This window comes from Carassius carassius, chromosome 4 (genome assembly GCF_963082965.1).
Source record: "Carassius carassius chromosome 4, fCarCar2.1, whole genome shotgun sequence".
NCBI classification, from domain to species: domain Eukaryota; kingdom Metazoa; phylum Chordata; class Actinopteri; order Cypriniformes; family Cyprinidae; genus Carassius; species Carassius carassius.
Genome location: NC_081758.1, coordinates 34549641 through 34693819, shown reverse-complemented (window position 1 = coordinate 34693819; position 144179 = coordinate 34549641). Strand labels below are relative to the sequence as shown.

General features: G+C 39.2%; 4 protein-coding genes across 5 annotated transcripts in view; 2 read left to right on the top strand and 2 right to left on the bottom strand.

Annotated features, from left to right (window-relative positions):
- The first annotated feature begins 26234 nt into the window (after window positions 1–26234).
- fam222aa (family with sequence similarity 222 member Aa) lies at window positions 26235–94138 on the top strand. 2 transcript variants are annotated; one of them, XM_059548610.1, is made up of 3 exons: window positions 26235–26473; window positions 66025–66185; window positions 90937–94138. In XM_059548610.1, the coding sequence occupies exons 2-3, from the start codon at window positions 66077–66079 to the stop codon at window positions 92391–92393; spliced, it is 1566 nt and encodes a 521-aa protein (XP_059404593.1). In that variant the 5' UTR covers window positions 26235–26473; window positions 66025–66076; the 3' UTR covers window positions 92394–94138. The 2 variants fall into 2 exon arrangements, with proteins under 2 accessions (XP_059404593.1, XP_059404594.1); XM_059548611.1 differs by lacking the exon at window positions 26235–26473 and adding an exon at window positions 27179–27239.
- A 16190-nt stretch (window positions 94139–110328) lies between these two features.
- Window positions 110329–132488, bottom strand: trpv4 (transient receptor potential cation channel, subfamily V, member 4). Its single transcript, XM_059548609.1, has 17 exons — window positions 132258–132488; window positions 129018–129117; window positions 127293–127720; window positions 126578–126753; window positions 125535–125687; window positions 123443–123583; window positions 117462–117760; window positions 117180–117359; window positions 115422–115580; window positions 114451–114543; window positions 114186–114259; window positions 113541–113706; window positions 112021–112087; window positions 111629–111933; window positions 111048–111175; window positions 110836–110948; window positions 110329–110504 (listed from the first exon to the last, which is right to left on the bottom strand). The coding sequence occupies exons 2-17, from the start codon at window positions 129024–129026 to the stop codon at window positions 110392–110394; spliced, it is 2604 nt and encodes an 867-aa protein (XP_059404592.1). The 5' UTR covers window positions 129027–129117; window positions 132258–132488; the 3' UTR covers window positions 110329–110391.
- Window positions 132489–133441: 953 nt separating this feature from the next.
- gltpa (glycolipid transfer protein a) lies at window positions 133442–141638 on the bottom strand. Its single transcript, XM_059543305.1, has 5 exons — window positions 141381–141638; window positions 137261–137319; window positions 137034–137167; window positions 134570–134720; window positions 133442–134402 (listed from the first exon to the last, which is right to left on the bottom strand). The coding sequence occupies exons 1-5, from the start codon at window positions 141481–141483 to the stop codon at window positions 134220–134222; spliced, it is 630 nt and encodes a 209-aa protein (XP_059399288.1). The 5' UTR covers window positions 141484–141638; the 3' UTR covers window positions 133442–134219.
- A 2283-nt stretch (window positions 141639–143921) lies between these two features.
- The window catches only part of tchp (trichoplein, keratin filament binding), a 6856-nt gene continuing 6598 nt past the window's right edge, over window positions 143922–144179 (top strand). Inside the window, exon 1 of the mRNA XM_059548608.1 lies at window positions 143922–144127. Coding sequence (XP_059404591.1) covers window positions 143937–144127 — 191 coding nt within the window. The 5' untranslated portion in view covers window positions 143922–143936. The remainder of the gene's footprint in view (window positions 144128–144179) is intronic.

The window sequence follows — 144179 nt, the reverse complement described above, 5'->3', positions numbered from 1 at the left end:
AGTTCGGTGTCGAACCTCATTTCTTTCAGGTCCATCAGTTGTCTCCAGCTATTGAAAGCAGTGCCGATGTTTACTCTGGTTCGGCTCCTTTTCTTATCGGATTTGATTTGTGTTTCCGAGCGCGGTTGTTTCCCTGTAGCGGGTGGTGGTCTCTTGCCAAGGGCTTCAACCATCCTTCCGCTTGATTGACATCAGTTTAGATTACGCCCACAAGCCGTGCGAGTTATTCGTTTATTGCAGGTTGGCTGGTGGTTATGTTGCCCGCATACCGCCTCCCATGGCCGAAACTGGTATTACGACACCTGTCGGGCCGGGGCTAGTAATGCTACTGCTAATTAAGGTTGATATCTCTGCAGCACTATAACTTTACATTTTTTTAATGACATCATCGCCCTTATTTCTTCTCATACTTTTGATGCGTGTAGGTAATTTTTAAAATATTTTTAGCTCAATTTTTGCACATGGCACCTTTAAGTGTTGTGTAAAGAATGAAGTGCAACTGCAATTTGTCATAAAATTATGTATTTTGTGCACAAAGGGATTATGGTTACACAAGGTGCCCTATAGTCAATAAGGATAACCCTAGGGTCCTCTATGGAATAACCTTCTCTTTGAAGAAAGGTAAAAAAGAAAGTAATTTTTAGAGGTGGAGCAAGTTATTACATTTTGATCAAAGATTATGAAGACATGTTTTCCTTTGGAATAACGTGCACTGATGAATCATGCACTGCAAGATCTGAAACATACATTAAGAAAGTAAATAAGGTCCGTTTTGATTTCATGTTCATGTGACTTCAAAATCTAATTTCTCATGTATACTAATCAGGTTTTAAGTCAAATGTCTCTTTTTGTGTCTTTATAAATCAAAGCTCTTTTCTAAAACAAACACTGATGAATCACAACTGTGTTCTTGTGTTCCAAATCTATTTCTTTAATAATATATATTTTTTAAATAATAATAATAAAACAAGATGAAATGTCAAAAACTACTCCTACTCTCTCTTCTGCACAAGGTTGTCTGAAGAGGTGAAACATATTTGTTTTGGATCTGTGAACACAGCTCCCTCTGATCCCTATGCGTTCTTTAAGACAGGCCTTGATTATTGTTCTTTGGAGGCCTTCAAAGTCAGCCTCAACAAAGACCATCTCACAGAAGTGTCAAAAGTACAAGGATTCACAATAAACACTGTCAGATGTGACAGTTTGCTCAGCATGTTGCTTTTTTTAATGCTATATATTGGCAAAAAAAATCTTAATATATGCGTTAGGCTTTGAGGAAATTAGCTCTTCCTTGTTGAAATATCATTTGTAACCCCTTTTATATCCATAGCATCACATATTCTGATTTCCCGTGTTGGGAAATTAAATATATACTCATATATATATTTCATGTTAACATTAAGTTCTGATTAAACATCTGTTGCGTATTGAATGGCTCTGTGGGGTCGCATAATATCATATCACTGTCTCTGTGTGTGTGTGTGTGTGTGTGTGTGTGTGTGTGTGTGTGTGTGTGTGTGTGTGTGTGTGTGTGTGTGTGTGTGTGTGTGTGTGTGTGTGTGTGTGTGTGTGTGGAGTTTGAGTGTGTGCTTGATCTGTAACCAAAGCCATGGTCTTCCCTCACCTCTTTCCTCTCCAGAGGTTCGTGGCTGGCATTCTGTTCCCCCTCATCTGCCACATCAACTGATCTCATTACCTGCTGTCATAAAGCTTCTCTCCTCTCTTTCTCTTCCTCTCTTTCTGTCTCTTTCCCAGCCTTCTCCGTGCATTACATTGAAACACAGAATTATTGTATTTATAATAACTGAAGTCATTCTATGTTATCCATCTAATGTGTGTGTGTGTGTCTCCACAGCCTCTCCACCAGCCCACCACAGACGCCCCACTATAAAATTCCCTTTTATTTATAGCTTGTTTGCTTTTTATTAGGTGGCGGCACAGACCCCAGCCATTCCCTGCCGTTTGATGTGTGCTGCTCTCTTGTCACTGATTACAATTCTCATCTGCACAAAGACAGAACGGAAGGAAGGCTGTTAAAAAGAAAAGAGCAGGTTGCCACCGGTTTTCAGAGGGGATCCAATTTCTTTGCCTTTCTCCATCTCTTGTTTCTCTATGGCCATGTGCAGAGGCGGACAGTAGTGAAGTATTTTTACCTTACTCAAGTAAATTTAAAAAGCATCTGTAGTTTATCATAGTGTTTTTCATTGGAAAACTTTACTTCACTCTAAAGCATAATGTCATACTTTTTACTGCACTTTATTTCATAAATAAAAGTTTGTCTGTTTCATCTATATCTGTATCTGTCTTTCTGTCATTCTGTTTATCGTTCTACCTATTGTTCTACTGTTATGTTGTTCTATCTGTCTGTCTGTCTGTCTTATCTATCATTTTATCTGTCATTCTGTTCCTTTACCTATGTACCTCATATATGATTGTATACTTATACTACTGTATAAATATAACTCTATACTCTATATACAGTACCTCTTAATGTCAGGGTACTTTCGAACAAGATGCACAATATATGAATCATATGATACCAGAATGATATTGGTTATAATACAGCCTCAAAGTAAAGTAGATCTTCTAGCATCAGAGGGAAGTAGTGAATGGAATGAGACGCACCCTATGTCCCCTCTGCAGGATTATTAGAACAGCCCCGGTCCTAAATTACGCCTCTTTTTCTGCCTCAGTGTGATACGACATAAGCCACTAGTCTGTTCTAAATATTTACAACTGCTTTGTTGCCTTTTCTCTTATGATCATATCTGTAAAATGGCTTTAGGACTGAGGATGAGAGATTGCTTTTGGATTGGTTTCAGCTTTCTAATCCTATCTTGCACTCTCTGTCTAAATCTCTCTCGTCTTCCCTCCTGCTTGGCAGGCCCACCTGGAGTCATTAATATCAGCAGTTCCACCTGTTAGCTCCAGGGCGGTGAGGCTGCAGCCAGGGCTGTCATTAGCCAGAGTGAGGTTGTGCTCCCAGCCTGCGACCTGCCTCATTTGCCTGCCTAATTTATTTACTGCAAGTCAGTGGCAGCATCGGGAGTCGGCAGGGTCTTCCAGAGAGCTCTCTGTCTGTGTCCCCCTCTCTCTTTCTCTCTCTCTTTAAAAATGAAATAGTAGGTGCCATAAATTATGTGAATGGAGCTCTTAAACAGGGCAGGGTGAGCGGAGGCAATGATTGGTCACAGTTTAATGGGACTCTGCTTGTGCTTTAGAAAACTCTTAAAGCTACCAGGCTTAGCAAAAGATGTTTTTTTTCCATTAGTATTGATTTTTTTTTTTTGTAAGAGTAGTAAGCTAACACCCATCACACAACAGATGATGAAAAACACAATAAATGTGTTTAAACATTAAAAATGAGACGAATTCATAGAAATAAGACTTTAAGTATATTTCAATCTAACTATGAATGATTGGATCAGACAAATAAATGTGAATATATATATTTTTTATATATAATTATATAATATAATATATAATTAAAGTATCCCCCCACCACCAAAAAAATAGATAAATAAATTATTTAAATGACCCCAAACTTTTCAACTATATTTGCTGTTGATTATATGCAATGTTTGAATTAAGTTATTGTCACAGCACACAAGGTAACAACCCATCACACAACAAACTACAAAAAAATCCATTATCAATAAACAACTGAGACTATTGCTTGTCATTGAACACAGATTAAATCCAGTGAATTTCTGTGTCCAAAATTTCAATTCAAAACCACTTGATAGCGAAATATTTTCTCACACAGATTTTGCAACGTGTTCAAGTTAGTCCCTCAAATTTGCTGCGTTGACCAACAAAAACAAAAAAAAAACTGCTTGGTTGGTGGGGCTTCTGTGTGCACATTGTGGCCTAGTGGTTAGAGAATATGACTCCTAACCCTAGGGTTGTGGGTTTGAGTCCTGGGCTGGCAATACCACGTCTTTGGTGCACTTGAGCAAGGCACTGAACCCCCAACTGCTCCCCGGGCACTGCAGCATAAATGGCTGCCCACTGCTCCGGGTGTGTGTGTGTGTTCACTGCTCTGTGTGTGTGCACTTTGGATGGGTTAAATGCAGTGCACGAATTCTGTGTATGGGTCACCATACTTGGCTGAATGTCACTTCACTCTACTTCATATATCACTACACTATTGGCAATTGACTATTTTGGCAATGTGACACTAATGTGACCACATCTTAAGATGTAGTTTCTGTCCTTTCACTCTCTCTTCATCACTCCTGAGATAAACACTCGAGCTGGGCCGGGCATCATGAAGGTGCTTTGAAGAGCATAGAGCAGTGATTAATGCTCTCGTAAAGAAGGTGAGCTGATTTTGATGGAGGAGTTTATAGATCTTGCTGCCTCGGAGGGTGGGTGGCAGGGTGGAGGGGGTTTCTTATCCATTTAAGCAGCTTTCTGCAAGAAAACAGAAGTTATCAAACTCTATTTGACAAACCAATGTCCAGCTGCATGTACCACAGAGGTCCACAGAGAGCTCAATGTGTCACAGTGAGCCATCTCCTCCCGGTCTAGTAAGCCACATGGTTACTGTCTATCAAAACAGACAAAGTGAGCCTTCAGGGTGGGCACATACACAAACACTGAAACAACAACATCTCTGGCTCAAAGAGCAGCTGTTTGTCATATGGCGCTATCAAGAGCTAATCATCCAGGAACGACTGGCCTCTAACAAACAATAAATCAATAGTTACTATGGCGATGGAATCATGGGGATAACAGCAGGGCCTTTTGATGCAGGCAGGTAATGAAATGATAGTACCTTGCAGATGGAGCGGCTGTCAAGGAGTCGCTGACCTTGAGTGGCTTTGTCACTTTTCCGCCAGGTGAAAGAGGAGAGAGTTCTGTCAGCGGGGAAACAGAGGGACCTCGGGGGAGCATTTTGTGCACCTGCACTGATGAAATTATTGTATGTATGTCAAAGAGAGAGCGAGAAAGAGAGCATTTAGGTGAATAAAAAACATTTTTGTAAAACAGTTAAGTGTCTTTTAGGTAAGCGTCACTGTGTCACTCTTTAATAACATTTCTTCAAGTAATTCTTGTTTCTCTAGACATCTCTGTCTTTTTTTATTCATCATGGTGTCAAAGTTTCAATCCCCATAAAAAAATATATATATATATATAAACGTACTAAAAAACAATAACTTCTAATAATGTCTACCATTTTGTGTCTCATTTCATGTGTAAACATTGTCTTTCTGTGATATTAAATTTCATCAAACAGCATTTTCTTATTTTCTCAGGTGAAAAAAGCCTCTGGTCTCATGTCTGACTCCTCTAAGTGTGGGCCAACATGCAGAGGTGCAGGGTGAAAGGTCGTGCTCTAGGAAGCACTTCAGAGAGGAAGTCAAACTGAGCAATTGCATTGTGGAAACACAGTGGGTGACCGTGAGTGTAAGTGTCTGCGAGAGCAAGAGAAGGCGAGGGAGAACTAGAGAACGAGTGATGGAGAGAATCACACTAGAGCTTATGGTGTTGAACCGAGTGCATTTAATATTATTGGATGGTGTACAAGTGGTATCCTGATGTTGGGTTTTTATTTTTATTTCGTAGACTCCAGCACATTTAGAATTGTTTTGCAACTTTGGATGCTCCTACTCAAACTTATGAAGAATGCAATATACAAGATTTCAGACACTCTGGTAAGACGTACTATTACATTTTACATTTGGCTGGACTCACACTTAATGGAATTAAACCAAGTGAGAAAGTAACGTAAAAACTAGCATTTTGGTTGCTGATGAAATTGAAAACAGACGGACATGATAGAACAGATCTAAAAATTGCTTTAGCCTAGACTCCATAAGCAACAGAGAATGAGAGAGACACAAAGAAAGACAGAGAGAGAGAGGGCTCCCTGCGCGCCTCGGCAGCTCAATCCTATTTATTGATTTTCTGTCCACTCCTTCAATATGTGGAATGTGCGCGGGCCAATAGATGATGACAAACGGGGCCACCAGGGACAGCAGCAGCTCTAATTGAACTTGATGGAGTACAGCTGAGGATCAAAGGTTGCACACACTCTATGACATTACAGGTTTTCCTCTGGCGGAGATAGAGAGATGGACTGCGTGGAGAGGAAAGGCTGGCAGGGAATTAAAAGGTGTGATCCTCTATTTCAGCGCCTCCCTCACTAATATTCCAGGTCATTCTCAAAATATGATTACTTTTCAGTCATGAAAAGGTTTATCAATATTACAAATCACATATAAAACCTTCAACTCTGTAACTTTTTTTATCAAACAATAGGAATTAGTTGATTGTGTTGTTCTGCACATTTAAAAAAACTGATTGGAATTTGCCATACACCTAAAAATGTTCTTTTCCCCCTGTTTTATACACACACACACGTTTGTTTTTGTGAAAAGTGGGGACATCCCATAGGTGTAATGGTTTTTATACTGTACAAACTGTATATTCTATGGCCCTACACCTAACCCTAACCCTCACAGGAAACTTTGTGCATTTTTACTTTCTCAAAAAAACTAATTCTGTATGATTTATAAGCATTTTGAAAAATGGGGACATGGGTTATGTCCTCGTAAGTCACCCTCTCCTTGTAATACCTGTGTCATGCCCATGTCATTATACAGAGTTGTGTCCTGATATGTCACAAAAACAAGAGCACACACACACACACACATATGTGCAGACAAGCCAAATCTATTTATTTGGATCACTCATAGTCTATCTAGGCATGTGAACTTGTGAAATAAAGTAAAGAACAAAGTGAAGTTGTCCTTTTTGATTAGTAATAATATCAAGAAATTAGTATGTGCTTAGTATAGGCCTCTTGTAAAGAACATTATTCAAAATTTCAGCATTTAGTATGTCAGAAAGTCAAAATTTTTGAAAATGACCATCCTCCTTCCTTTACTTTCACTGCTCGGTCAAGCACAATGGAACCTGGTGCTTTACAATAACAACCTCCTGCCAAAAGCACAAGAAAACAAGGGGAGAAGAAAAGCTCTGTGCTCTATTTTGATGAAAGTAACAAGCACAGCTTGTCGTAAATAGGCTTTCTGAGGCCCGAGGCAACTCCTCCCCCCAGGGGAGCTGCTTTCTCTCTCGCTCTCTCCCCAGGCTGCTGTCGCCAAGAGGGCCTTGCAGCTGACACAGGAAAAAAGCACAAACAAGACGTGTCTTCAGCTGTTCTGACAGAGGGAGGAAATGATATTTTCTGGGAGAATGCTCACTTGTTCACTCAGGTTTTTCTCTGTGCCTCATGAGGGAATAAGACATGAGCACGACACGGTGGAAAAGCCCGATGTGGTTTGTTCATGAAAGCGCTGCAGCATCTTGGTGTATTCTTTAATTTGAGGTTTACTGGGAAGCCTGGAAGAGGAACCCCGGCCCGCAGACCTCTGGAGTCTGGAGACTTGTGTTTTGTGTGCTTGTGTGTGTAGTGTTTTTTTAATCATTTATTTTTTATTTTATTTTGTTGTTTTGTGTTATTTCTGTTGTTTTTATTTCCAGTCCTCTTATGTTGAACTGTAGATCACTGTGTTTTTTTGTATTTTGTATTTTGTCTGTCTACCTACCTGTCTGTCTCTCGTTCTGATAATTTGTCTGTTGTTTGTTCTATCATTCTCTCTATAATTCTATCCATAGTTCTGATAGTTCAATCATCCTTTCTGACATTCTATCTGTATGGCCTGTTAACGTGGTTTGAAATTTCTTTGAATTTAAGTTCACTTTAATTCTACCTCCTTATATTCAAATTCAAATTGCAATTCACCTCAAAATCCAATTCATTTTCAGGAATGGTATTGAAATAAAAGGAATACTTAATTCAGTTCTGAATGCCACACAACCCTGGTGTTGTGCTGAGCTTTGTTATGTTGTGTTGTGTTGTGTTGCACTGTGCAGTGTGGTTCCATGCCCCAGTGGTGAGGGCCAAGCCCGGCTCGTCACGCTCTGCTTGTCGTCTATGTGCACAGGCTTCTGATCCCTGATAACCCAGATGCGTGCTTATTCAAATGGGAGCAGCTCCAGGCTTCCCCTTGCAAATAAGGGGCCATCCGCAAGTATTGTCACACAAATTAAAAACGGCCATTTGTCTGGTGGATAAGAGTCTGTGAGAGGTGTGTGCACGTCTGCGTGAGAGTACATGAGAGAGAGAGGGAAAAAAAGAAAGGTGTGGACACACTCCAGCTGAGAGTCTTTGATGTGCACGCCCGTTCTCCTCCTCCACTGAACCTTGGTACTTCCACTTCTTCCTGCTGCTGTCATCTCCGTCCCTCTGGAATAAAGGAGGGGAAAAAGAGAGAAAGTGATTTTCTCCACACCACCACTTGCATTTGAGAGCCTTGAGATTTCTGGGGGGGTTTTCTTTCTGAATAAATCTTCACCCTTTTCTCCTCCGTTGGCTTGAATCCCTAACCGTATTAGCCAGTCTGATCCATCCATCCCAATAATAAAAGTACTGCCAGCCAGACTCTGTGAAAATAGGTTCAGCACATATCTAATTCACTTTAATTACTGCCGCATTCAGAGCTCTGGACACATTGCTGAATATGTCAACCTTTGAGTGTGCAGCCGGTCATTTTTGGTCAGGCCTCTTGGAGGCTTGTGCCAAGATTGCATGAAACTCAGAAGTGAATCGGATTCACTATGCGTGTAAATAAGTCAGGCAGACTGAGGTTTTAATCTACTGTCTTTCCCTTTATCTCTCTTTTGCTATACCCTACCCTCAGGTAATTCTGAAATCTCCCACAATCCCACACTCTTTCCCCCTCTCTGTCTCTGTGGCTAACAGCTGGTATCTGTATGCTTCCAGCTGTGTACTTGTTTAAAATCTCTTGTAGAGTGGCATATTTAATTTTGAAATGCCCATTTCTCTTATCAAATGATTATGAAGACAACAGTGCTGGTAACTAACCAAAAATAGTGTCAAGTTTAGCATGACAGTAGTTTACTTGCCTTCAAAACAGTGTAGATTTTCCAGTAACAGGCTACAGCTGAAACACACTGCTGTTAAGTCACAATGCAAGCATGTTTGCAGCCAACGTCTTTTCGGAATGATTATTTTTCACTTGTCTTCCAGCTTTCATGTTATGAATAATGGAAAACATCTAATGGATAGCTTTTCTTAAATAGTTTTGAGACTTTTAAATGCATAAAACTATATTTTTGGAACATATTTTTTCCCTTCTCTGCTGCCTTTCATTTTGTATGGATAATATCTAATGAATAGCAATTTGATTAATTGTTTGATTGATTGATTGACTGATTGATTGATTTGATTTTTTTATTTTTTGAAGGGGGTTTTGCCATCTCTGCTGCCTTTTGTGTTATGAATGATGGATAATAGCTAACCTCCAGGTATTATAGTTTGGTTTTGTTTGAAAAACTTAAAAGTCAGGAAACTCTCAAAGATATTCAAGACCATTAATGTATTCTTAATGTTTTGGGGATTTGTTTTTAACAATCTATTTTTGTTTTGTCTTCAGACTCTCACCTTCCTAAATAGGCAGTTTTATAACCTGAATAATCTGCAAAGTGGGCCAAATATGAAGGGCACAATAAGAATTGTAGCTCCAATGTTTCAGAACTGCTGAAATATTGTAACTCCAGTATAACATGTGCATAACTGGAATTTTGAACTGTGCTCATTTTCTCTTTTTTAGAGATAGTGAACTGTCCTTTGCAAATTTAGTTGCAGCTCTAAGAATCATTAAAGCTGCTATCGGGTACTGACTCATGTATGGGCTCTTTTTTAATGTAATGATTTGGTCTCACCCCCCAGTGCTCACTGAACTGTTCCTAATGAGAACTCCATTTTATCTGATTTGTAAAAAAAAAAAAAAAAAGTTAAGCAGGTCTTTGGATTTGTGATGGTGGTTTTATAAACCAATGTACAAGCATCTCAGTTACCCACTAGAAAAGACTAGCACTCCCTTAAGGAAGAAGACTGTTTCAAACACAAGTTTGTTTCATTCTGGCATTTTTTTTTAAAGACGCACTAACGAACGTCCTGACATAAAGAATAAAAAAAGATTATGACAGTATATCTGCCATTTCCTAAAACAGTGCTAACCATCCCCACCTCTCAGCCTTCAGCCTCTCTCTGCTTTGAGAGTACATGACCATGAGGTCAGATTTATGAAAGCACTTAATGGAGTTTCAAATGGGAGGAGCCATATATGTGTCCATATAAACCCACCAATCGCAGCAGTAAGGATGTATGCCATTTGTGGATAGAAGGCCAAATCTGTCTGAATATAGGTTATTGAAATTATATACATCTGCAACACTGATGCTACAGAGTGAATAAATAACTCATATGAACCGGCTTATCGCTTGTCACTCCACAACATACAGAGCAACCAATAACTGTTATAAGCCGGTTCTTTTCAGTGAATCAGAAACACACAGTGCAACAAGGTTAGTTAATTTCCCAAACAAATTAATCTTTTTAGACAGCTCTTTTTAGTTAATCAAGAACACACAACACAGACAGTGCATCTAAACACACACATTTCGCTTTTTGACCATAGAAAAATGAAATGAATGAAATGTTAAATTATTTTTAGCAATTATTTTTAAAGCAATTGTTGTATTGTTGTATCAAAAAGCTTTTTGCAAGAATTGTTTTGTTTGTTTGTTTTTCAAATAATGTTCCATTAAATGTTTTAAATGAAAAATGATTCACAGAAAATTAAATTATTCTATTATTCCTATTCCGAATAGTAATGATTAGGGATTAGTATATCTAATATATCAGATGGGAAAATCATGGAACTTCGACATAATAATTCCTAAATATTACCATTAGGGATATTATCAGTGTACCGTGGTGCAGTTATATTTTAAAGGCACACTGTAGTTCTCTCTTAATCGATGGCAGTTTTGATTATTTTTCACATGAAATTTCACAGCAGAACTAATAAACCAGGTTCTGTATATGTGCTGTGTGTTTTTACTATTGTTGTGGTTTCTGCAGGGCACAGCGGTGATGTTTCAACACTAATGGCAACACAAATAACCGCATGGCATATAGTCATCTGAAAACCCTTCGGCAATATGTGTATGTGCACACATATGAGAGTACGTTACAAGCTCTGCCCATGGTGTACGAAAAGCTTCTCAGCAGAAATGTAGCAACAGTGGTGATTTATCTTACCCTAACCCCACAGAGTGGCACACAATACCACCACCATCTACATGCTGGGTTTAATAATATGGGTGAAATACAGCAATTCCCTATAGGCAGCCAGAGTATACAGAAAAAAAAAAAAAAACGTGTAAGCTTGCAAATTCTTACATCTCTGAGGCAGCGTATTTACAGAGATACAGACACAATAAGAAAATGCAGTTTGAACATATGCAATCATTTTGCAAAGATGCACATTTGCATCTTGCAATAGTTTAACTTTTTTTTTTAAGCCTCAGTTTAAGCCTTGGCAATAGTTTAACTGTGACCAGTATGGTTGTTTAGTAACTTTCTATAACTCACTCTGGCTGTTTGCTGCTGTAGGAGCTTTTCCATCATGGTTGTTTGTGTGACAGTCCCGATTGCATCAGGAAGCTGTCGGTTTTCCATATTTCAGACGGCTGAATGTGCACGAAAGGGCTGAAGGAAGACAAAGCACTAAACTCTGAGTGTTGTTTAAAGGCAGTTTAAGGTGCTTTTCTTCCACACAGTCTGTCAGAAACCTGGAGCATCTCAGTTTGACACAGACTGAGAAAGCGTGACGGCTGTGCTATTGCATCTTCTCCATTCATTGTCATTTATAATTTTCATCTTTTTCCACACTCTATCCATACATATATCCATATTTTTTACAAATCTTGTTTCAGTCTCCATTTAGTAGAGAGATAGAAGGAGAGAGAGAGAGAAAGAGAGAGAGAGCTATTTATCAATTTTACACCTCCGAATTTTCGCTCTGCATCTCTCCTCTATAAAATAATAGTTCCAACCCACACAAAACATCACTGAACCCTGCTTGCCTGCATTTATTACGCTCCCCTCACCTGTCTGGTGAATGGAACACCACAAATGCACTTCCACCGCAGCTGAAAGTTTCATAACGGTGCACTCTTCTCGATCTGATTTCACAGGTTAATTACATTGTTTTGTTGGTATGCTTTTACATTTATTCAGACAAACAAATAATGCTCATCATCTCTCAGATAATTAAATGGACTTTGACTAAACGAACACCCCCTCCCTTTCTAATAAAAAGGGCTCATCTCCACAACGTTCAAGTGTTCTTCACTTTGACAAGTGTCATTTAAAAACCGTTGTTGGTATGGCAACCACAGACTCATTACAGTTAATTCACTAATTGCTAACTGGAGCTCTGATTGTTCAAAATTACCTCAGGGACATGGTTAACCCTTCACTTGGTATGCAGATCAGGCAGCCTGTAGTCGCTACTGCTCATAAAGGCCTCTAATTTAGCACAATGATCTTTAAAATCGCTTCCTTCCCCTCTTTTTTCCCCTCCCGTTCTCCGTTGGTCCCCTTGCATCCCAAAACCCCATCAAGCAGTTTGTAATCAAGAGGCTGGTTGCCATGGTGATTAATCGTTGCCTTTTCTGTCAGCGGTTTTTAGAGAGATGGGGCTTGATGTTTGTTTGTTAATGGGCCAGTAAACAATGGGACTGGAGTCTTTTTTTAATCGCCTTCATGGATTTGCCCCCGAAAAAGCCCAATGCTGAGTCTAAATCCTTGTTATATCTGAGCAAAAAGGGTGATGGACAAATTTGTTTTACAGGGGAAAATAAATGACCTACCCAGTGTGAAGACTATTGTATTCCCAGTAATTTTGGATAAACATCTACATCGGGGAAAAAAATGATTGATTATTATAGTTACAAGAAAATGCTTTCATTCTTTCTACTTCAAAATTTCACAGTAACTTGCTGTTGCTTTGTAAATATTTGTGAAATGTACTGGTAATTTCTGAGTGAAAGTAAATCATACACCATTTTTCTTCAGTGTACATGTCACCTACATTTTCTTAACTCAAAGTATTTAATAATTATTTTATGTATACACAGGTACTCAAGATGACAAGAGGAGGGGAGAATGGTAATAATTACATTTTAATTATTTAATGTATTATTTCAGCATGGAAATTAATGTACTGAATGATATGATTATTTGCAGTTTAGACTAATTAAATTTTAAAATAATTAAAAATTTGCTAAAGTTGAATGGCTGTAAACTATTTTTATCCCCTAAAAACAAAAAAAACTTTCAATGTTTATGATTTTTACACTTTTACACTGTTGGATAGAAAAGGATAGATGTGGTATCACCATCACCATCACAAACATCTGCATTCATGTACTTCTACAGGGATCTAAGTGCAGCTACAAAAACAAATACGTAGAGACTGATGTTTCAATCAGGCCACACCCCTTCCACAGTGACGGTGACCTGCCAGCCTGAGCTTTCTTTCAGGTTGTATGTTCAGTGAACGCACAAACACTTAGGTCTGGATGACATCTGTCTGTGTTCATGTGTGTGTGTGTGTGTGTGTGTGTGTGTGTGTGTGTGTGTATGTGTGTGTGTGTGTGTGCGTGAAAAAGAGCCCTTTGAAGCACACACAGCTCAAAGGCCAGGAAGGCAATCTGAGTACTTCACAGGCACACAGGATAAAATTGCCTTGAACCCAGAGGTGCAGAGAAAGAGCAATTTGTGTGCCATCTGTTCGGGTACTACCTATTAAGGATATGGGCACTCTATGCCAGAGAGAGAGAGAGAGAGAGAGAGAGAGATTCCAAATCCAATTATTTTAGTATAGTACCACACTTTTCCTTTTGAGAGATGGAACATCTATATTTTGTTTTGATGTTGTTTTTTTCTTTTTTAAGAAGAAACCTCTGTCATGCTCTACACAGGAAATCCTCTGACACTCAGGATTGTGGTGCACAGGCTATAAGGTATAGGTCAGGAATAAACTGTCTGCTTTGTCTGCATTTGCAAAACATAGAACTGGAAGAGAGAGAAGGATTTCAAGACAGCATTTTAAGGCATCATAGGCATGTTCCTGATGTTCCTGCATAATTATGCAACCTTATAAAATATCTTAGACCTAGTTCTAAGGCCTAAGGCAGCATCATGTGCAATGACAAATGCTTGTGATATAAAATTAATTCAAGAAGGTTGATAAAGTTAGAGAAATGTTTCATTGCTAAAAAAAAAATTTAATAAGTGGTTTTTTTTTGTAAAATATCTAAATTCCTATAACAAGATGATTTCATAAATATCAAGACCAAGATTGCATGTTGAAGAAACACTGCATAAAATAATAAATTATTTTTCATTTTCATTTTTACACCCTCATGCCATCCCCGATGTAAATGACTTTCTTTCTTCAGTGTTCTTCAGGATCACAAACTATGATTTTTAGAAAAATAATTTGGAACATCCAAAGTTGAAATATGAACATGACAGTAATCCATGCATATGACCCCAGCAGATGAATCGATGTCTTCTGAAAGAATCAGTATGCGTCTGAAATTAAATATAAATCATTTAAACAATTTAACCATATAAACTATCACTTCCAGCCAGTTGTCATATGCAGGAATGAAGAAAGAAAAAAAGAGAGAAGAAGAAAAAAAAGTCATATACAAGGATGGATTGAGGGTGAGTTATTGATGAAAGATTTTATTAATTATTTTTTATTCTACTATGCCTTAAAACTTGTTTTTAATCTTTAAAATAAGTGTAGCCTAGTTTGTCTTACTGCACAGGCAGATTCTTCCACTTATACTTGTCACAAAGTTCGTAGATCGGGAAGAAGGTGGCGGGAACAGGCGAACATTTAAACATAAAACTTGAATAATCAAATATATAAACACACAAAACGAAAGTAAAAGAATAAAACAAAATAAATAGTCCAGGCCTGGTTCTCTCTCATCCATCACTTTTGTCACTCTCAAATTTGAAAAAAAATAAAATAATAATTATTCAGTGTGATGACTATAAAAATGATTATAAAATCTATGAATATAAAAAATTCACTGGTTTACACCCCATTTGAGTATTTTTGGTGCTTAATATAGTGTTCCAGTGTTACTTCCTTAGCTTAGCCACATGGAAAACACTGAAAAGTCAACATTTTCCATGGAAGTACAACACAGAGAGTAGGAAGTTCCAGATCGGTCACTTCTGTGGTTACATTTCAGTCAGAACACTGCCTTGGAAGCAATAAGATCCCTGCATTTTTGTGGAACAGAGCTTTTGTGTTATTAAAGATTTTTCTCCAGAGCATGAGTGTTGTGAATGGATTGGTTCTCTTAACTTTTCACCCTCCACTGAATTAACATAACACTAGCCAGGAGGAAAGTGTGTTGCCTGGGCAACGAATTGCCAGCATTTGCAGTGGGATCAGAGTTGCAAACTGCAAAGGGTAAAACCTTTAGCATCGGGTAAAAGACAGGCCCAGACGGTCTTATGCCTGTCAGAGCCTCCAGAGAGAAGGGAAATAGAGTGGTGGAATTGCTTTGGCAGTTGATTACATGGCCTTAAAAAAAGAGAGAAAGATTAAAACGCTGCATAAAGTCACCCAAAGGTAATCTCATTTTATCTGATGTGACTGCAAAATTCTGGCTCTTTTCTCAGTAGGAAGTCTCAAAGGATTCATGACGTAAACAGAAGAGACCTGAAATCCTGTGTGTCTTATATTCGCCTTGTCGTCGGAGCAAGTCTTGGTCTTGGTCTGCGAGAGATTCGCCGCTAATCAGCTGGGCCTGTTCTCGGCAGGGAACATTCACTGATGAGAGCCACTGCAGATTAAAATAACACATGATTCTAGATTGCGAGAGTTTTTAAGTGTCTAACATTAGAGCTCGGCTGCACGATGATTCCCCACACCCAGCAGTTTAGAGCCAGCCAGAAGGAAGTACTGTTTTTGGCTGCAGCTCCCGTCCAATTCCAGTCACATGATGACAATGACATTCTTCACCTTCATTTAGAGGTGTGTGTGTGTGTGTGTGTGTGTGTGTGTGTGTGTGTGTGTGTGTGTGTGTTCTCAGCAAGAACCCAATTAAAGCAAGTTGGAGGAAGGATATCTTGACCCAGCCCAGCATTAGTGAGTGACAATAGCCACATTGAGAGAGACGCGATTCCTGACAAACTGATTTCCAGGTGCACAGCAGCCTGCGACACCTAAACGCCTCCTCGAGAAAAGAAGGAGGGGAGGTTAAGAGAGAGATAGGAGTCTAACTCATGGTCTGAGATATTAAAGGAGGCAGGGGAAGTGCAGGGATGTGGGTGGATGGACGATTAGCAGCAGCGGTGCTTTTAGAGGAGGGGAGCTGGCTGCTCCTTGTGCCAGCTGTGAAACAAATGGTGTTTCAACGCAGCAGTACAGTAAGACTGGAGCAAAAGATGAGGATTTGCACACAAAGACTGACTGACAGATGGAGAGGGAGGAGAGGCAGCCAACCTTTAAGAAAGCAGAGGGAGAAAAAAAGATGAGTTAGATTAATAGATAGACAGAGCTAGGTTCAGGCAGAGAGCATCTTTCAGGAGACATTATACGAGGAGATTTTTAGGGTTAGAAATGAGCAGGTGCTGCATCTGGGAGATTTGGAAATTGTGGACATGAGTCAGGGACATGGGTGAGGGTGGGCCAATAAAAAATAAAAAAACTTTTTCATTTATTTTTTAATTTAGATTTTTTTTTTTTGCTCTAACTATGAAGTTTTGTGTGTAGAAGACGTGATGGGAAAATTTTCAAATTCAGACAATCACAATTCCATGCAGTTGGTTTAATTTACATCTTTGTTTAACCAAATCTAAATGATTAAATTTTTTTTGTAATATATATATATTATACTATAGGCAAAGTCTATTTTGTCATTATTTTTAATATTCATTTTAGCCTTTTTATTCAGTTGAATTATTATGTGCTAATATTAGATAGTGTTTTTTTATTTCAGTGTTTTTTTATTTCAATGATGCAAATTTAAAAGATAAAGCAAATCTAAATTTTGCTATGAAGCAGTTATAGCAGACAATAGAGTCACTATTGAGCTCCAGTAAGTTTAGTGTTGGTTCTGTTCAGTTCAACAACTGTTTAAAGTACATTCATCATGAAACAAGTTCAGTTCAGCAATAAGCAGCTCAACTGAAGACAGTAGTGTCATTATTTAGCGAGTCAGTTGTTCAGTTGAATAACATTGTCAGTGTTGCAGAATTAATCAATTATGAACAAATTTGATTCAGTTATAAAGCAGAAAATATTGTTAACTGAATATTAAGTGTCTTTTAGACCCCGACTAAGCAAACCAAAGGCGACACTGGCAAGGGACACAAACTCCATTGGTGAAAGAAAAAATAAATAAATAAATAAATTCTTGCCTCTAGACTAATAAGTCATGATTTTATTTAATTCTAACAATTTTTCAAAACAAATTGATGTTATGTAAGTGAACAATTTTACATTGTCAATACTTATGCAACTTATGCAAATGGCCCAGGTTGGCATTCTGGAGTAATACTTTAGAATAGGGAACACATATTCAATATTAATTAAGATTTTTCCTTGAACAAACTCCTAATTTGCTGCTTATTAATAGTTAGTAAGTTAATTGTTTAGGTATGGAGTAGGATTAAGGGATCTTAAAATATGGGCATGCAGAAAAATATATTATTATGTGATTTATAAGTACTAATAAACAGCCAGTATGCTCGTAATATGCATGCTAATAAGCAACTAGTTAATAGTTAGAGCTGGTCCTTAAAATAAATTGTTACTCATTCTAGTTATTCCACTGATGTGAATATTGAATGCAGAACTGCTCCGCAGCTGAGACAGAAAGAAAGAAGAGTGGTAAAATGGGTAAAGTGTGTTTACTTGGAGGAAAAGAAAAGTGGGAGGTATGAGGGCCACTGGACTGGCAGACATCAAAATTGCATTGAGAGGAATGGAACGCATTAGACTGGGAGCAAAAGAGAGAAGTAGACATATTAACGGCATGAGCGGTAAGCAGAGACACCCCTCCAACAGCCAAGTGACACAGTGAACTGCAGGAAAAGGGGCCAGCGGAAGAGCAAGCATGGAAATGAGCACCTGGAGCTTATTTATCTAAAAGCTTCTTTCAGCTTGCACTTTTTTTATGGCATAGCAGGAACTGACTAGCAATAAAAAGCACTTTGTGAATCAGTTATGTCCCTGGAATGGTATACAGACTATTTAATTGTACAGCTCTCCATCCTGTAACTTTACTAATTCCACAGCACTTCCTTCAGCTGGGCTCCCCCTCGAGTGCTGATTGCATGTTACTTCGTTCTCTCTTTCGGTTGCGTTTCTAGTCATCTAATCCGATTCTTCTCCATAAACCCCATTCTCAGAGGCAATATGGAGCAGGTAGTTAATAATGCACATATTTCAGACCAAGTGTTTCATGCTGAAAGCGGAGAGACTGTGACATTTCTTGTTTTATTCAGGTGCAAACCTGTTCTGAGAAAAACCTTCTAATAAAGCATAATTTTTGAGGCCATGGGATCCCAGGTTCCCTTGAAACATATTCTGCCTTTTTTTGAAAGCTCTGCTGAAAGATGTTTCATGAATGGAGTTTATAAAAGTGCAGATTTGATCCTAATCAGGCACACAATTGGTAATTTTAAAAAGCATGTAATGACCATATGAATATCTCATTTTAGTCTCAAAGGCAAACTGTGAATTAATTGTACTTCAAACTGCACAAAAGTCCAGAAATCCTGCTGCGAGGATGCAGGGGTCTGATTATGGGAAGCAGAAAAAAAACCCTTCTTGAATGTGATCAGATTCCCATCAGATGCCCAAATCGCGGGGGGGTCGGGGGGGTCCGGACCCCCCCATCTGAGGGTTGTCCCCCCCTAAACTATAATTGAAATATGTGTATTGTAAATAATATAATGAGATATATAGTTAAACTAATTGTGTAAGTAGTAAAACAATACAAATGCAAACTGAGCAACAACAAAAAAAGTTTTAAACATCTCGAGTTCCCCCTGCTTTGCCTCACATTGCTTTGGTAAACTGCCTGCTCCCCTTTTACATCACCACCACCGACACACACACACACAAACACACACACACACACACAGTCCGGTGCGAGAAAACATCGTGTTTCAGTAGTTGTGGAAGTCCATAAGTCTAGCTTACTTTATTCACATTAAACATCGGATGACGTGATTATTTTCTCTTTAATATAGATGATGCTGAGTCATTAATAAGTCGTGTCCAAAAAATATTATTGTGTACCAATTTACTTTTGTCACCGATGTAGTCTGCGCTGTTAGCGATTATAACAGGCGTTTTTACAACCGCTAAGTGAAAGAGAAGGGGAGGGGGAGGCCAGGGGAACCAATCAGCATCGAGTGTTCACTTTCAGCGCTGAGGAGTGCTGAGAAAAGTAACATCATAGAGGAGGCTAGCCTCTCTTCTGGAATATCAACCAACCATCATAGAGACATAAATTAGATATTAGTTTGAACCTGTTTTTATACAGTCTATGGTTTGAACGTCTCCCGGAGCGGCTGGGCTGATAATTTACCAAGTATTTATAATGAGTAGCGATATTGAATATATTTTCTTTACGGTTTCTATCTAAAAGCTGCCAAAAATCCATTTTAAACTGGTTAAGCAAATAATAATAATAATAACAATTGGCAGGGATCCCCAGACCAATACAATTAGTTTGCCTCCTCTATTTTAAAATTCACGAGCCGCCACTGGTCGGTTTATTTCATTTAATATAGTTAATCTAATATATCATCATACTAAGAGTGCAGTTGTTCTCCAGATATTAGCATAACAAATGTGATTTTGATTTTTATAAAAATTGAATAAACAATAAGTTAATATTAAGTGCATTTTAGGCACCATATTGCCTGTGTTAGCTCTATTTCACCAACTCAAAAAGTTGAAACTAAGCTACACACTGAGGAGGTGTTTCCTAACTGAATAAATCCACTTTTTGAACAAATAAGTCATTGACGTAATAAATTATTATTTTTTGTTTTTTTCCCGTCTTTCACGTCTATACCGATCTCACAAACAGTTATGTGAGGGTGTATGTCTAAGAGTGTGTATGCCTTCATTTTGCTAGGCATGGCAAATGTTTTTATATATGCATGTTTTAATTATAACTGTGAAGCAACAACATTGCTATTAAATGTGTTATATAAATAAATAAAAGTTTTCCATTGTATTTTGGTGGCTTGATTGTGTAAACAACTTCAAAAACATTGCAACAAAAAAAAAATTGTTTTGAAGAATGTTTTCGTCAATTTAGTCAGCTTTTTCATTGAACCAGAAAGAAACTTTGAGAAGAAGGATAATGGAACGGTCTCTATGCAATAGTAAGGCTTTCCTCTCTGTACACATATCCTTAAGTACAATTATGCCTGTTTTATTGGTGTCCCCTTCAAAACTTGCTCATGAGAAATGTTATGTTTATTGCCCCCCCCAACATTTAGATGAGATTTTCGCCCCTGCAGATGCCCATTGCAACTGGAGCAAAAGTGGATACTAAAGACAAAGCAAGAACAGTCCTCATTTGGACTTGGCACCTTTGCTATTGTTTCAGTCTCATCTTTTAAAGACTGGGAGATGGAAAGAGATGATGATGCTCTGAGATGGAGGGAGAGAGCAGGAACAGGCTCTTACAATCCCAGATGGTAAAGAGGACCTGTCAGAATTAATGGTGCTGTATCAGGTGAGAAAGGAGGTGTGAAATTGGTCAGAACAGAATGTTCTCCAAAATCACACATGATCAGTCTTCCTTTATCTGACCTAAGCAAAGAACTGTAACGATGAACCACACTCCTAAAAACACCCGATCATGGATCATAATGGCGAGTGCGATTAAATGCTTGATATTGCTCAAAATAGCCATAAGTATACCCACATACAGTTTCCCCAAAAAACATTGGCACTCTTAAGCCATGAAAATGTAGGTATTTTGTATAATAAAAGATCAAATGAAGTGGCATCTGCCAACTAACAAGTTCAGAAAGATGCCCTAACAAACTAACCACTGGTTACAATGAAGAATGTTACCAGCAGTTTGGGTTCCATTGACTTCTATTGTATGAAAGTCCATGGCAAATGAAACAAACCTGTAGGACTTTCTGTGGAACACAAAAGAACATATGCTGAAGAAAGTTGGTAACCAAACAGTTTAAGATCCCACTTGACTTCCATTGTATTTTTTTCATACTTACAATACAAGTTATCAGGAACAGAAATATTCTTCAGAATATCTTCTTTTATGTTCCACAGAAAAAAATTATGTCCTACAGAATGGCATGAGTCTTTACATTCTGTAAATGATGACAGAATTTTCATTTATGGCTGGACTATTCATTTAAATGTGTCTTAAGTATCCAAAAACCTTGAAGTACCAGTGAGTGTTAACAGCATCTGTCATATATTGCACATACAAAAACTGCGTAGACCTCATTATCCTCATTAATATCAACCATTCCACCCTAACTACCCACGACTGCTGTCAGTCACAGAGATCTCTCATGTTGTCAGGCACACTAATGCTCTGTCCTCTTTTAAGAGTGCCTTTAAAAAAAGCCAGGCATGATGCTGACACACAATGCAGTAAAAAAAGCCTAAAAGGCCTGTTCCTGGCAGCTCTGTCCAAATCAGCTGTTGATTACAGAGAAAACTGACAACTCATTGGTGGCTTCTGTCAAAATGCAGACACTTGGTGTCTACAAGAGTCTTTTCTGTGTGAAGACACAGCACTCGGTGTCATGATGTTTTGTTTAGATCTCTGGCCATGCAGTGCCTGTGTCTTGGAGTTGTTTTGCATTTTAAAAGGAGAAACTGCTTTATCTTCAGTCCAGGTGGCAGAATATCCCTGTACATTCTCCGGTCATCCATGCTGAATTCACGTTTCCTTACAGGATGGTCTTATATCTCATCAATAATCCTTTGTTATCTTACCTGGATCACACCTGTCCCTTTGTTCTGCAATGGAATGGGAGTAAATGTCTTCTAACAAATTCTTCAGGTAAGCAGACCTGCCGGAGCCAATGTGGGCCTTCACACTCAAAGGTTTAACATTCACACAAAGCCAAAATCCTCCTCGGTTCAGCTCTTCAGTTTGACTATCAGGGAACACATTGTCATTGTCCCAATAAAATGTCCTATCTCCATTTTCCATCATAAATCCAAACTTTAGCTGTTGTAAAATTTAACTTATACTTAACCAGAGCTCTGTATAACACAATCTCACTGTCTTGTGAAAGGGTGTTATTAAGATAAAATAATACGTTAGATTATAACACTGGCATTATTTAAATAGTGTGAGATTAGGAGTACAATGGTGCCTCACACTGTGTCCAGTCCAGGTGCAAAGTTTGCAGTGACACATAATTTGTCTGTCCACACTGAAAGCAAATCTGTCTGTCTATCTGTCTGTCTGTCTGTCTGTCTGTCTGTCTGTTTATCTATCTATCTATCTATCTATCTATCTATCTATCTATCTATCTATCTATCTATCTATCTATCTATCTATCTATCTATCTATCTATCTATCTATCTATCTATCTATCTATCTAGCTTTTCATTGTTGTTAAATTACAGTAATGTAACTTAATTTTATTTATATGTCCATGCATTTGGACATATAAATGTCGTGGTCGTTTGGGAAGTCGTGGCCTAATGGTTAGAGAGTCGGACTCCCAATCGAAAGGTTGTGAGTTTGAGTCCCGGGCTGGCAGGAATTGTGGGTGGGGGGAGTGCATGTACAGTTCTCTCTCCACCTTCAATAACATGACTTAGGTGCCCTTGAGCAAGGCATCGAACCCCCAACTGCTCCCCAGGCGCCGCAGCATAAATGGCTGCCCACTGCTCCGGGTGTGTGCTCACAGTGTGTGTGTGTGTGTTCACTGCTCTGTGTGTGTGCACTTTGGATGGGTTAAACGCAGAGCACAAATTCCGAGTATGGGTCACCATACTTGGCTGAATGTCACTTCACTTTCACTTTCATTTAAATTCTATTCTTCATCATGTTTGGTATTGTAATTCAACACATGAACTAAAATGAAAAGTGAGTAGTTTCTATTGACAACAGCCTGTATACCATCAATTGTAGTCACATTTCTCTCAAAATAAAAGCTGCCTTACAAAAGCCACAATTAAGTGGCTTCTATGGAAAACATACATCTCTCGTTGACCTTTACTGCTGTGCCTGAGGCCTTACAGTGGCATCAGCCATCTGCAGTGTGTGTGTGTGTGTGTGTGTGTGTGTGAGAGAGATACCTATGACCCTAAACCCGACTCCCTATTTCTCAATCTAATCAGATCGCATCAGCAGCTCTTTTTTCAACTTTATATCTATTTGCCCTTGCCCTCCTTCATGCTCTCCATCATCACATTGCCCTCATGCTCTCAATCTCTCTCTCTCTCTCTCTTTCTCTCTCTCTCTCTCATTCTGTTTCTGTGTCCTCTGACCACCTGACACCTTTTCAGATCCTGTTGGCAGACAGCACACGTTTCACCTGGCAGCGGAATTCAGTGATTCAGCCCTATCGATGGCAGATAAATCAATGTTATCTCTTTTTCCATGCCTCTGTTTACATCGATTTCTCTCTGTTACCTTGCAGCTTGTGAAGACTCAAACCTCGCTCAATTAAACTGCCTTACTTTGCCAAAACAACAAACTGAAACATAAGGCTGATGAGAAGATGAGGAGGAAAAGATCAAGGAAGAGGGTAAAATAGGGTTGCTTCAGTTTAGATTCAATTCCTCAATGTAGCAGAAATGTCAAGTGACAGTTTTGTCAGAATGAACAGTTTATCCAAAGCACAGATGGGACATATTGCCATTGTGCATCTTGTGAGCTTGTGAGTTATACAAATGCTATTTACTGAAACAGCCTTCCTGTATAGTAAAATCTCATCAATCAGAGAACAGAGAGTTGTAAGTTTATTTCACCCTTATGCATGCACTGATTTTGCCCTTAACCCTTAACCACAAATAATATAGAAGAGACCAGGGTTAATTGTAACACTTTTTAATCTGCACTGAATATGAGTTTATTTCTGTACTATTCAATCTGGAAAGTTAAAAGACTAAACACATACTGGAATTAAGTGAGGCAAAATTCTCTAAAAAAGAAAATTTACTATTATTCACTCACACTGAGTTTTTCATTGGGACAGATTTTGATAAATTTTGCAATACATCATTTGCTCATCAATGGATCCTCTTGAGTGAATGGGTGCCGTTAGAATGAAAGTTCAAAAGGCTTATACACCCAAATGTCCAAATGTAATCCAAACAACACCAATCCATCAACTGACATTTTGTCATGTGAAAAACTGTTTGTAAAAACATTCCATCAAGGCATTTTAACATTAAAACTTTCCCTGTTGTTGGCTCACATCAAAATCCATCAACATTTATTTAGAACTGTTTTAGAACAAGTTATTTGAAGTTAAAAACATCTTAATAATAGATTTGTTGAGTGTGGGGGGGGGGGGGTTGTTTACCATTAATCATCAACATTGGATAGGCAGGTGAACTCATAAATCAACATTCATTCACTGCAGAGGATCTATCAGTGAGCAGGTAATGTCATGCTACATTTCTCCAAATCTGTTCTGATTAAGAAACAAACTTACCTACAATTTGGATGGCCTGAGTGTGAGTATACATTTTCAGCAAATTCTTTTGGGGTGAACTATTCCTTTAAACAGGCTTTTTAAGCAAAACTGAAACAGCAAAACAATAATTAAAATGCAAAAAAACTCTTGAAACAACAAAGACAGAAAATTGTACAGAAAAAAAAGCAAACCATTTTTTTGCCAAACAATAAGTATAATCAATCAATTGTATTAAATTACAACATATGAAACAACTTTCCCCATTTAGGAACTTCTGACAACTAGCCTAAATCTCCTCCAATACTGCAAATCATGCGATTTGTCTAAAACAATGAGCACTTTGAGTGTATTCAGTGTGTTCAAGCACTTTAACTGACAGAACGATCCGTTTTTATTAAATATGAATATGTTTTGAAGTATTTTGGTTGTTTTCGAGAGTGAAGTTTTGCTGAAAAAACAAACAGTTTTTATTTTAGGTTCTTGATAAGACTCAAGCTTTTAGCAACCAGTAGTACTTAAATACTAATTTGAGTAATTAAAAACTAAAAGGATCTAGCCTTCTCTGATGTTTTCAATGTCAAACAGTCAGATTTACTGAAGCTTAAGGAAGAGGTTAAATTGCTTTGATAGAGATAGAGGACCTGCTATTTTATAGAATAGAATAGAATAGAATAGAATAGAATAGAATAGAATAGAATAGCTTATTTGAGTTTTATGATTTAAACAAAACTAGTGCGTCTAGAGTTGTCTCTCAGTCCCACTCTCTCCTACCTGGTAACCTTGCCATCTCATCTTTCTGAGAACAATCCATCGGTAATCAATTGAGCTCCAGCTATGACATGCGTGTGGGAGAGCATGTTATCTGTTGATTCCATAAGCAGATGACTCGACTAACATTCCGCACATGTTTGCTCAAGTTTGATTAGAGTGGACGCAATTTGCGATATAGATTGAACGCGAGCAGTCTAGCTGCGTGAGCGCGCATAAACTAATGAATTATGTATGCGCGAGACAAAACAAATGTGTCAAATGTCATATCACACTGGATAATTTCTCACTGGCTGAAAAGCAGCATTTTAAACCGAGAAAATGCCTTAAGCGTGTAAGTCACAGAGCTGCAGAAAAATACATAAATCATATTCAAGTCTGCTAATGACCAAACTTGCAACCAATCACCATATTATTATGTGATTATATTACTTTTTAAATAATTAATAGTAGCTTCACAATATCAAAAGGTAGGTCGACGACATATAGCATACTATAAAGATAAAATGATAGCCTACAACCTTTATAATGTGAAATTATACGACTATGAGAGTATTTACAAGGATATTGACCTGCTGTGTATGCCAATAAATAGTTCAACTTTTATTTGTTAGTTACTGGTTGCTGCGGGTGCCTGTAACCTTTGTTAAAAACCATCCCCTCAGTCTCACAAGATCAACGTCCAGTCCCTGAGCGTTTATAATATCGCAAATAATAAACATGAGGCTTAGACGCTGACAGCGTCACCGTGGTAACAACCCTCAATTACCCATGATTGGCCGACCCGTGGGAATATTTAAATCCCCCCTGTGCGCTGATTGGCTGGTGGGCGGTCGGTGGATCCGAGAGAGTCTGCACCGTTCCGGGTTATTGTCAGTTTCGGCAGCCCGGCGCAGGGGTGAGGCGCAGTGCATGTGAGCGTGTCACAGAGACGCGGAAAACAGACAAATTATTGATTTAAATTGATTAATTCTCCCTCGATATTAACATGAACAAAAGCTGCAACCTTTGGAGTCCTTCGGAGGAATAATTAAACGGACCTCGGAGTTGATATCGCGACGGAAGGTGTCCGTGCAAGGGGATGAAAAGAACCGCTGGAATTGAACGGTGATTTCTCTTCTCCAGGATTAAACGGCGTGTATTCAATTCCTGCACCTGCTCTCCCGTTAAAGGAATATCGCCTTAAACACAACCAGGGCTTTCTAGTATATGCCGAGGATAAATCATTCCTCTTGATTGTATACGCCAAAGTCTGTTCGCTGTTCGGATTTAAGGACATTTGCGAATCGCAGTTTATTTAATTGGCAAAGCACTTATTTATTTATCGGGTTCGTGTCAGCAGAATAAACTGTCATTTTTACTGGAGTTTGCAGTTTCTTACTAAGCCTTACTCGGAGATTATTCCAGTAAGTAAACGGGTAAAGATCCAGACAGACGGGATCATTGACGGTAGTTCAGAACGCAGAGTTAACGGAGCGCAATTGACACACGGCATTTCTTGGGAACAGCTCCTCACTTTGATCCGCTGTCTCCTAGGCTATTCAACGCAAACCACAGATCGGATTCATAAAAAAAGAAGAAGAAATCTTAAAAGAACGGCAAGGAAAAACTGCCCAACGATCCTGCTGAACAAGCCGTTTTTGGATGACTTTTTTTTTCGCGTGTGATCAACGAAGAAAAAAGGAAACAAACTTATAATAACTCAACTGAATATACCAGGGATTATACATTTTTCCATTTCCTCTAAGGACAGAATGAGATATTATTGATCTTTCCACCCCTCATCATTTCCCCCTTAGTCTGCTCTTTCGGCCACAGTCCTGTCATCACAATCCTGCATGGAAATCTAGTCGGCATCACAGAGCGATTTATGGTAAATATACCCTCCCCTATTCGTTATTTCAGCTTTAATTGATCTTTTAATGAAAATGTGCATTCTTGTTTTTTCGCATAATTAAGCAGGGTTTTAAGTATGCATCAAAATGTAACGCTCCTCGAGACGCACACTTCAATCAGTAATCGCAGTCGGCTACAATGCAGTAGAATAATGTAGTGCCCTTACAAAAAAAAAAAAAAAAAAAAAAAAAAAAAATATATATATATATATATATATATATATATATATATATATATATATATATATATATACCTAGCAGGTTACTACAGTTTTATCATGGTAAAAATAACTTCATTTACTATAGTGAATATTTGTTATAATAATGTAGGCTACGATGTTGCGCTCACTTTGAGCGTTAAAATAATCAAAGAAGTTTGCTAGTAAAATCCCAATTATGCAAAATGTGTTTGATAGCAACTTTGACTGAAAGGTAACAGAATCGCCTTTGACTGGATGGTGATTTTCAGCAATGATTAGCTTCATTTGAATAACGCTTCGCTTCTGTCGCAATAAAATCGCGTGATGTGGTATCGGGTGGCGTCTTTTGGTCCCTGACAGAACATACAACCTTTGTTTCACGGTTTTACCTGTAATAAATAAAGGAAGTGCAGTAAAATGGAGGTGTCGGCCGCTGAATGGCCCCAGGACGCGCTTTGATGTGCACTCTGGGTCTTTAAAGAGTGCGCTGACAGGATGAATGCTCTCAAAACATAAAATCTGTTTACAACACGATGGAAGGCGAGAGAATCTGAAAAAAAGGTGTGACAATCTATGCCAGTACCTCCTCTTCTTGGTTTCAGCACGGAGTGTGTGTCAAAATTTCCTTTATGACTTAATCTCTTAACTACTAACAAAAGTTAAGGCTGTTTTGCATCAGATATTGGTTGCTCAAGAACTATACAGCAACTTATATCAAAGATAAAAATCAGCTTGGTTCCAGATCTTATGATTTAGGGTGTGCCTTGGGACTCTCCGGGTGGGGCAAGCTCATGATTAGGTTGGTCAAACCCCTCAGCGGCCTCCTCTGAAGCCGGCCCTGGAGAAAAAAGTTTGTTACTCTCTTAAAAGTAATGTTTCTTATAAACATTTATGGTGCAATGAAGAACCTTTGAAGAATCGTCCATGGAAGCTTTATATTGCACAAAAGTTCTTTATAGTGGAAAAAAAGTTCTTTAGATTATTAAGATATTCTTCACACTAAGAAAAAAAAATATATATATATTTTAAGATATTTAAAGGTTCTACTGTAGCGGGTTAAAGTCTCTGGGGACCAAAAAAACAAATCAAAAACAATATATTTGTTTAGGCCAACTGACCTGCCTTAACGTCCAAATAAAACCAGACTGCACTTTAGCAAGTTTCCAGGCATTCATTGATTAGATTTCACAGAGATAGGATATGCAAAACATCAGTTCTTGGAAACTGCAAGTGATGCATGGAGAAGGAACAGCTGACATCCGAGTGCAGGGACAATAGCTTTACATGAAAAGCCTGTTGACGACCAAACCAACCATCCAAACTAGCCCTGAACACAAAGCATTTAATCTATCAAACCTTTCACATCTTGCCATGAGCCACTCCTAAAACTGTTTAGTCACTCTGCTGAAGCTTTTACCCAAAACATCTTGCTTTTCAGAGGGTCAGTCCTCCTGAGGCAACCTGAGGTTTTAAAGGGTTAGTTCACCCAAAAATGAAAATTACACTGTGTTGTTTTACTCACCCCAGAGGCATCCTAGGTGTATATGACTTTCCTCTTTCAGACGAATCCAGTCGGAGTTATATTAAACTTTGATCTTTCAAGCTGTTTGATGGCACTCAGTGGGTTTTGCACGCATCAGTCCAAAAGAAGTTTGTGCCCAAAAAAGCACCCATCCATAAAAAAAAGTGTCTCACACTGCTCCGGGGGTGAACAAAGGCCTCCTGTGGCGAATCAATGCGTTTTTGTTAGAAAAATATCCATATTCAAAACTTAATGATCGCTTTAATGTCAAAATTTGTACTCTGAAGCAGCTCCGGGCGGATGATGTATGAGGTCAGAATTGCGCATGTGCTGGTGAGTCTCGTGAAAACCAACATTTGTTTACAGGATCAAAGGAAGCAAAGTTTTCTTATTTTAGCAAAGGAAAACCAGTCTCCTCTTGGCTTATATGGAAATCCTCTGACATTCTTCTTTACAAATCCTTGTTTTGTACTTCTAAATAGTGACCGTTGTTTTGTTTTGATCTCTTCCCTGTGCTTACGGCTTTCGTCACTTCTGAGCGGCGCATACCTAAAGTCGAACTCATATGTCATCTGCCCAGAACTGCTTCCGTTTACAACATTGAGCACAAGCTAGATTAAGCATGAGTTTAAGTGGGGGAAGTCGTAGCCTAATGGGTAGAGAGTCTGACTTGTAACCCAAAGGTTGTTGGTTTGAGTCTCAGGTCCGACAGTGATTGTTCACAGTGTGTTTTTGTTCACTACTGTGTGTGTGTGTGCCTACTTGGATGGGTTAAATGCAGAGCTGGGTATGGGACACCATACTCGGCCACACGTCACTTCACTTTACTTTTTATTAATTTATTCTTAAAAGTAGAACAGGTAGTTTAACATCGCAAAATAAGTAACTGATTAAATTTTTTTTATATTTGGACCAGCATGATCATGCATATTTATCGTCTGTCAGGAAAGAGAGTTTTATTCTCTCCCCATACATCACAGTTTGAGTCTCATGAGGCCCCCCATCATTTCTCTGCTGCTCTGACTAATGTGATTGGCCCCCTGCTCCACGGTGGACGTTCCACTCTGCAAATCATCACTCTGGAGGCTTAGGGCTCTGGCTCTTAGCTCAGCTCCAGCATGTGGCCTTCCTCAGGGCCTGGCAGCCTCATTACCCCAGCAGAGTCCCTCACTCTGAGGGCTGCGACTCCCTCCACCCGTAGAGACAGCACCTGTCAAGGAGTATGCTCACCACTCTATTGAATAAAACATTCAGTGATGTACGAGTGGAAAGGTTCACCTCCGGGGGCCAGAGTTGCCTCATTTCCTACTCCTGCTGCACATCCGTGACCCGCTGAGCAAATTGGCCTGGTATTAGCTCTGTGGCTCGATCTCACCTAAACAAATAGAGCTTCCAGCATAATGCTAATCTCAACTGAGCCGAGTGTGCATGGAGGAGGAGATAGCTGGTGGTGATATGGTACAGTCTAATATTTAGGTCACTGAATGGCCTTAGCATTGTTTCTCATTTTTCATAGCTTATTTAATTTTTCCTTTTTGTCAGTTTCTCATTTTTGTTGACTTTTTCCATGTCTAACTCGATCATCTTGGCACATTTGCAAACGTTATTAGTTTTGAGAGTTAAACTTGAATTTTTTCCTTGTATGCCGTAGCTATTCTTTCCACACAAGGTAATTACAAAGAGTTTGACAACAGAAAACTGATGTCAAAATGTTTTGGAAGGACTTCATGCCCTGAAAGCCATCCAAAAAGAAACTCAGTTTATTGTACCACCACCATAAGCAGTAACGTTTCTTTTGATGGAGAAACACTGTTTGGTTGCAATTCAACCTCTGCCAACTGTATTGAATGGGAAAGATCGTAATGAGATTAAAACAAGAGCGAATTTCCAGAGGTATGAAGTTGCATTCGTACCCGTTTCACCGTTTCTGCCTCTGCCGCAGATCTTGATGGATAGTTTAATTTCACTAGGATATTATTAAAGAAGAGTGTACTGTTCATTTGAATATAGAGATAACTGTGTAGATTGATTGATTGATGGCCATGGGGTGAAATCACTCAACTGTTTTCTTATTAAAACCAGGGAGCGCTAGGGCTTCGCTCATGAATATCATTATATTAGTAAAAATTTAATTTCCTGCTTTATATATGAATCTGTTTTTAGGTATTGTCTCAGCCAGTATAGACCTAGTTGTTCCCTGGTTGTATAATCAAACCCTTCTTTCTGGAAATCGATAACAGAGTAGCTGTCCTGTAACTATAAATAAGCTCTTAAAGTAACGCATCTTTCCTGTTTAATTTATATTTTTTCCTGTGGGCTTGGTGGAGCAGTTATTTGGATGGATGGAGCAGGACATGATACTTGAACTTATCTCTCTGGAGCCTTCAAAACAGTGGGTCATTAGGTACAACCATCTCACTATCTCTCAAGGTTTGGGGGATGGCCTGTTCATGTATGAAGAAAACATGTGCATGTCTAGTAGATTGGGTTTGTTTATGGGATTTGTGTGTTGTTTAATTCCCTTTTTTGAGGTTTTCTGGTAATGATCAAGAGGTCATTGACATCCAAACCCTGAGTTTGTCTTCTTTTGAGGTTCAGTTGAATTTTAACACGGGTAAGGGGTGGGTGTGGAGCGAGGCAGGATCTGAAATGGACCTTGTCCCAGATTCAGCTGTCAACCATGGTATTGTTCAAAAGAAAAGCCCTGATGTCCACAGTAGAAAACAAAAAAACTGTCTAAACTTACTGGTCGCTTTTACCTTCAGCAGAATGGGTCTCCTTAATCTTGTGCATTTTTCGAAATCACTGGTACTTTGAAAAATGAATAGACCAATTTACCTTGGCTGCTGAGAAATATAGAATAGAAAAGAGTGTCAAAAGAAAATGTCTTTGTTAGTTGTGAAAGTGCGGTGAATAGATTGTGAATGCTCCTGTCTCGCAGGTCTCCTACAGAGCTCCTCCTGCGAGTATTGAGTGTTAAGGAGGTGCCATTGTTCCGGAAGAGCTATTATATCTGTGCCCCGGGTAATCCGCAATTCCTATCCTCTCTCCCCCACTCTGTTCGCCGAGCCGCTTGTACAATGCTAATGTTCCCAACATCTGTTAATGCGCAACACCTGCGGAGGAGGCTGTTTGATTTTCTCCTTTATGGCATTCCTTTCTCCCCTGTCGCTACATAAAAGGCCCAGCCTGCATTGCTTTCGTAGGTGATATTGATTAAAAGTGTCGGGAAGAAAATCCAAGCATGGAAATGGTGTCAAGATGGGCTGCTCTAAATGGAATTTCAGAATAATGTGTGTTGTTGTTGTTTACTTGACCTTTGCTTTGCTGCAGTTTCAATTTCAATATCCTCATCCAGATGAGATGCCGGGCTGCGGCTTGTTGATTTATCCGTTCCAGGGTCTTTGCCTCTCTGCAGCTTCAAGGGGATGATGATTTCACAGCCTGTTGAAGATCTTTGGCTTCACTGTAGCTTCTGATATTTTGGAATTAGCAAATCAGATTAGATAGTTTGGCCTATTAAAAAATCCTAATTTTTATGTGCTGGTAAGATAGAGCAACACTGAAATGCTTGAAAGTTCAATCAAGCTCTCTTTGAGCATGTTAAGGAGCTGTGTCTATCCTTCAGGCTGAAAGAGATAACCGTGGACATGTTTGTCATTTAATGGCTCTGAGTGCAGAGGAAGAACGGCAGATTAAATGGTGTATGTTCAACTTCACATCATCTTTGCTTCATAGCTAATCGCACAAGCGAACAGGAATCATATTCAAAGAGTGCCCCTTTGAAGGGCAAATTGTTCTTCCTAAAAAACAAACAGCTCTGTAATCGGCCTCCTGGGTGGATTGTTTTTGCTGGTGATGTTAGGGGATGCTGGGAAAGTGGACCTGCTTGCTGCTCTTCAAGGAATGAAAAGTTTGCCTAGGCATCAGTCATTGAGAATTACGGGAGTGTGTTTTTTTAAAGAACTTTACTGGAGAATTCATTGTGTATCCTGTTCCTCCTTGTAAAAGGAGCAGTTCAATTTCTATGAGTTACGGCTTCGTGTTTTCAGTTAGTGACTTTGTACTCCCTTCACTATTGTTTCTCTGCCAGCATAATTCAGTGAAATGCTTTCAGTGCAGCTCTGTTCTATGCCGTTGCAGATATCCTTGTTCTTTACCCCATTTTTGCGAAAGATTTGGGCAATATCCTGACTCCCATACCCTCCCATGGTGCATTTCATCATTCTGACATGCTGTAATGAAACCAGTGTTGCAGTCCAAGTCTGCAGTATTTAGACTATATTTTTCACCATTACTTTAAGGGATAGTTCATCCCCCACAAAAATCTGATTTACTCTCATGTTGTTCCAAATATGTGTGATGATTTTTTTTCTTTTAAAGGAAACAAAAGACAATGTTTTAAGGAATGTTTGTGTTGCACTTTTACATGCAAGTAAGCATTAGTAAGGCCCATGAATTTAAAAAGTATAAATTCTTTTAAAAGCTTTCAGAAAGCATTAAAAAGCATTGTCAATCAATAATTTCAAACTTTGTCTCAACAAACTTTTTAAAGAACATTTAAATTCAAAATGAATCTGAGTTTCAATTTTGCATCCTGTTTGCTACCTTTATTCAAATTTTTTATGAGGCATTATCAGTTCGATTTGACTTGAAATATAGCAAATTAGTTGTATTAGTTAGTTGTTGGCAGATGACGCAGCACGTATGCGCAGCCTGCGCACCTCAGAGATTTGCTAGTCTCACGAGTTTGTTTATAGGAGCAAAGGAAGCCTAGTTTCCTTACTTAAGCAAAGGAAAACCAGTCTCCTCTTGGTTTATATCAAAATCCTCAGACATTTTTCTTCGTAAATCCTTGGTTTGTACTTCTAATTCATGAACAGCGTTTTTTTTATTCGATAAATAAAAATGATATTCGAATTTTGAAAAAAAAAAAAAAAAAAACAAGTTCACAATAAAACCTAATTTGGTCACTTTCTGTGATTCTCCACGGCATATTTGAAGATGTATGCAAGCAAAAAATAATTTATGAATGAATAAGGGGCCGTTCACATATTCTCCTTCTCCAAAGCGCTCAGGTAGAAGCGCTGCTGAGGCGTCTGCCGTTGCCAAGCAACAGTGACGGGCTCTCTCCATGATGACGCGGAAATTTCAGCAAGGGATAAATGGATTTGCAGCACAAAAAAATCGCTTGCAGTAGCTCTGCTACTAAATTTATGATCAGCTGTTCCTTCATCTTGGCTGAGCTTTCAACGTTGTTACGGGAAAGAATGAAGCTGAATGTTTAGTTCTTGTCACATGACCCGCGGTGCGCTTGCAGCATTCTGAAAAGTTGAGATGTTTTTAACTCAATGCTGTTCGGACGCGCCTGGAAAAACGGGCGCTTCGCACCGCGTGCGCATCACCACCGCGTCGCTTTCCGTTATGAGCACGCATACCTCCCACCTACATTGGAAATAACGAACTTGAGCGCACAAAAGACGCGATATGTGAACGGCCCATAAGAACTGCGGTCTTCTACAGTACTTCAAATATGCCGTGGAGAATCACAGAAAGTGACCAAATTCAAAAACATTGTTGCGGCATCTCTCAAGCAACGAATAAACACCGCTTACTTGGAGAATGCAGTGAAAACTCCTCTTCTCACGTCTGCCCTAGACCCTTGGCACAAACATCTCAGGTTTTCTCGATGAAAACATGAGAGAAGTAAGAAAAAAAAACTTTTTTGAACATTATCACATCATTTCCCTTGATGTGAGTGGTGCGGATGCAGCCGCCAACGATAAAGCGGATGCAATGCCCACTCTTCGGAGAAGGCTGAGCCAGTTTTTCAGCGATGATTACAGAGAGTCCAGCCGAGATGAGTGGGAACAGTTCTTACTGGAGCCATGTATTCCACCAGATGAGGATCCCATTCAGTGGTGAAACGAAAACACGAAGCGCTTCACAAAACTTATTCGTTTAGCACACCGTTATTTGTGAGTCCCGGCAACGTCTGTGTCGTCAGAGCGCGTTTTCTCCGCGGCCGGCCCCATTGTTAACAGACTAAGATGCCGACTTTCCCCCGATCATGTTTACATGCCCGTATTTCTTAACAAGAACATGTAAAACAATAGAAAAAAAGCAAAAAAGATTTGCTGACAGTTTAAAAGTTTCAAAGTTAAGTGTAGGCTACGTTCTACAATAGCCTAATCGCTGCAGGCTGCTTTACGTTTTTTCTTTGTTCACTTTTTTTTTCACTTTTTATTTTGCTTTTAATCTGTACTTTTGTTTTATTTATTTAACTATTGTTAAAGGTTTTCAACTACAAAGCACGATGTGTAGCCTAATGTTCAAGCTTATTGTGTGTAAGCTTGTTCAAAATGACGGAAACAATAAATGTTGCTGAAAAATAACGTCTGTCTCATTAAACTTAATTTAAATAAACGAATATTTGAATATTCGTTTTTTGTGAGCTCAAATATTTGAATGTGATATTTGCAGAAAACGCCCTTCCCTAGTCTTGAGCCCCTTTCGCACTGCACGTCGGACCCGGCAAATTGCCGGAACATTGCCAGGTGCCTTCTGTGTGAAAGCAAACACGTCCCGGGATTGATCCCGGCATTGAACCCGGGTCGGGGACCTAGTAACAACCCGGGACAAGCGCTGTGTGAACAAAAGCCAGATCTAATGCCGTGTCAAAGTGATGACGCGCGTTATCGCGCAACTCTTTTACCGGCTGTTTTGAAGGAAGATCAACGTTCGCGACGAAAAAATATGTGCAAACTATAATGAAGCAGAGATCAGTTTGTTCCTCACTTTCCGCGCTGACACCGAGATCGTTCGCTTGCTTCAGTGAAAGTATAACGTGCCTAACGTTTTCGACTCGTACATTACACGTCACGCCCTGATGTCACGTGTCGTTACGGGATCTTTACGGGTTGTGTGTGAAAGCACGCACATATTCCGGGTAATCACTGGCAGTGTGAAAGTGCAAAATCTAGCGACCCGGGAACAATTGCCGGAACACTTTACCCGTGTATTTGCCGGAATGGCAGTGTGAAAGGGGCTTTGCTCAGGGACACACCGGTGTCTTACAGTGGATTCGAACCCGGGTCTCTCACACTTATCCACTGCACCAACACTACCCCCATTTTGACTTGTTGAAATAACTCCAATTGGATTTGTCTGAAAGAAGAAAGTCATATACACCTAGGATGCTTCGAGGGTGAGTAAAACACAAGCTAATTTTAATTTTTGGGTGAACTAACACTAAGGCCTGTCTGTGTTTTCTATGCTGCTTTTTAATATTTGTATCCTACACTCACACAAGTGTTACATCTTTTGCAACTTGAAATCCATAGCTTATCTTGGATCACTGCTACGCTCCTGTTGACCCTTAAACTATGTCAACCCTGTTATTATAAAGAACGTGTTATTGTTTGAACATATGGAGCTCACTGATAAAACATGACACATGCATGAAATATGGGGTTACTGCAGCACAAAACAGAATGCCTGGTGTTCTCACGGAGTGGAAAGTTCTCCTAATCCCCCAGGAGGGTAAGACAGGCTGCGCTGGAAGTCAAAGCTCAATTATTCGTCTGTCAGTCAGTCGCCTTTCTAATAGTATGCCTATATTCTCTGTATTTAATGCTATTGAAAGAGACATATACACAGCAAATGGGCTGTGAAAAATCAGCTGTTGAATTATTTAGAATTATTTCATGGAGGTCCAATGAATAGAGTAGACACATTTTTGATTCTATTTGCTAGCAAGGTTGTCTGATAGAAAGGGTGATTAATATCATACTCCCACTGTGCTTCTGAGTCTTATTTATTAACATTGTGGTGGGCAGCCTTTAAAATTGGGTTGGGGTGGGTGGGGATTGCATGCTTGCTTTTCTGTTCCAACGTATTGAGGCTATTAAAACGTAGCGAGAGCCTTAGACTGTGACCTGTTTACAAATCCAGTTTTTTTATTGCCAGGGAAAATGGGTTTTGTCATGCGGTGCGGTTGAAAGTTTAACACATTTAATTACATTCTTAACAATGACCTCAAAGACAAAAGTTGATTCCGTTTACATTCAAAGTGGGTTGTGTAATTCAAGTTAGTGACAATGAACAAAAGTGCCATTGGCTGTGACTTGGATGGCCCTGAATCTCTTCAAACACACACACAATCTATATCGTATACGCCGTGCGTTTCATAAAAGCAGTTAGTCAACTTGTAGTGTTGTCGAGAGGTAATGAAATTTCCACCGACTGCAGGAAACAATGCCTCATGCCTCGGCCGTGTGCGATTAACGAATCCACACCTCTGCTGCCGGCTTCATGCTGTGTGCTGGGAATGCAAAGCGTTTTATTAAAAACTCTGGAGATTTGTATCACACATTACCAGGCATAGATGTTTAATTGTTGATGTTGTTAATGGGTCAGAATACAATATCTCACTCCTTCAATAGGTTTGTGATTGAAAAAGCCATTACATAGGGTTTTTCCCTGATATTAATGTTATTGTTTGGAGACAGTGGTGAACAGCAAAGTGCGCACATGTCTCTAACGTAACGCCATTATTTCTGTACAGTGCTCCACTGCTGTAGGCTGGGGTTTCTGCCATTCTTGGCCAGTGTTATTGCTCTTGTCAAAAGGTTCTAAACCAACAGTGATATTAGGCCCTCGGGCATCTACTTTTCTGCATGCCTTCCTCCGCTTGAGCACAGGAGCGCAAGATGAAGACTGGATGGGCACACATACACGCACCCCCCCCCCCCCCCCCCCCACCCCCAAAACCTCTGCTTTATTACCTTCTGCCTGCTGCTGGAATTGCTTTCCTCCCTCGAGTGAGCCGGGCATAGGCAGCTTTATTGTGTTAACCTATTTGTGTGTCAAGAGCAATTGCGCCACTTTTTATCACTGTTTGTATTTGGATGGGTGGGGGCAGGGGGTTAGATGGATGGACGGCCACCTCACTCTCCTCAGGGTGGAGGGATAATGACTGGTTGCTAAGCAATTTTTAGTGGCCCTCCCCAACCCTTTTGCCATAGTAATCACTTTTATCTCTCAAAGATGTCATGTATAATTATGAGTCCACTCTCATCCTTTGAAACCCATCTAATAGCTCTTTCATCGGGCAGGCGTATGAGAAGTCGGGCGTTTGTGGACTGCCTTTTTGCTCCTAGTCTAATTGAAATGTTTCTAGAATTGCATCAATTCGTAATGGTTGGTCGGTCATGTGTGCTGTAGTTCTTGTGCAGGTTTGATCATCATGTCCAGTTACCCTCTACTGTCCATTTAGTTTAGCTTTTTTTTGAGGCTCTTGACACCTTATACTCATTTAAACACTTAGTTAACAACCTCTTCTAAAATTATGAAAAAAAGGCAGAGGCTTTTTAGCTGTTGAATCAAAAAAGATTTTTTCAAAAATATGACAAATGCTGCAGGGTGATGAGGACATGGTGAAATCACCCTCATTGGCACATTTGTTGTGTTCTTTTTGTGGACTCTTAGTTTTATTAACATTTTGATTGAGTTGCTGGAAGTGCTGACCCTCCACGGACTAATGAATTGCCTGCGCCGCTTAAGTGAGATGAGAGGTTTGGCAGATATGGTTGGCCCAAAGCCGATTGTTTTAACTTCAGTGCTCACTTGCTGAGAAGGTAGACAAGAGAGTCTTTCAAAAGATTTTTATTGTTTATAAAATCCCACATTTGCAACCTCCGCTGAATGCATTACTCCGCGTGCATGTGTGCTTCTTGAGCCCGACCCCAATTTACACACTGCCTTTTCCTAGCGAAAGTCATTGATGTTCTTTTAGCTTGCGCCGAGTTTCAGGCATAATTTGTGTGCGGCCAATTATCTCTCCAGTTTTGAAGACTTTTCTCTTGCTTCCCCAGGTTGGAATGAAAATTAATTTGGATCTTCCCGAGAGCCTTAAAACCTAAATTATACTCTGGTTTAAAATCAAGGATCCCTTGCTTTTAATTTGACATTTTAGTTTTGATTTCTTTTAGGCTTGGAAACACCTTAATTACAATTTGAACTATCTCAAATAAGCATATTTTTTTCAGTGGTCTACTGCTGGATATGTTAATTTGTATTTTTTTTATATATACTTTTCTGGATTAGGCCCATTCTGGGTTAAGCTTGGTCTAGCAGTTGTCTGGTTAGTCTTAGAAACACACTTGCAGAACTTTGATTGGTTTGAATGGTTTACTATGTTGCATTGGGCACATTTGCTGCTCTTTTATCTGTCTGGTGTTTACGTGGGTTTGAATGTACATAAGTTGTTTGTTATATTGATAGGTAATGGTTAGAGGATATGGCTTAATTATTGATAAATATCAGTCTGAACTCCCTGACGGTTCATAGTTCATTTCCAACATGTCACATTTCAATTACAGTTCTATCAAGAAACAAATTAGATGTTAAACCTAAATGCAGGACTAGTTTTATAGTAATCCATCATCTCATTTGATTTGCATTTCACATTACAATCAGTATGACTGCCATAGGAAATTGCAGACGACGATGTGATTTTGGAAGGTTTGGATGTGTTCTAGAGTTCTGTCTCCTCATCCTGTCCCTCGCTCAAGCGGCTCCGCGCCGATATCATGGGATCCGTCTGTGATGCCGTCTGTGACAGCTCTCCTGTTCATGGAGTCAGAATGCAGACATGATGAAAACACAGCACACACATTCTAACCTCCCATGTGTGCCTCCTCTGGAACATCTGTCCAGCTGTCAGCTTGTCTCAGCCAATCAGATTCTGCTGTGGGCAGTAACTGTGGAAGTGTAGCTGGAGTCTTCTGTCTTCGCGTGTGTCTGTCTCTCTCGAAGGAATATGAGAGTGTGTCAGAGCAATGCTCTGTGATTTTTATATCAAATATGTGCGTGCACACATACATACACACTCCCTCTGTGCCTGTTTACCAATAATATGCAGAGATGTGAGCAGCAGATGGTTCCTAATTTGTATTTTTTCCTCTTTATGATTTTTCATATTTAATCCCGATTTCCAAGTAATGCTGTCAACTTATATACATACATATACATACATATACGCATACATTTCATAACATTTTTAATAAAAAGTGGTTTGTTCTCAGCAGAAAACTGTGGCGCGATCCTTTTTGCTTAGTGATGTCTGATTGCCGAACAAAATATTATTTTGAAATGGTTCTTTTTAATGATTTTGTAAAAACTTAAACCTATTAGTGCTATGAATAACATTTTATGACCAAAATCTATATTTGAAAGCATTGTAAAAGTACTTGAACTGAAAAAATATAAAATGTTTTTAAATTAACCTTTTCATAATGAACAAATTATGTTTATGGCATTTTGGAACCATAAAAAAATAACATTTCGACTATCTATAGCTCTTTTAAAAACATTGTGATCAACAACAGTATTGAACCAAAAAAACTTTATGTATTCTAACTTTAGATTTTTTTTTTAAACCGTTCATTAAAAAGGACTTCAGTGCTGATACAATTTTTTTTATTTAATGAAATATTGTTCACTACTCAAAAACATGTAATCTGAGTAATGAGTTATTGTTTAACCTTTTCAATTTAAAGAACTGTTCAAATGAACCAATAAATGAAAGGCTTAAATGCTCAGGTTTCTCATTTCTTGGAATTTTCCATGGAGGTCTTCTACCATTAGTTAGTGTGACGCTAACTTTGCCTTATTTTGTGAATGCGTGAGCCTCTTTCCCCTCACGGTAAGACGAGCCCTGTGCGACCAGTTCTTAACGCACACTATATCTTGGCTGTTAGATCATAGCGCCTTTTACTCGACCACTTCTCTGAGAGACTCCACTCTGAAGTCCCATCCCTCATCAGTGGCACAGGATGGCGCTTCAGATAAAGGAGGAGAATTCTATTTATGTCCGCCTGTAAACAAAGTCCCAGTGAGGGAGAGCTAATGGCCTGGAACTGAAGAGAGCCTGCAGGGATATCTCACTCTCCTTCTCCCTCTCTCGCTCATCTTGTCACCCTCTTTTTTTTTCCTCGTCCTTCTAGTCATGGTGGTAGTAGATGAGAGAGTCAGGCTGTAAGGAACTGCGTTGAAGCAGTCAGTTTTCTGATGTGAGAAGAAAGGCTTACAGGTCCTCGGCCCGAAATGCAGTGAGAGGGAGGAAGACCAAGAAAACCAGAGGAGAATTTCTCCTGGGAAGAGACTGTAGTTAGAACAGCTGTTCAAAATGTACTTTCTCGCTTTCCCACTTTCTTTGGCCCCCGTCTCTAGGTTCAAATCCACTGCACATCAAACATTTATCATATAGTTTTACATCAGTTCCTCTAGATGTTGGACCAGTGACGTTTTTGATCTTCGAAGCCTCTAAGTTCTTGACGGAGTGAATTGAATTTCTTGTGACATGTGGTTGTGATCGTATACTTAAAGTATATTTTTGATCGGTCCTGTGTGGATCTACTAACTCTCATAATTTTTTTTCTTTGATTAATTACCATCTTTAGTTTTGAATGGCATCTGATTGATGTTTCCTGTGAGGTGACAGCTGCTGGTTATTGGGGAATGCTTGATTGATCCGCGCTGATGGAGCAATGAAACTCCTCCATTGAGTTTTACTTACGATGTGTCTTGAAGCACCAGGACCATTCTGTTCTCTCTCTCGTGTGCGAGTGACAGACTTGTGTTGGGTATTGAAACTGGAATTGTTAAGCAGACGCTTGGTGGTAAAGCTTTGTGTTATGATTGAAGGGCAGAGCCGGCATTTTCACGGCAAAACCTGAATTCTGCAAAAACTTCTCCCCTCCCCTCTTCTTCACGTCGACACGTTCGCTAACCCCGATGACAAGCGAAATGCTGCTGCTTGTGACTTTTCGTTTTATCATTCAAATTTGTCCCATTGATGTCGTCGGCTTTGATTGACAGCCAAACTTGAGAGAGCAGCGATAGCAATCAGTCCTCATCAGCTGCGTTTGTGACCGCGGACAATAGTTTCTCTTTCGGGTTTTCACACTCACCGTTTTTTGCACGTCCTCCTCCCTGCTGTCACAGAAAACTCAGACGATTGCATTTCTGTCACGACAGAGGGCTATTAATCTTTTAAATCCGAGCCAGACCTGAGCAGCATTGTGTTCTGGAATCTGAGAGCGCTCTGTGGAGACCACTCTGAAAAAGAGCGAATGGGGGGAACATAACGGGCTCGTTCTCTTTTCTGGAGGAGAAACCGAAGCTTTCTGAACACACACAATATTAGAAATCCAATCTATTAGAGAGCGAGTGATAGATGAGCAACATGCAGATGGTGAGGTGATTGTGAAATCAGGCTGCCTGGCTTTACCTGATATCCTTCCGGCCCTCTGCTCGTTGGCTCTCATCTAACCCGTTGACCCGTTCAGTATCACGGGGGTGTGTTTTTCTTGTCAGAAAAAGTCCATGTGAATTGCTTTAACCTTTATTTTAGTAGAGGGAGGTCACTGGGTGGTCTCCGCTCTTTCGAAAAGGTTGTTGGTCATGGGCTTAGGCCAGGAGATGCATGAATCGCTGTGTTCAGGCACCCTTGGAGCAAATCATGTGAGTTCATTGCCTCGCTCAAGGGCAAAACAGCAGTGGAAAAAAACAGGCACATTAGAACAAGCGTGCTGCTTACAAAAGTTAACATCCTGTGTGTCCTGTGAGGCATAGGAATAAGTAACACTCCAGTAAGCTCTGTTATAGGTAGATTTTTGTGTGCAATGCTTCCTGCGATTTGTTTTTCGGCTGTTTTATTATGCCTTACGCAGTTGCGCATGTGTTTTTGATGGTTTCTAGGGTGTTTTGGGTAGTTGCACACCCCAGATCTCTGATATTTTGGTCCCTAGATATGGCTCCGTTCCCTCCCTCAATGTAGACCCATGAAAAATTTCCATCTGTTTAATCATCCACCAGGTGAATATCATAAGTGTAATCGTTCACAAAAGTAACAGCACGTCTATTTCCAAATCACATGATTTGTGGTATAATTCATTTCCATGACACTTTAGTTTTTGACAAATTCCTAACAACAAGTATGAGCAATATAGCAAACTGCTAATTATATAGAGAATTTTATTTTATTCTTGTATGTTTTTTTTTTTTGTGTCATACAGCAGACAGTTGAGAAATCAGTGTAAACCTTTCATGTGAGCTTTTAAAGCAAGACCACAGACTCATTTTATCACAAAACCAGCAGGCAGTTCTGCCTAAAAAAAGACTCTCACTGTTAATAAAGTGTTGTCCTTGTAGGAGGCATTAAAAAGTATAAAACTAGTGAGCTGAGGAAAACAGAACAGAGCCTCTAAACAGCATTTTTATGGTGAAGTGAGGTTATTAATGCTAGTTCAGTTGTGCTTCTTTTAATTGCTTATTTGGCATTAAGCATACACTTTTAATTCAAAGTGACTCATGGTACACTAATTGCAAGTACAATCCCCCTGGAGCAACAAGAGGTCAGGCGTCTTATTCAAAGACAAAATGGTAATCGGTTCTTGGAACTTGATGGTTTCACCCCTATATAGAATTAGTGTGTTTTGTGCTGATGCCCTCCCATAACCTCAGCCCAAGTCTCCCAGTTAAGACGAGGTGTTCAGGTCCCCACCTGGGGAAACCTGATCCAGACAAGGTTGGCTGGGCTGAGAGCTCTAGACAGGGTTGGCTGGCCGCAGTGGTGCAGAGAATGGTGCTACTCGATAGGGGTTTCTCCCAAGGACTGCTCAGGGAAGAAACTGTTGAAATTCCTGTCCAGAAAAACATGTTTTTGCCTTGCAAGACTCCCAACCAAAGGAGATAAGTTTGTGCAGAACTTACTACATGTGTTGAGTAACCATTGCTTACACCAGATTCACTCTACCAGTTTTCAGTCTATCTGTACTGAATTTGAGAGAGGAAAAATGGAAATCAGTCTAGACAGATCTTCCTGAACATCTTCTGCTAAGTAAGCTTTTTATATGGATTATTAAATGTGTAAGACAACATGACACAGTATCAATACTAATCTAGATTCCTCAATGTGATGTATTTCCTAGTCAAAATACATAATATGTGATATGGCAGGACTTAAATTATGAAATGCACCAGCATGAATGCTATTTTTATTTTATTTTATTTTAAAATATATAATAATAATTTCCAATCTTTTTATTTAGTGAGTAAATATTATTTTAGTTATGCTGTAAATATATTTGTCATTTTACTAGCTAAAATAGCTATTTTTGTTTAAGTTTGGTCTTTGGAATAATCTTTTACAATTTATACCCAGCACATTGTCATGGGAATCCTGGCATTGTTTGTTAGTTAAAGGGATAGTTTCAGTCATCATTTCTTCAGTGGAACACAAAAAAGTACTTGGTTACAAAGTATGTTGTTAACCAAAAATATTCTTTTTTTACATTTTGAGTAAAATATCCCTTTAAGAACAAGGCTTTTTTACTTTACAATATCATGTTCTTCCGTTTACTTTAGCCAAACAATTTATCCGTCTAAATATTTGTGAAGTTTCCTTGCTTGCTGATAAAAAAAAAAGCTGTTTGTTTTGATGATGCTCTGTCCGTCAGTAACCGTATCATCTCCGCCGGCAGTGTTTACTGTCCATTATATCCGAGCAAACACAGCCGCCGCTGATCTTGTGTGCTCTCCACACAACCTGTCTCCTCCGAGTCTGGATCATAAAAGTGCATTCAAAGCTTTAAAATGCCTCCGCTCTCCCAAGCCGCAAACACTTGCTGCATAACTCAGCTGTGTGGAAGCATTTCGGCCCCCCTTTGCCCGCCCTTGTGGCTGCCCCAGACCTGCTCCCCATATTCAGGCGTCTCTCTTGACTTCTCCAGCCCTTTGTCTCCTCAGGGGATGGATGCAGCGGGGCGGGGTGGGTGTGAGCTGTTCGATCAATAGCCACTCCATCTGTTGGGCATGTGGTTGAGGCTCAGGGCGGAGGGTGGAATTCGGCACCGTCTGTGGGGTGTATGCAGGGGGCTTGTCAGCGGATTCTGCCTGAATGGGGCTCAAGGGCTGTGGCGCTGGAGTGGGGCGGTGTGGGGCGGGTGGTGTCCCCCAACCAGCCTTTGCTTTTATGCCGTCTCCTTCCTTGGCACAGTTATGTCTGACTGGCGTATGTGGATATATGTTTGTGTCTGTGTGTGTGTGAGCGACATAGAGATTAGAGGCGTCTATTGTGTCATTTCACAAGCTCCCGGGAAACAGGGTCACCTTGTGCCCTGCACAAATGGTGCCCTCTCTGGATATTTTGTCTGTGACTTATATACAAGGGCCAGACAGCCAGGCTCTCAGCACATCTATCAGATTCCCCCTATTGAGAGAGAAAGTCTAGAACAGTGCTTTCAAAAGGGACATCTGAGATAGTTGCACAGTTGTAATCATTCTTCCTGCAAGACACTGGAGTAACTCTGGATCTGTCTGTGCAGCTGAAATCATTTTGGACACTGAATTCTATAGTTGTGTTTGGAGTGTGAAAAACTGTGCTGCTCATTCAAGGCACAATAGTTCTGTTAACATGAAATCAAAATTGGATTCCCTATTTAGTTTCCTAATAAATGCTTATCATTCTGTATGATTTAATGACGCATTATGCTATGTTTGCTTTTATAATCTTTAGTCAAAATAGAACAGTCCTCTTCTTTGAAACTATTTTTATATTATGTAAGGCCATAAATAATATCATAGTCTAACATTTCACTTTACACCATCATGTCAAACCACGCTGGATAAAAGTGACATGATTTTATTCCTGTTTTCTATTAAATTTTAATCAGTACTGTATCACATGAGATATGCTTGTTTAGGGTTTTTTTATTCTAGAGAGGCATTAAATCAAAACTGACAGTAAAGACATTTAATAATGTTACAAAAATTTATTTTTTAATGAATGCTGCTCTCTTTATTTCTTTCTATTTGCCAAAGAAAAAATTTATCAGTTTCCAAAAGTATATTATGCTGTTTTCAGCATTGATAATTATATATATATATAATTTTTTTATTGGGCACCGAATTAGCATATTTTTGAAGGATCATGTGACACTGAAGACTGGGGTAATGGCTACTGAAAATTCAGCTTTGCCATCACTGTAATACATTTAATTTTAATATATATTTTTGAAATTGTAATGATACTTCAATATAAAAGTAATGTAATATTATGTAATGTATTCTTGATCAAATAAATACAGCCTTGGTGATATGAGAGACTTATTTAAAAAAATCTTACAGACCCCAAACTTTTGAATTGTTTGTAACTTGGTACTGGTATTCCCCAAGAGGTTTTTATTATTTAAGCCACGCATATATCTGTGCGATTATGTGTGCCAAAACTTTGGCTGTTGTGACAGCTGCTTTGCCTTGATCAGCGTAATATGACGAGGACTGTGGTCCTTGGGGAGTCTTCTCTCTGCTGTTATTTAGTGGCATTGGCTTCACATGAAGGACGTACAGTGGCCCCAACCTTTCTGGCTCTGGCTCTCTCATGGCCACTGATGCATTTTTTTTTTTCAGAGCTAAAAGACTCATGAAAATGAAGTGCTCATATCTGAGCCTGTTTTTCTTCTCCCTAAAGTTACCATCGAATTTGACCGAAAATACAAAATACGATGCCAAGCATGTGTCAGCAGGCTTGTCTTTTGTTCTCTTATCTGCTTGGTCATTTCTTTGATCACAAATAGCTCACGGTTTAGGCTGACCGTTCTCCAAGGCTGTTAGCTGCTGCAGCATCTTGTCACGTAAATCTCAATTAACTCCGGTTCAGCCATCAGAGACCACACCGCTCCTAAACGAGCCCTTTATTGCCTCATATCTAATTGTGTGGCTCATTAAAGCCGCTAATCAAAGAGACTCACATATCCAGCAGCAAGGTTATGTGCTGCTAAACTCAGAGATACTGAAATCTTTCAAACAAATAGTATGACCGCAACTCTACAGCATTTTTTGTCTTTTAAGTGTCTTGAAGAAACGTGTTTTAGAGGGACTTCTAACTCTCCTTTGCCTTTATTCCCAACTCGGATCATAATCCAAATGGGTAGATCTCACAAAAACATACCCCGGTCACATTTCACCCTGCACTTTTTCCTTTCCTAAAAAAATCCTGTATAATAATAATAATAATAATAATAATATCACTGCTATTTGTTGTTGTTGTTTAGTGTTGTTAACTAAATGAAACACTTAAAATATAATAATATATTTTAGAATAATAATAATAATTACAGTTGCAAGTTGGCATGGCACTTGTTTTATTTGATGCCAACATGGCGGAGGAGGCGCTCATACTGGCTCTTTTGACGCAGAGACTGTGTGACTGTGTGAAAGGCCCCTAATGGTATTTTTGCATTTGTGTTGACTTTAGTGCAATGTTTTACAGATGCAGATCTTTAATGTGCAAAATCCTCAGTATTAGGTAACTGCAGTTCTGCTTTGCCAGCACAGGTCAATCCTGCTTTCTTGCTGGTGTTCCCAGAAGAGCCCTGGGTACCTTTGAGCCTCTGTGAGATTGGTGTAGAGATGGTTGTGGTGGAAACAGAGGGGACCATTTTTCTCTTAATGGAAGCACTCACTGGCTATCTCCTCAAGCCAGCCCAGAGCTAATTTGAGACAAGGAGGATGGGTGTTTGCGGTCTTTATGTGCTCTTCCCACCTCACATGCTTTTATCACACTTTTTTAGTTGCTGAGGTTTGGTGGGGAGGGAGGGAGAGAGAGAGAGTGTGGAAAGGGACATCTGCCTTTTGTGTCTCCTGTGTTCTTATCCTTTACTCTCAATTAAGAAGATTTAAAAAGACAGTGTTTGTCTTTGCCCACACTAAAGAGGGAGCCTCGGCAAGTGTGTGTCTGTGTGTCCAAATAGACACGGCTCAGCCTCTCTCCATTAGGCGGGGTTCGTTTGAGAGTATGGCGGCTTTCAGCGCGGGGGAGAAAACTGCAGTGACAGCACAATGAATAAATTGAAAAAGGCTTGTGTAGTAAATTGTCTTTCGCTGGTGACAAACGATCTGATAGCAGCGCGCGGAGGCTGCAGACGCCGCCGTCCCAGCAGAGCTGTGAATAACTGGCCTATCTGCTCGCTGCTTAGCACACCGGCCTCTCGCGCAAGCTTAATAATTTATACACTGTGAAATATTTCCCCCCTGCGCAGATATGCCCGAGCGTTGGCAGGCGGTGGGGACGAGCTTTGGGAATGTCCCTTCAGTCTAATTTGGGCGACGGTGACATCCAGAGGTTTCTCCCTTTTTTTCCCCTCTTTTGTTAGGAAATGCCCTTGTTAAACATGTGCCCATAAGTTTCACTAAGGCCTATATTTAGGAATTAGAATGACAGGAAGAGAAATTTACTGAATCGTTCTGTCGCTCCACCACTTTATTTCACTCTATTCCTCTATCTAGCCCCTTTCACACTGCACGTTGGACCCGGACAATTGCCAGAACTTTGCCGGGTTGCCTTCTGTGAACGCAAACACATTCCGGGATTGATCCCAGGTCAGGGACCTAGTAACATTGCCGGGTTCAGTCCCGGAACGAGTTCTGTGTGAACAAAAGCCAGTAACAATGCCGTAAAGGGTGTGTCGTAGTGATGACGCACGTTATCGCGCGACTCTTTTACCAGTTGTTTTGAAGCCAGATCAACGTTCGCGATGAAAAAAATATGTGCAAACTGTAATGAAGCAGAGATCAGTCAGTTCCTCACTTTCCGCGCTGGCGCTGAGATCGTTCGCTAGCTTCAGTGAAAGTTAACGTGCCTAGTGTTTTCGACTCATTACACATCACATTCTGATGTCACGTGTCTTTACAGGACCTTTGCGGGTTGTGTGTGAACGCATGCACATATTCCGGGTAATCACTAGCAGTGTGAAAGGGGTAAAATCTAGCGACCCGGGAACAAATGCCGGGACACATTACCCATGTATTTTCCAGAATCGCAGTGTGAAAGGGGCTTCTGTCTGTCTGTTGTTCTATCTATCTCCTTATTATTCTATCTCTCTATCACTCTATCGTTCTATATATTGTTCTGTCGTTTGTTCTATTTACTGCTCTATCATTCTATCTATAGCTCTGTTAATTGCTGTCTGCCTATCTTTCATATAACTGATGATTCAACCTATCTCACCTATAAATTTTAAGACTTAAAGCTTTTTTTCTCAAAACTTTGAAACAATTTTTTATCAAGCCAACATTCAAATGTGTCGAGTTAAAAAAAGAAAATGCAAAATTGTTACATTTATTGAAATTCTGCTTACATTCAAGCCGCTTTTATGCTGTTGTGGCCATGATCTTGCTCACAGGCTTTTATAATTTCTAAATTTCTCACTTGTCGTGTAAATCTAGTTCCTCCTCTGTGGAGGTGTCCTCTCGCTGTGAGGGGTCCCTTGAGTCCTGGAAACCAATTAAAATCTCTTCCTGTTGGGTCAGGTCAATTTAAAGCGGCTTAACTTTTTATTTGCTTGTTAGTTCGTATCTACACATACATTTCCTATGTGGATTCTTATACAGACTTCTGAAGGCCTTCAAGTTGCCTTTTGTGTGCCTTGGCCTATTTTATTTTTATTTTCTTAATAAACTAGGGTTTTTAAGGTCCCATTTGGCCCTTGCAACCAATTACGCAAACTATAAAAAATTTAAGAGGGACAGTCTTTTATAATTTAATCCTAAAGTAATAGATTCTGTTAAATATGCATGAGCTTGGCTTTATAGATGAAACTGGAATTAATGTCTATCAGAGACCCGACCAGGAAGGCACAGAGGAAGGGAAAGAAAAGGAGACGGGGGTATCTTATCATTATTCTAATAGGGTATGATTGCTGTGGACTGAGGCAGACTGTCTACGGCTAGACGGGACGGCCAGTTTAATCGTTGCAAGTATTGAGCACATTTGCCCAGGCAGGGCAAGCTGAGATGCTGAAAACCGATCCAGCCGTCCGCTTGTTCGATTGTCTCTGGGCTTTTTTTATTATTTTTTTTTAGGATGAAGGTTGTGTGGTTGAATAGAAGGGAGATATGTTTTGAGGTCTGGTTTGTTTTTGGCAGGCTGTGTGACAGCTTAATGAGCAAGTTAAGGAGCGTGCATCGGAAGGTCAGGGACTGCCGATCAGAGAGGGAGTCGTATATCTCCACACAAAGTCTCCTCACCCGTATCCTGTACACTCAATCTGTCAATCTCTCGTCAGCTCTGCTTACCCCACCAACGGGACACACGCTGTGCTTGCCATACAAACAGATCTTTTCTCTTGATCTATTTATGGTAAATTCAAAGGCACATCCAAGGAGAAAACGTTTTTCAAGGTCTTAACAAATGTTCTAGACACGTGTGGATTGCCCTTTTGCCCTGTTATTTCCTATGTAAACTGTAAACCGAGACACTCTGTTGTGGGCTTCCACGGTACAGTGGATGTAGCTAATTGCGCGTCGAGTTCTGGGCAGAAGAGAAGGTCAGTTGCCGGTCCTTAACTTCCACCCTGACACTGCCATTATTCCCACAGCTAGTCGGACTGCTCTGCACTGCTTGCAGGGCAAATGTTTAATCTCAAGGAAGTCTGCGAGGTGAAATAAAGGAGCTTATGAAATATTAGATTATTGGGCGGCTGAAGATTTGCCTTGGAGGTGGAAGTGCTTTTTTTCATCCCTGATGTATTTGGTGGTTTGTGGCATAAGACCAAAATGAATGGATGGTTCTAGCCGAGAAGGTTTCGAGAGGTTTGAGATTTGCCAAAATACCCGTCTGCAATCAGAAGTCAGCGATTTAAGTATGAACGCAAATATTTCTGATCAAATTCTTTCAATATCAAGGTGTATTATCTAGATCAGGTGCTCCCAAAATTCTCAATGCCATGGCCCATCAGACCTGATGGTCCAATATGTATTATCATATATGAAAGATCCATTTATACTGCAAAAAATAGATTTTATTTTAGTCAACTTTTCTTTCTGGATCCCTTTTTTCTTTAGTTATTACAGTTTTTTAGCCCATTTTATTTATTTTTTAAAATCATGCTATACTGAAATATTTAATTGTATTTTAATAGATTTTAATACACCATTTTTCTGAACCCATTATTTTAGCGTGATTTTTTGTAATCACCATTTTTAATACATTTTTCGACACTATTTCAGTGAACTTCCTGAGCATCAACTAGTGACTCAATATGTAAAAATGCTCATCTAGATTATGCTCTCCATATTGATTTTAAAGCTCTGTTCTTCTAATGTATGTTAATAATTAGGTAAACCTCATTTGTGTTTAAGGGAAAACTTCTGTTATATAGGAATAGTTCACACAAAAATGAAAATCAGTTACCCATCTGTAGAATACACAAGGAATTGTTTTAAAGATTTTTTTTAACCCAAAAATGACTAAAGTCAAGTCAGATCAACTTTTAGTGGTCCTGCATTTTTAGACATGGTGTGTCTCAATACGCTTGACGTTTGTTATCATTCACATCAAACTTGCAGCAACAGTCTTAATGCTCCAAGTCTGAAATGTGCGCATTGGCAAAAACGATTTGTAAGCTACTGTACACTGGAGGGCATGATTTTCATTTTTGGATGAACTATTTCTTTGAACAAAACAACTGAGAACATTAAGTCTCCTGAGCTTTAAAAGAGCAACCTCTGAGCAATATTTTTTCCCCTCTGGGTATATGTGTGTTTGAAGTGTGGATCCGGCAAGCAGAGAAGTTAAAATGTGACACCCAGGATTAAAGGAGGGCAGTAGGGCCTACAGGCATGATTTTGGGATATCTAACCCTTTTAATACACCGTGCCATATCTCAAAACCACATTTAACCACCGACTAAATCCCTTCCCTCGTTTTCAGCAGAAATGCATATTAATATATTAGTGAGATGAGGGGTTTGTGGAAATGCTCGGCAGTTAAAACGGAGGTCGAGCTTTAGTTTGCCGCTGGTCTATTTTATTGTATTTTTTAAGTCAATGGCCACATCTTATTCGCAGTGTAATTTAATCGGAGACTCTGTGGCTGTGGGCATTATCTGCGCTCGGAACAAAGACAGAGCTGACGGTTTTTTTTTTTTTGTTTTTTTTTTTACTAATCCTCAGATTTCTCCGTTCACCGAGCTACAGATCACTCCGCTGGGTGAAGACAATTACCAGCCTGCTTTTTCATGCTAATGCAATCTCTAACTAGATCTCTTCCTAAAAATGTGGGGGAGAAAAAGCGAGAGATAGGAAGAAGGAAAGGGTTTTTTTAGATTAACATTTAATTACGGACAGTTCCCCATCAGCGAAGCGGAGGGGTCAGGAGAGGAGGGCAACACACAGAGGGAAAGGGCAGGCAGTAATTTAAGATGCTGAACTCTGCTTAGGGACGTGTGTGTGTGTGTGTGTGTGTGTGTGTGTGTGTGTGCCACGCTGGAGAGAGCGAGAGAGAGAAGGTCAGAGGGCATGTTTCATCATAAGCAGGGTTTAGCATGACTGCACCTATTCTTGAGTTCCTCCGTAAGAGGTTTCAGGCCTAGTGTTTGTTTTGTGCTAGGATTTTATGACATCATCCTCATCGGATCAGAAACTCAGTCTCGGATGAATCTCCCAAGCCTCACTTGACCTCATGATCGTCAAGCTGTCAGTGGCGATTTAGGATGCTTTTCAAGACTAGCGGAGGAGACTTCACTAAACCCTCTAATGTTCTTGGAGAATATGACATTGGTTTGAGAGTCACATGTGTGAGTCAGTGGTTGTGCGATTGTGTCGGTAGAGTTGACGTGTGTTTGGAAGCCATTTGCTTTGTATGTCATTTTGCATAGCAGCTTTGTCACGGCAGCACTGAACTGGGATACCTTTTCTTGAAGGCTTCTTTACACATATCCGAGACTCATCTAAAGATTGGCATTTCACACACATTTCCTTTCTTAGCGTTCACCTTCATGTAGATACACACACAAGCGCACGTGAATTACACACATACCTCACCTTCGCTACCTCATGTCTCTTAACGCGGGTCTTTATCAGGACGGCTGTGTGATATGGAAGGTGCCGTATATATCCTGCCTCTGGGGCAGTACAGGGCTGTTATTCACGCTCTCTCACCTTCTCTCTGATTATTGGACAGAAAACTGATCATCTCAGAGCAAACAATGTCTGTTAAAGCATATATATTTGAGTGTGCACTGCACATCCCTGGACAAAATTTGTTTCTGCTTTGAAGGATCCGTGGGAGTGAATGAAATGGTGGTATGGTCACATAATTTAATGACTACATTGTGTTTTGGCTAAATAAATAATTATATATTTTTTTTATTGAAGTAAATGGAACATATAAAATATATATAAAACATTTTGTAAAAGGTTGTTTGTTTATCATTTCTAGTTTTTTTAGGGGCCGTACAAAAACTCCTAGTAGACAATTGTCTACTTTTTTTTTTTGCGCTTGCAAAATGTATTTTTTCCCAGCAATTGATTGTTCCTCACTCAATGGTAATGGGAATTGAGGTCAGATGCCTGCAAGTGCATTCTGGGAGACCGACATGTGTCGTCAGAGAACACTGATACAGTACATAGAGGTTCAAACTTTTTTTTATTTGAACTATTGAAGGTACATTATGTTGTTATTTATTTATCATAACTCAATGTCAGTGTGTATGGTTTACTTATTTGTCTTTTTCTCACTCCCTTAAACACCAACGGCTTATCTTTTAGACTTTAGCCCCTCAGGCTGTGATCAAACAGCACAGATAATGAACAAAAAGCGGCAATAGAAGACCCTTGAATATTCACACTGACAAATGAATGCCTTCAGGGTGTGGGGGTGTTGTGCATACAATAGGCCATTGTTTTCATTTTGTTAATCCTAAACAGGGTCCTTGTGTTATGTGAATGAGCTCAGATATGTGATGGGCAGCACTGTGCTTTTTTTAGTTTAGCTGCTCTTTTCTGGACAACCAATTGCTCTGATGTGTCTTTTTTTAGATGTGTGACCTCTATAGACTTGGGCTGTACAGTCTGTCTTTTCCAATTTATTGTATTTAAATGCTTTGCAAAAAGAAACCATGCACATTGCTTTAGCTTGCATATTTATTCATTTATTGCTTGCTTGCTTGATTGTTTATTTTAGTTTTATTTAATTAATTTTTCTTTTTGATTCATACGGTTCAATATTGGATATTTAATTGTGCATGCATTCGCTCACTATTGTTTTTCTGTTATTTTTGCAGACAGAATTTTAATGTTTTAATGAATTGTAATTTATTGGTTGGATAAGGATAATTTGACAATGTCCAAATGTCATTTTGATGATTAGAAAATATCCCTGGGTGTATATTGTGAATGCATCAGCACTAACTGCCCTTTCACTGCTTTAGACGTGAAGTTCTTCCATGTGATCTCACACGCACAACAAATTCATTCAGTGTCTCGTCTCAGCGGCCAATTAGCTGGTGCTTCAGCCATCAGTGTGACAGAATTAATGTTGGCTACTGTAGCGTGATTCAAGATAACGGGCGTGTGGTTTGGCGTGCTGTGACAGAGAAAGACTTTTTCGTATTATTATCCGGCTCCCGCTTACGGGCCGCACTTTGGCTCGGATCGAGAGCCGAAATCAAGAATTTACAACAGCAATATGTTTGTTCATTCTTCGAGCTGCAGAATAAACCATCTTCCATCTGCTTATGCTTGCAACAATAGCTGACCCGTATCTGACCCTGGAATGTAGGCGGCCCTTTAGCAGATGTGGATATTGTGTGCCAATATTGTTAGCTATTGAAAGAAACTGTATGTATAGTGGAAACGCTTGCGTATATCATTTGTTTGTTGTCAGCAGGACTGTTTGCGCTCCGTGGGTTTTACGTCCTCTCCTGCATTCATGTGTTGTTGGGAAGCAACGGGTCTCCAGTGTGTGTGTGTCTTGTTAACAATTGCTGAATTTATGTCCCAGAGTGTGTTCATGTCGTCTGTGAAGGATTGTTTGTTTGTTTGTCTGTGTTTTGCATCCTCGTTTGTCCTTGTCCTGTTGCAATATTCGTGTGTGTGCGACTTGATGTGTTATTCCGATTAGTTTCTAATGTCACCTGCTCAGCATGTTCATGTGTGTGTGGTTTTTATATAATAGTGTTGAGTGTCTAAGTTTGTGTGTGTGTCCTGTGTGGTGAAGTTAAGGGGTCGGGGACTCTGTCTGTCCCTCTAATGAGCTTTTTCATTGCTTTTCAATTCAGCGGTGCGGTGTATGTGAGGGATTATGGGGGACTGCAGTGGCTGCTTGTTAAAGCCGAAGAAAAGGGTCTGGGTGTGTCGATTGGATTAACTTGTTTGGGCTTATTAAGAGGGGAGCCACAGGCCTTTTAAAAGCACTCATGGAGCTCTCTGTCTCTCTCTTTCTCTCTCTCACACACACACACACACACACACACACACACACACACACACACACACACACACTGAGCTGGCAGGTCACCATTCAATTAGGAAGAGAAATCCCCCGCCTCTCCGTCCCCTCGTCTCTCTCGGATATTGCAGACAAATGCAAAACCTCTTTCCTTTCTCCCTCTTTACATCAATGTACATAGATTCCCTACAGGCCGAGTCTATACTGGTCATAATGGAGGATTTTATACACAGGAAATCAACTTTTAGCCATCATGCTTTTTGTCTTCGGTTCTTTTATCCGCACTAACACCTCTTTTCGTTCTCACCTTCCCCTCACTTTCCAGCCTATCGATCTTTTTGCCTCTCCAACAGAAGTGCACTTCAGAGAATTCAGGGGGCTCAGGTCAGCGTGAGGTTAATTCGCCCGCCGGAGATCTCGGCATGCATCAGACAAACTAAGTGCATGTCTACCTGAAACTGTATATTGTTACATGTTCAAAAGCACTTTCATTTCGGAAGCTGATTTATGCACAGGCTAGGCTTTGACCTAAGCTGCATGTCTCCGTTGGAGAATTTAGTGTTTTTGTCCTTAAAAGTTTTATTGTAGTTTGTTGGTTCACATTAAAAGCAAAAATGCTGCATGGTGCTGCCCAATCGCAGTCTATCAGAGCACTGCAGACTTACAATAAGATGTCAGCCCAACAAGAAAAACTGGCAGCAAGTGCATTGTGAATTTTCTAGCAATGCACAATATGTCAGTACCATATAATTTATCATCCTTTTTTTATAGTTTTTTTTATAGATGCATTGGTTTTTATAGGATATTTTTGCTCATTAATTTGAACGTCTACATTGTCTTTGGTGCCATCCAATGCGTGCTTAAAAGTTAAGGTCAGAGGGTAAATCTTAAAATTAATGTCCATTTTACATACTGTACATGCCTAAATTTTCTTTTAGAATTTAAAACAATTGATTTAGATTTTAGGGTTTTTATTTTAAGTTTTAGATGCAATAGTGCTGAATTTTGTTCATAAACTTTAATAGAATATTTTGATTGCATATGCTCATTTATCCAATTTTTGCATTTTGATCACCTTTGCTGCCGTCTAACACTCACTTAAAAGTTAAGCTCAAAGATTTTAACCTTATGTTTAAAGATTTTTACAATAAAATGTATTTAATAACACTGTTAAAAGTAATCTTAGATTACTCAAAATTAAAGAGTAGTGTTGAATTGTAATATAGGCAATTTATCGGTTATTGCCCTTACATGAAAAAGAGATAGTATCAGTCTGAATTGAAATATATGTGCATGTCTACATGTGATTGTAGTGCTAATTAAAACTTCTTAACCACTTTTAAAACAAATTTCAATGTGTGAATTTTCTCTCTTATTGTAAAGTGTTTCATAGAGATGCATTTAGTTTTAAAATCATGTTGCACTGAACCCCTTCTTCTCTATTGCCGCATTTCCACTGAAATTACCCGGAACATTTGTAGCAGGAACTTTTTTCCCCCCAGACCTGTTGCTTTCTGCGTTTCCAGTGCGGTGTAAAGTACCGGGAAGATTAGGCAAATAGACTGGTGACGTAGGTCTGCGCTCGTTTCTCAATACAAAGTACGTTGATTTTGGACGTGCATCCTCGGTAGTTCAGACTTTGTGCATTCATCTTGGGAGTGTGATGGCCGCGGCGACGCAAATCCGGTAAATCTGCAAACAGCAGCGTACTTGATAACTTCAGTCAGCTGACCATGGCTACTGCAATTTTCCTCACTGTATATTTACAATAAAATGAAATAGGATATCAAATACCACTGCCTCCTTTCGTTTTCATTTAAACATAATAACAGCTGCAGAAATGTACTTAGTTCAGGGATATGTGTATACCGTATTTTCCGGACTATAAGTCACACTTTTTTTCATAGTTTGGCTGGTCCTGCGACTTATAGTCAGGTGCGACTTATTTTTCAAAATTAATTTGACATGAACCGAGAGAAATGAACCAAGAGAAATGAACCAATAGAAAACTTTACCGTCTCCAGCCACGAGAGGGCGCTGAAGACATAGAGCGCCCTCTCGCGGCTGGAGACGGTAATGTTTTCTCTTGGTTCTAAATAAATGCGACTTATAGTCCAGTGCTACTTATATGTTTTTTTCCTCATCATGACGTATTTTTGGACTGATGCGACTTATACTCAGGTGCGACTTACAGTCCGAAAAATACGGCATATACAGCCATTACAATGAAACGAAATATTATATAAATTTTAACATATAGATAAATTTAATACAGACCAAAGACAACCTGTTAGATTTACCCAAAACGAATTATACCTTACACAGCAAAATTCCAAGTGTTAATTCAACTCTAGCAGAGTTAAAATCAACTCCGAAAAAGTGCGCATATTGTCCCAATCTTTTCAGAGTTACTTTAACACTCTTCAAAGAGTTACATGTTTAACACTATGATTGAGTTATATGTACACGGTATAGAGTTAAAAAACAACTCTGGTCCACACCACAGAGTGTTGATTTTTCCTTAAAACCAGTGTAAAGAGTTACAATTTAACACATTTAAGATAGATTTTAACTCTTGATATTTTAACTCCAGTGTATTGAGTTAGCATTACAAAAACTCTCCTGCACAGCAAAAAAGTCAAATTTAACACTCCTGGAATGTATATATGACAATAAATAAATTAATCCACAAATCAATACATGTTTACATTTATTTATTTAAATTGAAACATTGTAACTTTATCCCTGCACAAAAATGTCTTCACATTCAGTGTTTTCAATACATGTAAACAACATGTTCTTACAAAAATTAAAACATAACGTTAAAGCAAATCAGTGTAAAGGCACAAAATACGTATTCTTATTTGGTCCATATGTATTCTGAATTTCATTAGGTTTATCCAAATTTTTCCTGATGTTTAAATGATTGCCACCATTTGTAAATTCCAGTGTTGGGGAGTAACTAGTTACATGTAACGGCGTTACGTAATTTAATTACAAAATTATTGTAACTGTAATTAGTTACAGTTACTAAGAAAAAATGAGTAATTAAATTACAGTTACTTATGAAATTTTTTACGATTACAAAGGGGATTACATTTGAATATTTACACACATCCACATACAGATTTAACTGATTTCTTTCCCAAATTGCACTGACTATTCTGAGACATACCGCCCTAATCATTTCCGGGATGCGGAAATACAGTCTGGTTCGTAGAATCCAGTCATAAAAACGAAATGCCTAACGCGGACGGAATATGCCACATTTTGGATGACTAAATCAAAAGTAGGTCAGTACACTTGAATCAAAACATGACATCGACTAGTGTCTGTGAATATAAAGCCCCAAAAATGCAATATATGACTTGCAAATTCTGCGTGTCTGTGGAAATCAGGCGCGGACTGGACACCGCGGGAGAACCGGGACAATTCCCGGTGGCCTGGCAGCCGATTTTGCCCGCTATTTAATATCATTATTGTATAATTGCCTGCCGAATGTACTAAAGCGATCATTTGCGAATCCGCCATTTGATAATTAAATCTCTAATAAGTCATGAAGTGTTAGTCATGACTCGCGCGCTCTCCGCGCCTCCGCCAAACGGTAATCAATGCGAGAGAGAGAGAGAGAGAGAGAGAGAGAGTGAATTGCTGGAGCAGAGAAGCAGAACTACTGTTCAGGGTTTCAGGTCAGTTTCATCTGTAAAGATACTTTTTTGTCTTTGTTTTTTTATTTATTTAATCAAGCAGCAGCACGTTGCTCATCAGTCATCACTCAAAATACTATATAAAGGACATCATTATTATCGGTTGTAATGTTACAGTAGGAATTTAGCTGAAAAAAAAATCAGATTTTTTTTATAGGTTTAGGGGGAGCTACGACAGACAACAACACAACCCTTACGAAAATTAACATTTTAATATTTAACTATAAATCCAGAGAAAATTGTTACTATTTTTTAACTGTGATAACCAAAAATTTAAAATTATTTTACAAATGTATTTATTTAAAAATAAATACAAATCCATTTGCAAAAAAAAAAAAAAACAAGGTTATTTTACTTTTATATAGGCTAATAAAAGCATGGTAATTTTTTGTAAGGAAAACATGACTCGTGTACAGTATTAGGATTTTTCTATAAAGATATTGTAGTATTGTAGAGTATTGTATTGTAAAGTATAGTTTTGTTCAATCTTGAGTATTAAAGTCATGAGAGAGATGGATAATGGGGCAAAATAAAGAGACTGAAGAGAAAAATGGAAGTGAAGGTGCAGTTCAGGAGAGAACTTTTAATTATTTTGCATGTCCCCAAATTAAAGATTTAAACCTTTTTTATGTCAGGTCAATACAAAAAAATTGTTTTGTCCATGAATTTGTTTGTATGAGTTTGAATTTTCCAGTCTGAATTTTTTTCCCAGTCCGCCCCTCCTGTAAATTAATGGCAAAGACATGGTTTCATTTACTACACATAGGCCTACTGAAGCTCGCAGTGTTTTCAACCTCTGCTGCCTCAATATAGGAGTACACGAGCACATAAACATAATTTCTAGAACTGCTCTGTGTCACTTCATGTGCATTTTACTTATTTTGAGAAAACTATCATCATATACAAAGAAACAGGAGTTTAAAAAAAACACCAATGTTTCAGGAGTTTATTACACAGAATACGTCACATGCTTATTAGATAACTGTATTTAAGTTGATGTATATGCTTTTATTTATTATTCTTTAATTTTCACAAATTTAGAAAAGTAATCAAAAAGTACTCAAAAGTAATTAGTTACATTACTTTAATAAAGTAATTGAAAAAGTTACACTACTATTACATTTTAAACAGGGTAACTTGTAATCTGTAACCTATTACATTTCCAAAGTAACCTTCCCAACACTGGTAAATTCTATGGGGGTAGCTTCCGGTCTCATTTGCATCTAGCTATTTTTAGCTGTACAAAACAGTTTTACTGCTTGATATTGACAATTGATGTGTCCTATAATACTATTTTAATCTGTTATCTATATTAAGAACACACTTGTTTGTAATGCAAACAGTTTTACTGTTTACTGCACGTTGTTATTCTCCTCGTTATAGCGGCTAATGAAACGAAGTCTCACCCATAGACTTACTCCCGAGTTGAGGAAAAAGGTGGATAGTGCTTACATTTATCTGCTTAAACCACAGCATCTCATTCATTACCATCAAAGCTGAATGCAGGGTCGTACTTAGCTGATGCGTGACCCGGTGCAAAGCCAGGAGCGTTCCCGGGTGGGGCTCATTCAGTCTGTTTACCCCCCAAATGTGGAGTCCAGTGTGACTGAACCAGTTGCACCCCCTAAGGACGGCCCTGGCTGGATGTATGTTACTGATCACTGAACAAAGTCTGTGCCAGTGGCGTCTGGACCTCCTTGCAAAAAGTAGTCTCTTCTTTTCCAGGACGACAGGATGTGGTTCTGCGCAGTTTCCAGCTAAGCATGAAATCCACTCCCACTTGCAGCATCACAAAAGTGCTCCTGTAAAATTGGGGGGAAAAAACTGAATAAATTCACATCCATTTATCAAAGCTATTATTAACAAGTGAAATATCAGAGACAAGTATCAAGTACAATACAATAATAGTTTACTCAAAACATTTACCCTAAAATTCTGTCATCATTTTTTTTATCCTCATGTGGTTCCAAACCTGTATGACATACATGTCTTACATGGTGTCTGTGGAACGGCATGAGTTTAAGTAAATAACAATTCAGGTGAATAATTTGTTTTAAGGGTTATTTTGCCACCAAAAATAAAAATGACGTCATCATGTATTTACCTGACTGTTTGTCTAATAGTGTCTCATGAACACACAGTCATGCACAGAGACCAACAATCAAGTCAAGATGTTTGTTAAATAATATGAAAAAGTTCAGTATGTTTCTCACCAAACCTTATTGTATACCCGCAGAACACTTGGAATATACATCACATAATACATAAGACCACTCTGTTATACTTTGGCTTCTACTTTAACAGCTTGATGTTATTCGCCATAGACTGACATTGTATGGACAAGCATATTCGAAATTTATTTAAATCTACTTTTGTGGTCTGACAAAGAAACGTATGACATAAGACAAATTCAAGGGTGAGTAAATGATAATTGAAATTGAACTAATTAAACTATCCCTTTAAAGAAAAGCATTTAACTCACTGTAAAAGTAAACATTTTGTTGTAAAAAGAAGTCCGTCTTACTGGAAAATAGGTTGTGATTCCTGACTTCAATGTTGATCTCAATGGGCTGAGGCAGGGCTCTGTCTTATCAAAATGAATGCACATAAATGGGACAGCAGATAAATAAATGACAGTACAAGCACACATCAATTGACACATCAAGGCACGCACAGCATACAGTACAAATATCATTATTAAATAATATTATTTTATGAAATGCATAACGTTACAGTAAATGAAGTAAAACACTTACTTTCAGTGTTTTCCTTGTTAAACCCAACTTCCCCGTCTGCTCCGCTTCGAATGAAAGAATCTAACGTTATCTCTCTGAGGAAAGTGTAGGAGCGCACAACATATCAATGTCGCTATAAATCAATCTGATGTTATACAATACATATTTTAAATGAGGTAAAATCCTTACCTCTGCTCTCTCCCTTCTCTAAGTAACGTTAACCCACGTCGGCACTGCATAGCAGTTCAAATCTGTGAGGAACGGTTAACGTTAGGCTCATTTAGGCGCGCACAGCATTTAAATATCATAAGTAAAATCATCTTATAAAATACGTGTAAACGAGGTAACGTAAAACACTTACTTATGGTGTTTTCCTTTGATAAAACCAAATTAACCGTCTTCTCCCCATCGTGAGTGAAAGAATATATCTCTCTTGGAGAACAGCACATAAATATTGCTATAAATCAAAATAGTGTTATTAAATACATATTTTTAATGAGATAAAAACACTTAACGTTACTTTCAGAATTTCCTCATAGAGATTAACTGACATCCTCGTCTGTTCTGCTTCGCGAGTGAAAGAAGATGTTGTTGACAAACGTCTATGCGCACCCAGCAAATAAATGTCATTATAAAACGATGTGATATTACAAAACACATTTTATGAGTAAGATTATACACTTTATTTCACCGTTTTCCATCCTCATACGCACCGCATCGCGAGGAAAGAAAATGACATCTGTGAAAAAATATTTCAGATGGGTCAGGCACGCGCACACGAGCAAATATCTCGGATGTGACTAATAACACTCAGCAGTGTTAATAAAGGTAACTCTGCGTATTTACACCGCCAGAGGGGGCTGTTTACACTAGCTAGTGTTAATTCAACACCACAACTTTAACACTTTACTCTAAAAGTACCCAACACTAGGATTTCAACACTGAAAATTTTGCTGTGTATGTTTAACCACTAAAGAGACATCAGAGCCAGCGGCCCACATCAGAAGGTCTAGCCGAGGAGAGGCTGCTCTCGGCGGATACATGAGGACTGAGCTCCCGCTGATCGCGTGGAGCTCACCGTCTCCGAGATCGGGCGAAAAACATTTTTTAAATAGGCGCTGTCTTTTTAAATAAACCACAGATTTGAGTTTTAAACAACTACATTCTCGCCTGAAATACTTTTAAAATTACATTTCATGACACAATAACAGTAATCATTTGAAAATGATACGAATAAATGGTGGTTGAACTCAACCAGTGCTGCGTGAACTCAACCAATCACGATGTTTAGCGCCCAAGTCCCGCCACCGTTCCGGAACTTTGAAAAAGTACTACCTCGCCAGCAGGGACTTTCTGAGGGGCATTTTTTTTACCCGGAACTTTATTTAGTTCCTAGTTCCTGGTTCCTGCGGTGGAAACACACAGAGTATCAGGCCAAAGTCCCTAGTTCCTGGGTAAAGTTCCTGTGGTGGAAACGGGGCATGTGTTAGTAGGTCTAAAGGCCTTTTGCAACCTGAGCCTTTACCCTAACCAAGGGACCTAACACCAGGATGTTCAGGATGGATGTCTATGAAATCAGTGTTGCTATAAGGCTAAATATAAAAAATCATATGCTAAAAAACATCAAAATAAATCCATGCTGTCTCGGTTTAAGCCATCCAAGCACACCTTGTGTTTCTTATAGTGGTGCAAGGTTTCAGTGGTATCTAGAATTCATCTCACTATTTTCAGGAAATTGAAGAATGCATGAGTTTTTTTTCCAATTGAAAGCTTATAAACCCTCTAGTTTATAAGAATAGTAATTTGCAAATATATTAGGTGGCTTGTATCTCAGGAAGTACACAAACAAGTGTAATCACAGAAATCTTCCTACATTTGCTGTTCATAGTGCTGAGCTTGTAGCTACTGCATTTAATTGAAGAGTGACGCAATGAGGATTGCATCCATAGTGTTGGAGATTTTATTTGATGTTGCTGTTGATTTATTCAAATACATTGATAAGCACATGTTAGCTGACATGGCTACACAATTTCAAATCGCATGCCTGTTTACTATAAATAAATATTGACAGGCAGAAAGACAGACCTGAGTCGCTTGCCGATCTCGTTCTCATTCTTTGCTCAGTTCCTCATCATCTGCTTGTATTCACATGCAGATTTTTGGGAACAGAGTCTCAGGAAGGGCTAATCCATTTCCCCGCAGTGACAGAAAGCCATTGAGGAAACCGAGACAGAGATGTTTACCAATGAGCTGCGATCTTTAAATAACACAGATTTCACATGCCAGTAAAACGGAGCAATTCAACACAATCTTGGATTGCATGTTTTCAGTTGTTGTTGTTCGCAGTTTGAGGATTTGTTCCCTATGAAGGTCTGACTGAAAATATGGGTGGTAAAGGGTTGTCAGACATTCTTACTGAGGTCCAAGAAGTTTCTGCTTGAGTTTAATCACATCACTACCTAAAGAGCTGTAAGAGCCTCTGGCATGCCTTGATTTAGCCAAGTAGTACATGTTCGTAGATCTTTATCTGGTGCTGGATAAAATAGCTATAAATTATAGCGCTAGTTGCACCCATAACCCTAACCAAACAGGGGGATGATGGGTTAAGAATGTTGTTCAAGCACTTAACCCCAGCCATAAGCCTAATCCTGAAACCTGATTGGTTGATACAAATGCTGACCATGTAAGCATTACACCAAGGTTATTATGGGTTTGAAATGTTAATTTCCATTTATTTCACTTTATTGGTCTTTATTTTTTTTTTTTTATTACAGTCACAGTTGGTTTTTGTTTAGGAGTATTTTATTTTTCTAGATTCTGTTTATTTTTACTTTGCATGTAGTATTTAAGATCTGCCAAAGTTAAAAAAAAAATCCTATCAAGAGGAAATTTCATGTTTAATGTAGGTGGGCTGTAAAGGATTCAAGTTTTATAATATATCATGTTGAAAAAAAAACTAAATCTAAAATTGATTTTGGGACATTTTTGTATACATTTTTTGAAGTAATGACAGGGTAATAATTTAGTTTTTGTATAGTTCACTTGAGAGACCTTGACTTGTCAATGAAGAACAAAGTATATTACACTTGCACATTTGTGCTGACATGAAAGTCCTGATCTAGGTAGCTTTGTGGTTTGATCTGGGTTGTATCTAAAAGGTTGCAAGTTCAAACTCTCCATTGTGTCCTTGAGCAAGGAACTTCACCTAAAGTTACTCCTTTAACTTGCAATTAGAAATTCTTTGCTAGTCTGAGAGTCGGCTGGTGGGTGGGTGCTGCCTAAAACGTAGTCAGATGGTCCTATACCGCATTCTCCAACAGAGCTGCTGTTTCCTCTGTTGACTGCCTGGCAGCGTGCCCCGTTTTCTCTTCTCCCTCTGGAGTGAAAGAGCTGAAGATGGAGGGATGCAGAGTCGGAATGCAGCCAGAGATTTATGGCCCGGGGGGAGATTGATTACGCCCGTCACTGGCCCTGATGTGTGCTTGGCATTTGCCCCCCACCCAACTCATCAGCATGTTACACATACACCCACACACAATATGGCATTTACACTCCAAGCAGAAACTCCTGGAAACCGCCTCGAAACCTTTTTGGACAAAACACCATCCTAGTTGCCATCTGAACTGCAGGCAGACTCTTTCTCACTTTTGACATCCGCATCGTTTAAAAAAAACACATAGGAAGTGTTTCAGCCGGTCAGCGGAGGTTTTTGTTCTTAACGTGTGTGTTGTGAGCAGTGATGGGTGCTTTATTCCTCTTGTGACTGAAGGAAGTGATGGATGGGTGCTGTGGGATGGCCAGGAAGGAAGGGGCTGCTGGATTCCCATGTGATGCAGCAGGTGTGTGTTTGCAATTCAGCCCACAGAGTCCAGAGGCAGCTGGAGCAGCATTAAAATCCTGTGTTTCACAGGTGTGAGTTGAAGAACTGGATAAGGAATACAAATACACGTTGGAGCCGTGGCCTAGTAGTTAGCTCTGGTGCTTTGACACATGCAAGTTCGAATCTGGCTTGTGGCATTTCCTGATCCTTTTAGTATTTTTATTTATTTTTATTTTAGTTTATACTTTTATTTAATTATTTGTATTTATACTTTTTAAAATACTTTGAATATTTATGCTTTTAAAAATATAAATGTATAATTTTATTCATACTTCAAATATTTAAACTTTTAATTTAAAAGGTTTATACTTTAAAAAATATATATTTTACTTTGTTTTTTTTATTTCTAAATCAGTATAATTCCTGCACATCTTGCTTAATCGGACTATATCACTAACAATTATGTTTTTCTTCATTTTGAAGGTCGGCCTCGGCAAACCAGTGTCTGTAGAATTGTACCTGCGTCTGCGCAGTCATGCTGGCCTGTCTGCAGAGGAGGCAGACCCCTGCACCCCAGCACGCCACGGCTATCTGCAGCAGCAGCAGCAAGAGTCTTGAGCAAACGCAACACATCCACCGCAAATGTGAGCAGAGTTTAGATTTATTTTATTTTTTTATCATAAATGGCAAGAACAATGACAGCAAACTGGTTTGTCTTGCTAATTGCTGGCACAGTATATGAGATTTACTTACTTCCTTCTGATGGGACCAAACATTTAGACTGAATAATTAAATGTGACTGTGTAGTTAGGCATTGACGACATTGCAGATGAGTTCAATGAACTTTGACAATAGACTTTTCTTTCACACTGTTCTATTAACAGAGATTTGTTTATGTCAGTGTGATGTAGCACATTCATGACCCCTGAAATGTTCACATCACATTCATTTCATGCCCCAAGAAGCTTCACTCAGCTCACAGTGGCATTGTTTAGACATGAATAGTTAACATCTTGTTTTTTGCAGCCTTGATTCGAGTGTTGCTGGCTTTTGTCCTTGTGCTCGAGTCTGTTCTCTTCTCCTATAGTATTTTATACTCCACTCTACTGTAGTGTACTCTACCGCAGGGGTTTTTGATGCCAAATATCCAGAAAAACAATCGTCCCCTTGAATAATTGTAGAATTGGCTTTTATATTCCCATTGTGCCGAAGCAAATTGTTAACATTTTATCTGAAAAATATTTACTTTTTATGTTTTTTTCACAAGTATATGCAGATTTTTGTCTCTAATTCATAGTTTTGCTCTCAATAGAATAAAAAATTAACAATTATCTCACAATTTATTTATTTTTTACCAGTCTTTAGAGAACTGAAATTAAATGTTAATCTTGTCAAATTTGTTGAATGAAAGAAAGAACTAAAAATAATATATAAATATAAATGTAATATAATATATAAAAGTAATATATTAAATGCAAGTTCAGTTTGACAGCTCAAACAAACAAATTTTACAAACAAAAATAAATAAATAAAATATAACTTATCAAATGTTTTACAGACCTCCTAGTACCCGCTTTTGCTTAAAAACCCTTGTTTGAAAAAGCCTTCTCTTCTGCACTCTAGCCTAATCTGGTCTGCTTTATATTATTTTATCTCTATTATACTCCTCTCATCCTCTACCTGTTTATGTGCAGCTCTGTTTAGAATGTCTGTGCAAGGTCTTGTTGACCATATATGGAACATTTGTAGTGTGTTTGTCTTTATTCTTCAATAACCATTGAATCTGCAAGAATAAAAGACTTTACTGCTGATGTTCCCTGTCATGGCTTGTAACTCAACCCTGGCCTTCAGGTTAGCATTTGCAGTGATGTATGTCCTTACAGACCTACCCGTATGCAAATGTACACATGGTGAAACAAATCTGGTCATTTTCCATAAATTGGTTTCACACATATGCACGAGTAACCCATGTAGAACAGGTCCTCTGGTCGCCACAATGTATATTTGTATACATTTTAATGTGTATGTCTGTGTTTGTTCAGGGTTTGCAGGAATTTTACAGATTGACCAATCTTGTTCTGGCAGGCTCTGAGATTAAAGAAAGTAAAGCACAGCCTAATGGCTATTGTTTCTGACTGAAGATCCCTGGGCTCTGCTTAAAGCTTTAGATTAGACTTAAACTAAGGGAGCTCTTGCTGTAATGAGAAAGAGGGAATAAAGGAAAGAATAGAGAGGAAGAGGGGGGTTGTCCTTCTTTTAGAATGTTCCATATGCCTTCAGTTCTGTTTTGTTGGGATGGCTGTATTCCACATGCACAGGCTGATTACGGTGAGGACAGGCAGACGAGCAGAGGAATATCAACTTTTAACCACTATCCCTTAGGTTCAGCTCTAAGCTCAGAGCAGCTTAAAGGTAATAGGATGGCATCGTCCTCCTGCTGCTGTCAGATCAGCATGGCATCGTTCTGCTTTCTCCTTCTTGGCAAACAGGAAAAGGTTAAAGGGACAGATTTTTTGGGGGAAGAACATCCATGGGCATCTGCTGCCTTTGTCTGAGATCTTTTAAAAATGTGTGTGTGTGTGTGTGTGTGTGTGTGTGTGTGTGTGTGTGTGTGTGTGTGTGTGTGTGTGTGTGTGTGTGTGTGTGTGTGTGTGTGTGTGCGTTTTAATAGAGTGAATATTGAGAACAGAGGGTGAAAGAACGTCATTGGAAAAATGAAATGAATGGGCGAATGTATGAATGCCTGCACGGACAGAAAGACATTAATAAATATGAGTAGAGAATATGAGTGAATAAATGGATGGGTGAATGGATGAATAAATGAGTGGATGGATGAATGGATGAACCGTTGATCAGCAGAATGGATGATGAGTGAATGAAGGAGCAGATGGATGGATGGATGAAAAAGCAGGCAGTAGATGAATGAATGAGCAGATGCATGGATGCATGAAGGATTTGTGTATGGATGGATGGATGGATGGATGAGTGGATGGATAGATGGATGGATGAATGAGCAGATAGATGGGTGAATGCATGGAGCAGAATGAATGAATGATCAGATGGATGGATTAATGAATGGCTGAAATCAATTATCAGGTGAATGGATGATGAGTGAATGAAGGAGCAGATGGATGGATGGATAAATGGATGAAAAAGCATGTAGTAGATGAATGAATGAGCGGATCCATGGATGCATGAAGGATTCATGTATGTTTGGATGGATGGATATATGGATGAAGAAAAAGGAAGAATGAATGGAGGAAGGAGCAGGATGGATGAATGAATGAATGAATGAGCAGACAAACAAATATATGGATGGAGGAGTGACTGGATGAATGAGGAAATGGATGGATATACAGACAGATGAATGGACAATGCAAGTGGAGGTCTAAATGTTGGATGGATAAAGAAGTTTCAAAGATCAATGATGTTGCATCGAAAAGTAAAAAAAATGCATCTTTGAGAGAAAAAGAAAAGGAGAATGAGAGAGCAGAATAGAAAAGATGGATGGAGACTGCCTTGCTTGATTTAAATTGATTCCCTCCCTCCAATTTCAGCAGGATTTAGCCACTTCCTTTCTAGACTTCTTATTGAGAAGCAGTCAGTAGGGGTCTGAGGCTGAAATCAATAGCAAAAGAACAGTTTCTTTCTCTGTCTGTCTCTCACACACAGTCACTCTTCCTGGCGTCCGTTTGCTTTTGATTGAGAGATCGCTGCAGTAGAGCACAAACTCATAACAATAAGTAAAAGACCTTTGTGTGCATCATTGATTAGAGTATCTGTGTCTGCGCTGTGGTTTCAGTATATGTTGACCACACCGTCTGGTCTGGAGCTGCAGACAGGTGTCAGAGAGAGTGAGAGACATTCTGGGCTGCTGTCTGAAAGCCAATGTGTCTGGAGATTATGGAGGTGGATGGGTTCCTGCTGTCCTTCTCAAATCCGGCATAAGTAGAGAGAGAGGATTTGGGAGGGTATTCAAACAACTATAAAGTAAAAGCCCCCTTCTGCATGCAGATGCAGAGCACCTGCACAGTTCATTGATGCAACTCCCATTAAAAATGCCTCATACCCTCAATAAAAAAGGGACTTAACTGGCTCCAGCATCAGCTGTGAGTGCTCAGATCAGCTGGCCAGACAATCAATTTCCCCAGAGTGCATGGAGCTTAGCAGGCGAAAGAAAGCGAGAGAGGGGAGGGAGATAGACAGGGATAGAGGTGTGATAATGAAAACAACTGAGCAGAAAGAGAGCTCTGGAAAAAAATGAGAGAGAAAGGCAGGAGAGTTGCAATGTGGAGGTAGCGAGAGACCAAAGAGAGAGAGAGAGCGACGTGCTTTTTAAAAAGCCATTGACCGCCTGCCCTTAAAAATATCGTATTAGATTAGCTTCAGTGAGGAGGCCTTTTGAGTTTTCCCCCTCCTAGCCAAGAAATGAAAAAGAAACGCCAGGCATTAGTTAAATTATAAATCACAGCCTCTTGCTTTCAGCATGCCTAAATTCTGGGAGTATGTGGCGGCACTCTCGCGCGTCGGTGCTTGTCATTCCTAATTAAATCTCCCTGTTTGGGTGACATTTGTAGCTGTCATCCAGCCCCCCGCCAGTGTCTGTCTGCCAGTAGCTTAGATGGCGACATGAAAGTCTGAGCGGAGGGCAGATCCCCCTTCATCACTGAGCACCCTGGGGACAGAAGCACCGGGGCCGGACACATCACAGCCACTCCGACGCTGACCTCTGCAATGGATTCTGGGTGCTTTGCTGCCTTTCTTGCTTTCGTAGCTTGTTCTTTCCTTTACACTTTCTTTTGCTCTTTCACTCTGTTTTTCACTTTCTATTGAATATTCCCTGCTCTTAAATTAGTTTTCTTTCTTTCTGTCTTTCTTTCTTTTTCTTTTTTGCACTTTCACTTTATTATATATATTCCCTTCTCTTTAATAAGTTCTCTGTTTCTTTCCTTCTTTCTTTTATTTTTTTTGCACTTTCACTTTTTTTTGTATATTCCCTGCTCTTTAAAAGGGGACATAACAAACACAGTTTCTGTAATTTCTCATGTTGATTTTGAGTACCTATAGAGTAGTACTGCATTTTTTTTCATATCTCTGAATAGTCTTTAGTTTTATTACAATTATAAAATACAGATACAGCTTTATGTTTTTCTCCCAAAACAGTCGGGCTCCTGGAGGCATGCTGTGTGCGGAGTTAAAGCTTTTGAAACAAACTACATCCACTGTTCCCTGAACACTGGGTTGTTTGGGAAGCTGAACAAGGTTATTTTTCCCTCACAACTAAAAACACATTGCATGCTTATGTATGCTTATACTACACATAATCTTATTACACACACTCACCTCTGTAAGGTGTTTGTGAGTGAGTGGCTCAGGTCCAATCACGACACTCTTCGCCCTCTACTCTGAGCCACAGTAGGCATTGGCAGCCAATCAGATGCACATATGGCACTGTGACATCATTTGCAGGGTCACAACATCCAATCCGGTAGAGAGCGATGATCCCCTCTGAAGGCCTTATGGGAAATATTTGAACCATATAAGAAGCAGGAGTAAGTATCATACTGACAAGACGTCAGAATTGGACTGAGCCTTCAGTTTTCACATTAATGGCTAAGGGTTGTGGAAGGGTCATGAGATGTTGATGCCTGCCAGAATTGTTCTTCAGTGCAATGCTCCTCCAGGCCAGCAGGGGTCACCACACAGGAAACAAATCACATTTGCTGAAAGATATTTAAACATGCTTACAATGACAACTAAAAGTCATTTTAACCTTAGTTTCAACTCTGCCCTTTTTACATTGATTGACAGCTGCCCCAGGCCCTATGTCTGCAGGGATTTAGATTTTTCCTCCGATTTATGATTCTGAGGTGTGTTAAGATTATTTTAGTTGGTGCCCTTTAGGGCTTACATTATCCGTAATGTTCAGTTAGCATTCATATTGATATAAATAAGTGACTAGGCAGTGACCGACAAAGATTTTTTTTTTGTGTGTGTGTTATTTGTATCCCAGTCGGCAGTCGTCTTTGCCTCTCAGGGTTACAGTTGGCTGATCGCCCTGCCAGCAACCTGCAGACACACCCAGAGGCTCATTTCCGGGCAATGCTGGGAACACACCAGCCTTTCTGTGCCCATCCCGGGGCTTTGGGTGCCATTGGCCTAGAGGGCAGAGCAGGGTGGGGAAGGGAGCCTGGGATGCTAGCGGCTGTTGCTGTGGCTTTGGCAGACGAAAGCGAGATGCCCTTTAAGCTGGCGCATGGGCCTCCCAGGTGTATGAATGGGTTGGAAGGAGGTAGGGAAGGAGGGCAAGAGAGGAGGAGGAAGAGGTGGAGGGGATCCAGGGCTCCTAGAGCAGCTGAGGAAATGAGATCACACTTGGAGACTGACCTTCTGTTGGGGGCCGGGAGACAGGTTAGAAGATGCAGTACATGAGAACACACACACACACACACACACACACACACACACACACACACACACTGTGTATATCTGCCTCACTGACTGTCTGTCTATCTCTCTCTCTCTCCTTCTCTCTCTATCTATCTAACTTTATTTCTCTCTGTTCATCTATATCTTTGTCCTCTATTTAATATCTTTAACATCAATTAGAATAGCCTGCCTGACACACTCACTCTCCTCTGGGTAAAGAGAGCGTGTGCGCTAACATTCTCTCTTGCAAATTAGTATCAGAAGCCTTAGTATGAAAAACTCTGTGTGCTTGATTGGGTTTCTTGTTTCCTGTCCTTACACGTCTCTGTGGTCTAATATTCTCAGACACACTGTCAAAAAGCAAACAAAGACATGTTTAGATATAAATAAAGAAGTGTTAGAGATGAAAATAGACCTTGTTTGTATCATGTTTGTGCAAATGCATTCACTTGAGTTATATGCTTGTCTAGTAAAATGTTTACTAGCATGCTGACTTGTGGCTTAATGGTCAGTGGCATAATGTGGTTTTACCAGCACTTGTGTGTGTGATGTTTATGATGTTTAAAATTCATTTTGAAGCAGTAGACCTTGTTTCCTAAATGAGAGAGCAGAAGGGTTGAGACTTGCTCCGGGCTAGCCGTAGGCAGCTCTATTTTTCTGTTTACCTGCAGACTCGCACTGAGATCTCTCTCGGCCTGTCAGGACACACACACACACAAACACACACACACACACACACATACTATACACCTTTAGTTTTGTCTTTTTGTTATCTAGTCCTCTGATCTTGTTCATCTTCCTAATCTGTCTAATTCTCTGATTTGTCAATCGCACATTGTGCAAATGTGAGTGTATCTCATAGTGTGTGTGCGTGTGCGTGTTTGTTTGTGTGTGTGTGTGTGTGTGTGTGTGTTTGACTGTTTCTAAAAGATTTCCTGATACAAATCTTGCAGCCGAAAAGAGGTCATCTTATCAGAGACGAGCAAAATTGAACCTTTTTTTTTTTTCATTTCCTCACTCACACTGAGTTATCTCTTCATTATCTTTAGCTCTATCAAACTGTGATGTTCTCCAAGATCTTATTTGACAGAGAAGTGTTTTTGTCCTTCTGTTCTTTCGGTTCTTTTTAATAGTCACCCAAAGAACCACGAGAAGAGAACATGTAAAGGAATATTCTAGTTTAAATACAAGTTATACACCAACTGCTCCATAGACTTCCTTTGTACATATTTTTATTTGGTTTGTTTTTACAAAAATGTGGAACATGTCATGTACTACAGATGCTGTCGATAGTTGTAACATGGATGTTCCTTTTAAAAAAATTATCTCATTCAGCTGGATTTTATTCAGCATAGGAAATTACAACTTGCTGTGACTCCCTATTTGTTCTTGTTCTCCCAGGAAGATGTTTAGATAGAGTCGCTTTGTCCTCACTGTCGACTTTGTGACCCTAGAAATTCTAACGCACATGAGGGATTTATTCAAGTCAGACGAGTCTTTTGTATAAAAGTGAAATGGGCCGCTTCATGTTTTGTTTCTTCGTGGGTGGCTATCGGACCTCAGCATAGAGAAACATCTACAAAACAGCATTTGAAGAGCGTGAGAAGAGTGGGGCATGTTGTGTGTTGGCGGGCGAGATAAGAACCAAGGACATGAGAAAAGGGAGGACTATGGGATTAAAAGAACTTCGTAAGATCTTTGATGTACAAGGAATTTGTCTTGAGGCAGGTGACAACAGAAAAGAAATGTAATAAAATACACAAAGCATGTAAACACAAATACCTGTAAAACAAATGGAATCAAGAATAGATCAGCAATCACTATTTGTTTATTCAGGGACCTTGGTTCCGTATTTATTTTTTCTTTTAATCTTCCCCGTATTTATTTTGATCTGAATGGTAGACAATATATACGTTTTTAATTTAAAGTAAAAATAGTATTTGAAAATCAGAAATTATGGTAGTTTCTAAACTAGGCAAATTATGAGCCCTGAATGAAGAAATATAATTGAATCAGAAACTATATGTAATATCAAAATTAAAGTCATTTCTTATAAAATCCCATATATTTATAGTATATAGCAACATGTTCAGATGTATACAAATACATAAACTGATGACAGAATAAGGAACTGACATAGATAATTTGCAGTGCTTTATGGGAACTATATTGATTCAGTTCCAATTTGCATGATAACTACAACTTATCTTCTATAGATCTGCAGATTCATTTTTTAACTCTAAATGTTCCTATGGGAAGATCTCCAATAAATCAAAAACATTGTTAGTTCATATTGTGAGTTTATTTTGCAGTGAGAAAATTCTAAAGTATAAATGCGTTTCGGATTGTCAAAGTTTTCTTTCTGAAGTTGTTTGAATTATAGTTTCTTTGGTTTTGACAAACAGTAGAACAATGCAAAGTGCAGTACAAGCTTTTCCGCTGCAGTTTGCTCTGTTTCTGTTTGCGCTTTGTTCCCTTTCGAGAGTACTCTCGTACTGCGTAAGCTAGCTTACGCTATGGGAAAAGGTCCCCTTTTCTCGAGAATATGAAGCCAAAAATTATCCTTAATTTTTAAATAATGTAAAACGCAGTGCTGCAGCACAGCAGACCCAAGCGAAGCGGCTCGCGCGCTTATTGGCTGTGCTGCGGCAACTGCAGCAACCTATGGTGAGGCGGCGGAGAGTAACGAACCAATGGGGGCGCTTCGCGCCCATTGGACGTCAGAGCGCGCCAAAATAGGCGTGGCTGGAACTATATAAGCCACCGCTTCACCATAGGGATCAGATTTCATCTCCTTCAGCGATCTCACCTGCACTTCGCTGTCTTCTCCGGAGAAGCCTCTACACGCCGTCGAAAAGCCTCTCAGCGGGATAGCACTGCAACGCAGATCTGAGGACGCCGGCTCGTGCTTCATCTCGACGCCGCCTTCAGCACTCGCTTCCTGCTGCGCCATCCGGCGTGACTATATCCTTTTCAAAGCTAGTGTGTTTGCCGCTGCATCACACTTTTTTCCTCCAGAATTCGAGGCGTTGTTTCAAATGCCTCGGGCCTGCGCTTCCTGCCGAGGCCCTCTGCCCAGCGAGGACCGCCACATCATCTGTGTCTCCTGCCTGGGCCGCGAGCATGCTGAGAGCGCACTCTTCAAGGGCGGCTGCCCTGAGTGCGACGACATGGCTATATCGACCCTGCGGGCTCGATTAGCTCAAACCAGCCACGATGCTCCACCCGCTCCGCCTCTTCTCTCTCAAGTGCCGCGTAAGAAACGCCGCGATCAGAGAATGCCTGAGCATACTGTTACACGCGAGCTCACGCCGGAACACTCCCCGCGTGCCTCGCCCGCTCTCGCTCCTTCGCCTGTCCTCTTCGTGGACGAGCAGCGCCAGTCCCTGCTCACCAGCGCCCCGTTCTCCTTCGGAGCGCCTGAGGCGGAAGAGGACAGACACGACAGCCTTTCTCTCGCCGCGTCCAGTAGTGAGGAATGGTCGGGCTCCATTGCGGACCCCCCCCCCTCTACAGCACCCAGCTGCACCGGACAACGCGCCGATATCAACGCGGAGCTTACTCGCGTGCTTACAAGGGCTGTCAGCGACCTTCAGCTCGACTGGTCTCCTCCAGACGAGCCCGCTAAAAGCAGGCTGGATGAATGGTTCCTGCAGGGGCGCCCTTCGGCCCCTCCGCAAAGAAACGCCCCCTTCTTCCCGGAAGTTCACAATGAACTCACGAAGTCGTGGAAAGCCCCATTCTCCGCACGCTTGAAGACTTCTGTCTCGTCAGCGCTCTCCTCTGTCGACGGCGCCCGAGACCACGGTTACGAGAGCCTCCCCCCTCTCGAGGAGGCTATTGCTACCACCTCAGCTCTCGCTGGCCGAGCTTACACCTCCGCTGGTCAAGCTGCTTCGGCTCTACACACCATGGCTGTGCTGCAGGTTTTTCAGGCCAGACTTCTCCGTAACCTGGACGAGTCTGCCCCAGATACCTATGACTTTAAAGATCTCCGCAGCGCTACTGATCTAGCCCTGCGTGCGACAAAGACCACAGCACAAGCGATCGGCCGAAGCATGGCAAGCCTCGCTGTTTTAGAGCGACACCTCTGGCTCACGCTCACGGAGATGAAAGACGCCGACAAATCCGCCTTTCTCGACTCTCCTATCTCGCCTTCCGGCCTCTTTGGCCAGTCGGTTAAGGGTTTCGCTGAACGCTTCACTGAGGCTCAGAAAACGTCGCAGGCAATGAGACACTTCCTGCCGAAACGCTCTAGCTCTGCTGCGGGACGCCGTAGAAATGCGCCGCCCCCTCAGACCTCCAAGCCATCGCAGCCAGACTTACAGTCTCGCCCAGCGGCCAAAACCCAGCACCGCTCTCGCTCTACGAGCCGCAAACCGCCAGAGAGACGGGGACCTCGGCCCAGGATTGTGCTGAACCCCGAGCCTCCGAAGCCCTCCTGACCTTCGGGCTGAAAGGACCGTGGTTAAGTCCCGCTGCGGCCGGACCACCACACAAGAAACCTCACATGCTTCCTCCAATCCCCTCACTAAAGGCGGTTGGAGATGTCTATACTGCAGTAAACGAGCCTGTTACAATGCACGCACGCCTGCACACAAACACCGTTTTCACGGCGACCTCAATAAAGCACAAAAAGAGCTTTTTCTATGTAGGCAGTGTGCCCACTACACAGTACGCACCCCTACATGTATACACACTCCCCCAAGTGTCACAAAGACTCACTCGGGTCTCCTTTCATGCCCACCTTCCCGCTCGCGCCGGAGGTGCTCTAAATGTAGCGCGCGTGCCCACTTCTCAGTGCGCAACCCTACAAATAAGCGCTGTCACCACAGTGTCACAAGCACAGCATACTCGAGCTACTGGTCCCCTCATAACAGGCGGCCAGTGCCCGAAACACATTCAACCCATAGCCGCACGAGCCGCTGCATGGCAGGCCATCCCCGGCATATCAGATTGGGTTTTGAATATAATAAAATGAGGTTACTCGCTCCAGTTCGCTCGCAGACCGCCGCGCTTTCGCGCCGTGGTCGAAACGAAAGTGAAAAGCGAAATGACACACGTCCTTCGCGCCGAACTGATAAACCTTCTTGCAAAAGGGGCGATAGAAACTGTCCCCCCTGCGCAGCGCGAGTCAGGCTTTTACAGCCGCTACTTCCTCGTACCAAAAAAGGATGGCGGTCTCAGACCCATCCTAGATCTCAGACGTTTGAACAAAGCGCTTATGACGCGATCGTTCAAAATGTTAACTACCAAACAAATACTCGCGCAAATTCGCCCGAGGGTTTGGTTTTTCTCAGTGGATCTGAAAGACGCTTACTTTCACATTCAAATAGCACCCCATCACAGGCCATTCTTGAGATTCGCCTTCGAGGGGCAGACTTATCAGTACATGGTTCTTCCATTCGGCCTCTCCGTAGCAGCCCGTACGTTTACACGGCGCATGGATGCCGCTCTCGCACCCCTGAGAATGCGGGGAGTGCGAGTATTGAACTACCTCGACGACTGGCTAGTTTTAGCCCATTCCGAGGAACTACTGACGACACACAGATCCTGGATCCTCAGCCATTTAGAATGCCTGGGTCTCACGATCAACACTGTCAAGAGCGCTCTGTCTCCCAGCCAGAGGATTTCCTTTTTGGGGATAGACATAGACTCTGTGACATGTACAGCGCGTCTGACATCACAGCGCGCTCTCACTATTCAGCATTTAGCCGTGTCGTTCAAAGCCGGGTCTCTTTACCCGCTCAAACGATTTCAGGAAATGCTAGGTCTGATGGCATCAGCCTCTGCGGTTCTCAAACTGGGCCTGCTGCGCATGCGCCCACTACAGCGCTGGCTGAGAGACCGTGTTCCAGCGCGCGCCTGGATTTCCGGCCGCGCGCGCATCAGGGTGACCCACGGCTGCATCGCAGCTCTGGCCCCTTGGAAAATAGCCAACTGGTATCAGTTAGGCGTAAGCACGGGCGCTGTCTCGAAATGGAAAGTAGTCTCGACAGATGCATCCAACCTCGGTTGGGGCGCCCTGTACGAGGGCAGGTCTGCCTCCGGCCTCTGGTCGAGCCCGGAGCGACTGTTACACATAAACTGTCTGGAGATGATAGCGGTCGAACTATCCCTGAAAGCTTTCCTCCCATTTTTAAAGGGCCACCACGTTCTGGTCAGATCAGACAGCATGTCAGTGGTGGCCTAAATAAATCGCCAGGGTGGTGTCAGGTCAGAAACCTTGCACACCCTGACCGAGCGTCTTCTGACATGGGCACATTACAATCTGCGCTCACTAAAGGCAGCGCATGTACCTGGCATCCTGAACCGGGGCCCGGACATGCTTTCCAGGGCGAATGTTCCCCCTGGGGAGTGGTCTCTTCACCCACAGACGGTTCAGTTGATGTGGAGCATCTTCGGCAGGGCAGAGGTCGACCTCTTCGCCTCAGAAGACAACGCTCATTGCCCAATATATTTTTCAAAGAGCAGGGACGCGCTGGCCCTCGATTGGCTCAGACGCCCGCTTTATGCCTTCCCACCAGTCGCGATGCTACCGCAGGTCATCGATCGGGTCAGGAAGAGCAGATGTGCTATGCTGCTAGTAGCCCCACTCTGGACGACCCAACCTTGGTTCTCCGAGCTGATGCAGCTGTCCAGTACAGCCCCATGGCCAATACCGCTGAGGAAAGATCTCCTCACGCAGCTGAGGGGCGCGCTCTGGCATCCCCACCCCGAACTTTGGGCCCTTCATGTATGGCCCCTCAACGGGTACCCGGGAACCTCCCTGAGGGAGTGTTAAAGACCATTACGGAAGCCAGAGCGCCCTCAACCAGGCGCCTATACGCGCAGAAATGGTCAGTGTTCTCCACCTGGTGCGGGACACGGAACCTAGACCCTCACTTATGTGACGTGTCGGAGATACTCTCCTTCCTACAGGAGCGTTTAGATGCGGGCAGATCCCCGTCTACGCTCAAAGTGTATGTGGCAGCCATTGCAGCTTCTCATGCTCCGGTGGCCGGCCTATCACTGGGAAAAAACGAACTGGTCATTCGTTTCCTTAAGGGAGCTCGTCGGATGAACCCTCCCCGACCCCCTTCAATCCCTTCCTGGGACCTGTCTACGGTCCTAGAGGCCTTAAAGGGCCCCCCTTTTGAACCGCTTCAGTCTGTCGATATGAAGCTTCTTTTGTTCAAAACCGCTTTTCTACTGGCTCTGGCCTCAGTCAAGCGAGTGGGGGATTTACATGCGCTATCTGTAAGCGCTGACTGTCTCGAGTTTGGGCCTAATGACTCCAGAGTCATTCTCAGACCAAGACACGGCTATGTCCCCAAGGTGCTCTCAACACCGTTCAGAGCACAGGTCATCTCGCTGTCAGCCCTTTCCTCGCAAAGCGACGAAAGCAACGCGAGCTTCATCTGCCCCGTCAGGGCTCTTAAAACCTATATTGCGCGCTCCGCCTTATTCAGGAGGTCGGACCAGCTTTTCATATGCTTTGGTGGGCGCACCCGAGGTCTCGCCACCACGAAGCAAAGCCTATCGCGATGGATAGTAGACACTATCTCGCTGGCTTACAAATCTAAGGGCCTTCACTGCCCGTTCGGCATCAGAGCCCATTCCACCCGAGGTATGGCCTCGTCATGGGCGTGGTCCTGCGGGATACCACTGGATGATATCTGTGCGGCGGCAGGCTGGGCCTCTCCGTCCACATTTATTAGATTCTATAATCTGCAAGTCCCTGCCCTGCAGGCCAGGGTACTTTCTATATAGACGTGCTAAGCCTTATCACGTCCCCCTTTTTTCGTTCCCTATATAAAGCTCACTAAGGTTGGCTGTTGGGACTGGGATTTCTCCTGCTATAAAGCCCCGAGCTCTCGCCTCGGGCTGTGACAGGTCGAAGTTCCCGAGCACGCACGGCGTTTTACATTGTGTTCCCATAGCGTAAGCTAGCTTACGCAGTACGAGAGTACTCTCGAAAGGGAACGTACTCGGTTACTAACGTAACCTCGGTTCCCTGAGATGAGGGAACGAGTACTGCGTAACCTGCCGTGCTATGTGCTCAGACCGGGTGATCGCTTCAGTCGATTTAAAACCTGATCCCTATGGTGAAGCGGTGGCTTATATAGTTCCAGCCACGCCTATTTTGGCGCGCTCTGACGTCCAATGGGCGCGAAGCGCCCCCATTGGTTCGTTACTCTCCGCCGCCTCACCATAGGTTGCTGCAGTTGCCGCAGCACAGCCAATAAGTGCGCGAGCCGCTTCGCTTGGGTCTGCTGTGCTGCAGCACTGCGTTTTACATTATTTAAAAATTAAGGATAATTTTTGGCTTCATATTCTCGAGAAAAGGGGACCTTTTCCCATAGCGTAAGCTAGCTTACGCAGTACTCGTTCCCTCATCTCAGGGAACCGAGGTTACGTTAGTAACCGAGTACGTTTTCGTTCGCCATGCAGCGAGCCGTGTGGCATGAAGTGTGAGAGAAAACAAAGTCGCCCAGTTCTCATCCCACAATGCCCCTGACATGTCTGCTGACGGTTAGCATTCCACACAGGCACGGAGAGGACAGCGCTCGCTGCCTGCTGTCGCTGTTGTTGCGGATGATGAAGAGGGCCTCTCTGAGGCGTTAGGAGCAGAGCGAGTGGATGGGGTCTGTGGGGTTCTCCTCTGGGAGAGGAGCGGTTGTTATCTTCCCCCCGCTGCTACAAGCTCGGAGAATTTCTTATTCATCTTTCTTTATAATCTCTCGTACCTCATGCTCTCCGCCACGGTATGGAGGGCAAAGAAAAGCTGTCCTGTGCTGAATAACAAAAACAGCAACATAAAATCTCACAAGCAACACAAATAAATAAAAACTAGTGCATTTAATAAAAAAAGATCCATATGCATTTATACAGTTTTAAACACTAAATCTTACTTTCTATTATATATATATTTTACTTAATAGTATTTATTTTATTACATTAATGCAGACAGATATTGTACTATATAAGCAGGAAGAGGAATCAGTGTTGTCTGTTTTCCCACGGAGTGTGTGTGTGTGTGTGTGTGTGTGTGTACAGGCAGCCTGGTCCTGCTGGCCTGATGCAGGCAGAGCAGACAAATGCAAAGTGACACTTGTGTGTGTAGAATGGTATTTGTAGTGACGCTTTGACCGCAGATAATAAAGTGTTCGCCCTGAGGTGATTCCAGTCGGCAAGCACCCCCAATGAAACTCACTTACTCAAATAGAGAGTGGGAAATATGGAGAGATAGATGAGAGTGCAGGAGCAAAGGAGAGGAAGGACGGTCGGAAAGGAAGGCAAAGTGAAAGTATATAGTGGTGAGCGAGTAAAGAGATTTCCAGACATTTAACATGACATGGATTGTGTGTGTATGTGTGAAGAGAGCATCTCCAGTGTGTGACGTTTCATTGAATTAAAATATTTGGAATTGGCTTTTAAATGGTTTCACGCTGAAGAGTAATGCAAATTAAAACTTCATGCTCTGTCTTTGGGTGGATATTGCCTAAAATGTTATTTCCTCTGAGAAGGTCTCAAGTATCTTGCGTATTATTCATGTGCATTTTAATTTGACTCGGAGCCCCTGCGCTTATTAGCTCTGAGATTCACCTTTGATTGGGTACTCGCTGGTATCTGTGGGGAATTAGCTAAGTAACCAGAATATGTTTTGCCAGTTCACCCTGAGCGGAGCAGGAAATGAATCGATTAAGCTCAGAGCCAAGTGTGGTCTTAACTAAATATTAGATTACATTTTGGACAGCTTTTCCATTTCAGCCTGTTTAACACTTGCCTTTGTTGTTTTTAATTGTTTATATCCCTTATGTCAGTGGACCATATTCTTCATAGTCATATTTCTGTCATTCTTTGATGTAGATGCCTCTAATTTCAGCTCATAGCGGACATCCTGAGTTGTAATAACACATTTTATTGACATCTGTTTCCATGAAGAACCTTTAAAATCTTTGAAAATCTTCCATTGCACAAAAAGTTTTTATAGTGGAAAAGGTTTCTTTAGATGATTAAAATCAAAAGGTTCTTTTAGGAAATGTTTGACTTAAAGGTTTTTTAGGGAACTTAAATTGGATCTTCTATGGCATCACTCCGAAAACCCCCTTGTGGAACATTTATATTTAAGAGTGTAGGTGTTAGTACCTCTTTGTCATTTCTTCTTGGACAGCTTGAGTAAGTGGCAGTTTTTTAGTTTTTTTGGAATTGATTGATTGTCGGACAGATCACATGAGTTATCATTGCCCATAGTTCTATACATTTCTGTTCATCCAACCTTTGTATTGTTTATTTTTCCCACTTACTTATGCAATCTGTTTAGCAATTACTGTGAATTGTTCTTATCAGTCTATGCATATTTAGATGTCTCTCTCTAGGGCTCTTGGTCTGTACAGACAGGTCCACAGTCCTTCTCTATTACTGTCATTAGTGTGTGTTTTTGAGAGGGGCAGAGATCTGAACCCGAGCCCGCGGTCAGGAGGTCTGTGGGAGGACAGGCGCGTTCTTTCAGCTCTCCACTCAATTAGAGCCGGAGAGGCACACAGTGGCATGCTGGGTTAATTGTAGAGCTTCAAACAGCTGCCACATTCAGGGTTCCATTGTGCCGGCAACGGTTGTTACGGCGACTGGGGGCCTGGGTTAGTAATCGCTGAGTAATCAGTGTGAGAGAAGAACAGATGACACGTCTATTAGCAACAGGCAGGTATTGTTTAGATTACAATGACACCAGAAGCCCCTCATGCTTGCTATATCTCTCTCTGTCTCTCTCCACGTCCCACTTTTATGATACCATTCTGCTGCGAGGGTGACAGAGAGAGAGAGACAGAGACATAAAACTGCTTGTTTTGGGGAGTGCATGCATTTTATTTTTTTTTATTTTTTTGGCTTTTCTGCATGTTTAACCAGGCCAAAACTGAATCCCGTTTGCATATATCTGTCCTACATGGTATGAAATATTTGGATTTGTGCATTCCAGTCCACAGAAAATCCATTAGTGCCTTTGATTGACTAGTTTTGATGTATCCGCATGTTTTTTTTTTGGTAATATTGCCCTCAATCTTTACACAAGAGGTTTAGTTTGCAGTGGTTTTCTGGCTAAATTCATTAAGCTGCTGTCACTTTAGCAAAACTTCTGCAAATTTAGCAGGGAACGTAAATCCATTGCTTACTTAAAGGTCACTTCCAAATCAACTAGCATTATATTGATAAATACAGCTAATTTGCTTGTTAAAAGTTTAACAAAATCGAATCCCATGAGAAATCTGTGTGGGAAATATGTTCGCCTTTTGTGTCACTCCTACAGTATTATGGATTATGTGGATTCCAGTTAAGATGACAGCATTTTGCCTGCAGAATTTTGCCATACTAAGGTAAATTTGACCACACCTTTAGAGATGCTAAAATATTAAAATGATTATGGCATATTACCAAAAAATTACTGATATTAAAAATCTTTACTAATTTTGTCTAAATAAATAATACAAAAACTAAAAATATATTATAAATAAATCCTTTTTAAATGCAAGATGTGAATTTAGATTTTTTTTTTTATTGTTTATATTAAAAAACAATTTTAATAGCAGGTGAAACAGAATGCATTACTCAATAAATATTTCTTACAATTGTCTCATGACCTTATAATAGTGTTATGTATCAATTATATCATGACCCTATTACGTTTGCCACATGCACCTTAATTGTTGCAATCAAGAGTAGTATACAAATTCATAGTTCTGATATTTTATGAAAAATGCAATATTATGAAACTACAGTCTGTCCTAGTATTGACATACCTTCTTACTACATACTCAACCACATACTGTCCTGTCTCCTTCGTAGTACATATTTTTCACACTCATAAGTTTGTCTCCTGGAATTCAGCCCATCTGTTGCTCAACTGTGCAGTTTATGTTTTTCACAATGATAAGCCCATGCACCTACAGTGGAAAAGTAACTGGACTTGGCCCAAAATTGCATGGGTCGGATGTCTCAAACGCACACTTGCACATAAAGATAATGGCTGTTCCTGTCTAAGCTTTTGTGCTGACTGCGCCTATGCTTTAACAAGTCAGTCTTTGAGGGTGGGGAGGGGTGGGGGGTGGGTGCTGTGAACCTGCTGGATGTTACCTTGCTTCTGACAGTGTATGTGTGTGTTTTTCTCAGAATCAGTTCCTGTTTATCTGTGCCTTGCCACAACCCATATTTGTTGAGCCAAGACTGATGTGGTTTCATGTGTTCATTGTTCCTTTTGAAACCCAGCGGCTGTTAAACCCCTTCTCTCCCGCTTCTGCAAGGCGTGATCAGCGCTGCTGGACATTTCAAAGCTTTTATTTATTCTTTCACCTCGCAACCGTCACAGATGGTATACAAGTGTACAAACGTCATCTGTGCTTCTGTAGAGTGTTACTCTTCATGAGAAGTTGATATTTTGGGATGCAAGGCTGAAAATATTCAGTTATTTTGTGTCACAACTCTTTCATCTTTGCATCATTTCCTGCAGATGCCTCCCTGAGGATGCTTGCACACATCTGGCCCCTCGTTCTCTCTTTTTCTCTCATTCTCAACCTTGATGCATTGCTTAAAAGAAGGAATAAACAGCCTACACAAACAATTCCCATTTTTCAGAACCTCCAATTACAATTTACTTCCCACTCACATACAGTTATATTTCTTTGATTCCCCACCAAAGTGCACATGCACACTCTTTCTACTAATTAGAGTAGTGTTAATTGAGTATTTAGGATTATGCCTCCTCCACACTGCCTGCTTACTCAAGGGCTGTACAGTCAGCGTGAAGGACGCACACTCTCAGCCCCTGCTGACCTGGGCCTTTCATAGCCCCGCTTACCATGACCCACCTACTCCACGTCAGCTTTCAGCCTGCGGGTGTTCATCTGCCGTTTGAGACTGCGGTGGGATGGCAGGGAGATTGTGGAGATAAGGTCCTGTTGTCTTTTTGTGTGTGTGCAGGGCATCTCTGGTTGGTGTGCGTCGGCGGTAATGAGAGATGGCATTTAGAGAACTACCGCTCTGACACGGGCACTCAGTGCCAGCCGCGAGTGATTAAGGACAGAGGTCATTCCGCTAATTATCCCACTGTCTTCCCGCTTCCCGCAATCTTCCCCTCCTGTCCTCCCTGAGCGCTTTGTGCCTGGCAAGACGGGATCATTTGTCCTTATGCCAGAAGGGGAAAGAGGCACAATGCATGACTGAATATGCTCGCCGAGGACAGCACTGATATTAGATTGCTGGTAAACGTGTGGCATCAAAACAGCTAGCTAATGCGATGGATCATTTCTGTAAATCAAAAAGGAATAATCAGCAATAAATGGACAGGACAGGGCTAGTGTAATATGGTTTGCTCACTCTCACTCTCACTGTGTTTGTGGGACTTAGTGCACCCACACGCACACTCAGTAGCTCCTGTTCTGTGAGCGAGCAAGGAATGGATTGCTGCCTTCCTCAAGGGAAATAATTAATCCGTACAAGGCTGTCGCATGTCGAGATGAAGCAAGTGTGAAGCATTTTGCCCAGGAGGCATTGCAGACTGTCGCCCATACAGACACCTGTTAGAACTTCTGCCCCACATTAGCATACACAACACACACACATACATATTGCAAACAGGAGCAACCACAACACCTTATACTCCACTGAGCCGGTGTGTGATAGTGTATGTGGTTTCACGTCTGCCTATTTACTGGAGTATGTTGTGTTTGCATTTGTGGCGTGTTTGCGCTGCAAACGTGTCTCTTATGTGGATATGTTATTGAGTTTATCGTGTGAATGCGTGTTTAGGTGTGTGTGTCTGTGTTTATCAGAGGACGCCATCTGCACTGTGCTCGCAAGCGTGATCAGAGGCATTGAGCACCAATAAGTCACGCAGGTCTGAGCTGATGAAAGATCTCACACTCGCTCTCACTCGGGGGATGGCCTATGTGACAGATAATGTTAGTGTAATATCAGGGCCGGGGGAAGTGTGAGGAAACAAGTCAAACAAGTCATGTTTGAAAGTTCAGTGTGTACACCATCTGGTCCTTTCTTATATGTCCATGTCATCATGATAAACAAACATGAAGTTAATAACAGAGAACTGATTAGCCTGCCAGTGGTGTTGAGATTATAGATAAATGTAATAATAATTATAAACACAGATCAATTTGACTGGCCATAAAACATTATTTTGCATAATTCATATCTAAAATTGATATCTAAATTTCAAGTAATTTAGATTTTTGTTTTTGCATAATAGATACTTTTATATATATATTAGAGCTGTAATCGGGCCATAAAAGTTAGGCCAGACAGGACCCGAGCCCAACAGGTTTCGGCCTGAGCTCGACAAGTACATTTTAATTAACAGCTTTTTAAGAGCCCGAACCCGTTTACAGCCCGACATTATTCAAATGTGCGCGCACACACACAGCTCTTTTGCCTTTTGTCAAGAATGAGTAATTTATACATGTTTTAACATAATTTATTCATAACTAAGGTAGACTAGACCTCTTGGAAGTAGAAATAAGAAATAAAATAAGTCCTCTGTAACATCTTAACATCTCAGCACTCTAAATAGACATAGGCTCATTTAGTCTATAAATAGACCAATGCACCAATAAAGTATTTTTTAACAAATTAAATTAAGATACATTTTAAATGAAGATGGGTATTTGGCAAGAATGAAATTAAGATAAAGGCTCCGCCGGATATGCTTCGCACTAGCAGCTGACATTTAATAAAAGAATAATGCCAACATTAGCGTAAATACTCTGTCCACATTATGCATTTAAGACTCAATGAATATTTAGTTATCATTTGAAAAACCTTGACAGACAGAGATTAGGCTAAGCCTACATGTTTTTGTGGAGGAAAATGATTGAATCCACTGTAGATGGCTTCAGCACGTTCCTGCGCTCACTGATGGTGCGTCATTATTCACTCATTATTCTCATTATAAACATGGTCAAAACTTTTCCACAACTCAGACTTTGCTTTAGTAGCTGGTGCAACCAAAACGTAATCGCCAGAGGCAAGCCTCCTTTACACCTACTCAGCATCCATTTTCGCATCTTTCTCGTGCTAATCGAAACGCATCACATGCCCGAGCCCGTATACGATGATATAAATTAAGCCAGACTCTAATATATATTGGCTTTTGCCAAATATATATTGGGGGGAAAACCCCCCGGAAAGTGAGCCAGCCATACCGTGCCATGCAGTGGAAAAGCATTATTAGCCCAACATATTTACTGAACAAACACCTAAGTAGCAAGTCCTGTGTAAAGTCTTTTTAAATGATGGATGTTCCCATTCGGTGGGCACAGATTCCGTGTGGGCCTGTTTATAAATTTGACATGGTCAATTATCGTTTAGAAAGGTTTAGCAAAGAATCATCAGGGAAAATCAGTGATGGTTACCTCAAACTTGTTTGTCCACCTCTCTTTCGCTCTCCACCATTGTGCTCATAGCTGCTGTAATAGCCAGAGGCCTTTGTGGGTTCCAGCAGCTCTCTATGGGTCTGAAAGGCCTCTAATCCCTGTGGCCCATGAAGTGTGAAACCCTTTGATGGCAGGTCAGGTGCTGCAGGCTTTTGCCTGTTGACAAACTAGAGTGGGCTACAGAGAGAAAGACCGCAATCGCGGCTTTATCCATGTATGAAAGGTTTCAATGGAGTAGTTTAGGAATGGAAAATATGGACCTGTCTCCTAAAAACACATGGCAGCAACAGCATTACCTGTGCTTTAACGATAATTAGCATGTTTTGGCCCACATCGTGAAGTTAGGTGAAGGCTAAGGGAGAGTGACATGGCAAAGCATGGCTCCTTAATTAAAGCATGTGATGATCAAAGGTAGACACTCGATCCAACCCCACCACCCCCACCTTACGTAAAGGAGATCAGAAAATTGGCTCATCTATTTGCATACGGACCTTTGAAATCTGCTGTTTTTTTTTTTCTCTTTGGATCCAATGAAGTGAGGAAACTGTCAGTCTAGTTGTATCATATACACACACACTCATGCACACACAAACCCTCCACACCCACCCTTCTGTGCTGGCTGTCAGGGAAACATCAAAGCGCCGTTGCGCTGCTGTTACTGAGGGAGTTGGAAGTGTCGGCCCCTGCTCTGGTCCTTCATGGGCTGGACAGATGCTCGACAGCCCCCATTTCATCTGACCCATTTAGAACACCTCCAATTAGACTGTGACAGCACTGAGACGAGCATCCTTTCATCAGCTGCCCAAGAAGATGCCAGCTAACATACGTGCTTTAAACACTCTGCAGACCTCTGTAGCCTCGGGAATGCTTTAAAAAGACTTATTAGACATAAAAGAGCTAGTCTGAGATGGAGAAAGCTTGGGGTTTGTTTAGATTCCTGCGCGAATGTGGCGTAAAACATGACATGACTTTTATTCTCAAATAATTTTCTAGAAAATAAATAATGATGGATAAAAAATTTATACATGCAATGTTTTTTTTTAATCCATAAAAAGGTGGTCATAAAACAAGTGTCAATCAGTGAAAGTGACACTCAAATAAAAGCAACAAAACATATTTTATGTATTAAATGTCATAGTATATTGTGTACATATTTATGGAGGTCTTGTCTGATCTAAAAGCCAAATGAAGTGGGGTCATGCCACATGACAGTGATCCCAAACAGAGGTGTATATCATCAAACAACAACAACAGCAGCACAATTGAATGCAATTTTGTATTTTTTGGCCATCTCTAGAGTCCTGGTTCCAATTCTATTTGAAATGCTGTGGTCTGAGCCAAGCCACTCAAGCAAGACATCCTATAAATATACATGAAATGAAACTGTTTTGGGTAGAGGAATGGGTCAGGTATGTCCTGTCTTCTGGAAAGGTTTGTGCAGCAGCTAAAGAAAATGTTTATTTGACATTCTATTTCGCATTTCTTTTAAGATCCTTTTCCCATACGCTTAATTGTTTTAAAAACTGTTCAGTGAAGATAAAGCACTATAACACTGTTTATCTTTAAAAGTAATTTATTATATAAACATTATTTTATAGTGCCTCATCTTAATCAAATGTGTTATATGGTATGTTATTTATATATGATTTTAATGATTTTTGAAACTATGAAAAAAAAACATTTCTTTACAAGAACCTTGGCTGCTTCTACATATTTGACAGTGAAGGTGGTATTTTTCCTTAAAAGCATTAATTGCTAAACATTTGTTTTCTTGACTCTGCATAGATATGCAACCTCACAACTTTTCTCTCTTTTTTTTACCACATGCTATTAGATTTTAAGAGCTTAAAGCACATGGATGATGTAGATTTAGCTGCTTGAGTGATTGACCTGTGTCAGCTTAATGGAAGCTAGAGAGGAAAAGATGTGTGACAATCAGAAATTCCTCACAGCTGAATCCCTGGAGTTCTGGAAAACCTCTCTGACATTTGCTGACACTGTCAATTATGGCAGTTTAATTTTAGTCAGAATGATAAAAATAACCAGAAAATATGCACACTTTTCTAAATATATAATTTTTGAGAGGGTTGGTAGTCATTTGTGGCAGTTGATTTATCACTTGTAAATTAAGTGCTTTGCCCGCTCCCCCACTGCCTTTTTGTAGCACTGAACTAAGTAGCCATGAAATTGCCTGAATAATGTCGTTTAAATCCAATCTCACACGGCCCTTCACCTCCGCTCATCCTCTGTGTTGCCTCTTGCAGCTCTTTCTACTTGTTTCCCCAACTCGTTTTTCTCAGAATCCCAAAAGCCCTAGGTTTCTCTGAAAACGGCTGATTCAAAACCCTGATCAAGCCAAAACAGAGTCCAAATACAAGGACACTTTGTCTTGCTGTTTGACTATAAGACATTAAGGTTTATTGGGCTTTTTATCATTTCCTGCCCTGCCCAACATGTGGGTCTTTGCGTTTTAATAGGAGTGAGTCAGTTTTGCAGCTCAGCTTTTAATGGATGTCTCAGTCGTTTTTTTATGACAAAGCTTTTAAAGTACATTTTGTCTCACAGTTTCTCTGTATAGGCTGAAAAAACCCGGTTACAAATTCCCAGTAGGTGAAGTTTTCAGGGGTTCATGGGAGGGGTAATGTAGGTCTGTCTCTTCATTTGGAGATGGTCTGATTGAATAATTGAGAAATTGGCCTGGCCAAGGCTAAGACCTACTGGTGCTACTTATAAATCTCAAATGTGTCAATGCAATTAAACAAGTCTTTTATCCTCCTTACTTCCTGCTTGCTCTCCTTTCCGTCTCCAAGGGTAACCCAATTTTGAACAATAGAGAAGCCAAATTAATTTCACAAAGCACTGGATTAATAATGCCTTAGGTGTCTGATTTCAAGTTAAAAAAGAGCTATTTATCCAGGGATAAACCTCCACTGGAAAATGTGAGAGAGAGAGGACTGGGTGAGAAATAAAATACAGTTTCTATAGAAAGGCTGAATTTAAAACTTTCAATATTCACATCGTTTGTGAATTGTGCATCTACAGTTTGTACCCTTTCATTTTTGTTCTTAGCAGACTTTTTCTTACCATTTGAAGATTGCAATAATGAAAGTACATGCATAAGGTCAGTGCTAAATACTAGATGGGCAGCTGAGAAAACACATTGCATGTATTTAAAGTTGAGGAAGGGTCTTATTTTCTTTCTTGTGGAAAAGGCTGAGCTGTTTTTGTAATGTAATCCAAAAAGAAGGACAGGTCATCTAGAGTGATGCCAAAAGTTGTTACACACCTGAAGGCAACGACTATGTGACCTTCAAACAGATAAAAAGGTCTTTGGAAGCTAGAAGCTTGGCACACTCTGTACTAAAACAGATTGGGATATGCCCAAAAAGATGGAATATAGAGTGCCAGAGAGTTATTTAGAAGAATGTCCAGGCTACTGCATTATGACACTGAAATGACAAAAAGTTGCCATATTTGTGGACCATGTTCCAAGTGTCTTAACGTCTGACTCATGGTTTTCTTATACATATTTTTTTTTGTCTTGCAGGTGAGCTGACTGTCCCCATGCCTTCCCCGCGCTATCCCAGTGCAGCAGAGCTGGATGCCTATGCGCAGAAGATGGCCAACAGCCCTCTGTCCATCAAGATCTTCCCCACCAACATCAGGGTCCCCCAACACAAGCACCTTAACCGGACTGTGAACGGATATGACACCACCGGACAGCGCTACAGCCCCTACCCCCCCCTCCACACAGGGGGCTACCAGGGTCTGTTAGCAATAGTCAAACTCTCATCATCGTCGTCATCATCCTCATCTTCCTCATCATCTTTCACCACAAAGGGCGTCGTCAAAAACTCTGAGGGCAGGAGGACTAAGTTGTCTCCGGCGCAGATAGCAGTGGCTCCTTATCCACCTCCCAACAGCAGCACTTTAGGTCATTGCCACGGACAGATTGTGTACCACACAGGGCATCCCAAACCGCCAGAGGCTACCACTCTGTCAGTCCCCCCTAACGTCACTGTGGCCAGCTCCGTGATCCCTGTTGCAGGGGGCCGAGTATTGAACCTCCCTCCTCAATCGAATCTTCCCTCCATCCAGAGCATCATTTACCAGATCAACCAGCACTGCCAGGCCCAGGCTCTGCAGCAGGTGTGTCAGAACGGGGCCCCGACGAGACCTCCGAACTGCAGCCCATCCAAACAGGGCACCGCTAACTCCTCAGGGGGGACTTACGTCACTAGTGTGGCTCCGCAGGGAAACATGGCCTATTCAGGGACGGTGCTACCAGGGCAGAACGGGGAGGCAATGAAGGCTGGGATGTATCCCGAAGGTATGGACTATCTGCTGTGGCAGAAACAACAACAACAGCAACAGCAGCAGGCAGTTTTGAGGATGTACAGTGGAGGGAGCGGAGGTGGAGGTGCTATCAGCAAGTCACCTGAAACCTGTGCCCCAGGAGGGTCCATCATGCTCGGAGGGGCACAGGTGTCCTCCTCAAGAGGTTATCCGATGACTGCCAGTACGAGTGGTGGGGGTGGACTAGACAAGGTCAGCTCCTCGCCTTTGAACTGTGTGGGGATGCATGGGAACTTTTCTGTCGGTCAGTACTTTGCGCCTCCATGGAACAGTGTTCTGGTGACACCGGACAGTGACTGCTACAACCCACAAGAGCTGCCAGGAGCTACAACCACAGCCGGACCAGTGACGGGACACAGGGAACTGGGATTCCATCACCAACACCCTCATCATCATCACCACCACCACCATCATAATCATCACCACCCCCCCATAGAGAGCACGGGTCTGTGCTGCAGTTTGCCTAGTAAGAGTCTATGTAATGCTTCAGTGTTGAGCAGCAGTCTGCAGTCACTGGAATACCTGATCAATGACATCCATCCTCCCTGCATCAAAGAGCAGATGTTGGGGAAGGGATACGAGACCGTGTCTGTGCCGAGACTATTGGACCACCAGCATGCGCACATCCGCCTCCCTGTTTACAGATAAGAAGAGATGGGGCTGTCCAATATAAAGAGCGAATGGAAAATCTTTAATCACAAACTGCAGTTCTTGCCATTGCCTAGATTTGCAGTGGAGTTCCGTGCTCCTGCTCAAAGCAGACTGGTGGAGATCTGGATCAAAACATGGTTGGGTGAATGCTGGAAAGCCAATTGGTGCCTCTCGGCTCAGAGCTGAGAGAGAATTGCTGGCTAGGAATTGGAATGTTCCTAAATGTGGATTCTTTTTGCCAAGAGGGATTTTTTCTTTTTTCTGCTTCTTCATTGTTGTTGTTTTCCAATTGTTTCTCTTTTTTCCCCTTTTAATTATTTTATCAGACTAATTTAATTTATTTTTAATTTTTTTGGTTTAAAAATGAAGTAAATATGGCCTCCTCTCCTCCCCACATCGCAAGTCGCCATTTGGATTAACATGATGAAGATGATGGTCTTAAAGCACCACGGTTGTCTATAAAAGATACAGTTAAACCTATGCTCACAAAACACTGTAAGAGGTAATGGTATGCACACATTACAACATTTCAAAGACCAAAAAGGCAACTAGATCAGTGCTTTTAGGTAACGTTAATGGATAAAATGGAAAAACCTTAGTTTTAATTGATTTTTCATAGAAATTGCACTGCTTGGGGTGTAACAATGTGTGAAAGTCTTGGCAGGTTGGAAATTAGACATTTGAATATAATGTATTTAAAGAACATGAAGACTTGAACCTATTTTTGTTGTTTTATATATATTTGTAGTATATAATATGCATTGGCTGCTAAGGGAGTAAGAGTGTAAAATGCTTAGGTTATTAATGTTTCGTTAAGGGTCATTCATTTTGATTTTATTCTCTTTTGGCTGCAGTATAAGTTTCTGCTGTTCTCATGGTGTAATCACCACCGAGAGCTAAACAACAATTCTCATTTATTTACCTACACTGGAATCAAATCTCCAAATAAGCAGATATATAATGAAAGCTTGTGTGAAAGCTCTGAAATGAGACCGCCCTCATTAACAAGATTAGGCCGATCCGGTCTGTTTAAAAAGGAACATCATATAAACTCTGGAAATGAGCTGTCTGTTGTTGGAAAGCTTGTTCTTGATTGGTTAGAGATCAAATATACCTTCCCTCACTGCTTTGAAGTTTCAAAGTACATTCGAGACCATTAAATGAGGACCTGAGAGGAGTTAAACTATCAGAGGTGTCGCTTGACCATTCCTTTTTTTGAAACGATAAAAACAATCATTGCCTCTCTTGAACAGAGGTGGAAGGAGAGGTGACGAGCGTTTTTCTCAGCTCTGTGCTAGCGGTTTGAGCCGGGTTGAGGCCGCTCGTAAGCTTTGTCTCAACACTGAAATATTTATTCCGACTGTGACTTTCCTGTGAATGTACTGCACTTAGATTACTGAGAAGACTAATGCCTTGTGGGACAGAGGGGGAAAATAAAGAAAAATTGGATGGGCACAGCGGTCCCTGGCGTTAAATTAGCATTTCTTTTGTCAGTCAAATTTCACCGGTAAATTGAATTTAAAAACTCAAGTGAGTCGACAGGGGTTTCTGGCAGAGGCAAAAAGCTGGCTACAGTCTAGATTTATGAAGTGCAATTATTATGACTGTATTAACAATTTTGTTTTCTCTGAGCTTACACCAAAAAAAGAAAAATGTAAAAGTACAGCTGTGTCTACATTCCCAATGTACCACATACTCATTCCCTTCTTGTTTTGAGGTGCAAAATAAAATGATTTCAAGAATTTATTGAGAAACCCACGTCTTTGCTTTGACCTTGTCTGTATTACTAAAGGGAAATTGTCATGCATAAACGCAAGCCGTTTGGGAGGTGGAAAATTAACTTCTTGTAATTGAGTACTTGCAGAGATATATTATCTACTAGATAGGCGCTACTGAGTTTTTCACACTTGAAATGGTTAACCCAAAGTCATTTTTGACTTAATCCTGGTGAAATTAATCCTATACTTATACTTTATTATACATTAGTAATTAGTCTTGAGTAGTCCGGTTTTGAGATCTCACACTGAAAACCCTGGGTTAAAATTTGCTATTTGCATATTGATGAGGTTAACATAATTGAATTGACAAGTAAGGCATGCAACATATTTTTAGTACTTCAAGTCTGCAACATTTTTATATTTGAATACTATTAAATGCACATTTTTGAGTCCTCTTATAATTTAGTTAAAACCTAAAATTCACATTCCCCAAATTCCCTGTGACAGCTCACATTTGATGGGTTTTCACTGAAAAAAAAAAATCATAATTCTAATTAGTTTTTTTTTTCTTATGTAACCACATTAGGATTTTGTCACACATCTTATGTTGTTAAATTAATGTTTATTGCATGAACAATCATTTACCTTGTCTCAGTGGTTCATCTGACTGTAATTACTTTCCAAAACATAGTCCACCAAAAATATTTTGACTGATTCGTTGAATAAGGAGCTTCCCGTGTTGAGCAGTTTGAAAAACATTGATGTCTCGGAGCAGCTGAAATACTTTGCAATATGCTACAGTGCATGTCCACAGAGATCCATTGTGTCTCTGCAGAGAAGACATGTAAGAAGTGATTGTGTTAGTCAGGCTGAACATGCTTGGAGTGTGCCGTATTGATCTGCTGTAGATTAGCTCATAATAGCCCACTGCTTGCTTTGAAGACAAACAAGGGGACCAGCAGGGAATACAGGCAGTACACCTGAAGTCAGCCATGCCTACATTCTGCATTCACAATGCTAGTCTTCAAGCAGATTTTTTTTATGTTTTCAGTCCATCAGTACATGTTTGTGCTAGATAAGGGGTGATATCCTAGATAAAATGCACTCTGAAGTATGTGAGCTCATGTTGGTTTAGAGAAACCGGAGTTGTAACAGTCTATAAACATCTCAGAGTGCACGCAGTCTTTTTTCCGTGTGTAGTTTTTGTCAGCTTGAAAGATGTGCGTCTGATCACATCCCTGGGGGCTTTCATCTCTGCCTCCCTGCTGCTGTCATCCTTTATGTTCTATCTCTGCTGTGTTAATGGATTTGAGGAGTCCGCTGCAGCAAAGGACTCTCTTTCAGTCTCTTTCTTTTTCTCCTGTTCTGCCCTCTACAATTCAGAGTGCTTTAGTTTTATTCAGAAATAGAATGGACCAGGGTCAGAAATTAGCTTTTCCATTAAGGGCCAATTTTTGCCCCCTTAATTGTTTTTTTTACATTTGTGAGGGCAATTTTATTACCACCTTAATTATTTTGTCTGTGTTGTCTTTAATGTCAAATACTTGAATTTAACCAATTACTTGAATCAGTCAAAATACTTAAACTGTTGCCAATAACAACTGACTGTTTAAAATTGTATCTAAATTATACTGCATGTTTAGCTAATGTGGCTACAAGATTATGACAAAAATCGTTCTTGTCGATTATTGCACTCGATATTGTAATAATGATTATTAATGTTGATTAACAGAATAAATATAAAAACTTGTTTGTGTTTTGTGTCTGCATTTTGGGCAAACTGGTAATTAGAGAAAATAAAATAATACAGTAAAAATTATCGTAATTTTAATTGTAAAAGACTAAAATCCTTTAAAACCTTATAATTGGTCAGCAAAAAGTACTCTTACGTGAAACACTAAAATATCATGGGACTTTTCATGCAAGTTTACAGTAAATGCTGTTGATTGTACCAGTTTTGGAATTAAAAACTAACAAATCAACTTACATATTACAATAAAAAACTGTAAACTAATATTCTCTGTGTAACAGCTTGCATTTGATGGGTTTAAGGCGGATGTGAGTTAATTTATAAAGCAAAAGAAAAAACATATTTTAGTACTTTGGTATAATAATAATAATATTTCAGGTAACAAACTATGCTTTTATACTGTAAATGTAATCTGTGCAATTTAAAACTTTTACGGCAAAGTTCTGGCAGCCACAACTGCCATTTTACCATAAAATAATCAAATAACATTTGAAAATTATTAAAATAATCTATTATATTATAAAATAATAATATTAAAGTAATTAAACTTTTGGTTTACTAAATTTTATATATATATATATATATCAGAGGTGGGTAGAGTACCCAAAAACTGTACTCAAGTAAAAGTAAAAGTACTTCTAGAAATATTTACTCAAGTAAAAGTACTAGTCTTGAATAGTTACTTGAGTAAGAGTAAAAGAGTATCGGATAAAAAATCTACTCAAGTAGTTAGTTACTAGTTACTTTGGGTCATATTTACTGTACTGAGCCTATTTTTATTTAGATATATAGATAAAATGTATGTAATGTATGTGTGCGTGTATAAATGTATATATTTCATCAGCCTTTACTCCAATTTATGTAATTTATTATAAAACCCAGTCTGTTTACTTAAGTAACAGATATAGGTGTCATGCCATAACATATTTTTAATACGACTGACTTTATATTAAATGTGAATTTAACATTAAAAGTTAATGTGATATAAATATTGCTACTAATCTTTCATTGTTCAGAAAGAGAGCAAATAACATTTACATTATTAAAGATCATTTTCACTGACAGTCTAGATTTCAAACACTCTCAGAAACTCCCATTAAAATCACTGAAACTGTTTAGCGGCAGTTTAGCGATGACTCATCGGAACGCCTCTGATTGGCTAATGCTTTAATGAGCTCAAAAGAATCATGTGTGATTGGTTATAATGCGCAGTGCTGTAAAAACGCGTCTGTCTCTGGCTCAGCACCAGCAAACAATCACAGATCTGAATTTAGCAGCTGGACTTGCTGAACGTATTCGCACCGGTGTGACTGTATTAAAATTAATAAAATCTTAATCGGCTATTTTTTGTCTTTTGGAAGCTGCATTCAACTTGACTCCCCTCTGTTATAAGCCACACACGTACAACAAACTAATGTCAGAGGTATCGTGTACTGTAATCGAATGTAGCCCAAGTTATTACCTGTTAAACAGTAGACAGCACACGCGGTGTTCATCTAATAAGGATCTCCATCGCTAGCAAATAATAGCCTTTGCAAATCTGCTTTCAATTCAGTGCAGTTCCACAGCCACGTTTTCAACGCTCTTTCTGTTCTTAAACGTTACAACTCTGAGTGAACCACTTCAGACGCTCAGCGCGCGCGGCAGCGAACTGAACGACTCATTCAAACTGATTCATGAACCAATTCACTCGTTTGCCAATTGGTTTGATCGAGCCTTTGAACAGAATTGACTCAAAAGAAATGAATCATTCACGAATGGGCATCGTTCATTGCCCAGAGAAAAGTAGACGGCGTGTTTGAAATAAACTGAAGCATTTATAACATTTATTGCATTAAGATAAAGTAGAGAGGAGCGTCGCCCACAGTAACGAAGTAAAAGTACAGATTTTTCCCCAAAAATTTACTCAAGTAAGAGTATAAAGTACCCATCTTTAAATATACTCCGAAAAGTATTAGTTACCCCAAAAAATTACTCAAGTAAATGTAACGAAGTAAATGTAACTCGTTACTACCCACCTCTGATATATATATATATATATATATATATATATATATATATATATATATATATATATATATATATATATATATATATATATATAATATACATATATATAATATACATATATATATATATATATATATATATATATATATATATATATATATATATATATAACTCAACTCATATATATATATATATATATATACAATTTTATTTTTATTTTTTTGTCTAATTTCAATAGTTTGAAATCTTATGAAAAAATGAACATATCAGACATATTTATCAGCACCAAATGTAATAGCAAAAATAATAATATTTTCCCAACAGTTTTTCCAACCATTCCATTGTTTAGTCCTACCTCAAACTCATGCCATATGTTTACCTGTCAGACAACTCAAGCAGAACAATGTTTTAAAAGCAATGCAGAGAGACAGTCCCTTGGAAATCAACTTACAAAGGCTTATAGTTGTTTCTGCACATTAAACTGAAAAAAGTATATATATATATATATATATATATATATATATATATATATATATATATATATATATATATATATATATATATATATATATATATAAACTTGAGTATTTAAATCTGCAGTATGAATTACTGGCCTATTAAACATTATATAATGCAAGTTAATTAAAGTTTTAATGAAGTTTAACCCAGTTCTACTTAGCATCTTGCTGAACTGGCCCATTCACTAATGCAAACAGAGAGACAGATTGGTGTCAGCAACAATAGGCCTCTTAGCGTCCATACGAATAATAGCATTAGACCCTGTATACAATCACAATGAGCTGTGTCCCCTCATCTTCTTTGGCTTTAAGAAGACATATGGACCATCAGCAGCTGCACCTGTCCTTTGAAGCACCATGTCTTTGAGTGGTGGTTTGTTTTCAGAGGGATTATAGTTAGCGCTGACTGTTGCAGTGTTACAGGAAGGTGGACTTTGGAGAAAGAAAGAGACCGGACAGGCGGTGGATTCAGAGCAGCCCTGGAGCGTGAAGTCATCCTGGTTGGTAATCTGGATAATTGCAGCATTGCTATTGCTAGTCTCTGAGTGTATGCCTCTGTGGCCCTGTGTGCAGACTGGCCCCTCAGGCCCAGTGAACCGGGCCACTGAAATTCCCTTCTGCAAAGAGAGAGTGAGACAGCTCTACCTCCAGCCTGTCTTATAAGACATATTTATTGGATTTATTTAATGAGGATCATAAAACTGATAAAATTTGAAAAAAAGTTTAAATGAAATCAAAATTAGACCCCATTTATGTTCTTAAAGGAATAGTTCACCCAAAAATGAAAATTAGCAAAAAAAAAACCACAGGCCATCCGAGATACAGATGAGTGTTTATTTATCAGAATAGATTTGGAGAAATTTAGCATCCCGCCACTTGCTCACCAATCACCGCAGTGAATGGGTGCCAAACAGCTGATAAAAGCTTCACAATAATCCAAAGAACTCTAGTTTATTCCTTAACAGCTTGTGAAGTGGAAAAGCTGTGTGTTTGTAATAAATTCATTATTTACTTTTTTTTTTTTACTTAATTTTTAAACCTTTGCTTCTGGCTAAAATATGAAACCTCTTTCCACAATCTTTCTTTCCCCAGTGAAAAAGTTGTCTAGTCTGAATAAAGAGGGAAATATGCATAGATCGAACACGGTTTACAAATGAAAACAGTCCAAAACAGTTCTAAGTAATGTCTGTGGATGTTGATGTGAGAGGACAAAAGGGGATGGACTTTTTCCACTGGAGGGAAGCATTATTATGGATCATGGGCCAGAAGCTAATGTTTAAAGTTAAAATGTCTTAACCATTAGCCAAATAGTTATTTAGGCATCTTAGCATTTTAGGCTTCTGTTGAAGACAATGTAGTCATTAATGTTAATATAAAAAAGATTATGGGAGTATTGCAAATAATAATGATCTGAAAAGGCGACATGCATAATGCAATGCTAAGTCAATGAAATGTCAGTCATTTTGGATACAAATCTCTTCCAAATGAATGAATGTACTGTAAATGCAAATGAAGCACTACCAGTGAGATACGCTGAGGTGCTCTGCAAACCTTTCATTTCATCTTCAAAAGTGGGTTCTGTTGTGTCATGATCTAGTCAATTCCAGATGAATAAAATCAAGGCTTACTTCTATAAATAAAATCAAGTCTTACCAGCTTACTTCTATCTTGCTAAATATTTAGAAACTTTACTATGAAGTGCATTGCATTACAAAAGTTTTTTTTTCTATGTTGACATTGAGGTGGCTTCATTGGAGAGCCAAATTTTGCATTCTGTCTTTATTTGAATTCAGGGTAGAAGTTTTTCTCTTTAGCCTCACTGCTTTACTTTCCTGCTTCTTCTTATGCCCACAATCCTTGACACATCCTATGGGTAACACTTTGAGTGGATTTTGTTGTCACTTAACCACTGAAATGGTGGTCAGAGCATCCCATTAACAGATCCATATGTGGGCTTTCATTTAATACCCTCGTTCTTGAGGGGTCTTTATTATCTCTGTGTCTGTCGTCGCACTCTCTTTCTGTCTCTCTCAACCTCTCATTGTAATTTAAATAGCTAAAGCAGCCCTCCTGTTCTTCTCTGCTGGTTCATTGTTACAGTCATTAATTAGTTCATCTTTGGTTCAGTTCAGCTGTCAGACGGAAAAGCTCAGGGTTCAGCGCTCTGGATTTACCATATGGATCTCTTCTTCTCTGCCATTATAAGCTAAACATGATTTCAGAGGACATATGGACTGTAAATACATCCTATATATCCAATTAGTGTAGCATGGTCAACATCCGAACCCAGTATTGGCTCCACCTGGGCCATGCATAATTTTTCATATTGATATGAACTAAATGTTAATTTCAAATTTTTTTCCTCAGATCTAATTTTTGAAGCATTTTAGTTCCATATCAGTAACTTTATTAATTATTATGTTGCCTCAAGGCTACTTTGTGCAGTTAGGGTACCAAAATGCATAGGAAAATATTATTAATTAGTGATTTTTAATAGAGTAAAGCAACTGTGCACAAATACAGTAATTAAGAAAACTTTTTTTTTTCTTAACAAGACCTTCTCCTAATTCCACACTGTTCAAAATATTTAAAATAAATTCCTGGTAGCTGAAAAATTTCATTAGTCTTAATATTTCCCGCACATGATGATTATCATGCCCTTGCATCCTGGTTATCATCTTTTTCCCTTGCCTTGCCTGTTATGCATGGTGTCCCTATATGAGGAGGATTTATTCAAGACAATTTTAGGTGCATTTAGAGATTAGTGACCACATAAACCACACAGACTCAGTGTTACAATGAGCCACAATCTTGAATCCTATTGCATGTGCGAAACTTTCCCATGACAGCAGAACGTGGTGACTTTTATTTAGAATATTCAGAAGATAAATATGCATGCAAAAACAAAAGCAGACCTCTTATGTTCACCAATGCTGCATTTATTTAAACAAAAAATACAGTAATGTTGTGAAATATTACTGTAATTTAAAATAACTCATTTCTGTTTCAATTGATTGAATTTGTAAATTATTCCTGTAAATGGTAACCCTGCATTTTTAGCAGTCTTCAGTGTCCTGTGAACTTTCAGAAATCATTCAAATATGCTGATTTGCATATTTCGTATTATTATCAATGTTGAAAACAGTCGCATAACTTAATATTTGTGTGAAACAATTTTTTTTTTCAGAATTCCTTTTTGTAAATAGAAAATTGAAAAGAACATTTATTTGAAATAGAAATATTTTTTGGTACAGCATGAATGTCTTGCCTGCCACTTTATTTGATTTATTGCATGCTTGCTTAATAAAAAAAAAATGATAATAATAAAAACCTTATTAAAGTAATACTTTTTTTCTGTTATTTTTCTGTGTTTTTAGTTCAGGGTATGAACTGCTCCATGCATGGATTAAAATTTTTTCATTTTTTTTTTTCAAGTTAAAATTGGTTTACATCACTTTTTAAGTATCATAACCAATGAAAACAATGTAAGTTATGATTGTTTGGACCATCCCTGCTGGGAAGGAGATGTAGAGATTGGACCTCTGCTATGTATTATCAGTATATACTCGGCTGAAATCATATGTGCACGGCAATCAACTACATGTCCAAAGAATTCTTTTTCATTGAAATGGACTGAGTGGCATTTCAGCCCCGTCTGTCTATATCAGTGTTATCTAAATCTAGATTCACGTCTATGTCTAGGCAACACTGGTGGCGTTGTGCACAGCAGGCCATTGTTACACAGCCAAGTATTTGAAGGGCACAGGCCCTGTGGGAGAGAGACAGGAGCCAGCAACAGGGGGAGGGATATGGCAACACAGTGAGCTTGATAGAGAGCTAAAACCCATAATCCCTCTGGTTCAAACCACAAGTGAGACTCTTTCCTCTGTGTGCTTGATGGCAGGGTCTAACTCTTCGGTGTGCGTGCGCATACAAGGCCAAAAAACAAGGCGTGCTGATAAAAGCCATCCCTCTCACTTCTTCCTTATCCATGTCGCTCAGAAAACAGAAATAAAAATAAGGGCAGCTGCTCTCACCGCAGATCTCTGGCACTGCGTCTCGAGCACGGCACGCACACAAACTGTAGGTCTTGCCCCCATTGTGGTTCGGACTCAGTGAGGTGCATGTAAACCAAAACATTGCTTTTAAAAGAGCGTTGCCTCTAGTGTAGAATGTTCTCTCATGGAGAGCTTCGCTTCTGGTCTGGCTGAACTCCAGCACACATACTACGCAAATAAAAGAGAGATACAGGCCCAACGTTCATCCAACTGATCAATGCCAGGGGCCTCGTGCATTCTGGGTAACTCGGCCCATCCGAACCTAATGCTCCTTTGATGATATAACATTTTGAAATGTTGCAATGTTCTTTCAGGAGTTCACTGGGCTGCATCCCAATACGCCTACTTATAGTATGCACTGGAAGGATGCACTTTATTGATGAAAGGAAAGTGTGTACTGCACAAGAGAGTGCCAGTATTGTTTACCTACCCTCATGTTGTTCCAAACCTGTATGACTTTCTTCTGTGGAACAGAAAATGAAGAGATATTTTGAAGAACAAAACAATACTGCACCACGCTGAATTTCATCGTGTGGACGAAAATAAAATAAAGTAAATAAAATCATTGTGACTTTTTCAAATATGTGAGGGTCAGTAAACAAATGCTGAATTTGTATGATCATGAAAAGTTTACGAAAATGTATGATTCTTCTAAATCTGGTTCCTAAAGATAATCTTCACAAATTAACACAACTTTAAATCATTTGAAGCCTAAATAAAATCGGCAGAAGTAAAAAGGTAAACGTAGGCTATAACTGAAATACACCATGTTCGTGCGTCTTGAATTTCACCACGATTAAGCTTCTGACAGATCAGTCTTTATTCAAAAAACATTTTGAGTTAGAATAGTTTGCAAAAACATAATTATAAATTATAGCTGTTTGTTCATTCCTCCTGTCATGACACCCATGTGGATCTAGAAAGATGGTTCAATTGTAAATTTAAAAAGTAAATTGTTTAACACATGGGTAAAATGACAATGTCAACGTGGCAGATATGTGCAGGAATGTATTTACACCTAGATGTGGTTCATGAATGGTCACAAAGGTCACTGAATTAAGTACATACTCTGAAAGTCTCTCTTTTTCCTTCTTGTGCTGATGTCTTTAACACAAGGCAACTGAAAGGCACAATCTCTTTTTAGTCAGACAGTCAGCAAAACTGAAAAAAAAACTGAAAGGCAAAAAGAACAATCGCTTTGTTTGCTAAGTTCCAAGCCAGAAGATTTCAGCATGGACTTCACTGGCCTTTCCTCGGAGGAATTGCAGTGAAACTGAAGATAGCTGAGCCACAGATGAAAGAGACGAGAGCGAGAGGGAGGGTGAAAGAGCTTCGTATTTGTCACTAAATTGGATTAAAGATTTAGCTGGCATCATTTGTAGTAATGTATGCAGAGTTAAACGCTGCTCAGAAGCCTCTCTCACTTAAAGAGCTTTAATACTGAAACTGAACAAAGTGCATTCAGCTGTGCTGAACACAATCTCCACGGGATGAGCAGTTTCCTTTTAATGTTACCATAACTACACTTCACTGCACTTTTGGCAAATTTCCCACCCTTTGAAAAAATTTCAAAACGCTGCTGTTTCTCTCACTGTCTAATGTGAGGAAAAGCACTAGACAGTCTGGAGATTAGTTCAGCAGTTTTATTTCCCATTAATTGCTGTATTGTTTTGTTGGGCTCATACTGAGAATACATCTGTGATTGAGCAGAAGCAGTTCCGCAATGTTTTCAGCGCTCTTAAATGAAGAACGGGTGGATAAAAATAAGAGAGAACCAATCAAAAGCTTTAAACGATGAATCTGGAAATTCAGAGAATCTAAAGCATCTAATGTGTTACAGTAAATCTCCATTTTATTTTAACCTGATTGTTTTCATTTGACAGTCTAAGTGTTGAATTCTGTTGCTCTTATGGATGATTCGTTGTGAGCTTTTAGTTGGTTTTCTCTGTGTAATAGTCAAAGGAGAAGGGGACAGAGCTGCAAAAAAGAAAACTGCTCAGGGCTTCAGCCGTCATGATCTGATTCAACATCATATTCAGCATCATAGTGAACGACTTTAAAGATGAAGAGGGTAGAAGAGAGGAATATAGATGGAGATGGCCTTTACATTTTGTATGCTTGTAAAAGGCACAATCCCATTTAAATCAGTTATGGAGTCACAGTAGCAGTAAAGATCTTTCCAAACTAGTCTGAGCCAGTTTTAGCTCTGATCAGCTGAAGGCTGAACGGGTTCACCTACTGCTTTTCCTTTGAAATAGTTGTTAGTTAAATACTGCTGTTCATCACAGTTCTTCTTGGGTTATTGGTGGTGTTTAGTGTAAATATGCTAAAATGTAAACAAAAAAAATGGATAGCAATATACATGAAAGGATACCAATAAAGCAAGCTAAGTTTTAAAGTAGCTTCCCTTGTGCCGGTGGGTGTACAAATAAATGGCTTTTATCAGTCTTGTGTGTGAAGACTATTAAAAAAGAGAGAGCAAAAAATAATTTTGGAGAATAGAGGAGGGTAGATGTGTGTGGGGCTTGGAGGGAGAAATGCAAATAACCATGAATGTGGAAAAATAACAGCGTGAAAATTCAACTGTGCAGAAATTTCTCACAAATCAAACCTCAAGCCCCCAAAATTGTGCCATCAGCACTCCACCCAAGCCGAGCAATGTCTGACTTCATTAAGGCTTGTGAGCGAAGGTGCAGCTGCACATGAGTGTGTTTGATTAACTCTGCAATGAACAAATTCAGTGAGCAGGAAGCCTTTTATCAGCCAGACTCACTCACCTGTACATCTTCCTGCCTTTTAGCCAGCAGCAAATTAGCAAACCGACGGCTGTCAAAAATGAATAATTGAACTACATTTACAAAGATGAAGACTGAACTGGTACACTAGATCAATTCGTATTTGCTAGGCTTTGGCTAGAATTACTACTTGAAATAAATACTTCTTGGTCACGTGTGGCGGATTAGTATATTAGTTGTTTTATAACCATCACGAGGAGTCGTGGTTTTCTCAGATAATTTAAAAACAAAACTTTTAGACTACAAAACATCCTCCTTAGTAAGAAATACACAGACTAAATTTGGAAAATAGCATACTAGCAGACTTATATTTCTGCATATAAAGACATTGCATAAATGGTTTCCAAATTCACCACTGATCTGTGCCTAAAATCACATACTGTCAGAGCATGTAATGCATTTGATGAAGAATTTACTAAACCATTAATATAGGACATTCTGTAAGCATCAGAAGTGTGTAATATGAGTACAATCTGGTCATACTAATCTGCCATGTGACCTTTGGCATTCACAAATATGGTGACGCCTAATCCTGAGGTAGTAAAGTGTCTATCATATGGCAGTAGGTCATTCAGATACATTTTGCCTTGTTTTTACCACAGTTTAATATGATTGCATGGCACCCAGTTGTCATCTTGAATAGTCATTTTGATTTTTAATTATATGCTATATATATATATATATATATATATATATGAATTAAGTTACATTGTAGGTAGACCTCAGCTGGGAGAAAATTGATCGTATTAATAATAATAATAATATATATATTATAAAATAATAGCTATTGCTGTGTGAAGCTCAGTGTTGATATTGTATCAGTACAGATTTAAATTTTGCAATAAGCAGGTAAGACTTTTAAAGCTTTGGTGTTTTCAAAGTGGTGATGTAAGAATACAAAAATCTGTTTCCAGTCCAAACAAGGAAACTCCCCCCTTTGTTGTCTCATATTGCAAATCTCATTCATTCAGAAATGCCTCACGTTGGCGATGAACCTCACCACTGGGTCTGAAAGCTATGACTTCCCCCTCCTTCAAAGCAAGTACAAATTTACTTGGGAGAAGAGGAATGTCTGAACCAGTAAAGAACAGAGAGGGGTTAAACAGTGTCATACCATAACCTCACCATAACCATTTGCTGCCCTTAGGTCAGCAGGGCTGACTCCGGCTGATGTTAGCCATTAGCCCAGCCATTTGCCCATATGTTGGAGCAAATGAGTGCTCGGATAAGTCATGGATCCGATAATACACCCATGGGCAGTTCGATTTGACTTTTAAATAGGACTGACTGATTCTGTATGGTTCATCCTGAAGAAAAATATCCCAATGTGCAGTGTTTTATAATGCAACCCACACATTTACTTCAAAATATAATTGGAGCTATAAAACATGATCAAATGCACTGAAGAGATGGGACCAGTTGCATAAACATACTCACCATGTGAAGACTATGTCTTAACAACTAGTTTGGTAACAGGTATGGTAATCATGCGGTAATCGGACTTACTTTTTGGATTAAAAATAGACCAATTTATGTTTTCATGTAACTCACTTTAAGAAGTTATGATCAAACTTGCAGAGAAAAAAAAAAAGTAAATAGCTTTTAAGCCCAGTCTAAGCAGTTTATGCAAACTGTATATATACAGTACTCTGCAAAATGATGCCATTTGTATGTTTTGAAATCTTTTATTGTACTGTTCTGCATTTATTTATTATTATTTATTTTCCGGAATGGATACTGAATTTTTTTTTTTTTTATGGTAAAACTTTGATCTGTCCAATAATCTGATCTGTCTACCGGCAAAATAATTTAAAGGGAAAATAAGAATTGAAAACTCTGATTATTTATTTTTTTTCACCTACAGTACAGAAGATAATTGGTGTCTGTGAGTACATATAGTGTATAAATAAAGGTGACTTGACTTGACTTGGCCAGAACGTTTCATATCTGAGACCTAAGATCTCAACACCTCTAAAATCATCACAACATATGATGCTTAAAACAAGGTTAATGTAAATTTACAATTATATATATATATTACAAAATTTTCAGGGAATTTGTGTTCGAATTTAAGTGTAGATTTTGCCATTTTTTCACTTAAAATGGTATTAGCATAAACCTTAATGAAAAATGGTATCAGCATAAACCATAGATTTATTTAAGTATTTTTACTGGAAACCAAGACAAAACAAAAAAAAACCTGGTTAAGAAGATTTTTTTGCGGTGTTCAAAAAGGACAATTTTCTTTGGCTTCTGAGCACAAACTCACACTCATATTCACATTATCATATCACTGGCAAATAAGCCATCTGCTCGGGCCTGGGCGGCAGAGTTAAATCAACAGTAGTCCAGCGCTGACAAACATCATTCTGAGGCCAAACATCCATCTTTCTTCTTTGTATCATCCATCACTTTTCTTATTAATTTCCTTCCTGCATCTTTCTATCACATTCTCTTCTTCCTGCAGCTCTCACCTGTGGTTTGTCGTTCTCGCTGTCTCATAGAGGAGTGCGCTGGGTGCTGAGCCGCTTAGGTTCTGCTGTGGTTACAGAGCTGCTGACGGTGACACTTGCTGGCCCAGACCGTGCCCTAGTTACAGAGAGTGAGAGAGAGAGAAGGGAAAGAAGGAGGATGGGTAGGCTAAAGTGTCAGCAGTGCGAGGTGCTCAGTGCTTAGATAAACTCCTGTGGGATTAATGGCCTAGTTAAAGTTGGAGCTAAAGAGGATTAGCCTCCTCAGAGAGGTGGCAATAGATCCAGCATGTCCTTCAGCGTCGGAGGCAGAGGAGGAGGAGGAGAAGGATGAAGGGGGAGAGAGAGGGAGGGTGTAGGTTGCTACTGAGCATGCAAAAAACAATCACATCTTGCAGGTTGACACAAGGTCAAAATGCCGCCAAAGTGGTGGAAAATTATGGCAAAGACACAGACGGCGCACTGGACCATCTTTAGCAAGTGAAGTTTTTCAGATATTTTCTGAATATTGGTGCATAGTGGTTGTATATTTTGTGTTATTTGTATTGTGACTTTACTGGTCTGGTCTGAAGGTGTGTCAGATTCATTCCGTTTACAACAACAATGTAAAAAAGTACTATGGTACTTCCATTTTTTGACAGCATGGTAGCATTATAGTTGCTACTTCGGGGAACCATGTGAATATATATTTACAAACTTTTCTTTATTCAATTATTATCGATTAATAGTCATAACAGAAATAAAAATAAAATATGAAACTACAGTACTGATTGTGTGTGTACATTTGTAAGTTTCAGTTAAATGTGTGTTAGAACAGCTGTAAACATATGGAACTCTAGGGCCATCTAGTGGTCAAGAGAAAAACAGACTAAAAACCCGCCATCTAGAGGCTTTGTTTTTTTTGTTTTTGTTTTTTTACACTTTTGCAGACTTTCACCAAAGAACGGAACATTGTTTTAATACAACAGTATTCAAGTTTTTTCTTTCTTCTAAAATTTTCCATATTAATGGTGTCATTCTTCAGAAGGATATCTCAGTAATGACGTTAAGTAGTTAATAATAAAAAAAATGAATTCATGGTCTAATATTCAGAAATTGTTGTCATTCTTGTGAAAGCATGAATTTTAGTTCTGTAAATAGAGATTATATTTAGTGCTAGATTTTGAATAATAAAAAAAAATTATTAGCTTGAATGAGCTTAATGAAATAACATTCTTATTAAAAAAAAACAGCAATATATTTCATGAGTTTTATTGAAATGTTTTAGAAGTATTGCGCCATGATGTAAAAGATCTGCTGGCAAGTTAATTAGGACTGCTGAAGATTGCTTAGTCGAATAATGTATTTCAATTCATTCAATTCAAGGCAAGCAGATTAGTGATTAAGAAACAAGAGATGAGTTAAAACACTACAAATAAGACAAAGCTGCTCTTTCAGATACTTAAGAGTCGGCAATTCAAAATCTCTTTATTGTTGATGAAACAAATCTCTCTGATTGTTGGAATAGGCATCCAATCCAGCACATAAATATATTGTTTATCAAAAGCAGCATCAATCATCTAACAAGCGGGCAGGATATTATTTGCTACCAAGAATATTTTACCATCTATTTCTGTACATTCCTCTGATGCCTAAACAATAGTGTCTAATACAATACATAAAGGATATTTGACCAAAGTGGTCAAATGACCAAAGTGTGGAAATCAGGCTTGAGATCAGCACTGTTCCAGCCCTCTATAAATCACACTTCATGGACTTCAAAAATAATACAAAAAAGACCTAAATTGAAATAGTCATTAAAAATAATAATAATAATAGTTTTATCAATCATGTACTACAGCATATGGACAATGCATTTTGTACTCTGTAAAATATATATATTAAAAATACATAAAATAGTTTCCCTAAATATGTCTTTTGGCATTGGTTTATCAGTGAAATAAGAAACCTCTCATCTGAACCGGTCGCTTTAAATTATTACCACTATCACACCAATTAAGTTCAGTGTCACACTATTGCCATCATACTGAGGTGAAAATAGCAAACTCCTGCTGTCTGGCATTGTACACACTCCTGTTGTGGGTGCCACATCTGTTTTCTACATGACCTTTATTACAAAGCAAAGTCAAAGGCCAAATCAGAGCAGCATTCTTTGTCCTTCCGTTATGGGTTTGCAATATAACAAAAGAATAACAATACAGTTTTTCACTAAAAAAGGGGGCTGCACTTTATCACAAGGCACATTTAACACTGAGGTAATCTGACATGATTATTGATTAAAATGTAACCTTTTCCACATAATCCACAACAAATGTCAGCAGGAATCAAAGCAGACAGACGCTGATATTGCAAGACATTGTATTTTGATCAAAATAATAATAATAATAATAATAAAAATCTATTTAAAATCTATTGCACACTATGAAAAACACTACAACATCACACATTAAATATGTTCCTGAGTGTCTCATGGGTACAAATATACATGTAAAACACAATCAACATCATAAAAAATCTGGATACTTTTAAAAGTCATAATATATAAAGAGCTGTTCTCCCAATAGTGATTAAAAAAACTGTATAACTATTGTCAGTTTTTATAAAACACATAACTGTCTGCCCAGTAATAAAAGTTTCAAGGGCTTTACCCTCTTTTAAGTCCTTAGTGTTCAGCTTTAGCTTTCAGACTTATGTCTGCGTCTGCCTGTGAGAGGCTCCATCTCTAGGATATGGTCTCTGGAGCCCCTGTTCAGTTCAACCACTCTTGGGACGACCGTTGACCAGCGATCTGTTGAGTAGAGAAGAGAAATTACAGTTGTGGGCTTATTTTTTAAACATACATTTTTGTGTATTACTGTGTATTTTCTGTACTGAAAAAAAGAAGATTATTTATAGATTAGTTATAAATAAAACAAAAATGATTGGAGTATGTTTTACAAGAAAATACAAGTTCCAAGTTTCACGTTTTATCTAATGTATTAATTGGCATTTCTACGAAATTAATTGTGAACTTTACTAGCAATTTCTGAGTGAAAACTGGGCAAAATCTGTGACCAGAAGTCTTAAAATCTATTTGTTGTCTAGCTGCTGTGAAAAATCATGTCTACTTGTTTACCAACCTCTTCGAAGGCCCCGTCCACCCTGTGTTTGTTCGTAATGGTCTTTCTGGCCTGGATCCTCGTTTATGATCCCCAGATTTTGATTCCAGTGGGACCACTTCACCTCGTCCACCCTGTCGCATGAAGAATGAAGGCGCAGAACTCCTGTAAATTACTTGTAGGCTTATGCTGTAATTTAATAAATGAGTGATGGATATCTTGTAGAGCTGTACCTGAAGCACCAGCGTTTGTCTGGCGATCCATCCAAGCCTTTGCCCACAGTAACCATCTCTCCAACACGGAAAGACTTCCGCAGACACACAGGGAAGGATCGCTCAATGTCCAGGATAGTTGTTGCCCACTGATGCAAACAAAAGGAAAATGAGATGTTTGAGATGGAAGGCATTTATATCCACTGAATACGGAGGTGAAAGCCTCAGACAGAATTCATTGATTTGACTTTCTGTCAGATGGGCACCAAAATAAACCACTGAAACAAAAACTTAAAGCAATAGTTCGCCCAAAAACTGCCATCATTCAGATTCTCTCTTTCATGTCATTCCAACCCAGTATTTTCTTTTCTTTCAAGAAAACACAAAAGTAGATTTGCATGGAGCTTTTATGATACTTTGGGAAAATAAAAACTTGGATATCCTACATTACATCTCATGTGTTTCACAGACGCATTAAAAATTATTGGGCTGAAATGACATCAAGTAGAGTAAATGGTGAGAAAAATGTCAATTTTTGGTCAAATGACCTTAGTTTTATTTCTATCTATACAACCACATTTGACGTTTTGTGTACACCTCACCTGCAGTTTCCAGATCTGCTTGCTCTCTTTGGACACCTGTCCCACCGTCTCTCCCATTAAAGCGATTAACATGTTGAGTAACAGGACGAAGGTGAGGATAATGTAGGTGACCAGGAGAATGAGGAAGACGATGGGATACTGTGCGCCTTTTAGCATGTCGTCCAGCTCTCCAATGCCTATGGTCAGCTTAAACAGGTCCAAGAGAAATTCGCTGAAGGTGTTTGTATCTCGGCATTCTGGGTATTTGGGGCAGCTACCGTTACACGTCTTCTGATCAGGGCAGATGGTCAGCAGTGACACTAATGCTGGTGCAGCATACAAAACCAAAGTTTTTTAATTATGACAAATGTTTCCACAAAACACCAATAAATGAAGTAATATTACTAGAATACCTGATGCATAGCCGATCATGAAGAGCACATAAACCAGCAGGAACCGGAACAAATCTTTGATTAGAATCTGAACAAAATACCCAAATTGAAGACACAATGGGTAAACGTAATGCTCTCTTAATTACACTGATAATATGAGGATAATAAGAAGGATGATAGTTATTATAAGGGTTTTATGTAGTTTCTAACAGCAGTGCACACTATTAGGATGAAGCCATTACTGGAAAATAATAGGGGATAATATGACATTAACTATATACAAACTGCTATATACATATTTTTCATCATTATATAATACCATCTCTACCTTTCACTATATTTTTTCAGAAAAAGAAAACCACACATGGTCCCATTTCCAGTGGACCTTATTAAACATTAAAATGCATTTATATATAAATATACACACATTATATACAGTATATATATATATATATATATATATATATATATATATATATATATATATATATATACAGTAAAGACCAAAAGTTTGGACACACCTTCTCATTCAAAGAGTTTTCTTTATTTTCATGACTATGAAAATTGTAGAGTCACACTGAAGGCATCAAGGGCTATTTGACCAAGAAGGAGAGTGATGGGGTGCTGCGCCAGATGACCTGGCCTCCACAGTCACCGGACCTGAACCCAATCGAGATGGTTTAGGGGTGAGCTGGACCGCAGACAGAAGGCAAAAGTGCCAACAAGTGCTAAGCATCTCTCAGGGAACTCCTTCAAGACTGTTGGAAGACCATTTCAGGTGACTACCTCTTGAAGCTCATTAAGAGAATGCCAAGAGTGTGCAAAGCAGTAATCAAAGCAAAAGGTGGCTACTTTGAATAACCTAGAATATGACATATTTTCAGTTGTTTCACACTTTTTTGTTATGTATATAATTCCACATGTGTTAATTCATAGTTTTGATGCCTTCAGTGTGAATCTACAATTTTCATAGTCATGAAAATAAAGAAAACTCTTTGAATGAGAAGGTGTGTCCAAACTTTTGGTCTGTACTGTATATATATATATGTATATATATTTGTGTGTGTGTGTGTGTGTGTGTGTGTGTGTGTATATGCATGTATATATATCTGTTTTGAACTTTCTATTAATTAAAAAAATCCTGAAAAAAACGTACGAGTGTTTTCATTAAGCAGAACAACTGTTTTCAGTGTTGATAATAAAAAGAAACTGAGCACCTAATCAACATTTTAGAATTATTTCTGAAGGTTTATGTCACATTGAAGATTGGAGTAATGATTCTGAAAATTCAGCTTTGCCATAACAGGAATACATTTTAAAACATTTTAAAATAGAAAACATTTTTGTAATAATAAATAATATTGATGCAAGTTTACAGGTAATTCTGATTAAACACATGCAGCCTTTTCTTTCAAAAATCTTAATGTTTTTAATGAGAAGAAAAAGTGAAGAAAACAAATATCACTATCAAAGTGATTTCACCATTTAGAATTGTTAAATTAAATTTACTGTACATGTTCCTTAACCTGCATTTTTCATACCTTCTGAATCATGATGCTGTAAGTTCCAGTGAGTTTAAGGCCTCTGGTAAAATAGAGGGTGTTCATCCAACCTAGTGCTAGAGCAAACACCATCACAGACACATAGGCCTCAATCCCAGACAGATACAGCGCTGCACTCACCAGCACCAACACGGAGTAGATGAAGCTATGGAAACACAAGGGATGGTCAACAGGTAATGTACTCATCATCAACATACTTCAACAATTAAGGTTATCATTCGTGTTTACTGGTGGCTTATCATCAGCTCAAAATTGATAACTAAACATACTGTGGCCTCTGGCTATTTCATGATTTTGTTACTGTGAAGGTTAAAACATCTTTCAGTTTCTATCTGAATCTATTGCTGAGTTTCAATATGTAAGATTTGCTTTTCAGATACAAAATGCCTCACTGGTTTACCAATGCCATATATTAATTATAATTAACATAAACATATCAGGGAACTGCAGTCATCTTTGCTTAGATCGCACTGTTTTTATGCAAGAAGATTAACTATTAAAACATGCCAAGAAAGGATTCTGGAAATTAATTAGACAGCTCAATTAAAAAGAGGGAGAAAACCGCCTTAGGGAAAGACATTTGAGAGTAAAGGAAGCCACAAAGAATGGGACCGAGTGTCTTACTAGAGGAGTTGAAAGGATCCATCAATAAGTAAAGAATTCACCCCCGGGCACTTCTTCAGGAAAAGGTCCTTAATCTAAATCAGGGGAGAAAACCAAGAAATGCTGCTCAAGGTTTTTAGTGATAGCTAAGGGGGAAAGATAGGGAAGAAAAGCAAAAAAAACACAAACCACTGTTGCTTTTAGCAAGCTGAGATGGAAATGTGATTTTACAAATAAATAAAAAAAAGTACTGAAAATGATTGGTTATTGTGTATGTAAAGCTTACATTTGTTACAAAGAAAAAAACTCCAGAAGCCACGGTTATGATCTCCCCTGCCAAACGCACCTTGGCTTCTGTGGTGTTGTAGGCGTAAGGGGGCTGTGGAGGTATAAGGTTTAGGAATCAACTACAGACCTGTTCATTCCCAGAAAGCATCTCTACCACATCTATCACACAGGAGGGCCCATCTGGCAAAGGAGTCATTACTCTGTATTTTTATATACAACCACGAACACCCACATGTACACCGTCATTCAAAAGTTTAGAGTCGGTAAGACTTTTTAAAGTTTTTGAAAGTAGGCTCTTATTTTCACCAAGGTTGAATTTATTTGATACAAAATATACTGTAATAAAACAGTAATATTGTAAAATATTATTACAATTTAAATAATGTTTCCATTTTAATAATGCAATTTATTGGCAAAGCTGGTTTTTCAGCAGCCATTACTCCAGTCTTCATTTAGTGTCATATGATCCTGATTTGCTGCTCAAGAAACATAGATAATAATAGGAAATGTTAAAAACAATTTTACTGCTTGTTCAAAAGGACATCACTTATTTCAAATAGAAATCTTGAAATATTAAATGTCTTTACTGTTACTTTTGATTGATTTAATGCATCCTTGCTAAAGAAAAAAACATATATATATATATATAATTAATTTAAATACAATTATTTAAAAAATGTTTATTATTAAATAAAAATAGACTTTTATTTACCCAAAACTTTTGAAAGGTAGTGTAACAATATAAGGAGAATATAGCCTACTAATAGAAAATTGATTATGAGAAAGCTCAATATACCTGCTACAAATTATATAGTGTTCTTTATTTAGCCTGACTTGAGCTGAAAGCTGAATTTAATTATAATACTATTGAGTTTGTCATGAATTGTTATGTTACCAAAATGTAATCTCGACTAATAATTTTGGAGATTTGATTCTCTGCAGATGAAAGATTAGTCTGACTGTACTCACTGTACCCACTGATGGACGATAATAGGCCACAAAAGTGAAGATGATCATGGTGACAAGGTAGGAAAACACACTGATGTAGAAGGTCACAGCGGCAAACTTCTGCCACTTGGCCCTCAGCAGCTCGTTTATGGGTTCCACCGCCAACATCTCATGGCGATTCTGAAGGCACAACCGATAAAAAATGTTATGAAGCTGATCACTGAAACAGCCATTAACTTAATGAAAAAAGATTCTTGGTGATTATTATTTGGATGTATTTATCATTTAAATAAATGCTTTTCTATACATTCACAACAACTTGCAGAAGTTATGACACATCATTCACCTCCTGCTGTTTATGTACAGTCGTGGCCAAAAGTTTTGAGAATTACATAAATATTGGAAATTGGAAAAGTTGCTGCTTAAGTTTTTATAATAGCAATTTGCATTTACTCCAGAATGTTATGAAGAGTGATCAGATGAATTGCATAGTCCTTCTTTGCCATGAAAATTAACTTAATCCCAAAAAAACCTTTCCACTGCATTTCATTGCTGTCATTAAAGGACCTGCTGAGATCATTTCAGTAATCGTCTTGTTAACTCAGGTGAGAATGTTGATGAGCACAAGGCTGGAGATCATTATGTCAGGATGATTGGGTTAGAATGGCAGACTTGACATGTTAAAAGGAGGGTGATGCTTGAAATCATTGTTCTTCCATTGTTAACCATGGTGACCTGCAAAGAAACGCGTGCAGCCATCATTGCGTTGCATAAAAATGGCTTCACAGGCAAGGATATAGTGGCTACTAAGATTGCACCTAAATCAACAATTTATAGGATCATCAAGAACTTCAAGGAAAGAGGTTAAATTCTTGTAAAGAAGGCTTCAGGGCGTCCAAGAAAGTCCAGCAAGCGCCAGGATCGTCTCCTAAAGAGGATTGAGCTGCGGGATCGGAGTGCCACCAGTGCAGAGCTTTCTCAGGAATGGCAGCAGGCAGGTGTGAGCGCATCTGCACGCACAGTGAGGCGAAGTCTTTTGGAAGATGGCCTGGTGTCAAGAAGGGCAGCAAAGAAGCCACTTCTCTCCAAAAAAAACATCAGGGACAGATTGATCTTCTGCAGAAAGTATAGTGAATGGACTGCTGAGGACTGGGGCAAAGTCATATTCTCCGATGAAGCCCCTTTCCGATTGTTTGGGGCATCTGGAAAAAGGCTTGTCCGGAGAAGAAAAGGTGAGCGCTACCATCAGTCCTGTGTCATGCCAACAGTAAAGCATCCTGACACCATTCATGTGTGGGGTTGCTTCCCATCCAAGGCAGTGAGCTCACTCACAATTCTGCCCAAAAACACAGCCATGAATAAAGAATGGTACCAAAACACCCTCCAACAGCAACTTCTTCCAACAACAGTTTGGTGAAGAACAATGCATTTTCCAGCACGATGGAGCACTTCTTTTTTGTGGTCCTGAAAAAGAAGGGCCAACACTGCAAATACTGACTCTTTGCATAAATGTCATGTAATTGTCGATTAAAGCCTTTGAAACGTATGAAGTGCTTGTAATTATATTTCAGTACATCACAGAAACAACTGAAACAAACATCTAAAAGCAGTTTAGCAGCAAACGTTTTGAAAACTAATATTTATGTAATTCTCAAAACTTTTGGCCACGACTGTACTCTGTAAGGCCTCTAATCTCATATGATAACATGACAAAATATGGAGCGCCATACAACACACAGATTATCTTTCTCCCTTTCTTTTGTCTATCCACATGTTCACCTCAATCTTGCTGTTGTAGACGAGTATCTCCAGAACAGAGACTTCCTCTCCGCAGGTATCCAGTGAAGACAGATCATACAGGTTGGAGTAGACGGGTCCATAAGCCCAGTCTTTAAACTTCCGGGAAAGATGTCGAGCCTCCTCATCTTTTATCTCTCTCCGGATAATGTGCTGGAACACCTGTGGAGAAAAAAACATTTTTAGCTTGCTTTGCCATTTCCTAACACACTTTTCCAATGCATGTTCCTTAAGCTGCATTGCCAGTATAAGGCAATCTCCTACCCCAATTTTGCCCAGCTTGGCAGCCATCATGAGAGGGGACATGCCATCATTGTTGAGAATATTCTCAAAATTGCAGTCTGGGTAGAGTTTGGCACATTTGATGAGCAGCAAGTCGTACATCTTAGTGACAAAACGTGTGTTGTCCCGAGTGTTGTCAGCGATATGGACCAGGGCGTGCAGGACTGTGTTTCCCCTTGAGTCCTGCCTCCGCAGATCTGCCATCTTGTGGCTATTCTCGGTCAAGTAATGCACCATGTCTGGTTGGTTGGTACAAGCTGCGAGTGACAGAGGCAGCTCACCTGTACAATCAGAAAGAGACAGCATAATGAAGAGTTCAAGTTGTCAATTTGTCTAAATCGTAATTCTAAACAAAGTCATTATAACAACAGTTTCTTTACATACACTACCATTTAAAAAAAAAGATAAATTCTTATTTTCAGCAAAGATGCAATAAATGGGTCAAAAGTAACATTACATAGACATTTATAAATCTACAAGAGATTGTATTTCACATAAATGCTGTTGTTTTGAAGGTTTTTTTTTTTTCGAATAAATAATCCTGAAAAAAAATGTATAATCTTTCCACAAAAAATTAAGCAGCAGAAAGTTTTTTAAATATATAAAGATAGAAATTAATAAATTGTAATAACATTTCACAATATTACAGTTTTTACTGTATTAAAAAAAATGCAGCTTCGGTGAACATTCTTCTTTTAAAACCATTTCCAAAATCTTACCAATCCCTCAACTTTTGAAGTGTTTATAGCAGACACTTTTATTCAGTGCATCATTAAGTGTTTTCCACCATGCAACTGAAAAGACCAGTTCAAACCAGCATTATGGTTTATGAGCTGGTTCTGCTGTTGATTTACCATCATAGTCTGATAAATCTGGTTGCAAAAGGTAGTCTTGATGGTTGAGCTAGTAAAAAAGCCTAATGAGGACTAGCATCCAAAACAAAAAATGCTCTAGGATCTCCAGATTTGATCTATCATTTTCCTTTACTAAACACCACGTTGAAGAAATACAATTAGCCACTAAAAGTCAATCAGTCCTTTGCAGGGCTCACATGACATGAAAATGTGCTTTGATCTAAATGTCACTATTTGTATCCAGTGCTCAATTAGAGCTCGTCTCATGAGTACCATCTCAAACAGGAAAACCAAACAGAGACTTGAGATTGAGCTGTTGCCAGGGGTGACAGATTATTTTCATGTCACTTCTTATAGAAACGCTTCCCTCTCACTGATTTGCACGCGCTCAGAGAGCAGTTAGCGTGACTGCTAAATCACATTAGCTCTCAGTGCTCACAGGTTCACGCTCACGTCAATGGGATGCTCCGCGGCGAATGACTTTCTTCGTGCAGATCAGGAGGGATTACACACTGACAGCCGTGTCTAATACAAATGAAAATTATTTACAGGTGAAAAAAAGGGAGAGGGAGACTCCTGGCAGGGCACCAGAAAACGATAATCCTATTCTGTCATCCTTGGATTATTTTAAAATAGTTTTGCATCTTTCAATCAGTTCCAAAGCAGACGTCTTGTTTTGGGGTTTAGAATTTGTGAGATGTAAATGAGGTTCATGAATAGGGAATTCAAATTCTCAGCTTGATTTTTAAATCACAGCTTTGTAACACTAAGGACCTGAGAGGATAAACTAATTAGAATATTTGACATGACAAAAGAAATGTAGGGGCAGGACTTAAACAAATTATCCAAAGATGTCACTTCAGAAAGCAAAGCTTACATTTTGATGAAATATTACAAAAACAAACTTTTCTTTTCTCTGGAATTACATGCACTAACATATCATGCACAATAGCATGTAGAAGCATGCATAAAAAGGGATAGTCCACCCAAAATTAAAAGCATGTCCTTATTTACTCCCCCTCATGTTGTTCCAAACCTGTATGCATTACGATCAAACACTTTCGGCTCCCATTGACTTCCATTGTAATTTTGTTGTTTTGTCATACAGTACTAGGAACCAAAAGTATTTAAATGGTAAATGGACTGCATTTATGGCCATGGCCATCCAAAGCGCTTTACAATTTGCCTCACATTCACCCATTCATTCACACACCGACTGCGGTGTCAGCCATTGAAGGCGCCATCCAGCTCGTCGGGAGCAGCTGGGGTTAGGTGTCTTGCTCAAGGACACCTCAACAGTTGGTCAGGTGGAGCCAGGGATTGAACCACCAACCTTCTGGTTTGTAGACAACCTACATGAACCACTGAGCCACTGCCGCCCCCATTTAGTTACCAACATTCTTCAGAATAAATATTAACAAAGTTTGTAGTACGGGAAGAAGGAGACGGGAACCAGCGAACATTTAAATAAAACTTTAATAATAAAATAAACAAAAAACAGCGCGACACAACTGTCACGCACAAACAGAACCAAAACACAACATAAAATCCAGGCCTGGTCCGCTCTCATCTTGCACTGCCGTGACTCCTCCTTTTATCCTTTTGGAGGTCCTCCATGGGACTTGAGACCGTTGAGTGGCGCTGGTGTTTCAGCCCTGCCCCACTCATTACAATATATTTTTATGTGTGTGTGTGTTCCACAGAAGAAAGAAATGTATACAGGTATGGAATAACATGAGGGTAAGTTTTGGGTGGACTATCCCTTTAAGAAAATAAATTTTCACACAGTTGTAGTTACACACTCTGATCAACAGGGGGTAGAATGTGTTCAGACAAATGAAGAGGAAACTTTTCTTGTGTACTTCAGACCATCATCAGGTCACTGAATACAAGACCCTTTTATTGTACTTTCCATTTCTAAAACAGAAGCTCCATTCACTCTCTTACATCCTTAGTACATCCAACACTTGTTTTATTTGTGACATAATGTCTTGTTGGTTTTCCTCTAAGCTCCAGAAACCTTTTTATTCATAGCTAATGAATGTAAACTGTGTAATGCTCCTTACATTTGCCAACTATAGGGAGGGTTTTAGGAAAAAAGCAAAGAAAATCACCTGATGTTAACATGGGAACCGTTGGGCCAAATGTATTGTATAATGTATTGTATATTCATTTGAAAAGTTTAGACTGTAAAGACTGGACTGCTGCTGTTCACTCTCTCAGACAGAAGAAATACATGTCAAGACCTCCAGGAAATCACTTTCAAGCTTTCACCATTGTTTTTTTTGGGGGGGGGGGTCTATTATGCTCAGGAAGGCTACATTTGATCGAAAACAATAAACAGCAATATTGTGGAATATTAATATAATATTAATATAATTTAAAACAAGGTTTCCATTTCAGTATATTTTCAAATGTAATTTAGTCCTGTGATGGCAAAGCTGAATTTTCTGAAATTTTCCAGACCATCAGTGTCACATGATCCTTCAGTTCAGCTCATAGGACTTGATATTAATATCCCTAGTTATCAGCACTTCCTAATTTTTTTTGGGCAGAGGGGTGAGAACGTCATCAGGGTCTTCAGGTGGGCACCCTCCTTCACCGGTGTTTCATTGATAGGCCCACGACACCTCCAGAGGGCTCAACGGCAACACCTGGCGTCCCAGGTGAGCCCCCTTCTGCTCTTATCCCTCCTTATTGTTTTTTTGCAGCCCAGTTGGGGTCCCTCCTCTTTATCCAGATCCACCTGCTGCTCCGCTCCGCTGCCTCCGACAGTGATCTGACGGCTTTCCTGAATGCCTGTCCCCGAACTCCCATCCCCTTCAGGAGTTTGACTATGGATGTGGCCACAAATCCTCTGCAACCAACCTCCACCGGAAGCACGTGTGCACGCCAGCCCCGTTGTCTCGCCTCCAACGCTATATCAGTATACTTCAGCTTTTTCCGTTCATACGCTTCTCCCACCGCAGCCTCCCATGGTACAGTAAGTTCCACGATGAACAGGGACTTCTGTGAAGTTGACCACAAAACAAGATCCGGCCTGAGATTGGTGTTTAAAATCTCTGCCGGAAACCTGAGTTGCTGATCTAGGTCCACTTGCATTTTCCAGTCCCGTGCGGCGTCCAAGAGGGTACTATCCACTCTTATGGCTGGTTTTCCTGGGCATTGCCCTGCTCTTACGAAGGGGATCGTGGATGAATGTCTGGATGTTGGATGAGGGAGGTCATTGATGGAGGATCGCCTCTCTTCCAGAATAGCTGCCAGTTGGCGTAGGACTTGGTTATGCCTCCAGGTGTAACGGCCTTGGGACAGACTGGTTTTGCAGCCGGTGAGGATGTGCCTGAGAGTTGCTGGGGTTTGGCAGAGAGGGCATGCTGAATCTTCTCCAAACCACTGGTTAAGATTATTAGGTGTAGGAAGAACGTCATAAGTGGCCCTGATGAGGAAGCTTATTTGGCTTCCTTCCATTTCCCACATATCTCTCCAGGTGAGCTTATGGTGCTCCAGGTTTTCCCAGGTAGTCCACTGTCCCTGCTTGGCTTGTGCCACTGCCTTTGCGCATCTCTCTGCTTCCTGTTGGTGCCGGACCTCAGCAACTACCATCTTTCTCTTCTCTGCAGATGTTGCCTTGTGCCATGTAGGTCGACTAGTCCCAAGTCCAAACCCGCCTCTTCCTAACTGCACCTGTCCCACTATGTCTCTATGTCTGAGAGCGGATTGTGCTTGCTCTACAGCCTCAGCTGGGGTCCATTTTTTCCCAGTTTCCAGTCTGGGAGGAGCTGTTCGTATGGCTGCATCTTGAGACTCTGCCAGGGTCATACTCAGCCTTACTTTGGTGCATTTATATTCTTCAGTGAGGCTAGAGATAGGCAGTTCCAGTGCACCGTTTCCATACAACCCGATGTTACTGAGGCATCGTGGGAGTCCCAGCCATTTCTTAACGTATGCACTGACTGTTCTCTCAATCTTCTCAACTTTGGAAATAGGAAACTCGTACACCGTTAGAGGCCACATTAGGCGGGGAAACAACCCAAACTGCAGACACCACAGTTTCAACTTTCCCGGGAGTGAAGTCTTGTCAATACTGGCAAGGCCTTTGATGGTTTCTTCCCTCAATTGATCACACTGCTCTGCGTCTTTGAGACTTGCATTGTACCACCGTCCTAGACTCTTGACGGGCTGTTCTGATACCAATGGAATGGGTGTTTCATTGATGTTGAACCTTTGGTCGGTAAGCTTTCCTTTAATGATGGATATGCTCCTGGATTTACTGGGTTTCAACTTCATCCTTGCCCATGTAATGTTGAAGTGAAGCTTCGCTAACAGACGTTTGGTACAGGCGATGGTTGAGGTCAGGGTGGTCATGTCGTCCATAAAGGCGCGAATCGGAGGTAGCCGCTGCCCATCCTGCCGACGCTCCCCTCCGACTACCCATCTAGATGCCCTGATGATCATTTCCATTGCCATGGTAAAGGCTAGAGGGGATATGGTGCACCCTGCCATGATACCCACTTCCAATGATTGCCATGATGTTGTGTATTCTGCAGTTGTTATGCAGAATTGCAAATCTTTGAAATAGTTTCTGACCAGATTTGTGAAATCAGAAATCATTCTAATATGCTGATTTGGTGCTCAAGAAACATTTCTTCTTATTTTTAATGTTAAATAGATTCTTTTACAATTAAACATGTCTTTAAATTAGTCACCTTTGATCAATTTAATTCTTGCTAAATGAAAGTATATTACTAATTTATATATTAATTTCTGTTAAAAAATAATATCTTACTGACCCCAAAGTGACTGATAAAACAGGAAATGGAGCTTCCCACACATAACTCTGGGAGTTAAAGGCTCCAGCATGTTGTAATGAGGTTAGCACTGCATCATTGGGCCAGATGTTTCACAACAGAACATTAAACCATTCAATATATGAATGAAGAATAATTACTGCAACTGAAGCAGCTTCATAACCTACACAATACACTGAAAATACACTCATAATCCCAATACATTAAACAAATAACTGGCGGGACTTTGAATTATATTCCTTATCACTCGCAACACAAACTGTTTAAACCTTTAGAACAAAACTAGCATCAACAAACCCACCGAAGTAGAAGTATCCACCCTCCTCTCTGGGCTGGAAGAATCGGCCCCTGGCCTGGGCATGAACATCAGCCCCCTTCTCCACCAGAAGCTCCACATACTGTTTGCATCGTCGTTCTATGGCGATATGCAGTGCCGTCTGACCTACGGATACAACACATTTTTATTATAAATGCAGATGCCAGTGAAGAATCAGTTAGAAGCAGTTCATCACATGATAATGAACTGAGCACAACATCCAAACCAAAGTACTCTGTAACGTTACAGAAAAACTGATATCTATGACACATCTTATCAGAGAGAGCAGCGGGAACCAGCATGATATTATTAGATACTATCAACTTATCTTACATATGAGGAAGTTTAGCAATATGAAAATAAGGCAAAATTGCTATGTTCTGCCTAGAGCCTGTAGTTTTATATTGAGGATTTGTGTGAGAGCTATTAAAATTAAATTAAATTAAATGTATGCATCTAGCAGACGCTTTTATCCAAAGCGACTTACAGTGAATTCAGGCTATCTATTGTTACCTATCATGTGTTCCCGGGGAATCGAACCCCCAACGCTTGATAACGCAATGCTCTACCACTTGAGCTACAGGAACAATTAACATTTATGTTTTGTAGTGACTCATGTGTCATCAGTTTGAACAGACTTCCACTCCGTGTCCATATTTACAAAATAATTACGTTTAACACCTTAATGTGTAAATGAAGTATGACATGAAGTAACATTTGTCCTAGTGACTGTGACTAGAGACTACATTTAACTTTATTTCTTTCTATTGTCCTCAGATTTAATACACTAATACAGGATGCCTAAACTTAAAGTCTAAGTTTAAGGAAGCATTTTATCATATATTTGGTTGAACTGGGAAGAAATGAATCATCTTAAATGACTTGATTTTAGTAGTTCAGTGCATTTGCATGCGTTTTGGGTCTACGAAGGGTAAATCTGCTTCCTGACAGAATTAGTCTATCAGACATATACACTGTACTGCCTAGAAGACTGGAACCAACACAAGTAAACAAACTGAACCAATGTGTGAGTGATTGTTTCCTGAGGAAATGAGAGGCAGACTACACAACATCTGCTGCAAGTACATTATTATGTATTTTAAGAACTCTTAACTTCCCTTTATTAATAATGCTGGCATTACAAACCTGAAATGTACAACATGTCAAAGATTACATTGGAATAATATATATATATATGTATATATATATATATATATATATATATATATATATATATATATATATATATATATATATATATATCTACTGCCAGAACATATAAATAAAACTACTCCAGTCTTCAGTATAAAACGATACTTTAGAAACTTGTGGTCAAGAAACATTTATTAAAATTAAGCAACTGTTTTCAACATTAATAGTAATAAGCAAAACTTTTAGAAAGTTCAAAAAAGCATTCATTTGAAATATAAATCTTTTGTACCAATGTAAAAGTCTTTACTGTCACTTTTAATCAATTTCATGTGTACGTACTGAATAAAAGTATTACTTTCTTTAAAAAAGGTCTTACTGACCACAAACTTTTGAATGGCAGTGTATATAAATATTTTAATATATACTATGCCACTTTAACTGACATAGAAGAGAAGAAAAAAGGAAGAGACATAACATGAGCTGTGCACCAGTGTGTCTTAGATGCTAGGCCTCAGCGGTGAAAACTGTAATGTAAAACATTCATCTTTTTTTCTTTTTTTTCTTTTTTTCGGGAGTGGCACTGGCAAATTCAAATACTCTAAACAGCGTCAAACTCAGTAGAACTTGTGAGGATTCTTTGTACTAAACAGGGTGGAGATTGCAGGAAACCCAATGCTAACTCTGGGGCAACTTCTCTAACATTGAGCTCAGTCAGAAGCAGACATGAAACTCCACCTTCCTATTCATTAACCTCAATTCAATTTCATTAACCTGTTCAGGGCGGCACTGGAAGCTGCTCAGAGTAAATGTTAGCTCAAGCCACAGATCTGGGAAACTTTTAAGACAAATGATGCTTGAAAATTGCTTCTAACGGCTGAATTTTTTGTGTTGAATCTGGTCAGTCTTTAGTGGTTGGAGGACTCACCCCTATAATACACATCTCTGAAGGGCGTATTGATGAACTCTCTGAGGTTTCCTGTCTTTTCGGCAATGTCCACTAACACAGGGATGGTATCGTTGTGACCATTGTGCAGGTTCAGAAGTGCTTTTGGGAGGCACGTCTTCCCTGTAGAAGGTTCTAGAGAAAGTAGAGGAAAGAACATCTGTTATCAACTAGTTTTACATTATATTTTATAAAATTTGAGTCTGTCCCATGTCTGTATGATATTCTGGCTCTTAGATATTGATCTATGTCCCTCCTTCAGTCTACGTCTATGGAATTTAGTTTGGCCTTTTTATCATCCAGCAAGTGCAAATTCTGGGTCTGATAATTTAGAAAATCAATAGAGAGAAAATGTATATGTCAAAGTTTAATAACTAATGTTAGGGACTTGTTCAAATCTCTAATCTAAAGTACGAAAGTATGAGCAATGTTTGCTGCCTTTTCTTTGATAAAGGTATCACATTTTCCTCTAGTTTTCTAATTCCTGATCTGCTTCACTCATAGATCAAGTGAGGTGTTTTCCAGCATATGTATTTAGTCAGATTTATGTTTGATCCCCTCAAACAGAATCCTTCCTTCCATTTGTGACAGTTTGCTGTGATTTCTTACTACTCTCTGTTAAAAGCTTGCTTGGCCTTTGAGGCAGGAAGTAAAAATACGACCCCACTTTGTGGGGTCACGTTAGCTGATAATAGAAAATAGAATTTCCTTTGCTAAATGAAAAAAAAAACACAACAACAAAAGCCTAGCAAATTGACCATGAAGAAAAGGGGTTGCGATAACAGGATATTTAGGGACAGGACCCTGTTGATTTCTCATGTGTAATACAGGAGGGCTTTGTCTTTTTAATAAAAAAGTGTCATCATTATAAAGGGAAGTCAAATTTCCTATTTACAGTTTCTTACCCACATAAAACTATTAAGACATCATTGTTCAGTCATTTTTTTATTCTGAATTCTGGACAGCAAACCTAAACATACAATTACTGCTCTTTGCTTTTAGACTAAACCATTCCCAGAATGCACCTTTGAACTCTTCATCTATCAGCCTCTTTTCATGTGACTGAAGATACTGCAGGAGACCATCCAGAGCTCTTCGATCTGCTCGAGATACGGCTTCAAACAACAGCCAACGGTTGAAGACTTTAAGAACAGGGGGCTCTGGGGATCCCTCGTCACATGACATCTCAATCTCGGCCTTCCTGTAGGGGGAAACAAATGATTTTAAAGGAGCTTTAAAGAAGATTATGACTCCAGTTAAAAGTGCACCAAGTACATTTATGTTTCACTGTCTCTTTTTTGTGGCCTAAACCACAAAATTAACAGATTAAATGGCACGACATGGCTGGTCGTGATGTAACAGCTTCCATAATGTATTTACAGTATGAGATGTAATGACAGCAAGAGAAACCACCCTGCCTGGCTTGAATTTTACCATAGCTAAGTCAAAATGGACTATTAAAAAATAACTTTCATTATTTGCCACTTTTTTTGGCAGTGGCAGTCCTGGCTCACTTGCTGTCCTAGGTAATGAAACACATGTCCAGATTATATATTATGTCATATCATATCATATATCATATCATATATTACTTAGCAAAAATTCAAGTTTGATTCCGACATTATCCTCATCTCATTTCCTCCTTTCATAATTTCCTGTACTCTTTCTGCTACTATATCAACAAAAGTGGCAAAAAAGCCCAAATACAAACCAAAAACACATAGAAGCTATTCCTCTCACCCTCGTGGAAGCTTCTTCCTGCGTTTCTTGTGGTTGTTGAGCTCCCTACATGTGCCATAGTCAAACAGGGAGTCCATAGGTGCTTTCTTAGGCCCAGGTGCCACTGGATACTCAGACATGGTGGACTCAAGAAGGTCCATGGGGTTAGGAACTCCCTTTTTAAAGGCTCCTGGGAACCTTATTCGTGAGTTCTGCTTGTTATCATTCTGTAGTCCAGGCCGAGCTGAATCCTGGGGCGGCTGTGATCCATCATCATTGTCCAGAAGTTCTGCCAGTGAAGACATGGGGAAGTTGGGATCCCCGTCTGCTATAAGGTCCTTACTCTCTGACAGGTCCTCAGCAGCAGTACCGGATGGTGAGGAGATTGAGTTTGACTCAGTCATGGCCAGACGATAGCGCTTTAATAGAGTGGAAGCAGAGAAACCCTGCTGGAAAGTCAAAAATGGATTGAATGAACTTTAAACGCAAAATAAAACAATTATTCTGGAATATGCTCGACATCAGTTGAGACAACAGTTCAGAACCTCCAAAAGTTGATCATTTAAATGGAAATTAATTAAAACTGCAGCAAGGCAACTATCTCTACTAATATGACAGATTAAGATGCATGCTTAATGGAACTTGTCCAGGGGTTTGAAAACAATCTAAAATATGCAGTTACTTAGAGTGGTCAAAGTTAATTTCCCCAACCGTAGGCTAATAGCTTGAACCTTGATCATTTGTTGTCATTTGAACTGAATTAATTGAACTGAATTAATGGCACTATTATCTACTGTGAAGCTGCTTTGAACTGGATAAAGACATTGCTGCCTTTTGTAGAACTGCTTTAAAGCTAAACTGAACTCATAAAAGAGCTGCTTTACAGCGGAACTTGACTTATCTCCATAGTTGTTTCCATTAGTGATTCTGCTATATCCTGTTTATCTCTGTAAAGTTGCTTTGACACAATCTGTATTGTATAAAGCACTATAGAAATCTTGAAAATCCACTTCAGCAGGAATTTAACTAAACTTTGAGAATTCTGCAGGAGAGATGCATTCCAGAAAGAAAGAAAAAAACATTCCTGGAATCAATCTGCACAATTTATTCCTGAATGCACAAGATAAATGAAGATACATACCAGAAATAAAGCTCCAGGAATGCTGGTACCCCTAGACAACCTTCTGACCCTGGCCTTTCTCTCTCTCTCTTTCTCTTAATAGTGATTCATTAGTTTAATTGGTTCTCTTTTGTTTGTGACAGGGATCTTTCTCAGGTAGGTTCATCTCTCCAGCAGAGTCAAGGCTATTTGCATGTGTCCTGACTTTCATTAGCAGTTCTATATTACTTGGTTGCTTTTGCTAGTAAAACACTACACACCTTGTTTTCTCGGTAGCTTAATGGAGTCGTTTTAATAAAATGTTCTATTATTTATTTATACATGTTGTGTAAGACCTCCTTAAAAGTGCAGTCAAGAACGAGCTGAAAGTAACAGCAAAATACAGACATTTTCATGACACTGACTGCAATCAGAAAAATTGCTTTTTCTTCTTTCTTACGCTGTATGTACGTAAGGTTTGTCATCGGCAACATCTGCTGTAACTTTGGGCAGTTAATCAAAAGCATTTCTGACCTTTTGAAAGCCTTAAACAATTTTGCAAGGCACTTTTGCACTGCAATGACGGCTTGAGGAAAGTTTGAAGTCACGCTTGGACATAATTAAATGGAAATACATAGGCTACTTACTTCAGTCATTTCTTTGTATGCTATGTGCACTTCTCCAATCCCAAACTACTCCTCCAGGGAACTGGAAAGTGTCAGGAGAATTGCAGGGTCACAAACAGAGCTGGAGGGGGGGAAAACAATACCAGCGTTTACAGAAAACACCAGTCAAACTAAAACTCAACAAGAAACATGCTGTAAGATCCATGATGCTGACCCATCTTAAGTTCCTACAATATCCCAAAGGCTTTTGAAACCATAAAGTAATTTATACCTGGTTCATATTTCCTATTTATGTATAAATACCCAGCACATTGTGAAATCTTGTCAGCCCACATGCAGCTCTGAGAGTTGATTTGCATAATGCTGTGGCTTTGTCTATATCCTAGTTCATTTCTTCCCCACCCTCTTGTAGTCTTGGATTTCTTTTTTCATTTATTACACATGTTCTGAACTGTCTTTGGGATTTTGAAAGTCTGGTACTGATGTTGTGAAACTGCATTGTACCTTGGATCGGTTTGTTTTTAATTATGCATATGAATATCAATCCTACTCCAGAATCTATATCAAAACATGTAATGTCATTCGTCACCATATGATAAAACCACTACTGAACTGGCCAGACAGGTTAACAAATGTTAATGCTTTCAAATTATAAAAGAAAGAAATTAAGAATAATAAATCATATAAAAAGATTACAATTTATTAAAACACAAATGTTTCCCTAAATGAACACTTAGGCACAGACAAGATATATTTTGGCGCCCATGCATGTAATGTTTTTAACCAAGGCACATCACAGCTTAAAAAAAAACACCCCTCTATTCATCCCATATACCCCTCCACACCCACCTACACACATCCCACTCCAGTCCCTTTGTCTACATGTCACAATCCATTGTGGGATTCATCTCAGTCCTAAACTGATTCTCTCATTTCCCAGAAGAGGCATGACTCACACTCCCTCTGTCCTATTCTCTTCCCAGTTTTAAAGGGGAAATTCCTCCATTGCACCCAAGTTCAGTAAGTCTAAACTCCTGAGACAATGATTGATGATCACATCAAAGAACCACAATTGCTGATGTTGCATTTAATTGCAGTGCTGCTAAAAACACTTAATCCAAAAGTGAAAACTCTCTGTTTTTTGCTTTTGTGGAGTATAAAATAAGAAATTTTACAGAACGTTTACACTGCTCTTTCCCATGAAACCAAAGTAGACCGTGAAAAAGAGTGGACAAGCACTCAAAGACAAAAAAGCACCAGGGACCATCCATTTCAAGAAGTCAAATGGAGGTTGCTTGACCTTTTTTTTTCTGAACAAAGTGTTTAAAGGTGTTTTTGCTATACTAATACAGAAAGGTAATAACTCCAAAAAGTGGAAACTTAGAAATCAACCAAATGCAGCATATTTATTGGTATGGTCTAACTTTTTGATACTTTTTATGGTTCTTTTTGAGTTAAAACAAATTCCCTGGATAACATATACTGTTGTATGAAAACATCAGCGTGAACATTATGAAAAACATTTTTGTTCACTCTACTTTTGTTCTACTTAAGATAAAAAAAATTATATGGTTTGAAATGACATGAGGTTCAGGGTTAGCCAATGAATGAAATTAACTCATAATTCGGCAGTCTGGAACAGTGTCATCATCCAGGTTTCCTTTTTTTTTTGTTTTTTTTTTTTGTTTTTGTTTTTTGTTTTTTTTGGATTCTTCATGAGCTCATTGCCACAATAAGAATCACTGGTCCTGTTTCAGGCATGTCTGAGATGCTCCACAACTCCTCTGGGAGAAAGTTTAAGAGTAATCTCCAACAAATGTTTACTTATTTTAGAATTAATGCTGTGAAATCACAAATTCTCAGATTTTAGATTTTTGTCCAGATTTTGGCATTGATTTACAGTCTGGACGTGTTGACGTCAGTTGTCACAAGTCAGGCCAGTCTGTGGATTTTGAGCAGATGGAGTTAGCCGATTTCAAAGAAAATTGTGAAGTGTAATGGGGACAGACTCAGATTTTTTTTTAACATCAGATTATGATTGCATTCAGTCGGAAGATATATTTGATATTTTGAGCCGCTTTAAGAACACATATTGTTTTCTTTTGTCATGCATCTTCTAGCAAGACGCATGATTCTCTGTGAGTTTGTGTTCGGACTTCAGAATCAACCAACTTTATAATTTTTGGACCACTTGAGATGGACTGACCCACCTTGACCCACAGCTTATTTAGATGTATGGAAAATCTTTGTCTTCAGACTTTAAAGTCTGGATGATCCTCAGTTACAGTATTTAGTGTGTGAGTTTTTTTCTGTAAATAGGCAAGTATATGATGCCTATATTGTTTTAAAACAGGCATTTCAAAAGTCATGTATTGAATTCCAGCCTTAAGACTACACCATTGATACTGAAGAAAGGTCACTCTTTCTCCAAGAGGTCCAGTATGAAAGTTTTCATCTGGTCCTTATGTTTGCTTAAGCAGTAGGTGGAAAATCAAACACAAGCCCCCACAGTTAATGCCCCTGGCCTGGCAAGCGCTATCCAAATACTGGATACAGCAGTACCTCTGACCTGACTTCAATACAGTCCATATCACCACAGTGAGTGAAAGCAGAACAGTGAAAGGTTTAATAAGCAGTGATGACACAAAATTGTGATGGCCTAAGTCATCTTACTGTGTTTTGAGAATTGGAGGGTGTGATGGGGGTGCATCAGACCACATAACCAGGAGACCTAGTGAGAAATGTAACAGATGGAGAAAAAGGCCTGTCTACATAGAATAGAATAGCATTAGATAACAGCTGGAAATGACAGTCAATCTTCATGGTCCCAGAGGAAGATCTACACTTCTTTTTCCATGTCACAAGGTCTGCAAAGAGTCAAACAGCTGTGATTTAACTAAAGATGACGTTGTGGGGAAAATGAACGTAATTCAAAGAGCATTCAGTGCTGGTTCTGCTGACAGTTCAACCACAGTTCTGAGCTCATGAAATGACTGTAAACCTTTGAGAAGCAAATAACAATAAGCTTAATCAACAGATCTATGCATTTCAAACAACACTGATTTAGAGATAATCAGGAATGGTGGCAAAAATGGACTGTAACTTTTTCTATTCTAAATAGTTAAGTCCTTTAAATTGTTCCTTTAAATTGTTCTAACGGTTTCAAACGTTTTGAATGAATTCCAATCTCTTAACATTCCCACAACAACAATTACAGCTCGAAAACTGAATCAAAAGTCATGGATAGGAAAAGTTCCTCACCCGTAAAGACAAATGTACTGCTAGACGTTTCTTCTTAGACGTAGAATCAGTAGTTATTCCGTTTATGAGGTCAGATTCGTCCAGTTATTCTTCAGGTGGGATCCGTATAGCTCTTTATGTAAACTTTAGAAGCGTCTTCATCTTTCCACCTGGGTGTTACAAACTGATAATGGGACAGAGCGACTGCAGAAGAACAGTTTTGATTCCCCCCACCGCCCACTGAATGGAACCCTGTAGAAATGAGCGTGGACACCTAAACGAACGACACTGGGATCATTTTTAGGTCTGAAGCGTCACCAAACCAAATATCCACAATCTAACTTATGAACTTGAGCCATTTTTACTTAGAAAGCCTTGTAGGCAAACTATTCAGCGTCAAACTTCTAGAAGCTACTTCACAAACTATTCACATTCTAACTCTAATATTAGCAGAAAGTAATCATTTTTCACCCTTTTTAATTTTATGGCCTTGAGAATATTGTTACAACATACCAAACTGTTATAATATATTATACATATTATACTGTAGGCTATATACTGTTTAATCTGTTTGTTTGTTTGTTTGTTTGTGTGTGCGTGGTTGAAAAGTTTCTGAAAACATATAATGAAAATGTAATGCTGTCATACAGTTCATGAAATTAAAATTAAATTGATTTCAATATAATTATACAAAACGCTACAACAAATACTGTGGAGAATATGGTCTTTACCGTAACAGATTTCACCGGCTAATGTACAGTACATTGCTAAACTTTTTAGCGTCTACATGCAAACTCTTGGGAACGGCGCCCTCTGGTGTTTCCCTGAAGGAGCAGCTTTAGAGATTGAAACACGCTTATCAAAATTTACAGTGGAAAAGCAAAACAGCACCAGAAGGCATTAATCACATGGTCATCTTGATGTACTGCTTCAGTTTTGTCCGTCCTCTACGCCAGTGAGATATTCACTAAGAAATTAGCATTTATTGATGTCAACTCAGTTGACAACAAGAACAGGCAAAGTCCACTATAGTTAAAATAACATCTTCTGAATGCAATGCATGTTGTACTGTGAAGTGTATTAGTGTTGTTGCAGAACTGAAATTTTTTTTGGTGTTTGCCTACTGACTAAGCAAAAGCAAAGTGAAATAAGTCTGTAATGTCATCAAATGAAGCGCAAGGCAGCTGGAATAAAGAACAAATCACTGAAGTAAATTAACATTTATTTCTAAAAAGCAGTAAATTAATTTAACATTTGATCATTTTGGAATGACAAATTAAAATTTACAAACCAACAGTACTTTTCCATTATATTACATAAACAGAACATCAGACCAATTACATCAATGAAGATTCACAGTCATCCATATAACAAGTCATAATTTGTCTTGTAGAAGTAAATTAAGAAAATATTACAGAAATTTTCATATTTACTGAATATGTTTCACAACACAATAGAGTGTCTGCATTGTCACTTCGAATGAAGTGGTTTCTTTATATTAAATGTCATATTCAAGTTTTTTTTCCTCATAAAATAGAATCCAAAGTAAAAACAAACAGCAGTACAGTCAGTGTCAGATATTTGGTCAGAGAGTCTGCAGACTTTTGTTTTTGGTATAATTTATATAAGTACAATTATATTTGCAGTATATTGTTAAAGGAACACATACAGAATCACTCACAAACTGTCTTTTTAAGAATACTACTCTTCTAAAGAAAAGCCAAGGCATTCAAACCATTAACACAAACAGAACAAACAATAACAGACATCCTCCCTTCCGAAACCATCAGAGACTTCCGCAGCTTGGACCATAATTGTCCCCATAGAGACAACACAACAGTATACTGCTGGAGATGCAGGATCCAGTAGGACAGAAGAACAGTCCTGTGAGGAGACTAAGGAGGTGTATAATGGGAGGCGACAGTGATCCAGTGGGAGGGCAGAAGATGAGGTCTGAAGTTTGCTTGTTTTGTGAATGTGAAATCACACAGTGTAGTCCAGCTCTGCATTCATTTTGGTGTACATTTCATAGATGGCGTCAATAGTAGCTCTGAAGTTTACTAGGAACTGCCGCACTTTGTCCAAGCATTCTTCTTCCTTTACCTCTCGCCCTCTAGAAAGAGCTTTGAGAAAATCTGATCTGTATGGTGCGGCATATAGTGCTGCCTAAAAAAAGAGAGGGGCAACCTCAATAGGTTTTTCCAAGCATTTACAGTCATCACAACAGAAATGTCTAAATTTCTGTAAAATTCACTTTTACATGATGAAAAACTACTTTTAACTTGGATAAAAACAACTGTTGAAGACATATATAATTTTTTTAAGAAACTTACTTGAAAGAGCTTCTGGACAAACCAGCCATGATACTTCTTCAGTGCTATCTCATAAGCTTTGGTGATGTTGACTCTGATGAGGTTAGGGTTGTTTTCATCTTTATCCCCATCCACTAGACTCTGGAGAAGAGCCTGGATAAAGCGTAGCCCCCTAACAGAAAAAAACTCAAGGTTTTATTTAAAGGCTTAGTTAATGTAAAAATAAAAATTCACATTCAAGTAGTTTCACAGAATGTTCTTTGTGCTCGTTTTCACAGAATGAAACTGAATGGGGACAGACGTTGTCAAGCTCCAAAAATGTCATAAATCATCAGTAAATGATGACTGAATTTACTATTTCTTTAAAGGAATAGTTCACCAAAAAAATTTACATTTGCTGAAAATGTATTCACGCCCAAGTTATCCAAGATGTAGATATTTTTTCGTCATCAGAACAGATTTGGAGATATTGAGCACTACATGACTTGCTCACAGATGGATCCTCTGCAGTGAATGGGTGCCGTCAGAATGAGAGTCTAAAAAACTGATAAAATCATCACAATAATCCACAAGTATCCGAATCCAAACGACGCCGGTCAATTAACGTCTTGCGAAGTGAAGCGCGTGTTTGTAAGAAAAAATCCATCATTAAGCAAATAGGTGCTTCTGGCCAAAATAGTAGCTTATTGGAGTCCATAATCCACAATAACACTTCCTCCAGTGAAAAAGTCCATCCCCTGTTGTCTTCTCTCATGAAAATCCACCAACATATCTGTTTCGGACTGCTTTGATGACTTTTGAAGTTGACGGTTTGAAGTCTTAAATATGGATTTGTTTATTAGTAACAAACTTTTTATTATTTATTGTCTATTAGCTTTTCACTTAACAAGACATTAATTGATGGACTAGAGTCTAGTGGGTAATTTGTAGATTATTGTGATGTTTTGGACTGTCATTTTGACGGTACCCATTCTCTGCAGAGGATCCTTTGTTAAGCAAGTGATGTGATGCTACATTTCTCCAAATCTATTCAATAATGATGGCCTGAGGGTGAATACACTTTTTAGCAATTTTTCATTTTTACTTGAACTATTTCTTTAATACAGACAGGAACAGGATGTCTCAAAGTCCATGTTTTTGTTATGCAATTTTTTTTATTTAAGTTTTTCACTTTCACTTCTAAAAAAATAAGAAATAAAGAGGTCATATGATGTTGCTAAAAAGAACATTATTTATTATGTATTTGGTGTAATGAAATGTGTTTATGCGGTTTAAGGTTAAAAAAACATTATTTTCCACACAATGTACATTATTGTTGCCCCTCTATGCCCCGCATTTCTGAAACATGTCGATTTTTACAAGGCACATCGGTCTGAAATGTGAGTTGTATGCTGATTGGCCAGCTATCCAGTGCATTGTGATTGGCCAAATACCTCAAGCGTGTGACGGAAATGTTACACCCCTTAACATACTGCAATGCTGTGTGTCCCGGCGCGACAAGACAATAATAATTAAACCCATTACAAATGAGGCATTTGCTGCATCCAGTGGAAACATAATTACTGATTATAATGACTTATACTGTCTTTTTTACATGTTGCATTGGGTATCATGCTGCATAAACATTAAACCATGTCTGGAATTGTGATTGTAAATATAACTTAACCACTGATTTCTAGTTGTGTCCTCTTTTGGAAGGCCAAACAAAGTTGTGAGCGCAACAAGCCGACTCACTAGCTTAGGACTTCAGAGTTCTTTTGTACTCAACACAAAACGTCAGTGAATAAAAGTCTTGAATCCAAAGTTCTTCGTTTGACTGTTCAATTATAAATCTTAAAACATAAAAAACGTAGGATATTTACTTTTCATACAAATTAACTGTGCAGTTTTGCATAGGTCAAAAGACTGTGTTGCTCCAAAAGTCCAGTGGCTTCTGACTGTTTCATAGGGTTCTATTTCTTTCATAATAAATCTAACAGCCAATCAAATTACGTTATACTACATCACTGGCTAACTGTTTACATTCCAATTTCTACGTTTCATTTGCAACACAGGTTTTTCCTCAGATTTTACAAAATAAACTCAAAATATTATTACTTCCATAGAAATGGCTTCAACAAAAGTAGTTTCGCTTTCACAACAAAACACACAGCATCTCAACGACATGGCGGAGGCAGCAACAATACTACAGCGAGAATAAAAGTTATGCCTTCTTTCTTTGCGTGAACATCTGGGCAGTGTTATGCAAATCTTCCCACACAGTGAAGAAGACATGTGGGGGCGTGTTTAAATGAGGCATTTTAGGAGAGTGTGGACGAGTCTTAATTTCTATAAAGAATATCTTTTTGGGTTTGAGACTTTAGTCTTTGCAACTTTAGGGAACTTATCTATTGCCAAACAGCTTTTAACACTCCAAAGAGAAAGGAAAACTTGAAATTGCATCATATGACCCCTTTAAAAAACTGTTTTTCAGGCCCAGCCTTGCCTTTTCAGCCACATGAGGGCAAGTGTTGCTCCTACTTTTGGCCACTCGGTTCCATGCATCTCCTTCTCTGCTTCCAAAATGTTCTGCAGGGTTTTAAACCTGGTAGGGTTGCTGTCATACACAGCCTTGATTTTCTTGAGAAAAAGCAGAGAGGTGGGTAGAGTTATGACTGTAAAAGTGATATTGTTCAATGCTTATCAACCGTGTATATCACGTGGTGAACTTACAGTGATGTTACCCGTAATATCAGCTTTGATGGGGGAAAAAACAGCAGAGCCAAGGCAATCTAAGAGGAGATAAAGAGAACAGATTAGTAATATTTAAGTACATGCAAATATTTTAATAACACTTACACAATTTGCATGTATTTGAAATGTTGCCTGGCAACCTAATAAACACATTAAAAGTAGATTGTTATGCACATTTGAGAATGCAACATTCTTTCACAGAGTTGTGAGGTAATCCTCTTTTTACATGCAAGGATATTTACAGGAATGTAGCAGATACACTGAAAAAGTATTGCCACTGAAAAAGTTCCGTTAGAACTTAAAGTGAACTCTGACATTACCGCCTTAAAAAAAGAGGTCTGAATAATTAACTGTGCTTGGAGAGCATGACAGATTTCTGAAAGCACCCATGTGGTTCATCAAAGTTTCAGCACCACCCATTATCACGCTGAGACCAAATGTATTTTGAGTCTGATAATGAAACAAACACCTGTGGAAATGGAAACGCACTAAATCACTTCTGTTTCCATTCCTGCAACCAATAAATACTGTATATGTCTTTTCATTTATATTATGCTTATATGCCTTTTCATTTTATATTTGTATTACACTTCTTCATTAAAAAAGTTGTTTGATTATGATTTAATATAGGTTGTTTGCATGCCTAACTCTGTAAATTAGATTTTAAATGTTACTCCAAAATAATGTATCTTTAATAATTAGGTTAGTTAAGTTAGGTATAACTGTATTAAAAACCTAATTACTACTTGTTTAAAACTATCAACACAATAAATAAATATATCAATATAATAAATAAATTCTGGCCGATACCGAATAACCTAATAATGACTTATTATCATGTTATGACCATTAATAAATGGACAATATTAAAGTTCTTTACTATTTTGCCTAAACAAATTAAATGTAAAACATTAGCAATAAAAAAACTATTGTTTTAAATGCCTAAAGTGAATTAAGGCATTTTGAGAAATGCTACAATTAAATTTACAGTGTTATTATATTATCATTTTTAAAGATTAGCCTTTAGTGCGTGTTAAAATGATGGCAAAGCTAATTTAAATGTAAAAATAGAGGAAATGAACATGCACAATTAAATATATAATATGTTTCAATATATCAAAATAGTGATCAATATTAATAAATTAAAGGTGAGTTTACACTTGTAGTTTGCTTCTTTTGGTTTTATTGGTCAGGATCAAAAAAGTAAATTATACATTTATTTCTGGTTCGCTTATAAAAAATATTTTTAATATAAAAAATGTAACAATATATAAAACAAAAAAACATAAAGTCACAACCTGATTGGTAAGCATTTATGCGTATATTTTGCAAACTGTAATTCATTTCTTGTTTGTGATTATATATGTTGCCATTTTTACCAGCTGATAATTCACAAAGAGCTTATAAAATGTATAAAGGAGTCAAAACAGCAAACAGAGACTGAGGTTGTGGACACCTGTACAGAACTGTAATCAAAGTAGTTGCTAGTGAGAAGAAAGGTGGTGACAATTTTATCCCACTAAATCCAGTAGTCATGCAATATATTCACTTACTCTTATATTAATAATTTTAGTATATATAGTACAAAGTCAGCTTGTATGCCTGAGAATTTAATGAAAACCTCAAAAACATGCAATTTAGTTAAAAATGCTTTCCAAATATCTCCTCTCCCCCCTCCATAAAAATGGTATAGTCTGATGGTTATAAATCATTTCAGTTTAGCCAGCTACAAAAAGGAGATAAAATCTCAATAATTAAAAAAAAACAAAAAAAAAACAACAACAATCAGAGTTGAGACTGCTCCGAGAAGTAAGAAGTAAAGTTACAGTGGAAGTGAAAATGGGCAATATGACGGGTTTGTATTGCTAGTCATGGCTCAAAAGAAAATAGAATGCTTTTTGGTTCAAGTCTGTGTTGTGTTCATATATTAGTCAAACCGTACCAGAAATAATCTGAAGAAATTGTGGGTCTCGGTCCATTTGTTTGCTTATTCAGATGAATCATACTAACAGAGCAAGTGTAACAGAGTTCGTTTTAATCAAATCAAACCTGCCAAGAAACAGCACCAAAAAAAACAGGACTGTCACTGGTGCCCCTCACAAAAATAGATGCATGACGTCCTGTACCAACATTTTATGCAGGCCGAGGATCTAAGCCCCATACAATCAAAATGCCTGAAAGAACATTTTTGATACTTAGAAAGTGATATACAGTATGTGTTTTTCTTTGAGAGTAGCACCCAAGTAGAATTTCCCAACAGAAGTGATATGTTCAGCAGTGTAGGGCTCAAACCAGCAGGGTCCATAGGAAAGATCTAGTCATCAGTATTTTGTACTGTTAGCAAAAGGAGCATCTCTGTTACAGAGGACTCCAAACAAGCTCAAAGCCTGAATGAATGCCTTACAATTACAGACAACACACACATTCACTCAAATCATGTCTAACAATGGCAGCCCTCAGGGGTTTTGTGTAAAAGTGTGAATACTAAACAAGAGCTGGAAAACTTAATTGTCCTTCTGTGGGATTTAGCGACATCCACAACAACCAGTGTCCCCAATCACCTTATGACATCACATAATAATAAATAAGTCTCAAACATACTGTATGGTCACAAATCACAGCCCGCCATGAAAAATTTGTCTATCAAAGTTAAGTTCCAGTATCATACATATCATCAGATCTTAATGTGTAGACTCCACTTGGAGTTTCTTGGAGAGCAAACAGTGGGGTCCAAAAGTCTAAGATCAATATTGAACATGCTTCTAACTAATATATATATATATATATATATATATATATATATATATATATATATATATATATATATATATATATATATATTACTTTGTATTAAAATGATTGTTGTTTCTAATTAAAACGTTTATTAAATTAGAAAATACTAAGATTTATTAAACACAATTTAATTTCAATAAAAGCACAATTTCATTAAAAATAATACTATCTGCATAATCACAAGTAAAAAATGTCAATGTAAAAGAGAAAAAAAAATGATATAATATATCATAATGAACACCACAAGTTTGTGCTAAAACATCTTTTGCTCAACATGGCCAATTTAATTTGTGACCTAAAATAGAGCGGAAATTATAATATTTCATATCCATTTAAGGTTAAATTTTTTTTGAAAATCCTTTTTTATCTTAGGTTTTTATGTGGTGTCAGATTTGTTGATGACACTGTAGTTTAAAATTGTCACTGTGAGATTTAGTTTAAACTCTCTTCATCATATCCAGTTCTTTTTGCAACTACAGCAAGAAAATTTGCGTTTTAGTGACAGATGAAAAAAAATAACAAGAACAGTATCTCAAGAGCTAATGTGAACACCTCAGTCTTGACAATTCAAGTGGCAAATTCATTTCAAATGCATTTTTATACATCAATACCAAATAAGGCTTTGCACAAAGATGCTCTGTTCCACCAATGAATAGAGCAGGGCAACTCAACACCATGCTAATCAATTTTCTCAACTTCCAAAATCGAGGCAGCTGATTAAATTATGCATGCAATAGGTTTGTGACTTTCTTTGTGAAAAGAAATTTGAGCCAAAAAAAAGCTTAGTCCTCAACAGCAAACAATGGCTTCTGCTTGACAGCTAGGCTTTGTCAGACAGTAAATTACTAACAACTTCTGCAGATCACTGAAGATCTTGATCAGGAGTGGAAAATCTCACCCCTGATCAAGGAGCAGGAATATCTTAGATAATCAGCCGACATCAGACTACAGGTTTCTGTAACAACATTTGTATAATTATGTAGCTAATTGAATCAGAACTCTTATTCTATAAACATGCACGCTGTTACTTTGTTTCAATTTATTTACGATTTATTTTGAAAATCTCTTTTTGAAGTGATCAACGAGGGAGTGCATTTAACCAAACATTAGCTATTTTATCATTTGCATATTGAAATATAGGATAAAATAACTGTTTGACAACTTAAACAAGTTACAGTGAACACAAACCATCAAACTCTTGCCCTACAGATCATTTAAAAGCCCAGCCCATCTAGCCGTTTCATGACAGCACATAGTTTATGCTCAGATCTGAGCTCAAACTATGAGAGATGACGGAAGAACCTACCGAAGAAAGGAGGAAGGTGAGACACAGCCTCGAGAAACGGCCGGGTTTCCACTTGTTTGTCGGCTGGAAGTTGCCGGAACTGGTGCTCCATTAGAAGAGCCATGATTGCCTAAAGTGGGCGAAAGTGACTTTTTGCCTACAACATAAGACGAGGACAACACAGCAGAAATTAAGACAGAACCCGGAACTACCGCCGGACAGACAGGCAGTGTTTACTTTTCCACTTTTACCAGCGCTGCTCTGCACAGCTGGACAACCCCTACACCACGTCACCGCCCCTCTGTGCTAATATATGCAACGCAGAGCGGAAACGTTAGGGAGGAGCCAATGCCATCAGAGGGGGCTATATTCTTTTCAATACCCACACTCTACAATGTACATTTATGAAAATGTTACTGCACAATGTACATTTATGAAAATGTTACTGCACAGTAAATAGCCAAATGAAGAAAAAAAATTCTGTTAACAGAACTTTTATAAACTTAAATCTTATATTTTCTTTAACTGACATTATGCTGATTTTTTTAAGTACGACCATTAAAACAGATTTATCAGTTAAAATATGTTTAAAAAATATTGAGGGAATCTAAAACTAGTTTGACCAATACACCAGTCATTTAAGGAGGTTACAGGCATCTGCTCATGACTCTGTTATCATGAAACATCCACTTTGATCCAAGAAACATCCAAGTTGATTTTCCCAGAAGAAAAGTTGATTTGGACCCTTTTCATATTTCCGGGTTTCTCAGAAGCCGAAGCTAGGGTAGTCTTCTATAGTGGTGAATGGGAGACTACTTCAAATATATATATAATGTATTCCCATTTTCTTAAACGAGGGAAGAGGGAAAAATAGTGAGACATTGATAATGGCTGTCAGAAGAGAGAACAAGGTCAAATTTACCATTACTCCCACAAATGCTGCACTTTCACAGGAGCATTAACTGTTCTGTAATCAGCAAAGGTTTAATAATGCAATATGTTTTTATAAATGTATCCGTTTAAAAAAAAAAAAAACCTTGGTAGGATTTATGCGTTGCAGAGGGACCGGTCCATTTATGATTATGGTCTGTGCAAAACGCTGATAATTAGTGAAGTAAAATATTGAACAGCCAGTTCTCTACGTTACTTCTCTTATTGTAGTTTAGCTTTTGGCATATTAAAAGTTTCCGTTTGGCTGTGTATTTAATACAAGACTGATCCATAATGAAATCATCTAAAAGTGTTTTTCCCTTTATTTTTCATTTCTAAAAGTGTTTTTTTTTTTTTTTGCTTCTTTGTGGATTTTTTAAATTGAATAAATGAATCAAACCGCAGCTCTTTGCTGAATCTTTGCTGATAGTTCAGGCCTCATTTAGTTAATAATTAAGATGTCCTTTACCCTGTTACTGACATCAGAGAGTCTTTCTGATGACGATTAGACACGATTATCTGGTCCCCATTAAACATTCACATGCAATGTTTAATTCATCCACCAGTACCACCATGACCCAGAAAGTCTTGTCATTCTCTCTTTATTACTGGCATCAGATTTAACTCACACCTCAGCAGACTGCACATTTATAATCAATATTTAATCTTCCAGAGCAGTGTTAGTCACCTTCACTGCAGATCTTGATCATTTTAGGAATACCCCTGAAAATCCTTCTGAATATTAGACTACTGAAGGGCCAGCATGTCTGAATTACACATATTTTAAAAACTTTTGAAATTTAAACATTTTAAAATTTCCAACTGTGTTATAAACTATATGGATCATAGCTATTTTAGCTATCAGGTAGCATAGTTCAAATTTTTATAAGATTGTAAGTGCCTTTAACCTATTTGAACAGCAATGCTGGTTTTGGTGTTTTAACAGCTATTTATGCACTAAAAGGAATCACTCTGATGTTATTCTGTGGAGACCATGCACAAGAGGGAACATGCCTGCATTTCCTTTTTACATTTCTGACATACATTCTGACTCATCAAGAAGACTTTTTATAGGCCTACTCTTGTTTTAAGATTATAGAAATACTTTTATTTACTACATTTTTCTTAAACATCTGCTACTGTAAGCGTTGATGTCATATTTCTATTCGTCGGCTACAAATCAGTGTAGAAATCCACAGCTTTATCCCCTTTAGAAAAATCGCTTCGCTCTGTCACCTGTTTGTACCTCACTACTCGCCGTAGGTAACCAGGAAGTAGCGCCGTAACCAAGCGGTCGCTTCTCTTTCGGTGTTTTGTTTAAGCATCGTTACCTGCTTTCCTCTTAACTACAGTTTTGTTTTCATATTAATCATTTGAATCAGAACAGCAGCAGAAGTTCAACGCGTCAGTGCGGTAAATTCAAGGCTTTCAGCGTAAATGTTCAAACGGAGTTAGTAAGCGGAGTCTATTTTACGTCTTTTGCAGTGCCAGCGATTGACGGTACAGTAAGCTTCAAATCATGCAGCATTAGAGCATGTCAATCATATTTTATAATCACAGTATTTTGTGAATTAAAACGACTGCTTCGGTGATTGCAGGTCAAAGTCTTTCATAAAGGACGGTTAGAAACTCCTCGACTGCCCCGCCATGGCTTTGCCGACGCTTTCCGCGCATTGGCCGGGTCGTGTGCGGGCTCTGGAGAGGCAGCTGGTGCGGCAGCGGGAGCAGGAGGCTCGCTGGAGGCAGCAGTGGGAGCTGCACTCGCAGTACTTCAGAGAGCAGGAGGTCCGCAGCAGCAAACAGGCGCAATGGAGCTCACGGCAGTCCTTCCAGCGCAGGTACGTTACAATACTGACGGTCAATCTGTCTGGATCCGCTGATGGATTAGTT

Excerpts from the sequence above, each read along its gene's own strand:
- trpv4 (XM_059548609.1), bottom strand. Across the intron at positions 113,707-114,185 it reads GGATCCTTTCAACTCCTCTA|CTTCATCTACTCCGTGTTGG; the intron begins GTAAGACACTCG and ends GTGTTTCCATAG. Across the intron at positions 111,176-111,628 it reads AGCAGATCTGGAAACTGCAG|TGGGCAACAACTATCCTGGA; the intron begins GTGAGGTGTACA and ends TGTTTGCATCAG.
- gltpa (XM_059543305.1), bottom strand. The coding sequence starts at position 141,483 with ATGGCTCTTCTAATGGAGCACCAGTTCCGGCAACTTCCAGCCGACAAA. Across the intron at positions 134,721-137,033 it reads GCCCTCATGTGGCTGAAAAG|GGGGCTACGCTTTATCCAGG; the intron begins GCAAGGCTGGGC and ends TTTTTCTGTTAG. Across the intron at positions 134,403-134,569 it reads TTGTCCAGAAGCTCTTTCAA|GCAGCACTATATGCCGCACC; the intron begins GTAAGTTTCTTA and ends CTCTTTTTTTAG.
- fam222aa (XM_059548610.1), top strand. The coding sequence starts at position 66,077 with ATGCTGGCCTGTCTGCAGAGGAGGCAGACCCCTGCACCCCAGCACGCC. Across the intron at positions 66,186-90,936 it reads GCAACACATCCACCGCAAAT|GTGAGCTGACTGTCCCCATG; the intron begins GTGAGCAGAGTT and ends TTTGTCTTGCAG.